Here is a 101,857-nt window from a genome sequence, read left to right on the forward strand (position 1 = left end):
AGGGTGAGGAGAGGCTGTCTTTGCTTTACCCCCTGATAAACTCTGAGACAACTATCAAATTTCTGTTCCCCCTTCTCCCACTTGTGTTCCTCCCACCAGCACTGCCAGAGACCTGCCTCCCAAATCAGCCAGGGGGAACCTCCCTGACCCTGTCCCTGCAGCTCTTCTCACGCCTTTCCCCACCAGGGTACCACCCACCAGTTACACAAGCCGGGATACACCTCCTTCCCGTCCCTTTCCCTCACCTACAGCAAATACCACCTTGTTGTTTCCCTTCTGTTTTGACGACCCTATCAAACTGCCATGGAAAAGCAGAGGCAGATCTCCAACACCTCCTCCTCAGGCTGGTGGGTAAACAGAGACACAGCAGCAGGGAGGAGGCACAGCCTGTGCTCACCCCTGTGAGCAACTGCTTATGTCTGCAGAGGGGATACAGATTTGAAGACACAAAGTACTCCACAGTATATTGTGTGAAGAATTACAAAAGGCTTTTAAGTCACCAAACGCCTCCTTTCCGTTTCTACAGTGGACATTGTAAAACCGTGGTACACTATAGACTGCAGCTCTCTGAGGATGGGGTCATCTGGTTGCCCTGCTGGGCACAGAGCCCAGTGGTTTGCACACAGCCATCCCCATCCCTTCCGGGCTCCTCTGCTATAAAATAAAAATAAATAATAAAAAAAAGCACCATGTAAGTGAGTGGAATCACCAATCACTTAAGGGCAAACTAAACAATCAGAGAGAAAAAGACTTTGTAAGTGGGTTGGCTTAATCCGTGCCAGGAGGAAGGGATGCGTGTTGCACAAATAAAGTGAGTGGGAGCAAGACTTTCCAGCCTGACTGGTGAAGAGGTCCATAAATCAAGACTGGAACTCCTTGCCACGTATATGAATCAATTAAAGCACTCCATGAATCATCTATTTTCAACATAGGCAATCAGCAACAATGGTTTGATGTTCAATTGATTTCTCATTTGTCTTGCTCCCCTGAGTAATAACGAACAACTCACCACATACATGGTGCATGCCTCAACCCGACTGCTCCTTGGAGCAGCTTCCTCTGCAAGGAATCACACCGGGCACCTGCTTCTACCTGCTGACATTTCACACCTCTTGGTCACTACCCACTGACACCTTTGGCTCTTCTTGTCTCACTCTTCTCACACCTCATGCTCTTCCTTTCTCTCTTACTTTAAAATCAATAATGGCAAAGCTTCATTTTCAGTGAGTGGCAGTAGGGCCAGACTCCTCACCAGAAAGCATCAACATCCTACTTTTCAAAAGGTGGAATATCAAGAATTGCCAGGGAAGCAGCACAGCTCTGTGTACAGCAGATGACGTAAGACACTCTAAAGAAAGGAGAGTGTCTTTAGAATATTTTCTATTAGATACCTTATCCATGTGGCACGTTTCCTTCATCCAAAGTGCTTGTAAAGTGCTTTGTGGAGGCCTCTGATTTGTACCGTGAGGCATACAAAATACAATTCACTAGTTACAGTGAACACCAAAAGGAAGCCCTCGGTTCAGATGCTGGGCTATGCTGAAGTCACAGCAATTAAGACATCATTCAGGCAGTGAGGAGTCCTGGAGTCACACAGTTAATTTTAAGGTGTGCAGTTCTCACAGCCCTACATATCTGTCCTGAAACAGGAAGACTTGGCTGTGGCTGTTGGTTGTTTCCAGCAGATACAAGGCACCCCTGGGCTTAGGCCAAGATGAACATGATCATAATCCTATTATGACGAATAAATGGGGGAGAAAAAAAATACTGGGACACGCTGAGCTTTCCTGTTCATGAAAACAAGGCGCACACAGGGCTGTGGAAAGCAGAGGCTGGAGCTGCACCACCTCCTGTGCCTGGTGGGACCATGGCCTTGGCTTGGTCACTGCTAACACACCAGCTACTGGTGGCACAACAGGCAGCCCAGAGGCTACAGGTGAAATTCAGGCATCTGGGAAGGAGTAAGAGCAGGCTCCTTTGGCTGTATTAGGGTGAATATCAGAGATACATGAGCTGTGCTTCACATCTCTCTGCCTGCAGTCCCCCCATGAACATCCCCTCCCTGTCACAAGGCCCTTGGGACCCCCTTTCCCCTCCGGCAAGCAGGGCAACCAACCAACAGATCTTGCTTCTTTGTCCTTCCCCATCACTATGTAGCTCTTCAAAAATCTTTTTTGGCCATATTTGTGCATAAAGCACCCCTGAGAGAGAGCTGTGGGACGATAAACAACTTGTTTCCTCTGCACTCAGAACATTTCCAAACACTTTTGCCTTTCAGTCAGTTCACTGGAGAACATCTCATAAAACCCTCTTCCATTTATAGCCATGATTCGAAGATTTTAGCTCCTTTGCCTACCTCATCTCTAAAGCTTTCAGAGAAAAGGGCCAGTCACAGGTACCGCACTTCTGGCTCCCACAGGAGTGTGGCATGGAGAGAGCAGCATCCACTCCGCGCCCCTTCCCGTGCACAGGTGCTCTGTCTTTTTAAAACCTGCTCAATAGGAACATATCTGTATTTCCAAGATTACCTAACCCACTGCACTGCAATTTGTTGAGACACCTCTCTCAAAGAGCAAATCTTGCATCATTTGCTGCACGCGGGCAGCACCACGCACGGTGCGGGTATGACTCAAGAGAGCAGTGCAGCACCTAAGGAAAGTCCTTTCAAAAGGCTCCAGATTCACCTCCAAGGAGCGGGCACAGAGTTCACTGAGCCCGAATTTGGTGTTAGCTGCCTGATGTCATCATGGTTGCAGCTCACTTCCTTAAAGCCCTGCAAGCCAGAACAGCTGGTAATCATGGAGGCCATGCAAATAGTGCTCTCGGTGCTCCAGCTCTGGCTTGGGCCATGCTTGGATCCATGCTTGCACTAACAAAGCAGCTGGTCTGGAAAGGACAAAAAGCCTTTTATCTGATAGTTTCCATCTTACCTGCAAAATCATTACAGAGCTTCCCAGGTCATGCAGTGCATCCTGCAAGTGCAGAGGGATCCTTTGTTGCAGTTTAGCCACCCTTTGCTTTCACCAGGGAAGCAATCAGGCTGCCCCAGGATGAACAAATGTTATAAACAGACTGGGAAGCTGAATGGAAGGAGGAAAACATACCTGGCCAGTTTTCCCAGGTACTTTCAATGTGGAGCCTGATACCTTTGAACCAGTGTGACACTGAGAACCACCACATTCAAACTCAGTTGAGATTTTCACAAGGATTTTTGGTGACACATGGCAACATTGGGCCTGGGGAAGGGAAAATTCATGGATGTGACTGGGGGTGGGCTTGGTGGCACAGTCTGATGGTCTATGGTGAAGAAGTCCCATGTGGGATCAGTTTCTTCAGTTTCTTCTCTCCTATCAGCACGTAGCCCAGTGATTTCATTCTCTAACCAGTGCTGTTAAATGTGGTTAGCCACCAACATACACCTAACAGAGCCAAAGAATTGAAAGCAGCTGACAAAATACTACTTTGGATATTGTCAGCGCTATGCAATTAGCACTGACACAGGGGAATGCCTTGCCCGGGAAGAGGGATAATGGCTATTGCACACAGCTCAAGGAGCAAGCGCATGCAGGAGTTGGTCCCCACTGACTGCTCCTCACTGCAGCCCGCTGGCTTCCTGCAGAGAGGGTACGTGCCTCAGCCAGCAGCTGCAGCACCTTGAAGCCTCAGGGAGCTCTGGGATTAAATTTTCTCCTCTTTCTCCTGAGGTCTGAGCTCTAGCTGCCAGCAACAGGGGCAAGGAGCAGCTCTGAGGTGCTTCACTGTCACAGAGACAAATTCCAGCTTCATCAGGTCCACCCCACCAGACTTTCTTAACAAACCATGAGCTAACTTTTCATGTCTGTAAAATTCTCAGTTTGGTACAATTTCAAGACATTAAAAAAAAAATTAATCTACAGATATCTGCACTGGTCTTGATTTTACAAGCTCACACATATTAAATAAGTAACTAGCACTTTTCGTAGCATTTCCAGATTTGCCTTAGGAGAAGTGAAAAGACCACTCGATGCCTGCTCAGAAACTGGCAACCTCTTCGAAATAATGACAAATCCAATGGACACAGAAAACAGTTGTGAATTTATTTTTCAGAAAAGGCAGAAGCCCTTGATTTCAGACGGAGGTAAACTCTGTAAATCCTTCAGCTGGGTTTGGCAAGTCGGTTTGAACCATGATCCCAGTAACTGAGCTCCATGGGCAGGGCACGGTATGCAAAGATTACATCATCGCACTTCACGTTGTGATCGCTCAGGATAGGCAATGCCACTTAGAAAATCATAAAAGCAAATGAAAACAGGCAATGCAAAGAGAAATACTAAAACTAAGTCCATTGTGGACCCTGTGCCATATCATTCCTCCTTCCCTTACAGGTTTTGTTATGAAAGCCACCTGAGATTATTTGTGTGTATCTTGCAGTCTCTTCCTTCCTTCCGTGCAAAAAGGATTTTTGTGCAGTCTGGTACCATAATACTGAATTACATGCCCGGTTAGGTCACCTACGAGCTCTTTGCTGTGATGCCGTTTTCCCCGGCTCCGAAAGCACAGCTCCACGTGACTTTATCCTTATTCACCCCAGCAGGCAATGAGATCATCCTTCTGGTGGCCCAGAAATTGTTGCAAGTCTTCTCAGGCTGCAGTGATTCACGTGGAAGCTGCCGGAGGTGGCTTTGGTGGAGCATGGCACCCTTCCGTGACTCACTGCCGCCGTGCTGGATAAACACCCGCGTCACAGCAAGCTGGCAGGGTGCTGGAGCAGGGCTGGTCCCACACTGCAACTGCAGAGTCCTTCCTCCCTCCGCCCTGCTCCAGCTCCGAGGACTACAGCTCCTTTGGTTGCCATAGCACAGGGCTCCACAATAACATCAATAAAGAAAAATGACCCAGGAGGAGGCCATCTGTTTTATAGCCCGCTCAAGGCACTGCAGCAAAGGTGTTGTGCTCAATGGAGAGAGGTGTTTTGCTTCCATGGCACAGCAAACAGGAGCGATCGGGGAGTGGTGCGGCTCAGAAAGGAAAACCTTGGGGAAAAAATGGAAAATAAATAAGAGTCTCCTCTTTCTAAAAGGAAGTTTTTAAATAGAGAAAATGGTCAACACCATCAAAAAATGGTCAACTGAGAAGTAAATGACATCCTCACCATTTAATCTGCAGAATAGCTCCAGGCTCCTCACCAGCCTTGGGTAAGGGAAGGGGGGAAGGAAACCCAGAAGAGGGGCAGTCTCAGAGCTCCCTTTTTAAAGAATGTCAGTAAATGAATTGTTTGATGTTATCACTGTTTGCTTAATTACAGAATGTTCAACACAGCCCCAAGGGGGAAGGAAGAGAAGTTTACTAAAAAATGTATATTCCTAGCTTAAGGGACAGCAGGACAAGGCCAAAGAGTTGCAGGCCAGCTGCAGAACACAAGGGGTGAGTCAGTAGGGTTTATCAGCATCCACATTGCCTCCATCAGGGAGAAAGGAACGGCCAGTAGAGTGGGTGTGACCAAAGAGTCCTGGTGATTTCCAGCAGCATTGCTCTGTAATTGGCCAGATAGTAGATGTTAAAAATAAACATTTAAACACAACCGCCATGTCGTTCTGAAACCAGCCCCTTTTGTTAGTCACATTTTTAATGTGACAGAGGCTAAACTTGAGTTAGCAAGGGTGGTTTTGGGAAACCACTGCAGCCAACACAGGTCCAGCCTTCCAGAGCTTCTGCTCTGTGTCACAATGAACGCTGAGCAGGTTTATGGATCACGCCTGGGGGTACAGATTGTACATCTCTGGAGGGACAGGCCAGAGGCCAAGAGCCAGGAAAACTGCCCCCAATGCCAGCATTAACCATGGTCCACTAAGAACAAGGTACCTCCTGTCCCCACCTAGTAGTGGGAGCACATTGGGACACCCTCTTGCATGGTGCCATGTGTTTATTTCTACACCCCACACTGCCCCTGCAACACTGGCTGGCCCCACAGCTGCTACGGGTCTTCACTAGGGGAAATCACAGCTCCTTTCCTGCAAAGGCTTAATCCAAGAAGCAGAAATCTGATAATAAGAGCTTGCCAGTTTGGCACACAGCATTGTAACAGATCCAGTTACCAGCAATTAGACACTCCACCCCGATTAATTTGTGCTAGAAATACTATGACAGTTTTAAACAGAGAGCTTGATTATCTGTTCAAAGTATTTACCAAAGGTTGGGGTGACTTTGTCATTGAAAATGTTGTATATTAAGGCTGGAAATTTTATTCACAGATATTTACTGCACTTTAAATGAGACTCATTCAGAGAAGTATTTTCATTAAACAAGAGATTAGACTTGATCGTACAATGGACCTCTGTGATTAGTCATGGACCCACTTTGCCAATTCATGCTGCATTTTCAAGCTACGCATTCTTGCAAATCTCTGCTTTATAGTCTTTTATAATACCATTAGTTGCTTCTACAGTTACAAAATGTCTCCTGCTGTATTTCCACATGCCCTTCTCCCACATGTTGCTTATGCCACGTTTCACATTACTCCAGATACTGTCTTTGTGCGGGGTGAGGACACTACAGCCACTGGGACTCGTGGGGCACAGGGCTGCATGCGGTGGCCTCGCTCCTCTGCTTGCTGCCCATGATTTCAGGGGTATTTCTCACCATTAGGAGCTCCTGCTGCTAACTCCCTGCTCCCGGCCGCTCATCCCTGCCTCTGTGCTGGATCTTCAGCTGGAAACTCATCTGTAGTCTCGCAGAGGTTTTGGTTTGGCTGGTGGTTTTATTTAGTTGTGCGTCCAAGTGACTGGCAAAAATTGGTTACACCTCTACTGCAAGGTGCACACAGGGGAGGCACTGGTTAAGATTTGGCTTCAGCATTCATGCTTTCCTTGCTCAGTATGAGGACCTTGAGAGCATGAGCTCTGATCTCCACAGGGACTATCTCCATGGGGGTATGAAATGGTCTCAGATATTGCAGAGGCCACTAAAAGCACCAAAAGGAGCTGCCATGTGGTCCAGCCCACACTCCATCCAGTTGAGTTACAAGTAACAGATTGCATTGAATCCTTCAGAGCAAGCCAGGCAGCATTTTGCTGCAATGAAAAAATAATATTTGCTAGATTTGTAGGCTTAGCAGTTAGCTGCTGCTCTACACACTCTGTATGAGCAGTTGCATTACTTGGGAGGACCACAGTGGTGCTACTGGAAGCGTGGGGGTGCTGGATTCATTAATAAAGTCATGCTGCAAGAGAAGGCATGCATCAAAAGTATCACATTTATCAGACTTGCTGCTTAGCTGCATCCACATAAGCAGGCACTCCATCCTGAGGGACACAAGCCAGTCATTGGGAATACTTACGGTAACTTGCTATTCTATCTGGCTCTTAATTCCCTTAAGAAAAGGGTAAACAAACATCCTGCAGGAAGGGCTGAGCTGTTGAGCTTATGGGGGTCATTCCTCAGTGTCCCACAGACCAATGATTGCAGCTCCAGCACCATAACCAATCTGTGCTCAGGTGAACAGTGCTGGGCCAATTCACAGCCTGGCTGATGAACATCTCTCACCTCTTTTCTCTCTTCATCCAAACTGCAGATAACCACCCTTTCCCACAAGCCTCTGCAACCTGAAGTGTTTTTTTCCCCTCTGGTTTCTCCTAAGCCACAAACTTCTTCCTTTCTTGCACCGAGTAGGTTCCCTCCTGCTTTTGAGGTTTCTCTCAAATTTCTTTCCTGACTCCTGCCTTTACTTGCTTTACTGACTTTACGTTGCCATCAGCCACCTAAGGCAGACCAGCATTGAAAATTGCAATATATTCCTTGGACTAAGTCTTGAACATTTTTCGATCCATAGCCTACAGAGGACCAGCATTTCCTTAGTGGTTTTCCATTTTCAGCACCCTTATTTCAGGAGCAAAATCACATCTCCCTCTCATAACCACTTTGCGCTAAGAACAACACCCTACAGACCTCAGCAAAGCAACCTAGGTGTGAAGTTAGCCTTTCTTGGAGCAGGAGGCTGGGCTGGGTGACCTCCTTCTCAGCTCAACTAGTCAGTGGCTTAGGCTATAACCTCCTGGGAGAAAAGACTGTCTTAAAGAGGATTCAGTTCTTGTTAGAAAGAACACGTGAACAGTGCATACCCTATACTAATCCACTATGCACACATTCTAAGCACTCTCCAGTTTATGCAGTGGCCAATCACTTCCAGCAGAAAGAAAACTGAGTACATATTCTCCAAGAACCAACTTCGGGCTTCCAAGTGCTATCTCTTGTTGTAAAAAGGTCTTGGTCCTTACACTGTAAGAGGAAACCAAAATCTACTGAAGCCTTAACCCCTACCATGAAAAGCTACGTGCTAAGTTAAGAAACAATAACACAATTATTTTGCTCTGATGCACAGGAATCGGCACTGCACTGACTGCACAAATCTATTTGCTTGTGGTACCATGATGACGGGTGGGGTCAGGAATCACTTCGCCAAACGGCTGTTTAAGCTGTCGTCGACAGTCTTTCATTAGGGCTTTTTAGACACCGCAAAGCTAAATTACTCACACCTTTATTTGAACAGACTTTCCTCACCCACCTCTGCAAAATCACCCCATGCACTCAGCTCTCCAGCTCTTCCCCCTGCCCCTGCAAAGGCTGCTTGGCGTAGGGGGTGAGAGACGTTCACGGGGAAAAGATGCAAAGATGCACTTCTGCTCAGCGATAGCCTCCCCCAGCTACTCGCTCACTGTGACAAGGCAAAGCTACGAAGTACAGACACGTAAACCTTAAAAACTGAGTCCATTTTGTTGCTCTCTTCCCACATCTCACTGGAAGCTGGCAGCAAAAAGGCTCAGCTTGCAGATTTTGCAGACAGGCTTTTGGGGAAAGACTCGCATTGGCAGAAAGAAGAAAGCAAGGGATGTAGCAAAAGGGCCACTGGAGTCAAGAAATGCACAGAAAGGGGGATGAAGTGGATGGAAGAGTGCAGAAAACCTGCCACGTGAAAAGGAGATAAAGGAGAAGGATGAGTTATTAGTGGAGGTTGTAATATTTAAGGGGATGATGGAAAATTATAATAGAGGAAATAGGAGTGGGAGGAAGCAATAGGGGCCGATACAGCTGTAAAAGGGTGGGGAAAATCAAAACCACATTTACACCCATTTTTCATCCTAAGAAAGGAGATTAAAGATTTGCATAGGGAATACGTCTGAATCAGTTTAAAATGCTGCGTGAGAAACACCAGAAACCAAAACACAAAGCTAGCAGCGTGTCCTGTTCTTAGCCCCAGAGCTGAAGCGATTCCAGCAGTTCTCAGTCAAATACTTTCTTGCAGTGATTCGGAGGAATCCTGATTTCTCCTGGAGAATAAGGTTTAAACCTGGGTTTACCAGAAACAGCAGACACTCAGGGAAGCATGATGACGCTAATGTCAGAGAGAAAAGTACCCATATGGCTTTTGAAAACTTGTCTCCAGTTGTGCCTACCCATTTTTCACCATCACATTTCCCTGTAAGCACACATTCCTAATTTCCATAGGCGCATCAGCTACCAGGCTTCAGTAATTCGTAACACCTGTCGTGCCTGTATTCATTTTACTGTGCTCAATTCCTTCCCAGAAGGTGTGCTAGCCCACCAGGAACATGGAAAACCTTACTCTGTGGAAGAAACTATCAAACATGCACATAGGCAGTTCATTTGTTTCCCTAAGGCTACAGGACAGGGCCCTGGGGGCTAAGCCCCAGGAGAAGCAACCTAGCTGTGGAGTGTGTTTACACCCATCAGCCCTGCTTTACTGCTCTATGTTGAAGGCAGCTTTTACTCCTAATGACAATGAAACGGGATGAGTAATGGGAATTAAAATTCATTGTAAACAGTAATCCAGAAGTAGTATCAATACCTTCTAGCCAGCCCCTTTTGGGTGCCTGAATGAACATTGCCTGTGCTCAGTTGATAGGATTTATATTTCAAAATAGAGGAAAGAGTCATTTGGATGTGCTCTGGAACTAAACAGAGCTTTTGCTCTTATGCATGTTTTTTCTTCTGGATCACTGCAACCACTGAAAATATGTGGTGCCTCTGGGCAGCAGAGGGATATTTGAAGCTACCACCTCTATTTATCAGTCAAAATCCTATTGTTTAAAAAGAAAAGAAGTAGTAGAGTTCATGTATTTCCTTCACTTGACCCAAGAGGCGGCATCAAAGTGTTCTGCCTTTCTTTTTTTCTCCTCTTCCCAATAAATAAGGATGGAATAGGATAAAAAGGAGCTATTGTTCAGACCTGATCAAAAGCAAAGAGACACATCCCTGTTCAAAGGGAGCCTGTCCCCAGCCTCTGCTTCAGATGGGGTCAACAGTCTCAGAAACGCATGTAACCCTCTCCCCTCTGTGCAGACAAAGCCACCCTTGCTGAGCATCTGCTTGGCCACCACAAACCTCACCCTGAACACCACCACTAAAACCAATGTGCTCAGGTCCCCTTGGTGTGCTCTAATGGGCCAGTGCCAGTAGAAAGGACATCAGCAGCTGGAGGCTAATGAGGATTTTTCTTTCCCTTTTTTTCTGTTAATCAGAGCAAGCTGCAAACTGTGACTGCACTGTCAGCCTTCAGCCTGAAAACACACAGAAACCAACCCCACAGCAAGGAACAACCACTGGCTGGAAACAGTTTTCTCCAAGTGCAGGTAGTTGACACTGGTGGTGGTGACCACACGTTGGGAAGATAAACATGCTCTCCTTCAACAAGACCCTTCACACGTTCATTGCCTCAGTGCCACTTTCTTCTACAGTTGCAAGGATATTTGTGCAGACACCAGTTTTTAACAGCATACAAGGTGTCCAAAATGCATCTTTCAGCCAGGAGAACATGACAGGTTTTTTAATACTGGCTTACGAGTAATGAAAAAGTAACGTATTTCTGGCTATTTGGACAGTGATGTGGCTAAAACAAACTCCTTTGTTTTCAGCAGCTGTTAACAATACCTGTAGGGAGCTGTTCCCAAGGCAGTTATCTCTGGCACTGGTGGCAGTAGGATGTAAACAGCATGGATCAGGTTAATGGAAAAGGCTGAGCAGCCAAATCTGAAAGGAGCCATGTTTGGCTGGGCTTCTCTTGCAGGGATTACATTCTCATGTGTAGCAGCAGCAGCGGTGGCTTTTGGAGGGCAGGTCTTCCTTGGGGTTGGTGTGTGCTGAGCTGGAGGCAGCGAGCCTGGCTGAAGGTGTGCAATTACAGTCACAGTATATGAGCTCAGGGTCAGCACCCAGCTAATGCACTGCATAGCTCCAGCATGGAGCTGGCTCAGGTCTGGTTAGGTCGGAGCCAACGTGTGGCTGTCTGCATCCGTCCACGCAGACATACCCTAAGATTAGAAAGATACAGATGGATTATTTTGAATGACATAGTCCAGACTTGTACACTGTAGGAGGTGTGATGAGAACTCTTTCTTGATAATTTAATGAGCTGTTGTAATGAGGGATACATTGAGCCCCTCATTTGTATGCAGTTCCCACATGAGATGTGAATATTAAATTCCTCTAAGTATGAATCAGCACCTCTTACTCCCACAGATCTTTCGCCTATCTCTCAATCTCCAGTCTCCACAGCTCCAGATCCCCTCGTGGTCCCCTGGACCCCCCTACTTCACTGCCACCTCAACAGCCACCAAAGGAGAGAGATGCGCCCCATCTGCCCCCAGTGACAGTTAGAAGCATCGGCCCTTGGGAGAACAAAGCTGGAGAAAAGGTCTCTGCTGCTTCCTGAAAACTGGCTGCAACTGCGCTAGCCCTGTGGCCTCTTAGTGTTTGAGAAACTTGCATGACATGGGAAATTAAACCTAGAGGGCATCGCTGCCTCTGACAGCTGGTAGTTTAAATAATGAATTGGTAATTATAAACCCTTTTGAAATAAAAATGAAGTTTAAAAGAACATAAACTCCTGAGACACACCTTTTGATGGTGAAGGGCTTTCCCACATAGATTCCACCAGCAGCCATCACTCAGCACTGGCAGACAGCAGGTGCTTGCCACTCCGCACGGGGAGACACACTCACCAAACAAGAAAAGTCAGGGGCTAAACAAGTTTGCAAATAGCAGCAATTCCAGTCCAAAAAACATTTTCATAGCAGAGGGGAGGAAGTGCTCCCTGAGGACAAGGAGGCTGGGCTGGCTTTCGCTTTTTTCCTGCTGAATAGATATTCTTTTGTACACAGTAAAGAAGGAAAACTAATGGGAGAATTGGGTGAAAACGAGAAATTCAGAATTGCAGTGTAAAAGTCACCACCTGCTCCTGCAAAACAGGCTATTCTTTATTTCCAAAGTCCTGGGAGTTGTAAACCCAGATTTCTCAATCAAGTGTGCTCAGCTAAAAGGCATGAAGATAGCGACAGATCCAGACTTGTTAGTGCCATGAACATTTGTCTTGGCCACAACATACAACGTGTACACAGCGTGCTGCATCTACCAATCTAATGCCTTCCATGCTATACCCAAACCTGTGCAGAAAGTCCTGCTCAGAAACTGAAGTTAAACTGCATGTCTTAGTATAAAACCAACCCTCAAACCTAGCATTTGAAGCGCCAGGATTTCTGCTGTAAAGTCCTTCCTTTTGGGACTTTACCACAGTGACCTACACCCCGACTCCAGTTGTGTGACATCTCCAGGACTAAAGCCAGGAGCATAACAGGAAAGAGAAAATACAAACCTCATACCCAGTAAATGGGAACTTTATTAAACTACTGAGTTACTCCGAAATGTATAAATGCTCCATTAAATACATTCAGTTCTCTTTTACACAGATTTATAGAAATTTATTTACATGTTCCAAACACATTTAAATTATTTTTCAAGCTTGCTACCAATAATTTTTTGTTTTTTTTCGTTAAAAAAAAAAGGGAAAAAAGTCAATCATCTGCTCTTGCAGATGTGCATACATACACACAGATACAAATAAGGGAGATGCTTTTGTATCTAAGCCACAGCGGAGGCAGTATCCAAAAAGCTTACAGGGTTTCAAGCAAAGGTTTGCCCTTGCTGAAAAGTGGGCTATGTAAGTTTTCCTTGTGGGACAGTCTCAAAGAAGAGGCCCTGTGTAATACTTAGCAGGGTTTGGGTATGATGTCTGCATCCAAATTTGCTGGTATGTGGGAAAAGCTAAAGGCCCTTTACCAGATTCAAATCACAAAGTTAGTTGGGCCTGATACTAGTCCATGAGAAACATGTGAGCAATTAAATGGCTCATTCTCACTGAGTTATGCTCTCCTGGCACTGAGGGATAGAGCAGACAAACAGATTGACCACAGTAAGTCAATGCCACTTGTCCAAAGAGATTTTCCTTTTATTTTCCATTTTATTCTTAAATGAGGCTTCATTCATAAGTGAATGAAAAAGCAACTCTTTAAGTAGGATGCTTGGGAGAACAGCAATCAGTTTCCCCGCCTACATATATTTCTCTTGGGAAGATGCACGGCATGCTGAACAAGTTTTCCCTCATTCTCTGTACCTTAGTCTGACTGGAGTTAAAATTTGTATCTGCAGGAAAAAAGAGATGCTTTTATTTTGTAAAAAGCTTATCAAATACTAGCTTAATTCATCCCTTAGAGTCTTTAAAACATTAAAAACCACATTCGAAGCAACAAAGGAAGTCTACAAAAACATAGGCATGCATAAGCTCTGTGTTTCATGCTAAATATTCATGTTGACAGGGAGAGGAGGACGAGGAGGCAGGGAAACTCATGGCTCAATCAGAGCCATTGCAACATTCAAGTAATTTGGTAGTAGATAAACCAGTGGAAACATGGAATGGTAAGAAAGTGCTCAGCACTACATCGCAGCCTTCCAGAGCTGAACTGCAAACATCCTTGATATGTATCATAAATATGGCACTTCTGTATGACCAAAAGCTGGCGAGTTTGCTTGTGACCGAAACAGGTCAGGAGTAGTCATTATCCCAATGGTTACTGATGGCCCTGCAATAGGCACAGCTTCCAGCCATGCTACTCGATGCAGCACTAGCCATATCTACTTGGGCATGCAAGACAACGCTGCCACATTCTTGGAGAATAAGCCTCCTGTCCAGCAGAAAGCCTTCTCCAGACACACATACATTCATACAACATGCTATAAATTCTTCAGTGAGGTTAAGGACAGCCACAAACAGCAAATGTTTTGTTTTACTATTTTTTGGCCAGCAGTCCTCAGTCTGTCCAATTGCCAGCAATGGACTTCGCAACAGGCAAAAAGAGTTCCCAAATCCAAGGAACCGAAAAGCAAAGGAAAACACAATCACCTAAGTTCATTTTCAGTACTGTTCCACAGGATTCACTTTGACATTGAATAAGGAACCAACCCTCACAAAGGCTTGAGTCTTAGGAAGAATCTTATGTACACAAAAACTGGCCTTTATCCATGTTTCCTGTCACAAAGCTTTTCATCTTGTAGTTTAACTTCTTAAAAAATTTGGCTTTTGGTGACCTTCTGTATGACAAATATGCACAGATTTGCTGGTACGCTCGCGTTCCATCACAGTAGCTTCAAATACATTCAGATTCATAAAAAAGGATTTAGACCAGAACACAACTATTTGCCCTTTTCCAACGGTGTGCTGAATTTCAAAGAGCACACGATGATGCTTAGCAACAGTGTTACTGTTTTCAAGGAATTTCACCATACAGACATCCAGTGCTTGAACAAGAGTTCACATTCCACGAGTCAAAAAACCCCTCTCCCTTATTTCAGTAATGGCTTCAATATTTTACCAATCGCAGTCCGGTTTGCATCTTTCAGTTTAAGAGAGGCCTTCTCCCCTGCTCCTTGCTCCTTCGGTGCAGGCTCTACTTTAGTGCTGACGGCTTCTCCCTGCAGGATGCTTCTTCCAACCACTCTGGCACTACTTGCTCTCTTTAAGGTACTCACATTGTTCTCCTTTGGACTTGGATCATCAGAGGTCACTGCTGGCTTCGCTTTAGGCAGCCGCTGGGACACAGACCTTGTGATGGTTGGAGGTCTGGATGAGGTGGACAGATCCACTTTCGCACGCTTTGAAGAAGAAGCCACTGTATTCCTTGCAAAGTTTGGGACAGCAGATGGTGTTTTGGGAACACTGACTGTGGCAACCTTGGTGTCATCTGTAGGGGTCTGGGGTTTTACACTGGAGCGACACATCTTTATTTCATCTGTCTTTGCTTTGACATTACTCCTAACAGGTTTAGAGCTTGGCTTCTTAAGAGAGACTCTGTCCCTCTCAAAATGGGCACTGCTCGAGGTGAAAGTGCCTCTTTGTAACCTTGGCTCTTCTACTGACATGCTGTGCCTGTAAGGACTTCTTGGCAGTGTGTCTGTTGTGCCTCGGACAGAGCTGCGGTGCGAGAGCCGGCTTTCCACTGTGCTAGTTTCACGAGGTGCTGGCTTGGCTTCTGGCTTTTTCACACTGCTCGGTGCTCTGTTTGACCGAGAAATGGGCACCACTTTCCTCATACTTTCATTCTCAGAGGCATTCAAAGTTCTTACAGGCCTGGAAGGAGCTGTGTGGCTAGAGCGAGTGCCACTGGACTTCGAGGAGCTTGGAGATCTATCTTTCAGAGAGTTTCTCTTTGGTCCTGCTGAGTCTCTGTTTTTTATGGGCTTTTCTTTAGGAAGGGCATGCTTGCTATTGGCATCATCCTTATCATTTGCCGAAGTGTGAAGATCCTTGGCAGAAGCAGAATTCATGTTTGAGAAGAATGTTCTAGCCCTGTATTGAGCATTATTCCCAGAAGAGCGTGCTTTGCCAGCCCCAATTCTTATTTCATTGCCTGCAGATTTAAAGTCATTTCCCTCTTCAGAGTCCAGTGTCAAAGAACAATCAGTTGTTGTGTCTGACACATAGAACATCGGCCCATCTTCCCTGCTTCCTGAAACGCTTGTATCCATAGATACGGGGCTGCTACTGCTGGGCTCTGAAGCTTCACTCTTGCAACCCACTGCTTTGGCTTTATGGTCACGGGCCTCTCTGGAACTTCTGCAAGCTGGAGGCAGGTCATCATCGGCAGTGCTAAGGGAATGAAAGCTTAGATCATCTAGAGTCTCCAGGTCTGTTCCACCAGCATCCTCCAAATAGATTAAAGGTGTTTCCTCTGCAGGCTTCGATCCTTGAATATCAAATTTATGTAATCCTTTAACAAGCTCACGCTCCTCAATTGCAAGGGCCAGAGCATTTATATCTGTGGACTCCTCGCAGGACACATTGGCAGTGTGCACACTGTAGTCGGTGCTTCTTTGTGAGTAACGGGTACCAGGACCGCTTGAGCTGCTGAAGTGACTGGGCTGAGCTGGAGGAACCTGGAGTAGGCCACCACTTTTCACTTCAATTTCAGACTGTTGGTCTAAGTGCAATGTATTTAAGTTGAGATCTCTTGTTTCTTTGGATTCAGTCCAGGCTACATTTGGTCTTGCTTGTCGGGTATTTGCACGAGGAAGGCTGTTAAACTTGTTTGGATCCTCATCTTTTGAGATTTCTAGGAAACTCTGCAACTCCCTGTCTGCAGTAATCCCCAAAGAAAGTCGAGAGCGTCTAGAATTGGGGTTTCTGTACGAAGGGCTTTGCGATCTCTGCTGCAAGAAGGGAAGAAATTCTTCAAGTCCTTTTTTGGCCAACATCTCCACATCATTTTCACTGCTGCTCCGCCCAAAGCTCCCAAGCTCTCCAGCTGCCCAGGATCGACGCTTCTCCTCCAGCTCCTTTCGCCTTTGCAGATTATGAAGTTCCTGGATCTCTCGTTCCCTATTTTCCTGATGAGAAAAAGCATAAACACATCTCAGAGGAAGTGTCGTATGCATGAGAACAAGTCACACTCCTTTACCTTCCTTTTTATTTCTTCCCATCAATGTTAGCTCTTAATGCTATCACACTGCCCCAACCCCTAACACATACACAAACGAAACCACAATGGCACCCGCAGCCCACAGCCCACAGCCATTCATTGTATGGACAGCAGTTCCCTGTGTAACTAATGCTGGCAACACATCAGCCTGGTTAGCATCAGAAAAAAATGTGCAAGTGCCTGCAGAGACCAAGAACGTGACCTATCAAACCCAAGCAGATGTCAAGTCCAGACAGAGTTCCTGCTATAAAATGGAGGGTTTCAAGCTCCCAACAAGTTTAAAGTTAGCAGTTTTATCAGGTGAGTAAAGCTCTACCTAATCATTACATTCATATTTTAAGACAAACTCGTCTGATGAGCACACAACCAATGTGTTCCTTCTACCCTCCCTTATTACAATTGTTCCTCAGCAAGTGCAGTGTCTACAGGGTGCTACTTATCTCTGACTCGAACATTATGGGTTGGAAATGTTGTGAAAAGACATTACTTAATTGCACATGAAAGCAAACAGAAGTTTACACAATGCCTTACAATCATTACTTAGACTGCAAGTGAACCCCTCAAGGACCATTAATCAATACTTCATTCCAGTTTTGGATCTCATATTCACTGTTGGCTTCAAAAACTGGCAACTATTGCATAGAAGTTGCCCAGGGCAAGCTGGAGATTTTGGCAGCCAGGCTAAGGAGTTTTGGTTCAGGATGCCATAGGAAGAGGTAGTTTGTGTTTGAAAGACAACACAGTAACACCTGTTTACTAAAATCATTAGCAGTAGATTACTGCAAATATCAACCTTTTAACTGTCACCTCTAGGCTTCAGATTTAATCTAGCTGAACCTTTGGTTGAACTTTCCAGGTTCTTGTCTGAAATGGAGAGCCTGGTTTTCTAAAGCCAGCATAGCTGTAGCAGAAGAAAGAGGAGGGAGGCCAGTCTTGACAGAGGATTCAAAAATCACATTATTTTCCAGAACGTTGTTTAATCCATTCAGAGCAATGACACACTGTTTAAAAAAACCCACACCTATATTTGTCTGAAGCACTGTTTAGCTTGATCTTCCCATTGTTGTGACAACAGAAGAGCACACAACTAAGAAAAGTTGCCTGAAAGCTTTCAGTAAATAAAAGCCTAATGCTGAAGCTCTTCCTGATGAATGGGTTAATCTACACCTCTTAAAGTGGATTTGGGACTACACTGGTCTCTGAAAGACAAGATGCATTAAGAGACCCAAGAAATCTGAACACCTAAGACTGGATAAAGACAAAAGCTCGCAGGAAAAATGGCTGTGGCAGGGAGCTTTCTTTCAGGTATGGAATTACAGAATGAATTCTTGCCAAATGCTAAAGCTCAACTTTAAATATCCCATTGTAAAGAGAAATGGATAAAAATAGTTGTAGATATTATTCTTACATCCCGTATGAGACACAGCACATTTTAACCTCATCCAAAACATGTTTGGGAGATTTTAAGTCAAATAAAAAACAAATCTATTTTAAGTATACAAAGACATGTTTAAAGCATTTGAAATACATGCACATGGCCACTGTGTTGTAAGCCATCATTTTAGACTGCTGGCTGTGCAGTCCACACATCACAGTCATTTGTTAGAACTGCAATCTTTATTTTGAATTGTTCTGTTAATATGTAGGGACAGAATTTAACCCCACAAAATACATAGTAAGCAAAACCTCTCAATATTTGCAAGTAAGAGACTAATTTATCATTTTTAGTGTAACTACTTACTACAGGGAGAGGAAGAAAAATTCCCATTGGACCTTAAAGTAATATCTATCCAACAACCACTTGTAAGGTGTGACTATGAATTAAATCCCCAATCCCAAATAACTGAACATATATGCACAAAGTCATCTCTCATTAAAATGCCTGCAATAGTTATCACTATTTGGTTTTATATGTTTGTATAATGTTCACACAGATGCGCAACTATGTGCTGTCTTGGGCGGTAGAGGTTAGGCAAGCTAATGGTACAACAAGCATGCTAGCTGAACATCCTGTCAGCTTGCTATAAATCAGGACTGTTCTCTCTTTTCTGAACTAAAGCTCTTATACAAAGTGCTGTCGAATGCAGATTGCGTAAGGAAGAAAAATAACGACATGTGGATCCATCTAATTCATGCTGTTTATAAAGGACTAAAAAAATATCTGTAACAACAGGCAGACTTTGCTGAGCCAAAACTGCTGCCAATGCCAATACTGCTCCTTCATCTTAATATATTTTGCAATATCTGGGACCAATTCAGGGTACTTTGCAAATGAATGGTGACAGCGCGGATGAGGTATCTTGCTTCTGTATGCCTGTTTAATTTCTTGAATTTTCACCTGCAGTAAGTATTTGAAAGAACAAAGTAGAATGCACAGTCCTGACTTTACTTGGCCAAGTGTATCTAGTCATGTAAGGGAGGGTGGGGGAGAGCTTGAGCTAGTGCTGATTCAGGCTGGTATGCCCATGTAATGGGGTGCCACATCTTAAGGTCTTTCCAGTGATCTAACACTACAAGTCCATGGGCTGAACAGCGAGCACTAGTCAGGAAGTCTGTGCACAGCTAAGCAATCACCAGGCTCCTCACCAGAAGAGGAAGGAGCCCAATTACAAGCCAGCCAATAGACTACCCTGAAGTATCAGTGGTCTAGCTGCCTGCAGCAGAAGATGCAGAGCAGGGGGCTGCACAGAGTGCTGGGCACTATGACCATTTCCCACCTGGTTTATGGCAAGAAATGCCTACAAGAGGGCAGTTTGCTGTAGCCATTCAAGCAAATATGTCAAATATTACAAGATATAAAATGTCCCTTTAAGCAGAAAAACAACTTAATTCATGCAAGCAATGTGTGAGAATCTCATTCAGTGCTCTTACCTTAACAGCCTTGTTGAATCTTATGCAGAAATCCCTGAATATCTGGAAACATTCATCCAACTTCATAGTTTCTTTGTCTTCACAGAAAAAGTCAATAAGAGCATTTCCCTCCTTTTGTAATTCTTGTTTCTGGTGTTCAAGCTCCTTTAGATGTCTTACAGCAAACTGTAGCAAAAAAAACCAAACAACAAAACAACATACGTGACACGAACCAGTCAGAAAAAGTCACAACAGGCCATGTATACATTAGGAACTTATAAAAGTCATGTTCCAACCTAGGATCTGTTAGAGAGCCCAAGAAATTAACACTTTGAAGGATAACTCCTACTAACAAAAGGTAATGTGTCATTTCAGGACAGTCAGATGGAAATATGTGTATTTTAAGACATCCAGAAAACGTCTCGTAAGGTAACATTTTGAATCATAAATGTAGAGCTATACAGTCATGGTTAGAGTAGATCAGTAGAAAAAGATTCAGGAGGAAGAGAACAAGGCTGTGGTTAGACTTCGAGCAGCAGAACTGCTTAAAGCACTTTGAGCAGCTGCCCCTCTGTCTCCCCTATCTGCACCACCAGCCATTCAGTCCCACACAATCCCAGAGGTTAGACCGCCTGTAGCTCAAAGTAACCCAGGGAAAAAAGTTAATCTGTCCTCTGACAACGTCTAACTCATGATCACCTAAATACTTCTGTCACTGCAGCACCAGGGTGGGAATCTGCAGCTGGAGGCACTGGTGACCATTTAAGCCAACCCTGCTTAAGTTACTTGGCAAATGATGGCAGGAGAATAGGAACAAATCTTGTTAGTCTTAAAAAGAAATGCCCAATAAAAAGATGGATTGAAGATAAACTGGACAATTGATAAAAGCATCCATAGAAAATTAGTTCCTCCCACTTATTTTAGTAATTTATTCACAGGGTTGAGATAATGAAAGCTGACTTTTAAATCAGCCTGGTTATCACCTGTAATTTAGAAGCAAAAACCGGAAGTGTTTATGTAAGGTATGCATTTGTAAAATGATTTTTTCCCCAACGCTTCTTTTGGAATGTGGCCTGAACAAGGTTGTAGTGTTACATAAAACCAGCTATCGAATTAAAAAAAATCCCAAACATGTTAGAACATAACATTAAAGAGTCTGGGTGCAATGGATGAAAGCCAACAATTTGGAGTGCGTGAGGACAGGTATTTCAATCTTAACCTGCCCCTTTCTTCATCAACTTCTCATCTCCTGAAAAACTGCAGGGGCTATTAACTACATTTGTAAGTTGAAAATCAGGGCGGGTTAAATTCCAGATCAACACCTGCTTTCTTACTGTTAACAATCATCTACAGTGTGAAACAGAAAAATCATTTAACTGAAGTATAATATGTATTTCTTCAGGCATCGCCACATACTCGGAAAATACCAAGAACTCTGCTTCAAAGTTAAGTGCTATACACATTCATGTCTATAAAGCAACTGCAGTACTAAAAAGGAAAATGAGAACCCACCCAGAGCTAATGATATGGCTCAGAATACTACACTCTGTGCTAAGGGTAAGTACGTACAGAAAACAGCCTCTTAACCTTCCAGCTTCTAACAGTATTTCTTCAGTCACCCAACCCCAGGATTCTTATGCATAGCACAGCCTCAGCTAAAACCAGCATGCTCCAGTATAACACAACAGGCAGACACTATGTTTTGGGCAGCTGTGAAGTACAAAACCAGTGACCAATCCAAAGTGTCTTCTATTTTAACCACTGATGTTCACCAGTCATTTCACAGGCATTAAACACACTTGCCTAACAAGCCTTGGGCGATGTACACTCAATATCCCTCCCTGTAAAAACATAGCCCTTCCAACACTTAGTTGACAAACAGCATGGAGCTGGAACACCTTTGTACAACTGACAGGGTAGACATATTAAAACAACGCTTCTGTTTATTACTATGCCCACATGTTTATTAACATGTCCACACAAATTACATTCAGCTGAGGAATACTCCTGTATTCAGGCAACAATGTAAGACATTAACACAGATATCCCACAAACCTGGAGAAAGCTTTCCATCTGGTGAAAGAGTTTTGGGTCTCGCCGAATGCTGTCTTTAACAGATCTTGCCTTGAAAGACAGCGAGTGGAGCTCTGCTTCTATATTATCAACGGATAACCTAAAAATAGCACATACAGAGAATGTTTATCAAGGGGGAAGAAGCTTCCTACAGGTTATCCACAATGTGCTTCAAAAAATGGATGTTTAACATGAGGTGCAACCTGACTATCAAACAAGACCTGCTGGTTCAGGAAATCTTTCCAGAGTAGACACTGAGAATTAAGAGAGAGATAAGCAGATTTCTTCTTATTTGCAACCGGAAAAGATTCCCATGGGGTGTGGTTTCTCCATTAAGTCCAGCCAGTCCTACCTCTTTACCATGAGAAAGGGGAATGCCGCCCTGCCTCTGACCAGGTGGTTTCTTTTCTCTCCCTGGTGCTTCTGTTAGCACTCATTTCTAGATAGCCAGCCATATCTGTATACTGAAAATTAACCCAGGAAGGGGAAAAAAACAATTTGCTCCCAGGTGGATCATTTGCTTGGTCCAGCTGATTACATGACTGTTCCAAGTGCAGGAGCTGGCATAAAAAAAGGGGTTACAAGGGACTGCCAGCCAGGACTACCCATTTTGGCAGCAGCGTTTGGCATCATGAAATTGCATGTTATGTTCTTCTAAGCAGCCTACACAGTCTCAACCCAGCAGCTGCAACATTCATCCTTGTACCACATACCAGCAGCAGAGCTGCTCCTGGGGAGAGTTAGTTAACTTAGAAATCGAAGACCACAGGAAAGAGCTCTGATCTGATGTAATCTAAGTTTTATCCTGTGAGATCCACATGCCATACAACAGGAGCTCCCACCCAAATCTCTCAGTCTGAGGGTTAAACGCTTCTAAATCTATGGTACTTCCTTCACAAGAGAAATGAGCTTTGCCTAGGAGTTGAAGAACTACAACTTCCAAAATGATAAAAACTAAAAACATGCTCCTAACTAAGGTCATTTTACCAGCAGCATGACTTAAAACGGTAAAGCTGAGTAATAAGTGGCAGACTAACAAAGCAGAGCATGGTGACAGCATGCATAAGTTGGTCAGTGCACACACAGATGAATATAATGTGTGCTGTTTTCTTCTCTGATTACTTCATCTGCAAAGGTTAGTTCCCTGTTCAGGACAGGTCATGGGTGTTTTTGCAAATAAGAAAAGCAGTAGAAGATACAGGCTATGTTTTTCTGCCTGTGAAGGAGAAAGAGGATGGCCCACAAGTAAAGAAGGCAAGACAATAAGAAAATAAAGAACATAATGGTGGTTATTTTAACATGATCTAATTGGAAGGATTTATGAGCAACTTGTATACGACAGTTGTCTCTAATAAAGATCTTCCTCATGCCCAATGGTGAGACAAGCATTTAATTTTGTTTCATTTTCCTGTACAGAGTGCATTCCCTGAACAGATTTCAACATGATTTACAACACAAGTTGTTCAGCGTTAGCGAATGTGATCAAAGAACAAAGCGGCTAGCAAAAATATGGCCAGGTTTGGGATTCTGCCTGCTCCCCTGCTGTTTGCCAGGGGGCTTGCATGCTGAGGGAAGCCACATTCCCCAGAAGGCCACAAGGCAGACTGCCAGAAAGGTGTGTGGGTTGGATGGCAGAGAGCCACACAGGTGGTCCCTCAAAAGTCTTCTGATTAACTCCATGACCACTCCTTCCCTCAGAAGATTTCAGTCTCCTCTGCAGACATTACTTAGCCCTGCATTAGATCTAAGATACTGGATCCATTTAACAGCAGGGAGAAGAATGTAAATAGACTGCCCAAAGCGCAAGAGTTAAGGAAGTAGCAAAAATGGGAATGGAACTTCAGCACTGCTAGGTTCCAGTTCTAACAGAAGCCAGGGCCAGTACCTGTACCTGGTACCAAATCTGGAAAAGTACTGTAGCCTGCTCAGAGACACATGAAAATTAGTGTAAGGGAAAACAGTAACATGCTTTTATTTCAATCCCTTCAAAATAACACATATGTACATGTACTTGACAGAGACAAAACTACCAATAAACCATGGAGATCATGTCATAAAATCCCTCATACCTGAAGGCACATTGCAGGCATACTTCTGCTAGCAAATGGAAATGAAGCCCTCAAAGCTATAGTAAACATCTGTAAAGATCTCAGGTTTTGTGCCAAGATTATTTCTCTGAATAAGCCTCACTGCTTCAGAAAGAAGAACACAAATAAGTCAGTTGTACCAGACGTTCTCAGTTTTCTTTTGACTTACCTGGCGGCATCATGAACATCCCTAATTTTTTCTGAGAAGCTAAGAAGAGCAGCATCTTTCTTTTGGGCTTCCTGAAACAAACAAAACAAAACCAAAACACACACAATCCATTAACATTCCACCACCATGCCAAAGTCCCTAAGCCCAGCAATTCTAAAGCCTCTGGAAGTGCACTTAAAGGTTTCTCTCCTGCACTGTTTTTCTTCCCATCCAACCCTAACACAATTGAGCAGAGGACATCACTTAACAATAGGGAAGGATCAGAACTGGAAACTTCAAACAACAGCTTCCACTTCCAGTGTACAATAACAGCTGCTTCTGCCAGTGAATACAAGCCATGTATTAATAGGGAATGTTAGGGAAAGAACAATTTACTGATGTCCATTGTTTCAGCCAATACTATGTTTCCTGCACAAACATCAATTAAAACCCTATTGTTAGCGGACTGGAAATCTGTTAAGCCAGTTTGTACACAGATAACCAAGTCACAGATAGAGGCATTTAAATTCTCTCCCTTCTGAAATCCCCTTGTTTAAATTTTCCTTTAGAATGATGAAATTCTGAAAGTTTGAAAGGAAGGAAAAATAACTTGAAACGTGCCTGCAACAGCTTTAAAAAGAAAAACGTCAGTCACCAAGAGAGAGGAAGAACAACCCTCTACCAGTAATGTTGCTCAAAAGACTCAAAAGGATTCCTGAATGAGTATTCACCAAAATAAGCCACTTCCATGGTTTCAGAATTCAGGACAATAAAAACTACAATGAGGAAGTTAGATGAAGGCAAGTTTTTACATCATATAAAAAGCTTAAGTTTTCTATGTGCTCCTGGGTAAGATGACCAGACATAGGTGAACTGGTGAATTTCGTGGCAGGAGAAGAAAGGGGAAGATTCAGATCAAAGCTGTAAAAAAGTTGCTTTTTCTGAGGCACACGGCCCCTTCTATTGTCTATTAGCTATGGCTCTACAATTGTAGCAGATGCTTATACCAACAAAATAGCTTTTCTATACCAGAGCAACAAAATGCAGCAGACTCATCCCAGGTTTGTTTGCTTTTGTGTCCGCCAGCTTGAGCAGTGACGAGAGTTTAAATCCAACAGCGTTGCCAGCATAACCTCCCTAAAAAGAAAAGAGCAAACAGCTGAGGTGTGACATCAATGGACTGCAGTACTAACAAGGAAGTTTGGTCAACCAGCTATGTCCATTTTGGACGTCACTTACCGCATTCATAATATTCCCAGCCTGAAGGACCAAGTGCAATATGGAATGCAGTTCCTCACAAGTCATTAACTCTGTAAGGAACAAGAACGTTACTGTCTAACAATTGTTTGTTTAGAAATATATACAGCCAGTTACCAAACACCTATTCATCTTAAGCGCTTAAAGGTGAAAACTTTCATTTTAACAGGAAACTACAACAAATGGAAAAGGTCATGGGGAAAAAAATGGTACTATAAAATTCAAATTCCCAGGCACAGTTGATAAACCTCAAGTACAGGTTCAGACTTTAGCTTAGCAAGTGTAGTATTTCCAAGGCAACCCCCTAACTGTAGCAGACAACCGCTAACAAACATTTTGGGCCTAACGCTGCAATGTGCAACGTGCCTTATGCAAGTGGTTAAGTGTCCTCACCACCTACTAATTGCAGTGTGAGGCAAGTGCTCTGCACCCTGCAGGATCCATTTGCCATCTGCCGGGACTGGGCTTTTCAGCAATTATTCTCTTTTGGGGAGGCTTAGCCATCAAGCCTGAAAAGATAACAGGCAATGTTTAAATTTTCCTTGCTTATGCCACTCCAACTATGAATCATAATTTTATTTATGTACGCTCACCAACTCACAGCAGCATTTATTTCACCTCAGTCGTGTCACAGATGATTTAGCGCAGTTGCATTCAGTGTGATGCTAACAGTCTAATGGAACAAAGCTACCTTTGAAAGCTTTTCCATCACAGAAGCCCGTTTTGTACACATTTCCATTTTTTTCCAAAATGCACAGTAGTGCTCTATCTGAATTCGTACACCTTTCCACTCAGCCACATATGAACACAAACCAATACATGTGCTTAAAAGTCACCAAATGGATTGCCTTAGGAATAAGATACAGAAATTCAGAACTGTAAAGAGTTAATGAATTGGCATTACACAGGTGGCACAGCAAACCAAGTAATTCCAAATCTGCAAGTGCTCATAGAGCAAGAAAAATAACATGAGCTGGTTTTAATGTAAGGTACTATAGTTTACACTAATGATAAAAGGTGAAATCCTTTTGATTGCAGTGTAAGCACTTTTAAAAGCTATTTTGCTTCAAAATTCACATTCTATAACCTATCCTGCATTTGACTGTTCAGCAGCAGAATACATTAACCTATCATTTTGGAAGCAGACAGCCCTTGTATCTTCGGATTTCAGTATTATCAGCCTAAAAACATACAACTGATTAAATAACCTTTGATCTAACAAGCTGCAAGTGAGGAAGCAAGAAAGAAAAAGAATACAGAAGGGAACACCAGCTTCCACAAGGCCAAGAGGGCAACTTCTAAATATTTTGCATAGTGAAAGCCTGCTCAGCGTCACTAGGAGCTACCTCCATTTGCAGGCTAGATGAGAATCCATCAGGTGATTTAGACCACCCTAACCCCTAGTGATTATCAGCGTTAGAATTTAAGTAAATATTCTCTCAGCTTAATTACAAGGAAAGAAACACAGGAGACAGGAATAGAAAAGTAGACATAATTCCTAAACAACTTCGGGCTATCAACAAACCCTGAAGTGGAAACACCAAATGGAGAAGAGTACATGATACAAGTGGACTGAAAACAGGGAAGCGCAGACAGTCTGATTTGCATGACTGGCCTGATGCGGGAGCTGGAGACCAAAGTGTCTCCTCTGGATGGAACGAATTCATCAGTTCACAGATGTCCTGGGTGAAGGACATGAAGGACAGCAGGGCGCGGCTGCTTTTATACATAACAGATTCCCTCACCTATGTCTGTTGCTCAAAACACAAAGAACAACGATTTGAAAGAGATCCCAATAAAAGGCCAAACTCAAATGTCAGCCTAAGCTAAGGCACATTTTTCTAAGTCCAGAAGGACCAGTTCAGTCCCCACTGGTGGGAAAAACACACCAGACTTTTCACCCTTTCCTTTCACTAGAAAGGACTGTCCTAATCACCAGTGATCACAGTGGAATATTTTTACTACTGTATCTTTTTATACCACCAGAAACAGTTTAAACAGTGCTCTAGGAGCCTGTCAAAAAACCTGCCAGCATGAATAGGAATTTCATTTTGAGGAACAGGACAAATGTGCACTCAGAGCGTTTGAAAAAGCCAGCATTAATGTTTAACTGAAACCAGGAATGAACTGTTTTCCTGCGGAGAAAAAGACACCAGATTACCTTACGAATAATCAGCTGCAGCATTTTAAAACTTATGAGATTTAGAGACAAGAGAGAAACGTAGAGAAACACAGATAATAAAAACAGAAAACAAAGGAATAGCATTAGGTCTCCACAACAAAGATTTCTGCCCAACAGTTCTGCCACCTCAAAAAGCAACGGCATACAGAGGAATTGGAAATGACACACAGTGATTTTCTCTATGGATCTCTGAGAGACTGAGCAGAGGGGTGTAACAACTGCATTCAATTGCAGACACAGCAATGCATGAATGAGCAAACTGTACTCAAAAGACGATTTATCCTAATTTGGCCATGGACGCCTTTGCTTCTGTCAGGTTTGGATAAGCTGCTTGCAGGCCTTGATCATGAACTCATTGCTATTGTGTCCAAAGTCTCCAGATTTCTGATTCTGGAAGCAAAGATTTGCCAGGCACACCCTGATGGCAGCTGTCAGAGGGGAGTTAGCTTTTTAATAATGAAGGTACCTGAAATTCAAGCTCTAGCCTTCATAATGCAGACTAATTAACATGCTAACAAAAACAAGAGTATTATGCGTGTCCCAACATGCTTAATTACCTTTTGTTGCCCGTCTTATAATTTTCATGTCATCCTGTAGAGAAGCACAGGAGGGTGAGAATTCCCTCTCTAGCACCATGGCTTCAATCCTAAGAGCGTAGCTGGAGCAAACAAACAAACACATTTAGAACTGTTTAGATCTGACAGCCAAAAGAGAACAATTACTGCTAACAGAATAAACCTATCCCCTTACTTTGGCACCTGGATTAGTAAATACATGAAGGAATCAGCTTGAGACAGTTTTGATACATCTCCATCAAAGGCTTTTAATTTCTTTACCTAGAAAAGAGAAAAAAAACACTAGAAAACAATTTTATCAAAGGTCAAGATTAACTTGACTTTGGAAGGAAACACATCTTCAGAAGCAGTGAATTTAAAAGGAGGCATTAGAGAGTACCCTTAGTAACCAGCTGGATGGCTTCACTGTCCAAGCACCTGTAATTTGCACACACCTCAATCACAAAAAAGTAAGAACAGTAACATCACTCTTCTCCCAGAAACCTAGCTACGGATCCCAGTGGAAAAAATACAATGCCATCGTTCTGATTGGTGATTCTGATCAATGTTTTCTGGTTTCTGATTCATCATTCTGATTCATAATCAATGACTGCTCTCATCACTATGTTTAGGACACTGTTGTTTCAGTTTCTCCACAAGAACTCTTCTTTCTGACTGGTTGATTTGGTATTCTCTAGCTGTTTGTCCAGTAAATAGCTGCTTAAGTGATGATCTGCACAAATGATCCTTGACTCTTCAAAACTGTGATATACACTTGGGCATAGCTTAAAGTGTTCAGCATTTCCAGCACAAGACTGCCTAGATCTTGCAGGCAAAATGCAGCTAAGGTTTAAGTTATGGGTTTTCCAGATACTCGCATCAACCATTTCCTCTAAACCTCTCTTAAGGGGCAAACTTCATGATCTTGAGTTTGTGTTTTCATTCATACGAAATATTTTACAGATAAATGCAACCCTGCATTTAAATTACTTATTTTCAGTACTTTGAGAAAGCTATTTACATGCAAAGAAAATATCACTGCATTAATTTTGTCAGTCTTTCTTCCCAGCTCCACCAAAATCCATGTATTTGCATGATCTGGAAGTCACTGATCTGCCCACATACTTACTATTTGTTTATACAGAAGGACTGGAAAATACATGCACATATGTTTAAGTGTAACTGGAATTTCTTCCACTTCTTCCAACACAGCAACCGTGTCCAAAAGCAGCACTCACTCTCAACTACAGTATTTCTTCATTCAACCAACAAGTTCACACCCAGTACCAGTTGTATGTTTCCACTGATTTACACACCAGCTATCATCCTTCCTTTTTGTAATGCTACACTTAAAGCCCATTTGCAACCACTTCTACAGTCTTCAGTTTTAGAAAGCATATTAAGCTATCTCGGAAAGAGCCACACTACATCAGAGCATCAACAGCTATCAGGTTGCCACGATTTAGCAGGCTATCCACAGGTTTTTAAAAGTATCAGGCTCTAAATTCATTACTTTTTTACTGTGAAAGTAGAAAAATAACTGATTTTGTATTTTTGTAGAAAAATAACTGGAAAACAACAAATGCTATGCTAATCCAGGGATTTAAAATACATTCTGGACTAGCAGAAGAAAAGGATTCTTTTCCTTATAAAGAAATAGACACGTTGAGAGCACATGAAGAGAAACCAACATTAAAAATAAAGTCTACAATAGAAATAAACTTGCTTTTCAAAAACAAACAAGCAAACAAAAGAACCCACCCAAACCAACAACCCACCTTATGACCCAGAAAGAGAATTATGAATCAAAGAGCAATCTTTATTCATGCTATCTAACTCCTTCTCCTAACATGCACACACGCCCTCTTTTAACTCATGACACTCAGACAAAAGCTGCTTCTAAAGGTAAACAGCATACCCATTTTTTTGAGGCCTGAGAAAACTCCTAATTTAGAGTCATTGAAGACGTCTGCCAACAAAAAACAGGAAAGACCAGACTTGACATTTCTGATATTTCTAAAATGTTAAACGAGCAAGGAGCAAACTGAGACCAAGCACTTGTCCATACATCATGAAGAGGGCAGGGGGAGATGTCTACTATCTGTCTTTGCAGGTGCTCTTTAACCTAGCTTCCAAAAAACAGTGGTCTGCACCCTAAACAACAAAAATGGCAAGTTTTCCAACCTCATTTTAGTATGTTGCAAATATCAAAGTTTGCCTGAACAGGAGAGAGGCATTTAGATTTGGGGTGGGGGGAGGAAGAAAAGAAAAAAAAAAGAAAAGCAGCTCACCAAAAAAGCCACCCCAAATTACCAAAATTAAGATCATATAAACCACAGGAAGATGCAATTTTAAGATTTAAATGCACGAAAAAGAACAAGAGATCCTGAGATACTCACAGGAATATTAACTTACTCATGCCACCTGTACTATTCTTAAATACACTTTTGACGCTAAGTAGCAATCGATGTTATCTATATGGAATGTTACTTTTACAGACACTGGATGAAATCCTCTTTCTTCTATACTGTTGTATTAGGAAAAATGACTAGAGTGGTACAAAGGAGTACTAAATGTCAGAATTCATCCAGAGGAGGAACTTTCCTATATACACACAACAGAAGACATTGATGGGGCTGCCTTCTGGTGAGTAGGATGGGGTGTGAATGTCACAATGCAAAAAGCTTTGGGCAGCAGTCAACCCAAAAGACAGTCAGTGTAATCAGCCTTAAAACAAAGATGTGGTCACTGTCACCTGGTTACATTTGTACCAGCCCATATCAGCCATCTTACCCACACTGTCTTTGCCTTAGGCGTCCAAAAGAAGTAGCACCTGACAAGCCTCAAACCCAAGCAAGGTGAAGGATAGTGACCCATTCCACAAATGGAGAAAACAGAACACAAGACAGTTATAAGGTCCTTTTCGTACTGGAATTCAGCAGAGCACTGCCTGGTTCTTCATACATGTCATATGTTTTTGGCACAGGAGACTAAATCCTCTGTTAACTTGGCCTTAGAATACTGAATGGTCTGCGGAACAGCTAATATAAAGTTGGGACAACAATTTATGTTGTGTTCCCTCTTTCTTACAGACTTCATCATTGAAAAATACCAGATATCTCACCATGAAGCAGAAAAAAGTAATTATTTGACTTAATTGACACTACCTATAAATTAAAACTGCTTCTGAACCTCAAAGCTAGAAATTACTGAAACACATTTTGGGTGGCTGCCCCTACGCATTCCAAGGCAGGCTAATCAAAAGCCGGTGGGATTGGCCTCTTCTCTCTGCAGCCAAGCTGTCCAGGTCTTCCCAAAGAGAACTGAGATTCTCTGATGGCTCCTAGAAGTTGGGTCAAATTCAAATACCAAATGCAGCCAGGAACTGCACAGAAACTATGGGGATTGACAACAATGTTCATGATTAATCATGTTAACAGATAGAGTAGACAGGTTTATAATTAGTCTGAGAACAAAAGAGCTAAAAATTGTGCTTTATTTTAAAACCACAAGAAGGCCTTGACCTCCTCTCCTCAAGCACAACAAAACCTTTTCCACAACAGTACACAGCCACATACCAAGATACGGCAGTGTAGTGTGTAGACGCAAGAGAGCATAACTACATCATACGCTTAGTTCTGTATTACTCAAATTGGGCACAGAGCTACTAATTTAATTTTTCATTATATTTGTATATGGAATATGCACTGGCACTGTCCCTGCATGCCCATGCACACTAAATCAGATTTTAGATACAGAAGGTTCTCACATATGTAATTTGCTTCATTTTAAAAACAGTTATGACAGGAAAGATCTTTGGTCTGTGAACAACTGGAGTAGATATGCCTATTACACGTATCTTGCTATTCCTCACAGACAGGAAAGCTACTGCATTCCTGTCACTCCAGTTCTCAGTTATTTTTGAGCTACCAGTAGCACTTCCTTACAACTAGTGGGATTTTACTTTATGGCATCAAATAGGTATGTTGCACTCCTATGCAGGATCTTTGAAGAGTATAAATCCCTATACTACTCATCTTTACATATGCTCGTAACTAAGTATTTCCCTGCGTTCTGGTTAAGTCAAGTATTCCCCATGTTATAAATGAGTAAGTAAAGCCAAGTGCGGTAATCCAGAGGAATAAACATCACAGTGTTTTGGTGTTTGGTTTGGTTTTTCTACTATTTCTACACCACTGCAAACATTCTGGGAGAATTCACACTAAAGAAAAAGTTAAAAAATACCAAAATCCCCAAAGATTTCACAGTGGAATCCAACTACAACAGCACGTGGGAAAGCAGCTAGAACATTAGGCGGGGAGGCACCATGGAGCACATGCCTGGGCAGTGACAAACCTCCATCAGCAGATGATTCGAAGGAAAGGAGAAAAACCTGCAGCTACCAAAGGGGTGAAAGAAGGAACCAGGAGATGAAAGCTGAGACAGATGCTCAGCCACATACAGTGCTGGCTAAGGAAAGGAGGGGGCAGTTAACTACAAAAACATGGTTTGATAAGGGTAGAGGTGACAGACAGAAACAATTCCAGTAAAGCAGCTGACAGATGACTAGGGTTTTAGAACAGAGTATATGAGCAAAGGACAGGCATGAGACATTATAAAGGAAGTTAAAACATTGTGTTGATAACCTGGGCGTGCATGTGTGTGGGTGCGCTGATTAGCAATGTGATATGCTCCATTCTGTACGTATTTAAAGTACAAATTCTAGCTATTCTAGCTCATTAAACACTGGACTCTCGACTTTTACCAGTCCGGGCCTGCTCAAGAGTGCAATGATATACACATAAAAGCAAAATAAAGCTTCTCTGCTTTGGTCAGGATGTCAGTAAATGGAAGCTGTCAGCCATTTAACAGGGTATCATTAAGAAACAGCTAGGAATCTTTTTAGAAGTGCTATAGCAGAGAAGGTCACTGCTTCATTAAAGACAAAGGCTCCCTGGAAAAAAAACATGAGCTGCAGAAGGGATGAAGCAGAGGAGATTCCAAAGAGGCTTTTCTTCCTCTTACAAAACTGCCAACCACAGTAAGGCACAAAGAGCAGGGCTTCCAGCAAGGCTTACACTAAACCAGTGATCATATCTTACTTATTAATGCTGGAGAATTTTTATACCTTTCCTTGGTCTGTTTTCTTTAACCACTGTATCACGGCTGGGCTGGTGCCACACCCACAGCCCTGAACAAAACATCCAGTGGAACCCTGCAGCAAGCTCCAGGTTTACCAGCCTCAGGAACTTGTCAAGTTTCTCCAATGAAACATTTAAAAATACTCAGACATTTTCAGTTGACAAAAGACTTCGCAGCAGTGCCAGCATTTCAATAATGGTCTTATTCACATCAGCAAAAACATCCAAAGAGCCAGTATTTGCCAGTTATACACAAAAATCCCAACAGCTTTAACAGCTGCTGGGGTTTTTCACAGCTAGAAAATTACTAGCAATGAGACCTATTCCTGCATATAAAGTGGCCACATTACAATACTGCAAAAAGGTAGTTTTAAAGACAACGGATGTTACATCTATTTGTTAGCCTGGGACTTAGCCTCTGCTGTCAAAAAGCTGTTCCATCTCAAAGATGCTGGAACATCCATCAGAAGCCTGAAATAATATAGGCTGAAATTATGTAAAATATGTCACATACGTCAAACTGGTGACCGGGGCACGTTCAGGTAACGTGACTATGTGTCACACTTCTTGATAAGATAACACTGGAGTATAAAGCCAGTGTTTATTCACACTAGACAAACTGAATCGGTTGCCAGTAAAGAAAGAAGAAACATGATGGCCCAAGTTGCCCTTTCTAAAGCTTCGACCAGGAATGGTATTCCTCTCTTCCCATCCTTTAACTTTCACAGCCTAAGGATTTGTGGTACTGTATAAAAGAGAAAGTAGATGGTATCTCCAAACACTGGGGTGGAGCCCATGCCTGGCAGGGGGTACTTGGCTCTCATTCCAACCTGCAAGACAACTATGCCATTGGGAAATGTGACTGTAAATACCCAAGCTGCTGAAAAGAAGTGCATACAAAGAGACACTGCAGAAGCCCACCCATGGTTACACCAAGCGTTCACCCTGGTAACTGAATAACAACTAACCTTTTTAGCATCTGACTGCTCAAGTCTCTGCTCAGAGTAATTCTCAACCCCTACAAAAACAAAGCAGGTCTTCAGGAAAACAGGATGTATCTAAAAGTAATCCCATGAAACCCTTGCTTAGGACAGGTACAATGTTCTGCAGGGATAGGCCAATGCGATGACACTTTGCCAGAGACAACCACCACACTGGAGAGACATTAGAGACTACTAAACAGAATAGGGACCAGCAGAACAAATAACACCACTTCATCTGACATCTCTAGTGATTTTGGATTATTTGACTGTGGAGAGGGACTGTATAGTTCTGGTGGCTTCCCCGTAGCAAATGGTGAATTGCTATTCCAGGAGACAGGTATTCAGACTAGGAGGCAGACAATAAACTAACAAAAACGAAGGGAGAACAATGAACATACATGTGGGCCAAAAAAATACTGGGAAAGTTGAACAACAAAAGTTCTGAAGCTCCTAAAGAGAATGAACATTTTACCTGACTAAGCTAAAATCTTAGGAGCCATGGCAGTAAATGGGTTATTGGACCCACTTATTCTTTGAAGCATGGAGGACATGAAGGCACTGACATGTTTATCCATACCTGCTGAAGCATCAGTACCTAACACTCAGCATTTTCTCCCTGTCCTGCCCCTCCACCCCAGCTCTTGAGGAGAATGCTCCCAAGAAGTTAAACAATTACGGGGAGAATAACAAAGAGAAAGGGGGTCTTCTCCCTTTCCTGACAGTGAGCAATGAGATCTCTGGAGCACAGAACTAATTAAATACATATAAATACCTGCACACTAGGAACAAGCCTCTTTCCAGCCTTCTCTTGGGCACACCCAACAAATCTAACATCTAATGCCCCTTAATTTCTAATGCTCCTCTGCACCATAAGATTTCTTCTATTAATTTCTCAAGTACCTTCTTAAAAAACACTTCTTAAGTGCTCTGGCCCCACTTGAGGAGGGACGCTGTTGTCAAATCATCTAATGGGAAATAAATATACCTTTTCACTCCTAGCAGAAACTACTGGATATCTAAAGCATCTAGCCAAGTATTGCAGATAAAATTCTGACAGAATTCAGCAACTTCCCATTCTGGCTGAATTCCGTTTCTATCACATACAAGTACACTATTGGAAAGATTTTCTACTTGTTGTAAAATATCAACCAAGATCTAAACCAGAAAGAAGAAAAGAAATAAAAATACCTTTCTTCTAGTCTAATCTGCTGAATTTACACAAAGCTAACTAGGAGCCACTTCCTTTTACTGTTCTCCTCTGTATGACTCTTTCAGAGGAAGGAGATAAATTCTGTTCAAATAGATGAATATGTACTGAAAGCCAAATAAAGACGTAAGGGGGAATAGCTTTGAGCTCCCAGAACTGTCACCTTTTTTTTTTTTAGATTAATTACATTTCAGGTTGTTGATATTCCCTAACCTCAAAAAGTGTATTAATCAAATATAATAACACAACACTGCTTTTACAAGATTCCCTGCAAAAGCAGCCTGATTTAGGATTATATATTTGGCAGCAACATGATACATGTTTTGCTGTTGACTGGATGTGAGGTTTGCAGCTGCACAGAGGAAACAGTGCTTTGACAGTATGACCTTGAAGTGCTAAAGCGTGTGTGTTGAGGTTGATCTGTACATGGACATTAACTAGCAGTTCCCCAGGTTTCCACCATCACTTTGATGTGAAGCACTCAAGCAATTCTAATGCTAATTTTGTCAAGTTTGTGGTATACATTTCTCTCAAGTACATACAAATGGGTCAGTGCAAGTATGTGAGCAGACAAGGAACTTTGCATCATTAAGCAGGGCTCCCAGGTCAGTCAGTGAAGCTTCACATCTTTAATCATGCGAATGGACTTGAAGGTTGGAGCTGGAAGGGGAGAAAGCAGCACTTGTATGCTGGTCATATGGTGACTATGGAGACTTTGCAGAAGGTACTGCTGGTAGTTCTGTGCCTCCTAACACACCTTGTTTGGAACACTAAGCCATGTTAGCAAATCCTATGGGTGCTGCACAGTGGAGCAATCTTTCCTCCCTGTTGGAACCCAACAACCCAGGCGCAGGAGTGGGCAGATCCCAGATCAACAAGTAGACAGCAAGCCAGAAGGGAGAAGAGACAGTAGCATAGGACTACCAGTACTCAATATGCAGGCACTGGAATGGGAAAACATGAGGCAGGTGCCAAGAAATGAAACTTAATTTGCATTAGGATATGCTTTGATTCTGAGTTCTCTGACAACACCACCAGCCCACCCCAGCAGTTATCTGCACACAGGAGGGTTCCAGCTCTTATTAAAATGTTTATGGGACAAAAAGTACATTGTAAGGAACATCAGAGAAACAAGAATACCTTTATCACTACTTTCATTAAGAAGCACCTTACAAGTAAGTGAAACTACTTGATTGTGACCTCAATACCACATACCAAATGAAGATGAAACCCTTGCACTCAGTGGTTTCCTACCCCTAGCCTCAGTAAGGCTTTGGGAATCCCAGACAGTAGAACTCTACAAAACACAAGTTCCATGTAAAACCATTGTTTACCTCTTCTGCTTCTGGTAATAATTTAAGAAATTCATGCAGCAGTTCAGAACCATAGGGCTCACTTCTTCCATGATAAATATCTTCAATGATGGATTCAGCAGACCTTGAAAAAACAATTGAGCATACACATTTCTAATACTTGCAGAGTGAACAGTTAAAAAGAACCAAAAACCCATGCCAAAACTACTCAAAGGAACTGTAATGAGGTTATGTATCATTGTCCACAGCAGGACTGTTCTAATACCACTTTCAGTGATGCCTTTACTGACGGGCAACATTATCAGTGAATAAAGATAACACTGAAACTGCTAGCTCTTAAAAAGGAATTCCCCACCTCACCCCTTTCTATTAATTCTTTATAAAAAAAAAAGGAAGCCAGTGAAAAGCAGCTCTCACACAGTATTACATGAGATATAAAGATTCCCCTGAACTATACCTGAAAACTCACTTCAACTGGTCCATAGTAGCAAACTCTAAATGTTTGGTGCTAAGTCATAATGGCACTCAAAACTGAACATCTTAGAAAACAAATTATGACAACTTACTTATGACAAACCTGTACAGAACTATAAACTCCACAAGGAATAGAGCACAATATACAATACATTTCATGAGAACTACATCTATAATGAGAACATGAGAATTACTACTATAATTTTATACATCCATAGCTTGCACTAGCTGCATAGAAAAAACAAATCTTACTTTTTGAACTGTTTGAGAAATATCCCAATGTTCATACTTCTTTTTGCATCCAAAATGGAAACCTGGGAGAGAAAACAAGAGATTAATGTACCAGTACCTAAGAAAATAGCAGGTATCATTTCTTAAATTGTTACAGATAATTGTTTGCAGCTGCCACCAAATCACAGGCCAAATGAATACACAGAGTCACTTCTTATCAACAATCATATATTACAGAACTATTTTTTTACCAGGGAAATACACAGCACGCCCACAAAAGCCTTTTCCAAGTGAAGAACAAAAACCATAGCAACATTTACAGAAGGAAGGAATCAAGATAAGTTTTATTTCATTACAAAGTAAAAACATTCTTCTTGCTTATTTCATAATGCTGCATCTGCAAGATGTTGCTTGTCAAGTAATACACTATTGCATTTGAAGGCCACATGGGTAGTGAGCACCACACTTCAAGCCCCGCTTATTTCAGAGGGTTTGTAACAAATGTGGATGGGTGTTCTAAGCAGAGGTCAGTATGCACTACTGACTTCATACATGCAAACTAACAGCCACGCTGATCCACAGGAAGGTAAGTTGATCTTGAATCGAAACCTGAGACAGATAATGCTCAAATCCACTTGCTTGCAAACAGAAACCCATAATAGTAATAGTCTCCACACACATTACATGTTAAAGCTGATTTGCTGTACCACCTTAAGTGTACAATTCTGGAGGTTAAGAGACAAAAAAACCCTCCGCAACATTAATTTTTTTTCCTCTAATTAATTTTGGAAAAAATTAATACTTTTTACACTAGCTTTTGTTCCTTTAACAGCACACAAGCTCAAACCTGAGACGTTTGCCCTCTTTCAGGGAATCGCATCCTAAAGGTTACAATTTTACCACAGCTATTTTGGTGATAACAGCTACGAAAGTCATGAGATTTACAAGGACAAGAGAACTGCTTCACATTAACAATGCTACCCGACTGCTACAATAAAACAACTTGGTACACACAGATGTTCAAGACTGCTGTTGGACTCATTATGTTTGAGGTTTTGGCAGCTGGAAAGGTGTCTTGACCTCTGTGACAGTACACAAATTAGAAATACATATATAAACGCAATGTTAGCACTGTCACAGAATTGACTTAGTCTGTAGTTAGCAGTAGTGACAGTGATTAATGCGCCATCCCCAACATGCACCCAGGAGACAGCCTCCTCAGCTACTGAAAAGAGTGAACCAAATTCAGGAGTTTTCTGAAATTTTGGAATTTCCTCTCTTCTGAAACCAGTAAAGACTGGCAAACACAGGATATATCTATCAGCATACTGGTTGTAATTAGATGACTGCGAGCCTGAAGCCCTTCAGTTTTAGCATATGCCAAGATAAGAGGACAGATTGTGGTTTATTCTTCTGTTATCTCAGGAGTCGAGAGGCCCCCAACAGATCATTAAGGAAAAGCCCCTTAACATAGGACAGGTTCAACCCTCTCTCCTCCTGCAGTATCTAATCTTTTTCAAAAGCTTTACTGCAGGGACCTCTCACTGACCTCTCAAACTGCAGCTTCAGTCTCCAATTGCTCTGGTCACTCCTAACTCTCTGATTTCCCCACTGTAAGCTTTGCCATCTCGAGTTGGCTTTTGGTTTGTTGTTTTTTTTTTAAAGCATATTCAACCTTCTGTACATACTATTTTCAGGTACAGCAACTGTGACAATAAGACTGATCATCAGTTGGGTAAGCTTGGCTTCCATGGCACAACTCAGATTTACAGTACAACCTCAGACAAAAGTGGAGAATTTTTCTAACATCTTCCCTTGCAGAAAAACAACAGATGGCTACAGATCCAGCTGCAGCTGCCTTATCAGTACAACATAAAAATGTCATAGCTGTTCTTAAGTACAAGGACCTTACACACACTTTTTGCTCTGTATATGATTGTACTCTATTTTTCCCTCTGATTTCTTGTTCAAGCACACAATCAAAACACATGTCTCAGTTTTTGGTCACTCTCTGCTTGGTGTCCACTTCAAGATTATCAGAAGTGTTTGAAAAAGCTGTCATTACTCAATCACCTTCAAGGTGTTTCCAGGTAGGAGCATGAGGAGGAAAAAAGGGGAACCTGGCAGATACTCCATAACTACAACTCCATGCACAAAAATACAGTATATTCCATCTCACATGCAGTTGCATATTAGATTCATAATCTTGGCCTTAACATCTGTTTGTAATGTCTACTCTTCCTCCCCCACCAAGCTTTCATTTGATTTTGTCCTTGCAGAAAGCTGTCTGCATGACTTCCTAACAAGCTGTTGCTTTTTACTCTTTAAACATTACCCCAGCTTCTTATAAATTCTGCTCAGCTTGCTCCTGTGTTCTATTTAGGCACATTTTCAGCACTGGTGCCCCCACAGCATGTTCCAGATCTCTGTTTGCCACCTAAGGAGATCTTTAAAGTGCTGCCCACCAATAATACCCTTGGACTTCTTGACTTGAAAAGTTACACTGGACTGTAATTAAAGATTGAGAACAGACTTTCCTAGTCCCACTGAATGTGCTTCTCATCACCACAGTATTCAACTCAGCCTATTTCTGAAATCTGCAGCAGACACAGATCATGCGGGGTAGTAACGGCATCAGTTGCACCAGTGTTAACCCACCACTGAAATATTCACTGCTGTAGATGTATCAAGGGACAGGGAAATTCAGCAAGAGTACCATGGTGAAGTTGTTATGATGGTAAAAGGAAAGCACTCCTGAACTCTGACACAAACTTGCAATCGACATGAAAGATCAAGGAGTGTTTTGGGAGACACATAAAGCCTCACATCAATATTGACTTTGTGGTGACTGCAGAAATGCAATAGAAGTTTCTTGCCCTGAGACTGTCAATGAGGAACAAGAACACGACAAAGTGGACGATAGCTTTGTGAAAGCAAAACATTATGTGTATTCTTTGGGTAAGAACAATGGAGTTTCACATGGTGGGATAGAGTTTAAAAATTACAGCAAGCATAGAACAGCCTGGTGGCACAGGCTCAGGGCTGGAGGTTAGGAAGGATATAAACACCTTCCTGCTTCAGCATCCATTTCACTTACAACACATCCTTGTTGCAGACTTTAACACTTTGGCCTCTATTCTCAGAGCCACACACACTGCCTGGAGTGGCTGAGGAAAGGTGAACTTCCACAGCATGGCAGCATGAACACAGCAGCTTACTACAGGGCCGTTCTGCTCCATGTCATCCTCTGTTGTCACATTCATAGCCTGCTCTTTCCCTTAGGCAGGCACTGGTACTCATCTCATTGGTTTTTTGCTGTGTTAGTCCTTCGCTGGATTAAGAGGTTGAATAAGCTCTCAAGAAGATGGAATGAGCATCAGAGCCAGCACAGGGAAAATAAGAGAGAGGGAATGGCTATGAGACGGCTGAATAGGCATCCTATTCGCCCCTTCCATCTTCCTCTCTCTCTCTGTCACTAGCTCCTTGCACAGTGCTCTGGAATTTGCTGCACCCTTTCCCAAGCCATCAAAACTCACTGAAACACCGGAAAACTACACCAGTAGAAAACAAACAAAACACCCCAACAGCATTCTGCTGAGCTACTTGAATCTGTTTACAGAGGGTCCAGTGTCTGCCAGAGCCAGCGCTCAGACTGGGGGGAGGTGAGGGACAGGAGCAAAGGGGCAGTTCAAACGAGAAAGCAAGAAAGACCAGCTCCCTTGGCTGGCAACAAGCTGTTGCGCTCACTCTGCTGGCAGGCCAGGTGTAACCTGGGTGAGCGCATGTTGTGCTATACTGTAACACCACTAAAGGATGGGGAAAGTAAATTGGTGCATAAACTTAACTCGATACCCCTTATTTTTCAGAGGCTCAACTTAGATGAAACCATAGGGCAAACTGAGCCTTCAGTCAAGGAAACATGTTAATTAATCTCCTAAGGGTTTGGCGAGGAGTTGTTTACAAAAAAGGAAAGCATTTGCTGTAGGAGCTTGACTCACATCTCCAAAGGGACTTCTGTTATAATGATGATGTTTAGCGCAACTAACCTGAGCTGGGCATCTAAATTCCCTGTGTAAATCACAGGGACATGGAGTATTGTAAGCTCCTACATGAAGTGAGAGCTTTTCCCAAAACTGCTCGGTGGGGCCAGTTTTGTGATTTCATAATCAACAGTGATCTCTGGAGATCACTAAACCCCTACCTCTACCGCAGTCTCTGCGGGAGCGCCCTCAGCACTGGCTAAGGGGTCACTCCTCACCACTTCCACTGAAGCTATGCCACCGCACCAAGGGCAGCCTTGCTGAGCCAAAAGAGCAGACACGCCAGCCACACACTTCTGGACATGTGCTGGCTTTTTTCACATTTGGATCTAAGTGACTGACTTGAATTTATGCCCATGAATTTATCTTGAAAATCTGTTGTTAACATACCACACCAACTAGACCAATTCCACTGTTTAAACTCCAAAGAACAATTTTCACCACTAGACCACAAAGCACTTTCTAAAGTCAGCTGTGTTTTACACAAAAGGAATAGAGATACTGACACACAAAGTGTCTTGTCCAGCTTCCCCTGGACAAGGGGGAAGCCAGGGCAACGACACAGCCAGGAACAGAACTGCAGATTCCTCAGCTACATGCTGACACGCTCTCCACAGGGTCACACAGATGTTGTGTACCCCAGCCTGCCTCAAACTCCTTTCAGCCTCTGTAGGTACAGTGAGCTGAGGATAACCATCATACATTAAAGTAAGCGAGCGGCAGCTGACAGCACTGATGACGGAAATCACAAGCATTGCTTATGCTTCAAATGTCCATACTCCTGCTGAATGACGCCTGTAGTAACGTTAAGCATGTGAGCTGTTGCTTATCTGTGCTTCCGCACTTCCAATAATGCATAGCTCTTGCAGATTATCTCCTTCCCTCCTTGCTAAGCAGCTAGTGCTGCAAAGACCATTAACTCACACTAGAAATGGCTCACCGCTGTCTGACACACTGCTGCGGCATGCTCGGCACAGCTTAGCAACGGAGTCACACATTTTGTCACTGAAGTAGCGTAACTCGGTGCTGCCGTGTGCTATGGAACTGCGTGCGCCCTGCGCCAGGGTGCACAAGCATCAGGCAGTGGAGATGCACTGGACCACCGTATCAGCTCCAGGCAGATACACAAAAACATTAACTTGTAGCTAGGCAGGTTTTTGCTTTCAAGGCACTGAATCCCGGGGAAACCCTTATTTTGCAGGCCTGTAATTTTAATCTCCCAACATCACTCTTAGGATGCCGATTTCCAAGCTACACATGAAAATGTGTGAGTTCTGGAGGGAGCTTGTTTTCTCTGCTGCTGTACTAGGGGCCACATTCAGTTTATGAACTGATCATCATTTTTACTGTAACTAGATCTTCACCACACATCAGTCCTGAAAGGGAGAACTTCTAAGGAAACACACAGGGCTGGAGTTGTGTACATACATCTGCCTGCAGCACAGTCCTGAAAGGGGGAGCTTCTAAGGAAACACATGGGGCTGGAGTTGCGTACATCTGTATGCTACACAGGAAGTCCACTCACTACCATCCTGATTTGAAGATGAACACAGCCTGAAAACAGCGCAGAGGTTAATGACTACCTCTGATGATAGCCCCAATTACTCCTTCCCGATGTCAGCGTTTCAGAGTCTGCAATACACATACCTGTTTTAAACCCCTTATTTTAGTCTATGTACAATACGCACACTATCCGTACATTGGTTTCTCACCTTGTCCCTACTGATCTTACTTTGACATCATCTCCAGAGTCCTGCAAGACACCACCAACTTCAAGCTCCTATTTTCTTAGTAAAAACTAATGCATCATTACAAGTCTTAACCCTGTGCCCTCTGTATTTTGTTTACAAGCTAACATGTATGTAGAGACACACCAGTGATTAAATCTACATTTCAACCCTCCAATTACTTCACAGAATGATCACTTGAGACAATTCAATTCAGGCTTAACAAAGAGGCTGTCTATAAACCAGGATCTAAGAACCAGACAAGCTACTTATCAGTTCACTGGGAAGTGCTTGAACCTGAAGGTGCTTGGTATAGACCTTGCCACCAGAACAGAAAGCAGGAACAACCTTCAGACCTTCCTGGGAGGTTATTTTAGTGTTCAGAAAAGCAGGGTAGATGACAAAGTTTTCATCAGCAGGAAAGCAACATTTACAAAAGTTGAAACTTTAAAATTATCTCAATTAAATAATAAATTCTCTTAGCCACTATATTACGCTTTATTTCCAAGCTGTCACACTGGTACTTCCCTTCCTTGACGCCTCCAGGGCATCATGGGTATATACAGCATTAACCCTTGCAATATGATTCTCTTCCCTCTTGCCTGCTTCATGTTTGCACGTAGAACATTTTGTTCATACAACAGACACAGTGGAAGAGCTGAAAAGTTACAATATACCTATGTTTCCACTGAAGACTCAAGAGCTATCCAACATGAGTAAATACAGATGCCTTCAGCTCCCTCCACTTATTTATATTAACAGGTGATCAAATCACAGCACTTACCAAGTTAAAATAATAAAACACTGTTAGCTCCTTCAACAACAAATCTGTGCCACTAAGAATAAAGAGGTTCCCCCGCTCCTTCAAATCAACACACATTTGCCATATGGATGAAACACGACAGAGAGGAGACAGATGTGAGTCAGAATTCACAGCAATTCCCACAGCATGATGTAAAAGAAAGGTTACACTTTGGTTCTTACCTCCTCTTTAGTCTCTTTAAATGAAGACTTTAAAGACCGACTTCGGAGGTCCTGGGGCTTGGTTTCTTCCTGCTGCCCAAAAAGCTCCTCAATTGTCTTTGTGTCGATCTGATACTGCGGTCTTGCAGCAATCGTCCAGATATTGGTTTTACCACGGACTTGCTCCTCAGGGATGGTTTTCCAGAAAAAACTCCGCATCCGTTTCTTTTTGCCGTGGCTGTCGTGCCCATTTATCAGCTGTGGAGGCAGAGGTACATTTGGCCCAGGCAGTGGAGGAGGAGGTGGTGGTGGTGGTGGCATCCCCGGGGGGAGCGGAGGGGCTGCGGGTGCCCCTGCGAGGGGACATGGCGGAGGGGGCAGCGGTGCTGCAGGCTGAGAAAGCTGAGGTGCTGTTGTCGTATCCTCGTTCATTAATCCCGTTGTGACTGGAATAGCCCCATTTTCTTTATCATTGACCAAGGAGAGACAATTCATAACATGCATTTTATGGCCTCTCCAAAGAGGAGAGTGTTACTTCCTTGGATCGGTTTGAAACATTGAATAGTGAGTGCAGCAGCAACAGATTTCACGCGCTCTCAAACTCTAGTCTGCCAGCATCAGCAACAGGAGAGGGGACTGTACCATCTTCGCAACCTACAACAAAGCACAATGGGAAACTCAGATCAGAGAGACTGGATCTTGTCCCTTGTGCTAAAAGATGCTAAAATGAAGGTATAACAGTTACCAAATGTTTAATTGAGAAGGGAAATCCAGTGAATCAAAAGTCTTTGCCAAAGCAATCATATAAAATTTAGCCATACTAAGATTTCAGATAGCTTTGGGTACCTAGATTTCAAAAACTCAACTAAAATAAGACTACCTCTCATATTACCCACAGTAGATACCAAAACCATCTACTAATCTGTTTATTTCAATTCCGTAAGAGAATATATCTCAAATTATTAAACCAAACATCATTTCACTCCTAATTTTACACACGCTGATTACACACAGTTAGAAAATATAAGTATTAACTAGGCTACTGGATTAACTGGATCAAACAGACCCTGTTTGAATCTGTTTAATTCATGGCTTAAATCCAAGCTGCATCAAAATAATGAATGATAAATATATTGATGATTTAACAATCCAGCCCAATGTACTGCTTTTTTTGCCTTTGTATTTTTCACACAGCTGTCAGTAAGAGAAAACCAGTGAGCAGTCCCTAAACTCTCCATGTTCACTGAGAATAAACTTCCAGTATCTGCATTTTACCATTGTTGGTCTGGTTACATTAACTCCTAAAATGCAGTAAGAGAAGAAAGACCACAGTTTAGGCTGCCCCTTGTAACTTACTTCAGCATCTAGGTTAACACAGCCAGTTCAATAAGTGGAAGAGAGAGAAAGGACAGAGGAGCTGACAGAACAGTAACCTACGCTAAAAGCTTTCCTATTTAGGAGAGCTTTTAGATCTACATTACCTCATGAAGCAGCTTAACAGGAATCAAAACAGTTTTGAGAAATGTTTATTATACTGTCACCTCCTAAATGAAGATGCTGTTGTTGACAGTAAACCTTCAAGTAAGAGGATGAGTTCAGCAAACCCCACAATTTTGGTAAGACCAATCTATTAGAACAGGTATACTTTTTAAGTCTCTGAGAAAACAAATCAAGGTGTTTCAAACACAGATCAATGAAGAATCCCACAGTTGTATGGAAATTTGTAAGTTATCTCAAAAAAAAAGAAAGGGAATTCACTAATAAAGATCAAAGGTGGCACACAACAAATTTTGATAAAGACCGGCAGCCCCTCAGCAAAAACCAGTTGCAGGAAAGCTCGACAGAAAAAGCTGAAGTAATGCACTGGCACAAGAGCAGTATCAGATCAGAAATTTGGCACTGATTTAGTTAGTTGTCTGTCTCTTCAGCAGGGTTCACAGAGCTAATAGCAACCAAGATCAATTTAACATTGTACAATAGTAATGAAAAGCCTTCACTGTTTTTGCCAGAGATCCATCATTGGGGTGTACTCAAACAGACCCAAGTCACAGAAACAAGCCTCAGGGCAAATTCTCTCTGGGTCTGCAAGGACTCAGCCACTCGCAGCTTCACTGAAGTCAATGGAAACCGACCAAAATGATCCACTGTTACCTTTTCTTCTCAAAAGCTTGCATAGGTAGCAACAAATTCCTTTTTCATGCTTCAGATTTTCTAACATCATACCCTACATTACCAAATTATTCACAAGAACAGAAAACATACATAAAAACCTGTATGAGGTTTAAGTCATGGGAATGATGGAAAATATTTTAATGGCAGGATGAGAAGGGGAAGAGCTACAAAGAACGTGGATTGGGACAGAGAGTTTCCAATTTAAGTCAGCATTAATATCCAGCTGCTATTACAGAGCTCTCTATGTTCATGCCTCTCCTCCCAGGTTCATGATCATAGAAGCAGAGAGGCATAAAAAAAGCAGGTGCAAGGTGGTGGAAAGACATTAACCACTCAAAGCAATTAAGTGTTGCATTAATTTAAAGAAACTCAACTAGGAAAAAAAGATTTCCCTCCCTACCACTTATTTAAAAATGAAAAATGCATTAGCTGGTTTTCCACCATCACAAAGCAGCATTCAACAGTTATTATTTTCCCACTTTGGTTCCCACAGATTTCAAGAAAGAAGGAAAACAAGAGACAGACAGAGGACCGACCATGCCCCCAGGGCAATGTGCAAGAACCTCATTTTGAAACTTCCAACAAATTTAGATGCTTTAAGAAAAATGGGATCAAATCCTAGTGGAACAACGTTCCAGACGATGAATCATCAGAGTCCCAGTGCTAACACACAAGAGTGGAAAACGACTGATCTCAGTCCTGAGCGCTTCCGAGTTAGATGAGGGACACTCCTAGCGAAAGGAGTGGAGAACGCAAGGGGAAGAAAACATCCCAGCCTAAGATGCAAAGATAGAAACATAGATAGATAGAACAGGAAAAACTGTTTTCAAGCCAACGAGCCCTGTACTGCTTTGGATGAGGTAACTGTCACTCAGAACCAGGAAAGGGGAAGAATCAGCATTTGGAAGGCAGGCATGAAAGGAAAGGCACTGCATAAAGGCTGAGCATTCAGCTTTGTCTTCGGACAGGTAAGCACGATGCAGGTGACAGAGATCACCGGCTTGTAAGAGGATGGTGGGCTCCAGTTACCAGGAGACCGGTCAAAGTTCCCTGCTCCTGCAGCCTGCTGGAGGAGCAGCTCCAAGATGTTCCCAGCGCCCCCACCATTACCGTGGGTGGGAGAGGAGAGAAGCTGGCAGCCGGGACAGGCACTGGGCCGCTTGCTGATATCAGCAGGTGCCTCCAAAGAAGGAAATACAGCAAGAGGAGGTAGGGAGCAATGCAGCCGTTCCAACTATAGATTAACGAGACACGGCGGGAATGGGATGCGTAATAAAAGCCAAGGAAAATTTTAACTCCTAAGGAGCCTCTCCACACTTTTCAAAGGATTAAAGAGGAAGAAAAGAACAAACGCTTAAGATGTCTCAATTGCACTTCACTATTGCATGTTTATCATCCAAAACAGCCAAAGAAGTGCAAGAGCCATAAAGTAACATCTTCACTGCACGTTTTAATTGCGTCCATATTTGGCATGAAAGAAATACCTTATTTCTTTGTCTCATTCATTGTCTTAGCCAACCTAATCATACTTGGAAATGCATTTCAAAGTTTGAGGGTGGGGACAACTTTCTCCCCTGGTAAGACGACGAACACTCTAAAATAATTTGTTTCTTGCAAAAATGGTTGTTGCCACCCAGACGGACATACATTATATTTGCATACCCAAATGAGCAGGTGAAACGCGCAATGCGTTGTGCTGAAGGGCATTTCATAATTCATACTGCAAGATATTACTGCCTTTCACTCACACCTTATGTTCCCTGCTGCCCACGTTTCTGCACCAGGCACCCTCCAAATTCTCATGAGAACAACGCCGATTTTGACACTAAAGCCCGACCACAGCATTTGGATACCTGGGTCTGAACAGCAGCCATACAGAAAAGGTAAACTCCAGCTAAAGGAATTGCTACCACCACCTCCCTCACCTTGCCCAAACATGTGGGTTACAAAGAACACACAACTCGCGCTATCGCTGCAACTCGGTGCTTAACCACTCAATTCATCCAATAAAATCCCTCATGCGGCACGAGCTCCCAGGCTGGGAAGGGAACCCCAGGCAGGCTTACCACAAGAGCCACATGGGCAGAGGACCCCGGGCCACCCCGGCACCGTGCGAGTTTGGTCAGTGGGCTGGGTGCCAGCCGTTTCCCCTTCCCTGCCGCAGGAAAGGAAAGGGGTCGCCAGGGCACAGCCCTCACCTTACCGTCCTGTTCTCAATCCGGAGCGGACGCGCGGCCAGGGTGCTCACGGAAGTCGGGCAGCGCGCCCAGGTGCCCGAGGAGACCCTTACTTCGTAGCACCCTTCAAGCGCCGCCGCGGCGGCGGGCAGCTCGGCCGGACCCGAGGTACAACCGCTGCCGTCTCACCTCAGGATCCCGCCCGCCGTCGGATCCCAGGCACCCGCCAAGCGCCCCGCCCCAGCGGACGGGCCCCGCCCCGCCCGCAGGGGGCGCCATGGGGCGCGCTGTTCCGCGGCGTGAGCTGCCCGCGCCCCCTTCGCGGGAGGCTGCGGGGCAGCGGTGAGGGTCGCGCTCCCGGCGGCAGCGGCGGCCTCACCAGACCGAGCCTGGGCTCCCCGCCGCGGACACGCCCGCTGTGCGAGCGGAGCGGCGGCGGCTCCCGCCCGTTGACAGGGGCGGCTGGCGAGGCGCCGGGGGACACCGGACCCCGCGGTCTGGGTGCGGGAACGCGTTTCCCAGGAGCGCGCTCCGCCGCCTCGGGACGGTGCAGAAAGACCCGCGCAGGTGACGGGGACCCCGCCGCGCTCCCTCACCGCGCCCCCCAGACCCCCCCACACCGGCAGCGCGGAGCCCCAGCGCGGCCAGGAGGAGACCCGCGCGCAGCCCACCGCCCCCATCCCCGATCTCCTCCGCGCCCCTGCCGCTCACCTCCGCGCCCGCGGGAGCACGCGGTGCCGCGCGTAGCAGGGCCCGGTGCCGCCGCCGCCGCCTCCTCCTCCTCCCATCGCGCCGCGGCCGCGCCGCCGGGGCTGGCGGGGGCGGGGCAGCGCGCAGGCGCGGGCGCGGCAGGTGACAGCGGCGGTGGCACCCGGGAGCGCCCCGCGGGACAGCGGAGCCCCGCGCTCCTCCGCACCGGCACCGCCGAACCGGGACCTCTGCGGGGCGCCGGGGGTGTGCGTGGCGGCCGCGGGGGACTTGGGCTGAGCACGCTGCGGGTAAGGTGGGTGAGGGCTATGTACGTGCATACATACATCACATACGTGTATACATGCTATCACCGAAATCAATGACAGCAGTTGCTTCTGAAGGAATAGAACAGTGGTATCAACCGCGCTACCAGTTAGAAGGAGAGGGTTCCCCTCCGTGGCTGAAGCCTTTCATCCTCTGCCCTCACCCCCAAGGCAAACACCCCGTTTTCCATCCCCTTCCCGCCCCAGGCGCTGCCCACTGGCTCAGCGCCGCAGGTGGCAGGCCAGGCACACCAGCAGGCTGTGGGAGCCCCAGACATCAGCAGCAAGCTCAAAGGTCATGTCCAATGAAGACAGCGTGAGAGAACTTAAGTCAGATGTAAGAGGTCATCACACCCTGGGTTATGTGGCACCAGGATTGTGGCACTGAAAGCCAAAGTGCCATCCACAGATGATCCAGCAAACAAATACGTAGTTCTAAAATATTTTTTTTGCAGAGAGATTGAGCCACATTTAAAAAATAAAACCATTTCTCCAGAAGAGTGAAGGCAAAGGACTTCGTTGAAGTAAGCAAGCAGTCACAGCTGCAAGGAACACACAGAGCCCACACACCCCAACACTGCTTCTTACAAGTGGCCAATTCCAAGGCAGAATCAGAAATGCTTCCTTTCCTGAGGAAGAAGGGAGAAAGAAAAGCCTCACCTCCAGCCTTGCACAATCACCAACCAGAGCTGCTGAGCTGAGCACGAGAGAGAAAATAACACCTTGGCATGTCCAGGGCTGGGAGGGCAGGTGCAGAAGGACAAACATGTGCCTCACCTGGTGTGGAGTGCCTAACCTGGGCTGCTGCTGCCTCTGCCTGGGGGTCAGGTGGCTGGACCAGGGGAAGAGCAGGAGGGCAGGAAGCCTCCTCTGGCCCCTGTGTCCCTGAGGTGACACCATTCCAGCTTACAGTTCTGCAGCCAGAGATGGGACCTGCTGGTCTGGCAAGACAGCCCGCTTGACTCACTCGATCTAAAAGGAAAAAATGCATTAGAGCAAAGACACATTTACAAAGTGCGATGTCAGAACCTGGTCATTTAAGCTCCAAATTCACTGAGCGAACAGCTCAGCTGCAGTGAATGGCAGCTCCGGTCACACCACACCACACATCCCCACTTGGCACGGCTAGCGGCAGCTGGGGAGGGCACCCTCAGCACAGAGCCAGCGTGGACATTCCTCGAGAGTGTCGGGTCACCCCTGAGGTCACCCTCGAGGAAGCGCGCTCGCTGCCCCTTGGACTGTGGCTGCTTGTGTTGGAACCAAAGAGGTTTGTTTTCATTGCTGCCAGTCATGAGCACAAATGTTCGCTCCAAAAGACGGAAAGAACAAGCCAAACAGGAGACTTGCATAATGGCATTGTATTTAAAAACCTCAAAACCGAACAGGGCAGCAGAGGAACCGGGAGCCAGCCCGGATATGAAGTTAAACTCTTAACTTTCCCTCACCCTGTGGGTTGGTTTTTTTTTCAGCAGAACTTTTCAGAAACACAGTGTTAAATTAATTTTATGCTTTTATCCGATTCCTCCCTCTACCCCCAAAAAATGTGAACACTCAGCAGGCAAAGATTTTGCCCACATGGCTAAAATTAATCCAAGTTACAAACAACTGAAAACAGGTCTTTACAGTAGGAATTATTAAGCAACTTTAATAATAGGTAGATCCAGCAGCCCCACCTATAACAAGCAACAAATGCACCTCCCTAGAACAGATAGCATTTACATGAGTTGGTATGCTACAGAAACATATCCTATCGTTAGTATTTTAAGGTTTCTAGTTAATTAAATGCTTGGGACAGTTTCAAGATTATTACTTTTTAAATGCATTTTCCTATGAGAGAAGGGAAAAAAAAAGTTTTTTGTAAACACTGCTTTTCTTTAGAGCACAAAGAGCTTCCAATGCTTTAGGTTGAACATGGCTTTAATGACTGAACAGATCTAATATGAACAAAGCAACTTATACCACCTGAACAAAAGGTGTTGTCATCTTCGTTACAAGCCCTCATCTCCACAGTGTTCGGACAAAGGCAGGAGAGAAAGTTAATTGTGGCACTCCAGCCACATTACAACCAATTTGGTTTCAAAATCTGGTTTCAAAATTAAGCATTGTGGTAGTTAACCTCTCAAAACACAAGCCTGCAATTAATTACCACTATCACACAAAACTAGCATGATGCATACACGTATGTAAGAAAGGCAAATCAAGACTGAACAGGCAACACCAGGATTTAGCATTATTTAACTCAAGTGCTTGAATTCACAGCCTTCAGTAGCCTTTAAAAGGCAGCAAGATGTGTAATTATTTAATTAGCCCAGTAGGACATACCATTTGTTAAGTACCATTTACTGGGAACACACTGCAGATAGCTGAACTGTTCCAGACTGAACCAATGGGTTTATGCTGGCATGAACAGTAATAACAGGGCAAAACCAAACTAAAAATTTGTTTCAGGTTACTCTGTTCTGCATCTGATCTCTGCACTTAATTAAGAAATGTTATCATCCAACCACACCGCTACCCATCTTAAGTTCTACCAACCAGTGATGCAAGGGTACTCTGCAAAGATGATCTCTTTTTCTGCTTCTTCCGGAATACCACATATTTCCATTCTTCTAATAGCTATTACCTTTAAAATGCATTGTTATGAAGAGATGAGATGGACTGTATTTGCTGAGAATTCTTTTTTTACCTACAGCGATTATAAAAAGTTGAGCACACATTTTGCTGCGTACTTACCAGAAGTACACTACCAACAGTGGGCAACACAGAACTGTCCCTGCTCCTGCCCCGTTCTGAAATTATTATTTAACTGTTTTTAGAAAGGCAGCTGAAGTGTAAAAAGCAATGCTTTTGTGCCAATACTCCCAGCCATCAGAAATAAAGTTTGTGAACCACAGATTGAGCTTTTATGTCCAATGCCAGTGCTCTGCAAGGGTTATACGCTGCTTCTCTGCATTTTGGTATAGGGATTCTGATGAAATACCAACACATTGCTTTTCCTTCCCACTGCTTCTTTACCAATATATGCCCTTCTGCTCCAAGGCAGCCACAAACCATCCTACTTGCCTCTCTTGTAATTCCTTAATATGCATTTTGTCATCATGGCAATGTGTAAGTGCACCACATCTATCTGGTTTCCATGTAAGACTGACAGAAATAAACAGGAAGAACTTTGGTGAAAACAGGCAAATGGTAAGATGAACAGGGCTGCTGTCACAGACACAGAACTGTGTTTTCTACACATCACTAGCTTTAACTAACCAAAACAACCTGAAAGAACACAACGATGTCAAAGAGCCGCTAACAAGGCCAAGTAACAAGGATAGAAGATTAAAATACAAATCAAGCAACAGTCAACTCCTCTGTGGATCTTCTCATCAAGAAAAACCCAAACTTTCAATTTCACAAACTTAGGTGTCAGTAGTTTGGTAAGTTTGGGCTGGGCAGCAATCACAAAGTATGAAAAGATTCACAACTGATTAAAAAGACCTGTGACTAGTACAACCCCCACATCAGGCATGCAGCATGAAACGATAAGCAGACTAGAAAAAAAGCCTAAAGATAATTGCAGATGAGGAATGCTAAATAATTATAATACCTTATTATTCTTGTGATACCACAACAAGGAAAAAGAGCAGATAAGCAGAGAATACAAACTGAACATGCCCCCTGTTCAGTTCAAAATGGGGTAGAGGGGAACATTTAGCTTTCCTTTTATATTACTTTGATGATTTTCTGAAGCAGAGACAGAACAGAGATAAGCTTGCTGGGAAAACCAGTTGACAGAAGATTGGAATCAAGCTGTTAGTTTAATGATACTGGTGTGTTACTGTGCTCTACTTGCATAGACCTCTTTTCAAATATAACCATAGATACATTTTATAACCAAAAAGGTTCTTTGTAAGGACTTGACAAAACATGAAGTATGCCAAAGAGCATTTTTAGAGTGGAAGGGCTGTTCGTTGAATTCATAACAACAAAATAACAGGACCTACATGTTTCAAACAAGCCAGAAGTGTGGATAACTTACAGTATGGTCACCAAGAAAACAAACAGCTCCCTGCATCTCTGCTTGGTAGAGCAGCTACAACAGTGTATCTGAAACACTATTAACTGCTTTACATTCTTCTTCCTGAGAAACCTCACAGAACACTAGAAGCATTCATGTGATAACGTGTAACAGAGATGAAATCTTTCACAGACAAGCCTATACTAAGTGGTTATGGCCCCCTCTTCAGACAAAATCCATCCTGACAACTGTCTACCTAGATAAATGCCAGTATTACGACCTTAAGATATGTATGCAGCCTTTGTGTTAGTATCAGAAAGCCTGACAAGTGTAATTACTTCCCACTAGAGACTTCAGAAGTGTCTTGCTCTTGTGATCTCCAAAAGCAAAAGTTTCTAAATTTGGTGAGATCTAAAGAGCTAACTTTGAATACAAGACGTGTTTGAATTATTTCATAAGCACATATATTTGAATGGCGGCAAAGAAAGAACAAACTAACAAAAAGGCAATCAGTTTAATATCCTATTGATCAGCTTAACACAAAACCCTCCCCCCTGAGGCCATCAATTAGAACAACTGCTTCTGTGAGTAAAATGGAAGATACACACACAGATTTTAGCAAGTCGTCTCTTTTGTCCCACTTTTCTTCACAGCGAAGAGACTCTAGCAGTTTTAAGCTACTGCAAAAGTTGGAGGGTTACACAATGCCACATGGGTCATTGCTGCATTAGGCAATTTCAGATTCAAATTCACTCGTACCATTTCTGACAGATCAGCTCCTCCTGGGGAGGGACTACTCTCAGCAGGAGATGCGTGAATTCGAGATAAAAACTGACAACACGTGTTCTGTATGCATCCTCTTCCTGCAGCATTCTGAAAGCTAATACTTCAATTGTAGTCAGCAGGTTTGCATTCTTCATCCCTGCTATAATGCTGCTATCTGCATTTCCTAGTTCAACTATAGTTACACAGCTAATTTCTTTCTTGCACCATCATATCATACGCATGCCAAGATCTGGAATTCGGTGGCTCTGTAATAGTTGTAAAGGTAATGAAATTTCTTTAAAAGTTTAAGTCAAGAATTACATATACTAAAAGACTTGTTTCACTGTGAGTTCCCATTCAGGTTGAACTTGCACACTATTTAATCATCCTGAAATAAAACAGCAGTGTTACCACCTACTACCTTTTTAACAGAAATTCTTGGGCAGAGGTGGTAACTCAGAAAAACAGGACTAAGCTTTCACTGCAGAAGCTGAGCTCTGCTCTTAACCATCACAAGGCAAGGAAGTTTGACTGCAAACACCTTTAATATGAATACAAAATTCACATAAGATATACATTCTGAGGAACATAAATGAACTATTACAAGAGATTATGACAGAAAAACATAAAGAAGGCTCTGTCAGGCCCAGAATTTAATGAGGAATGATTACAAAGTTTGATTTACAGTTACATTACAGTTGTGTTAAGCACTGAAAACTTTAAGAATGTCAGCTGAAAGGCATTTGAACATACAGTACATAAATCATACAATCCACACTGCTGTAATTAACATATTTGAAGTATTTCGTCTTACTTAACAGAACACAAAGCAACATAACGTGCAAATGAGGACTCCAATATACTGAATTTAAAATGTCTATGATAAAACTGACATAAAATTTTACATTTAAGGACTACACGATCAATGGAGAAATTAAAAAAGTATCCTCCATTCCATTACCAAAGTATGCTTTTCAACTAAACAGAAAAACCATACTGGCCCGATGTCCTCTCTCAAAATCACGCCTGTCCATAAAGGTTAACCAGAGCTTTAACTTGCTCCAAGTGTACAATGAAACAGCATTTACACAGTCTCCTTCCCCTCACTGGGAACTGACTAAGGATTACATGAAAGGGTTCTTGGATTATGTACATTGATGGAAAATATTATCTTATAAAAAGGCACATACCTGTGATTTAAGGCTAGTACGGTATTTGTTTCATATAGAAAGTAAAATTTTAAATGAGATTAGTACATTGAATGGTTGGCTTCACTCAGCAAACCACGTGGTGCAAAGCAAAAGTGTGTGCTTAGAAGCCTCAGACTGACAAGTGATTCTTGCTTTAGTGTTTTCCTGGATTTCCCTGAACCTATAATGAAAAGTTACATCTTTTAAAAATGCATTTGCTGCAATTCCACTAGTCAATGAGCCATCTGCTACAGTTGCCTTACATGCAGATATCACATATAAGCCTTATATTATTAATCTGCAAAATACTCTTTTAACTCTCTCCTTTTTAAAAGTCATATGAAAATCACTAAAGATGTTTTCTATATTCGTCTATAAAATACCAGATGTTGGTACAAATCATGTAAACCTCCATTTGCAAATATTTTGACTAGCCACCAAAATGACCAGAAATCACAAACATCATTTGTCAGTGCAAATCTATTATAGTTTTGCTTTCCCTCCCTCCCCCCCATCCCAGTTACAGAAATAACCACCAACCTTTACATACAAAAGGAGTGCATATGAAATGACAGAAATCATGTCTGGTTATCTTTAAGTCACCCACTTTCCCACCAAATTCAGTTTTACAGTATTATAAAAGGGGCAAATAATTAAAGCTGTCTGTGCAAGAATCACTACAACAGTCCTTCAACCCCCAACCCTTGATTATTATCAGATTTAAAGATTTAGGTTAAACATTGGGTCCTCATTTCTGATCCGATTACTGTTCTTCAAGCCAGGATGGGGCATCTGCTCCAGGTGTTTTCAATTTGATGTGGAACTGTTTAAGTGTCTGTTCAAGCTGTTTTTGATTCCCAGCAAAGTACGCTGCAATGGCATTGTGGAACAGAACAAGCTGATTGTGCAATACCTTAACCTGCAGGGAAGGATACAGATAGGTTAAGAAGAGGAGGCAGATGTCAACAGCAGCGCAGGTCAGTTATAAAAATTAAATAAAAAATAGGTGTATTTGAGATGTTCAGACTTCATACAGATTTATTTAATAAAAGTTTAAAAATATAAAATGCAAATACAAAATTCTTTAACCTCAGATTATGCATAACAGTCAATACCAACTCAGTACGCACGGACCAAAAGCAATTCACTAAACAGCATGTTATTTAGTATTGAACTCTTGATTACAAGTACTTGATTCCTTGAAAGTAGATACCAAACCTCTGTTTAAGGTACCTACCTGCAGGCCAAATGCACTTCCCTGACACAGTACATAACAAATACATTATCTAAGGATACAGTTCATTTATTTATCACCCTTGCAGACAGTTGCTGTTTTCCAGCTCTGGTATAACTAAACCAAATGAAACTTCTGTTGTTTGCCCAGCAATATTTCTTGCCTATCCCCTGTAACACAGTATTATTTAAAGCACATTGGTCAATACCTTGACTATTAACGTTTGTGCAAGGTAGTCATGAAACACACAAGTCATAGCAGTAGTCAAAACCTGGGGAGAAGACCACAAGAACAGCTGGAGGGCATCACTGTTTCTCTCTTCCAGTCTAGTCCATGATTACAAGCTACAGCACTAATGAAGTCAAAGTTAAAGTTATGTTTTCATCCTAGCACACCAGTAAACCTGAAGTTGTGAATGAACAACAATGGTATGACAAGGCATCTCTCCAGTTTCTCCTGCAGCTAAAACCTGTCCTTTTTATTCTTGAGTGTACTCTCAGCCCAACACAACCTTATTCTTGTGTCTGTTTTCAGCCTACAAGACTTTGAGCCCAATAGCATTTTGCCAACAAAGAAGAGAACAGAGGAACAAGATGGCTGACTGAGCCCAAATGAAGGATGTGGCAGGTAGCAGATTAAGCTTTCTCTATTTGGATCATGCCCTCATCTCTCAGTGAAGTCCACAAAGGACGGTCTACTCCTGTCATGCAGGGAAGTAGAAGCATCCTTGGGCCAAGGCTCGCCTATGCCTACCAGTTGTCCATGCCTGTTCTAACAAGTTACTTGGCTAACATGCTTTTCTTAAATGCATGCATTTCTGACTCAATACAGAAATACTTTATTGCCCTCATTTAAGAAAATATCTCAAATTAAAAAAAATCCCAACATATATTAGACATGCCATTACGCAAGAAAAGTGTAATATTTACATTATTACACAGAAATGTAACAATATACCTTTAAAACAAAACACTTCGATAAAAAACGGGCTGAGCATGTGTGTGTATGCATGCATGCATGCATGCAGGTGTATATAAAAGTTTCAGCACTAAAAGTTGAAATTTCTGAGTACACAATGTTTTTGAGGGGTTGGTTTGTTTGGCTTTTTTCTGAATAGTCTCATTTCACAAATGAAGTTTTGCCCATAAACTGACAACTGTACAGAGCTCAGCATCCTACTTGTGATAACCTCTCTTTGGTGGTCAAAGCTGCTCTGACAATTTGAAAACTGGTATCCCTCTGTTTTACCCGCTAATAATTCAGGCTAACTTAATTAATATATGTCAAAGAGGAGGCCTTTTGCCTCATTTATGGTGTAATACAGAAAAAAAAAACCCAACCATGTGAGGTGTGTATGGTTAGAAAGGACTTCACTGTGCACATCATATCTTGAGACAATGTTTTTTTCATTTATAACAGACATCACAAAATTCATCACGTACTGATGTTTTAGCATTTAGGAGATACAGAATTTAGCTAGCTACACTTCTTCAACATCGTTCAGCTTTTCTGAGTCATAAAAGATGCCCTCTTTTTCAGTTTGTGTGGGAGCATACATCTATAAATACACATTTTTTTAAATCTACAAAAATTTTCAGCCTCAAACCATTACGGAAAATGTCACAAGTGGAAAATGTCACAGCAACATAAAGGGTTTGCTTTTAAAAGTTTAGAGCACAAAAAAGTTAGGAGGTACAGACTTTGCTTGAGCAAATTCTTTCATCTTTGACACGCAAGACTTCATGCAATCCAAGCCAAGAATTCTGGACAGAAGTACACTCACTGTTGTAGCATATTATTAAAATTCTGTAAGAGTTTTATTCATACTGTTTATAGGAACTCAAATAAAACAGGGGTAATTAATCCACCCTCTCAGCCCAAGTTCATCAATTTGAAACCAAAATTGGTACTTTGTTAGTCGCTTCTAACACGAAGCTTCTGTGAACTGCCCTGAAGTCTCAGATACTTGTATAAATTCAGTCAGATCTAGGGTCAGGTATGTGTGCACGCACACACACAAAAAGGCAGGAACTCGCAGTGTAGAGACTGATGATTTGGACTGAGAAAATATGTTCTGTTTTGGTGGAGTTTTTGAACTGCCAGAGCTACCCCATTGTATGAGGTCCTATCTTGATCACTGTGATGTAAATTTTATGATTGTTATCAAATTCATTGCAGAGGTAAAAGGTCTTACAACTTCTGCTCTCCTTCAGGAGCTGACTGCTAAGTGAATCCCAAAAGTGATGGTGGGATCTTCTTATCTTCAACTTAATTCAGGTAACTAAGATTGAGTTTCTAGAAAAAGACTTCAGCTGCCCGACACTATACAAAGCTCTGCTGAGCTCTACTATGACGTGCCAGCCAACTATGACAGAAAAAACTGCATCGCAAATCACCTGATGCCCACTGCGAAAACACCTGCAATCACAGCTGAGAACTGGACAAGTATTGACTTAAAGCCAAGTTCAAACCTAACCAGTTTTCCCACGAAAGAATCTCAGCCTTACCCACTCCCATATCCAGATATCGATTCCTACTTCCACACTATGTTTCACCTTAGCCCTCTGTTGGCAAAACATTCATGCAGTTATATAGTCAGTTGGATCAGGCAACAGATCTAGATTAAAACTAACCTGACAACAACATACTTGCTTTAACCTGGATCAGTTCCCCAATCTGATTCTCTGCACAGCTGCAAAAACACTTCTGTAAACATAACATAGAAGGCAATGTGGAGAAAGGGACAGAGGATGAAAGGACCACACTTTTTTGCAGCAAAGCTTGAAGTGACTGTTAGACTATGGTGCTAAAGGCCAACCCTTGAGGTCTGTAGCACCTATTCCAGCAAAGGAGCATCAAAGATTTGCTTTTCAATCAAAGAACATTAGCGGTATGTTGCTAAAAATGGGTTCCAATGTATGACTAGCATGCCTGTCAAAAAGCCATCATGTTTTACACCTGGACAGCATTTAAAATAATTGTTCCTTGTTAATTAATGACATACACCTATTTGTTCCTAATTACAAGCAGAGTAAGCATTCTATAATAGACTTGGCAAACTTAAGTCTCAAAACAAAACTGAACTTTGTGGATAAGCATAAAAAAATGGGCATGCCCTAAACAGAAGATTAAAGTAGATACTATAGGTTGGATTTAAGCTTTCACATTTCCTCTGGATGCTCTTAATATTTTACTCGTAAAGACTGTCCTCTTTCCCCCACCTCCCTCTGAACACCAGATTTTCTGTGGCACAGTAACTACAGATTTCTTTACAACCTCCTCATTCAGACTGTTTCACCCATCTCAACAACCAGAAAGACTACCCCATTCTAATCTCTGTACCTCCTCACAGCTATCATAATCCTTTCCCCTAGCTATCTTTACTTGAAGTTATTTCGTCTAAACAGTTACATCATCTGGGTTTCCACTACATTGCATATTGCTTTCATTTGCAGAAGCAAGCATTTACACATCCAACTCCAGAAGTACAACTCACATCAGCTCATTCAACCTCCTTCTGTACATAGCACAATCAGTTCTGACCTCAGGATCAATTGCTATAATGAAAATTAATAGAAACCTTGTATATGGTGGTTTTGCAGACAGAAACTTGCAGCTTTACTTGCTGCAAGTAATGAAGTTCTCTGAACTTTTGGAGGCTTTTAACTGAAACATTAACATATAAAACCTAGAAGGAAACAAGAAGACAGCACAAGGAGACTGCAACCATGTGATGCATGTTTTCTCCTAAATGTAGGGCCCAACCAGAGCCCACCAGCCAGTTAAACTGGCTTTATAGTTCCTTTGCAGTGACATCTTGAATCACCTCCCAGTTTTCCCTGCTCTCTTCATATGTCATGCTTAACCAAATATGGGACAAACGTTTTGAGTGTGAACATAACCGACTGCATCTAGTGGAGGTACATTTACAAAAGAACATCTAGGATTCTGTTTTGACATAAATTTGTCAGACAAAAAAATGATTCAGTTTACTCTTTTTAAATGTTCAATACTGGTCAGACTGTAATAGCATTTATTGGGAGATAATAATGAATGGATTTATCTAATCTAAAATTAAACCCCAAATTGCTTAATTGCTTAGCTCAGAAGGTTTCATTACACAATTCTGTTTTCAACACAGAAGTGATAACAACAACTAAGCTTGAGACTACACTGTACTACATCCTGCATCAATATTTACAGGCCCTGAAGTCGAAAGGTTTACAATCTACAACAGAAAAATTATACGGCTACTGTACCATTTTCTTACCTAAAAAGACTTTTAGACTCAGAACAAATATTACTTCACATCCGGATCCAGCACCATAACAATATGCATTAATAAAGTTGATGATTAGAGATCTGCATGTTCTAGTATATAATAATATCAGTCTGGCAAGGCCATGCCTTGATACAGCTGCTCAAATACTAGCCTTCTATTTGCCTTGCAATAAGCCTGCAACAACATAGGCTTTCTAATACAGGCTACAAAAAGGCTCTTTGTGAGAGACTGAGTAAACCTAGCTTTTTGTCCATCTGATCTTCCTTTATTTTGATTCTATTAAATGGGCACCAACATGGACCTGGGGATAGATACACAAAATGGCAAGTTCCTGTTACTAAGAATACAGCATCAGTATAACCAGTATAATTCCCTTTCCGGGACGACTGTAACAGCTTCACAATACCAAAACTGCCCTTCCATTTGGGAGTTCAGCATCATCTAAAGTCTTCAGTTTAAGCCATTTCCTAAACAGTGCACTACTCCCACAGCTGAAGTAGCTGTGTTGCAGACACACTCATAAGACTGTGCCCATTGTGTTCTTTCTTCTTTCTCCTTCATGTTTGGCACATGCTGTATTTATAGATGTTTAAATTGTGATGGATTGTTATCATGTACCTTTCAAAGAAGTAGACCATCTGAGATTATTAAATCTAACTGAAATTAAAGTCTAGTTCCTATACTTACTGAACCTACACTTATTGAGTTACTAATCCTTTAAAATGTAATAAGTAACTGACTTAAGAGAAATCACACACACTTTGTATGCAGCTAAAAATCAAATGTAATGTTTGTAACAGTTATATAGTTGTCTAGCACATCAGTTGTGCATCCCAAATTCTTATTACTAGCTGTAGGACAAGTATGAGCTCTAACAGGACCTCCCCTTCATTGACATTAGTGCTAATAAAAATAAAAAATCAGCTGACACCAGAAAAAGGAATAAGGATGTCAGATTAGTACGAACATCACCTCTCAGATAACCACCACCTCCTACTACATCCCAGGAAGCAGTCTGGGAACAGAAGAACAAAAACTACCAGAGACAAATGCAAGCTGGGAAAAAAAAGTGCTCCTGAAATGAAAATTTACAATCAGGATTAAGATTACATTTTGTTTACTATGGAGAGTTCTATACAACAAACAGAAAACACCAAAGTAAAGCTTACATGAGTAAAGCTCTCAGTAATTATATTTAAGCCAGTATTTGACTGTAAAGGAAGTCCTTTCTATGGCTTATTTGGGGAAAAAAAATTACATACACCCTTTAGTAAATATTTTGACATATCTAGTGTCAAAACTGAGAAATGTCCACCAGTGATAAAAAGGCTTAAGCATGTGAAAGTTCCCTCTGTATTAATCTAAAAGAAAAGGCAGGAAGGAAAAAACAATCTCCTTCAGAAACAAAATTGTAGGTGTGACTGCTAACAGGATGCTTGGTCTAATTGAAGACTGTCACTACGAAGACAATTTCTTTAGTGTTCCCTAAATTATCATCTAATTTAGTTTTTTAAAACATATGGAAACTTTTTTATACGAGATGGAAATAAAATGTTTTCATTGTGCAGCTTTCCTATCTGTAGAAACATAAACTGATCAGTCTCCCATGCAGTTAATGCAAACCAAGAGGAAGCTGGGTAAGTGCTATTTTCAACCAATCTGAACTTAAGCATCTGAATTCCTGTACAGGAATCAAACCATTTCAACAGAAGTACGTTATATGAGTAGCAAAGTACTTAGTAAAAAATAAAAAGGGGGGGGGGGAGAGGGGGAGAAGGCGCACCTTCAATATACCCATTTTCAACCGAGCACTGTTTTAAAAATCAGTTCTTATGAGCGTTTTCTAACTCAAGCATAAATATCAACATTTAGATTAGACTTCAGCTTGTTCAAGAATATTAATTTCAATATGGATTTTTTCAATTTGAAAGTTAACGGACTACAAGATCTGCAAGAAACATACATGAAAGGTCAGTTTTCAATCATCTAATGATCTGGTTCATCAGCTCTTAATTGGCTATGTGGTCCCAGACCCCCGGTCCTAATGCAAATGCCCATATGAAGTATCAGCGCTCACAAGCTACATTTTTAGCATGTATTGTTTTGGAAACCAAAAGTTTTGTTGATTTGCTCCACTTTTATCCTCATCTGTTGACAATTCATGAGTCTTCTGTTGTCATTTGGGGACACTCCTATATTCTCTGATAGGCAGCTGTTACCTACATACAGATAGAATCACAGAATCATAGAATAGTTAGGGTTGGAAAGGACCTTAAGATCATCAAGTTCCAACCCCCCTGCCATGGGCAGGGACACCTCACACTAAACCATGTCACCCAAGGCTCTGTCCAACCTGGCCTTGAACACCGCCAGGGATGGAGCGTTCACAACTTCCCTGGGCAACCCATTCCAGTGCCTCACCACCCTCACAATAAAGAACTTCTTCCTTATAGCTAACCTAAACTTCCCCTGTTTAAGTTTTAACCCATTACCCCTTGTCCTGTCACTACAGTCCCTCCCCAGCATCCTTATAAGCCCCCTTTCAGATACTGAAAGGCTGCTATGAGGTCTCCATGCAGCCTTCTCTTCTCCAGGCTGAACAGCCTCAACTTCCTCAGCCTGTCTTCATACGGGAGGTGCTCCAGTCCCCTGATCATCCTCGTGGCCCTCCTCTGGACTTGTTCCAACAGTTCCATGTCCTTTTTATGTTGAGGACACCAGAACTGCACACAATACTCCAGGTGAGGTCTCACAAGAGCAGAGTAGAGGGGCAGGATCACCTCCTTCGACCTGCTGGTCATGCTCCTTTTGATGCAGCCCAGGATACGGTTGGCTTTCTGGGTTGCGAGCGCACACTAAAGCCAGCTCATGTTCATTTTCTCATCAACCAACATCCCCAGGTCCTTCTCCGCAGGGCTGCTCTGAATCTCTTCTCTGCCCAACCTGTAGCTGTGCCTGGGATTGCTCCGACCCAGGTGTAGGACCCTGCACTTGTCATGGTTAAACTTCATAAGGTTGGCATCAGCCCACCTCACTAATTAACTCACACTGAAAATGTTAATCCACTGCTAGACATGAACAAACTGACAAACTACTATCTTTTATGTAAGTTTTGACCACATTTTCCTTCCTCTGAAGACACAGGAAATATAGTCAGAGATTATTATAACCATTTCACTTACTATGAGTATGAACAAAAATGAGATCTTGAAAAACCATCATTTTTACATCTAATTAGAAACAATTTAGAAAGACTTGTTTATCAAAGAAAGCACAATTTAAAGGTGTGTTCCATCTGGCTACTCTATTTTTGGCTGGTAGACAGAATAAGAGGGGTAAGAATCCTGTCATTAAGTAGGTATAAATGAAATGGTATGGTTGGAATAAACACATATGGGGAAAACCCTTCAAACCAACAGTTCAAAAGCCCTTTTTAAGAATTAAAACTATAAAAGGCATTAATTACAGAAAACTCTATTTCTCAGTTCAGGCTTAGTTCAGGTTATCAGTTTAAAGAAAGCTTAATTTTGAAGAAGCCTATTCACAGTTCTCTTACTTTTTCTGTGCATATCCTCCCTGCCAGTGTTGGCAAATATAAGTTTTAACTCAATCTTAAATCAGTAGTTATATGACTCATTTAACTATTAAATGTAGTAAACTAGAAAAAGAATGCTTTTCCAAACTTGAAAATTCAAGTATTAACAACTTACTGCCATGTTTGCTATTTATGGCTAGAACAGCTTGATAAGGGACTTCTAGGGCTGCCTGCTCTAATAATGTGTCCTCCAGCAAGAACTCAGAAGATGCAGCTTATTTTCTTTGCTCATTCTGCTTTTCAAATCAGATACACTTTAAGAACTAATAACTAATTACAAAAAAGCAGAAACTTACAGCATAAAACTCCTAAACATATAATCAGAAGTTGTAGCTTACCTTATTTTCTTCCAAAAATTTCAATTTGATAGATACATCGTTACGCATTTTGTCATATTTCTCTTTATGTGCTTGAAACAGTTGCTGTGATTGCTCAATCTTTGGCAGAGTGTTTGCATCACGAGGGCCAAGATTCAGCTCTTCTAGGTCCGTTCGATAGGCATCATATTCAATCCTGAGAAGAGGAGGAGGTAAAAACAAAAATTATAAAAATCTAAAGGTAGAGTGTCTTCAAAACAGACCACTAGGGCCAAATACAAGAGAAGATGAACAAAACAGTCAAGTAGAGAAGAAACAGAAAACCTGGCCAAGTTTTTCCCCCCCCTCCTCCTATTCATCAAGCAAAACCACCACTGTATAAAGCTGCCTCAGAAAGTATCCTCCCTCTTCTGTTCCTGTCTTGGCCACATGCTCCCAACCCACTGTTTTGTGCTGACTTCAGTGGTCAGAGCCTTTTCTGCAACATCTCAGCTTATTAGCCCAGATAAAGGTTAATATTCTGCTGTTGAATTACTACAGTGAAAAGCTTGTATTGAGAACAAGAGAAGCACCAAGAGCAGGACAGGCCCTTTTAGCAGATGTTTTGAGCAATGGCTCACTTATACGAAACTCTGCACTGAGGCTTTTTCAACACGCTCTAGGCTTCTCTGTATGTATTAACTGGAACAGTTTTATAGTTCTTCAAGAGTTAGTTTTGTGAGAACTTGTCTGCCCTACAGATAAATAGGCTGCAAAGAGATGATGCATTATTTATACTCTACTGAGGGCCTAACTTATTTTCCTAGGGAAGTCAGACCCTACACATCAGTACCACCACTGAAAGAGATAAGGGAAAAGAAGGGCAGGAGGTTAAGAGTAACAGCTGAATAAGTATTTAAGCTAACTCTGCACCAAAGGTATATATCCTACTTTCAGATAAGACAGCTTAAAAGTATTTTCTAGTTCACTCTTGCAGTCTCCAAATTACCAATCCTGGATACTGCTAGCAAAACTAGAATTAATGTTACAGTATGGGCTCTTGCCTGCAGATACCTGTCAACTTTTTAACTGAACCAGCTAGTCTTCATATACTACTATTTATTTTAAAAAGTTAAAAACCTCCTTGATATGCTTCCATATATTAGACTGTACCACTTCATTGCATCACTAGAGATGAACCAGTCATATCTTCTTCTCATTTTAATGGAAAAAAATGAAAATGTCTTTAAAGTATTTTTAATACAGAAGTTTGAATATTCAGTTTGGTTTTCGAAAACTTCTGTTCTTCCCCAAGACAGTTTAAGTTAAGCTTTCCATTAATCAACATCTAGCATTTGTAAGTGGGAAAATGTTAGTAGTTTAAAGATTGTATCACTAAATTAATCTTCTGTTTCCCAGTGTTACATATAAGCCTATGGAATACTGGATCCTTGCCACATAAACTATTTTTATATTTTAAATAAACTATTTTTATATTTAAAAGTGGATGAGACAAACATAGTAACAGCTTCTAACCTTTTTCTTCTTCCCCTTATACAACATGTGCTCCTTCGTTCACAGCCATCTAGCACTTGACCAGGTAAAGCAACAGACAATAACCAGAAATCACTCCAAGGTCATGGGCGACCCTGCCTAAAGCCACACTCTTCCTTCCATATTTCTTTGTAGCTTTCAACTAATGGAACCTGGCTTCTCAGCATACGATACACGCCAACTTTAATGAAACAAACCAACCTATTTCTAGCTTTTCTAATATGCTTTCTCACAGGCATAGCTAAAACTGGAAGCAAATCATGATTAAAAACTGGTTAGAAAAAAACAACTTTTCAGTTGGTGTAACTGCTCCAAAGTAAAATGCAACATTTTCAGAGGCAAAAGGAATAATTATTCCCAGGGCTCTTCCCGATTTTCATTGCCACTATGATTCAAGCTTTATCTAAAGAGCTTATGACTTAATTCCAAAAAAGTAACAAATAGGGAGTTGATAGGAGCGGAACAGATGAATGCTGAAGTACAAATGAGGACAGGGAAGAAAAGACACAGAAATAACCTCTTTTCACATTGCCTATCTAAATATCAAAACAGTAAGTCACTATTTTGCTTATAAATAAGCATTAGAACAGAACAATTAAAAGGGCGAGAAAGAACTTAAACTCATGCAGTTTGCGTTTCTTTTTTACTTGAAAAGAAAAATCACTAAATATTATAAACTACAACCTTTGGCAAACCAACACATTTTATCCTATTAAGTCAAAGAAAGTCAGAATGGAACCAAGCATCAGAAAGGACAAGTCCAAACCCAGGCTTTAGAGTACTTTGCCACATTCAAAAGTGACCTTCTCCAGAGTAGGAAACCCATTATCTACTGCTACATGTTATTCACTAAGAATTTTCTTCTTTATTTTCCCCCTTCTGACCAAGCCACAACTTCAGCGCTAAAACTGAAGTCTGAACTGCACGTTTTGTGCATCTCCAGGAGAACAAGATTAAATGTTTTTCAGTCAAAGAGATTATTTTACCTATTACAATGTAGCTGGATAAAAGGGTTAATCTTGCATGGTCACACTGCTTAGAAAGCCACCTTAATCTAGCACAAGGGACTAAAATAGATATAATTACTCCTAGAGCTAACAAGTAAAATTAAGTCTACAACACAACATTTACAGAACATTTGAAGATATATGCAATGAGGCATTTAACTGTAAATCCTAATTATATGTGATCTGTATTATAAGGTTTTTATCTGACAGGTTAGCCACTCAAATACAAAGACTAAAATGATGCAAAGTCTGTAGTTCCCTGCAGATTAGTTTGTAATGAAAACAGCTAAACGTAGAATAGCTACCTGGCACTTTCATACTGTTTCACAGTCAATAATGTATCCTCAATTGTTTTATTCACCAATGTATTCACACTGGCAATAAAAAAGTTAATAGCCCCAAGAAGAGTTTCTCCATTTTTAGCTAGAAGTTTCTGCGTATCTGCATTGTAGCCAAACTCCTCCTATAAACAAAGAGCAGAGAAAACAAAACTGTGTATCATTGAAAATCGTAACATTCATCAGCAACTATATTAAAAAATACAAACACACAGATGCAGCAGTTTTTTCACGTCTGTTTTGGTATGGTTATGAATAAATAGCTATGATTTCAATACAATATTCAGTTCACAGTTTTTTTATGAAATCTAACATCAGTAAACCCTGGTTTACAATTCTGTTACCACACAATGTTAAATCCTATTTTATAATGTGATTTTTCTGCACTTGGAAGTCTTGAATGTTACATAAAAGTAAGTGGTAATGTAATCTTTACATTGTCATTCATCAAGGTTTTAATCCAGCATCTCCCACATTAGGTAATACTTTAATACCCACAGAGACACTACTACATTAAATACAGTAATATGACTAAATTCACAGGGGCATACTGCATTAATTAGCTATTAACTTTTGTTCTTCCATTCTGGAAAAGACCATTATAAAAAAAAACCAACATCTATCACAGTTTAATAGGCTGTAAATAATTGAAGAGCACAGCATTATAATGAATAGCAAATAAAAATCATACTGTAGCTAAGCCATAAATTTCAAAGGGACAAGGGTGAAATTATTTCCAAGGCATTTCAATCACATTTAGATATGTTTGTTCATGTCTTTTTGTTAACAGCAGTGTAAGCCTTGACCAAGTCTGCAAAGATTTTCCTAATGCACAGATGCCAAATGAGCCCAATTATTATATTTACGTCATCCATATGGCATCTTCATATTCTGCAGATGGGATTTCTCACAAGAGTACAACCTCTGGATGCAATGGCTGTAAAACACTAGGTTCATCATATTTGGAACTTGGTTTTCTTAGGCTTGCACACTGCCAATAACTGACTCAGAAGTGCCTTATACTCCCAGTTTCCTTTAATCTATCTAGAACATGAACAGCTAAGCTAAACGTATTTCATGTTAACATTAACGGCCTCATGAAGGTAAGAGTAATGGGCAATCGTAAGGGGAGAATCCTCTAGAACAGGAAGCACAGTGGAAGTGAGCAATCCAAAGCAGAAATAAAAAGGAAGAGAACTTGGGGCAAGTATTCATGAGCTAAACCCTGTCACCTTTGCTTTGATTTTTGCTTGGGTGACAAAAGCAGTCAGCCAAATCACTACAGATCTTGCTGAAATAAAAATAACAGTCTTTTTCAGCTGGTTTTGTTCTAATGTTACTATGTAGCTGGCAATGCAAGTGCTAGCACAGGAAAGAAATAGGATATAGGCAGAGACAACAGCAGTAAGACCACCCTTTTCAGCCGTGTTTAGTCCCATCTCTTTTCCCTCCCCCAGGCATGACTGCAATTAGTTTTCCTGCTGGTCCTCCTACACTACAGACCCAAGTGAGCAACATTACCAATTTAAAGGAAAGGGTTAAGGATGGGACGGCAGTGGCCTCCACACTAGACACCAAAACTGTCCTTCTGCTGGTTTGTACAGTTTCATATAAAAGCTTTTGAATTATGTCCATCACTTCTGCAGATACCTCTTACAAAACAGACAGGAGGAAATCCTTTCTGTATCAGAAGTTTACACTCAGTTCATCCTCTATGCACAGATCAATTAAAATCGGAATTCATATGTCTATATAATTAGAGGCACATAAGCCTGGAACCAGGAGTTATCTTTATATCCAGATGAGAAACAGCAAAACATTTGCATTAAGTAATGCCTCTCCAGATATCACTCTGAGATCTCATTTTGTAATCATGTATAAAGTAAGAAATATTACATTAAGAATCGGTGTGGGGTTTTTTTTTGTTTGTTTTTTAAGGCTTATTTGTTTGGTTGTTTTTTGTTTGTTTGTTTTAAAAAACTTACGTACTGTTACCACATTAAACATTAAGGACTAACTGGTCAGAAATTTTACTGTAGCCTTGCACAAGTTTTAGAGGCAACAATGCTATCCAAACATCCGAGAAGAACAGGCCAGGCTACAGATGGTAATACAGTACAGATTAAACAAAGGGGAAACACAAAGAGGAAAGAGACAAACATCAGGCAAGTCTCCAAGAGGCAAAGGTTAGATAACTTTTATTACAGCAGCCGAAACCTTTATTTGATTTTCATCAACAGCCCCATTCAATAACCTACACAAGAGATGAATGAGTGAAACAAATTCCAAGACCAGTACAAGATGCTGAAAGAACCTGGAAGAACAGTTTCCCACTAGAAGTTACAAGCTACTCATGGAAAAAACCCAAAACAACCCACATTGATTAAACAAGAGCATGATGCCAGATTTAATCCAAATCTCAGAAAAAAAACATCCAGCTTCAGCAAACACTTCATAATAATCACTCAGTTTTGCCATGTGGTCATGCTCACATTTGTGTCAAGAGTAAACTGCTGATTAAAAACTTTTTAGCTGATTTTTTAGCTGCTAAAAGCACTCTACTTTCACAAATTTTCATCTGTCAGACTAATATTAAAAATTCCTGTACTCCAGTGCAGGAGTCTCAATTTTTTTCAGATAGCTATCAATTAAAGTTCCTCTATGCAAGCATGAACTCTACTTCCTCCCTTAAAACTCAATGGGAATGGACAATCATGAAAAGGGGAAAAACCAGAGTTTTAAGTTTAATAATCACAAAGATAATTTGGGCTGTTTCAGCAGCTATGTTTTAGGGAATCATTAAACCCCTTAAAACTGTTTTTCCAAAGGATTAGCAGCAGTATCAAAATGCTTTAACTTTGGAAGTATAGAACAGTTAATGTACAAGCAAGCCAGCTGCTATGCTTTGTATGCAACATCTACCTTCTCTCTTTACAGCAGAGAGTTTTATTATCAGCAACAAATGTGCCAGTGTTACCTAAACTTCCAAACCAAGGATTCATAACAACCCAAGTGCAGACAGATATCTAAAGATTGCCTCTCTTGCTCAGAAGCTCCAAACAACGTTATGAATACAGATTAGTCCTATTAGCAGCAAAATTCTGATTAAAAAAGGACTTTGAGATGAAATCTCAATGCTTAAATATGCTACAGAAAAATAATTTACTCGCATTCTATGTTCACAAGTGAAGTAATGTGCCCTATTCTACTTACTCCCAGGCATATTCCTCAAAGACATCCTGTAATTGAAATGACGTAACACTCTGGAACACTTTGATGACATTCATTAGAAGCAAAATTAATAGTAAAATGCATCTTCCATACAAAGGAAAGTTATCAAGTTCTTGAGTCCAACCATCAACTAAAGGCATTTAAGAAACAATAATGAACCACAGTAATTTCAATAATTTCCTATAGTCTTAAGTGAATTACATGAGGTTTTAACACAAAGAATATGTAATATACTGTTAACTATAATGTTTAGAAAAGTACTGCTAACTACTATGTACCCTGCACAAGTCAATTAAGGCTTATCTTCATCTCTGCCATTTCATTTTTTAACACTTAAAAGTCTTACATGAAGTTCCAATGATTTCAAACTCAGGTCAGCAAACGCATCTCCAAGTTGCCTTTGGGTATGTACCATCTGGAAGAGCTGTGTGGACAGCGTCTGTGCCAGTCTCAAGATATTTTCGTATTTCTTTTTGTTATCTCTCAATATATCTATTTGAGCTTCTAGTTCCAGATCTACTGTTCTTGAGCCACGACCCAATTTTTCAGAGATGATCTGCCGTGTACACTGGGGGGGGGGGGGAGGAGGGAGAAGAAAAGAATTAAATTGTAAAGAATCAAGTATATTCAACAGAACACAGCATACACCCATTTTCAGCTTCAAGGGACGTATAATTACACACAATTCTTTCACAATCGCCCCTCCCAATGGAAGTTTGCACAACAAACTGAAAAAACAACACACTCTTTAGAAGTTTATCAGGACTCAGCAAGAACAGTTGGACAAGTCTCAACTCCTACTAAGATGAATATTCAAGTTAGCAAATCAACAGCGTAACTAATTGTTTCTCAAGTAAAAAAACACTTATCTCTTTTTAGGTTTGGTGAATCTCATTAAGTTAAAAGAAGCTATGCAGGCCACTGAATTAAAGTCAGTTAATGGAGTATTACCAGTTTTGCTTAAAAAAATACCTAGTTAGTGATCTTCTGCACCTTTTCTACTAACCATTCAATTCCAAATAATCCATGATATGTTTTCAAAAACTGTTATTTTGTTGGGTTTTCTTGGGAAGGGGAACGTAAGGAAATGATGGTTTTCAGCACGCTTTTTAAAGCTGACTAGGAAACTGGAAACTCCTACTAAGAAATACTCAGTATTTCTATTACTATTAAATAGCAATTAAATATTAAATAGTATTACTATTAAATTAATTTCACATTATTAACACATCTTTAAAATGGAACTGATCGTGTCAGAAAGACCTAATATTTCTTTTCACAAGTCTAATTCTGAACAGATTTGCAGTATATTAACACAGACAGCAGAAAACATGCTTTTACAAGGCTGCAGACACTTTCACCCAGCCAATGACTGGGACAGCTCAGGCTGCTACCACAGTCCAATTATCTGTGACACCACCTCTGCCAGAGATTTGAGTCCAACTTGGCAGCAAGCTTCCCAAGATACACATTGAGGTTTCCATTGACTTGGACATACGAGAAGCCATTTGCGAAGCAGATGTGCCATACAATTTCACTATGAAAAGCAGGAAATATTTACTGTTACAGTAAGTCACTTGAAGTTAATCTGTGGTCCCAAGAATTGAAGAGATAACCAGGTTATGCATACAAAGAATTAGCGCTAGAAACAGAATTACAAGGAAACAAAGTTAGTGGTGAATGCCAGAACTGCTCTGAAGGGGCTTAACCTAAGTGCAAAGCTGCTATTTTGTTAGGTGAAATAATGCTCAAGTCTGTCTTATATCACATTCCCCTAATATATTCCATCACTGCATTTCCCAGGGTTTCCAAATTTGAGGACTTTAGTTAAGTCCAGTCCTTACTTACATCTAAAGGAGATACACATTTGATCTCCTAGAACTTTTATGCCCTTTCTAAATTTAATACACAAACACATGAAAGGCTCAAGAATGATCAAACACAACAATCTGGTCATAATCACAAGCTTTAGATGGGAAGGTACAGACTATCTGGGCTACTTCATTAGATTCAATTAACAAGAAAGAACATGGCCCATCTTGTCTGTCAAGAACCAGAAATTTGAGAGAGCAAACAAAACACATCAAGACAGAATACAACACTACTACTAAAGCCTGCAACAGAAATTGCAAAATACAGCTTAGCAGTAAGCGTGGTCAGAGCATAAATAAGCATCTCACTAGAAACTACGGAATCAATGGACAAATTTGGTTATTTTCCATAAAAGATGTAAAATACCCCAACTCACCCTATGGAAATGCAAGAGAAAATGAAAGGCATAATTTTTTGGAAGCAAAAATAAATTACAAAGGAAAGACTTATTTTCAACAAAGGAGTATCTGCTTCAGAAGCTACAGCAAAACACCTAAAAAAAACCCAGCAGTGATAAGTAAGAAAAAATAGTACTTGGAAAGACTTACACTGCATGCTTTGTTAAACTGAGATGTAGCTGAACACTGAGACTGAAAAAGAGCAACTGACAAAGAAGATGCACCTATCTGTTTTGATTTACTCTGATTCTAAGCAGACTAGTACAGACCCACAAGTTGCTATATATTCTCACTAGCAAATGGAGAGAATTCCGTATGTGAATTCCATTTTGCATTGGTTTAAAGAACATTGTCCTGAATAAGACTACACTCCTCAAAAAGAAGTCACACAAGACAAAGTTTAAGGAAAACTACTTCAAAGTAAAAAGCCCCAAAGTACGCGTACAAGAACTATATTTTAAATTGCATGTTAAAAGGCAGACAGATGTTACTGAATTTGTCTCAGAAATAAGTGTTCCACTAGTAGCCCAGTATTAGAGGGAGGCTTGTAAAACAGGTATATTGGTTTTCCTCCTTAAAAGTTTAAGAAATTGTACAAAACCCAAGAAGATATGCTTTTTATTAGAATTGCTGAAAAACAAGAGGAGTCACAACTTTCCCATGCCTATGTCTTTGCTAAACTGAAAATACTTTTTTCATCCAAAGGGGAGACAAGAGAAGGAGAAAGAACAGAACAAGCTTTTGCCACCAGATTATGGGATGAAAGGCAATTTCATTTGATGCAAAGTCACAATTACTAGACAGCGTAAGACTGAAGACAGTAAGAATGGACAGCAGTTGCAAATGCAACAGAATAATTCTACCAAGTTATAAGTTATGTGAAAAAACAGTCTACGAAAATTCATGGTTAGACTAGACAGAAGAGCAGCTTTAACCTCCTGTGATTTTTCAATTGGAAGCAGTTTTTTAAAACAAAAGTGGGAGATAACAAAAGCAATTGTCTCTCATTCACAGAAAAACATATGGAACAAAAAACAAGGTACCCAAAATAAAGGCATACTTAATCATCTCTTCACAGATGGGTATAACTTCTGAATGTATCCAATAACATAGATTTCACAACTCCCAATACAGACACTTTCACAGAGGAACTACTGTCAGATTCCTAAAGAACTTTCTAACAGTAAGTGTCCCTACTAACTCCACTTGCAGATTAACAATTGGTACGTTGAATAGCATGGATTTCAGCTCAGAAGGGTTCAACTGTTGACTCTCCACTAACAAGTTACTCTTGCCCTTTATGTCTCCATTTCCTAACCTATGATCAGTTAGCTATTATGAAATAAGGAGCAGACTTCTTCCTACCTTACAGGAACCAAAACAAGCCAGTATATCCACAAACTGAAAGATTGTCCTTAATCAAATTAAATAGGTTTTTTTATGTAGCCTACATATAAAGTGTTTTTAAATGTATGGCGTCTCCAGGGACATTTGCATAACAGTCCCTCAAGTCAGAATGTATTCATAAACTCTCTGAACAATCCTATTCTTCAAAAAAACCTGTACAGAAGTCAGCATGGGACTCCAGAAAGATAATAACTGATCAACAAACTTATAGATTTCAAGAAAACAGAGTAATTTAGTTTCCTGAAAGTGCTAGTCTTTGTTTGCTATGCTGTGGGATTCTGGATTTAGGAAGAGGGAGGTTTAAGCCAAGAAAGAAATCTAAAAATGTAGACTTTGCAAAGACTACTGCCCAAAAATAATGTTCTAAACAAAGACCTGAGACCACTTTTCCCATCAGTTTTCACCAGTCCTCTGCTGTTGCTTCACGTGTGTTTTCACTTATTCTGTGATTGAGACATGGGGATTTTTTTTAGTTTTGTTTTCTAAATTAAGGCACAAAAAAGAGAGAATAAGGTCAAGTCCTCCCTATTTCGTTTGTGGTACAGCAGATTCAATCTCAAGAGTCAATGTTTCTTAAACACACACAGAATTTTAAAGAATGGCTTCAGCTTAATAACATGTATTCTGACCAGGCCACAGCATGCTCCAGGAGTAGCTGACAGCCTTCTGCAGTTGCCACAAAATTTATATTATAAGAAAAGCAGAAATTTAAAAAAAAATTTAATTAGGCATAAAGATGCAAACTTCAAACACAAAGAACAGCATAAGCATTTACTAGTGGGTAAAATGTCTCCATCCCTGCTTCCCATCCTCACTAGGAAGGAAGTTCCTATCAGGACTTAAGAACACAGGAGGCACTGAGGCCTGTGTTCTACAAAGAAAATTTTTTTCCACAGGTTCATTTTTTTCAGGGTTTGATGTAGGTCCCACTGATGCACAACCCACCTGCCCACACTTCTGTCACTGAAGTTGCAGGCATAACAAAAAGCTATTTTTCAAAACTGGTCTTTGTTTAAAACTCCTGACAGTAATGTATTCCCTGAAAATTGTTCCTCACCTTACGGTTTTTTAATGAGTCACTTCTAGCTAACTGCTGTGCTTAAAGCACCTTCTCCTTTTTCTTTTGTTATTATTTTAACTTCATCAAATCCCAACTGATCACAAAGAAGCACCATATACAAAACACACAATTGAAGCAACGATTCCAACACTAAGAAAAAACAATCAGCAGATAGAACAAAACCAGCAGAATAGCAATTAACAAGTGCTGAAATCTGTACATTCCATATGTTGAAGGGGACATTAGAAATGCAATATTCTTAACCTTGTTAAATCAATAAATACCTATGAAAGGTTTTCCACTTAAACCCAGGGATTTGAAAAGGATGCTACACTTGGAAGAAAACTAAGCCTTCCCTATGCATTCTCACTTATGCTCACTGTAACAACAGATTACTTTCATACAGTAGTACAATACTGTATGGTTGTCCAACGCAGTAGCAAACTCATTTCTAGAAAACACACACACACACACACACACAAATCTGTCTGCTTACCTTGTAAGTGTTTAGGCTCCACCTTCTCACCAATTCCAGTTTCTCCATTGCTGGATTCTTCACTTCATCTGCTAACACAACTGGTCCGCTCTTCTGTTGGGCTCTGCCCCCTATGTCAGATAAAGCAAATCTTCAAGGCCTTGCTTTTTGCTTGTTTGTTTTAAAGGGTTAATAGCAGATATGGAAGATTTGTGCAATTTCACATGCAAAAGCAGAGCAAGGTGACAGTAAGAACTTCAGATGAATATGCAGATTTTCAAAATCAGCTCCAGAAAGAAAGAATTATTTAAAAACTAATATAAAACCTGCATGTGTACCTCACTATTTCATTTAATAATAGGCTGAATAAAGCTTACCTGAATGCATAGAATTTTACTAACCAACCTTAAACCAGCTTTTTAGACATGTTTATTTCCTTAATCTATGTTTTAAAATTCCAATAGTTGGACACCCTCTTGGATTTAGCCAATGTAAAAGCCTGTTTACAACCTGCAGACCATTACATGAAAATTACTGGCATATAAAAACTGTTGACACAAAATACAACTAATAAATTTCAAAGCAGATTTTTAAAATCTTTTCCAATGAACATCATCCTTTCCAGAAGACGTATTCAGCCAATACGTATTTATTTCAGCTTTATTAGCTCATTGCATTAGGAATAATTAATTCTATAAACCACCAGCATAAAAACAGCAGTGAAGATTTACAGTCATAAAATATCTAGGGCAAATTACCACACATTCATTGCCAACACTCAGCATTTTCATGCTAGTATGCGATATCGTGGAATTCCAAGTTTTAATTTTGCAAAAATATTTCCTAGTGTCCTAAATAGCAAGAACTGCAAAGCACTACCACTTTTTAAGCAGTAGTTTTATTTATTCTTGCACAATTTTGACACTCCTGCTGCTACTTAAAGTCACCTTAGCCTTGCCAGGTGACTGCATTATTTACATAAATAGGTGTTGGAAAAAGGTCTATACAGATGCCTCAAGATACTCCTTTAGCATCAAACTCTACTATGTTCTTTACATCTTCAAAATGCTGTGCAAACATTAAGTAATTAATCCTCTCAACACCCTTATAAGGTGACCGAATAGGTCTTCTCCTTTTATATACGAGGAAACAAAGATGTTAAGTAATTTGCCCATAGGCACAAATGAGTCAAGTGGCGAAGGGTGTTGTGAATTCCTAATGGCCACCTCATATTCAATTCTACTGGAATACGTGATCATTTTGGCAAAAAACAGCCAAAAAATTCAGCTTAAATCTTAATGAAAAATTTTAGTTACTCCCATTTCAGCTACCATTTGTTAATATTTGGTAATTATAGAGCAAAAAGCAGCATACAGGAAGGAAAGCAGAGGTTACTTAGTGAGCTGTTAAAGCCAGAGATGAGAGCTACCAAAAAACCCCGCAAGTTTTATTTCCAGCTAACAGTAAATCAAATTATTAGAGACATGAAGGAGTTAGTACAGTGTCAGCAGAGACAAGGGTGTTTATCCATCCAGGGCTATGATACCTGTGGGAATAATTAAATCACAACCTTGTCCAGCCAGTCTGCTAGCTGCTGCACTGCTAGGAGATATAACAGATGATTTGGGTGATGCTGAGGAACCTGAAAAGGGGACATATTTAACCATGAAAATCCACCTCTTGCCTTAGAAGGTAACGTACACTTTCACACAGACAGATTTGGGATTTATTTGGGGTGTGGGCAGGGCTGCTGTTTTGTTTGCCTGTCTTATTTTGGGGAAAAAACCCACAAAAACATTTGCTTCAGCAACACACTAAATAGAAGCATTCATCTTTTTCTCTAGGTCATTACTGTCAAACTGTTTTTTGTAACAGTAATCAAAATACAACTGACAGCTTCATCAGTGAAGTATGCACTATCAACAGAAAATTCCATGGAACATTGTTATATAGAGCTTCCACAGCTGAAACCTCCTTTTTCAGTTCTAGGTAGATTTCACTCTGCACTGTCACTGAATGGTAAGTCACAGTATTAAGGGGTGAAGTAAGCTCTGAAATCTATGCCAATTTCAGATATACTTGATTAACATCTGCTCCTAAGTCTGTGTAAATACACAGCAATAAGCTATCCTGAAGATAATACAAGCCATTAGTTGTTAAGGTGTGTAACCTCCTTCCCAAAAGAAAGATTCTACAGCATTCATTTGTTCTCTTTCAAAAAGAAAAAACAAGAAGCCAAAGTGACCTGCTCTATGTGTGCTCTCTAAGCTGCGCTAGCATTCTGCTTTTCAGAGCTTTGCCTTCTTTCCTATCACATAAATGTGAAGTAACATTCTTCTAAAATATTCAGGAGTTATAAAACCAAACAACCAAATCAGCTTTTCCTCTGTAGTGGTGTGTAGGCATTATACAGGGGGGAGCTTTTATTGCTTTTGTTGACAGATTCTGAGATAAGCCACGGCTGACAGTGTGCTAGAGGAAAGGAAATCAAACCTAAACTCTGGCAGTTTCAGCAAAATTTAAGTTACCAGTAACACAAAAAATACCACTCAATGTAACTGAATCAAGAATCAACTTCCGCCTTTTAAACATACTACAGAGCACTACTAACATGGGGTATATGACTCCAATGATTTGGATCCAATAGCACAGAAAAGATGAAACTGAAAGATAGCTCACTTGCTGTGTCCTTCTGCAGTGATACATTGCGTAAGAGCTGCAACTGGATTCATTCCGGCATAAACGTTTAACTGCAAGATCCTGCTAAAGGCCTAAAGACTGAATCACTTCAGCAAGCGAGCCAAGACAAGCAGTTAAAAAAAAAAATCCTTATAATTTGACGGAGTATTTATTAATGCAGCCTATGCATGCTTCATCATTCAACTTCCCCCAAATCTTAAAGGCCCTTCCTCTCCAGTACTGCCTGCTTTGCACTCAAAAACGAAGCCCTGATAAGGACACTCAAACAAAAAAACAGAATTTTTAGAAATAGGGCAATCTTTTTACTTTTGTCTATTGATTCATAAGAAGTCTGAGTTTCTACCACTTCTCTCTCTCCAATTTAGAGCATTAGGAAAAAATATCCTTGGAGGAAAACTGTGATATAGTTAAAGATTAAATGTCCAAACCTCATCGTTTGTATACATAGCTTTCTACAGAACATCTGAATAAATGTATTAGTGTAGCCTCAAACATCTCTTCAGACACTTTTTCCTTTACAGGCTAATGCACTTGACAGATACAAAAGTTACCCTGCTAATAGAATACAGAAAGGGAAGCACGGTGAGCAGTTTACCATCTGCCCAGTTTTTAGCTCAATATTTTGCTAATTTCAAAGACTTAAAGAAACCACAGCATTCACTTTGTAATATATGCAAAGTACAACATGTAAATCACTGTTTTCATAAGCACAGAATTTTAACAAACAGGAAATGAAACAACATGTAAATTCAATCTACGGCTACAAAGAGACTTATTTTCACAGCTGCTCATTTGAGACAATTTCAAACCTTTCAAATTCAGAAACTGTCAAGGCTGCATAATTCCTTACAATATCACTTTCACATACTCTATCATGGCACTCTACTGTTTTTAGACAGGTGGGGAACACTACATTACTGGCTTATCACTTTGTATTTCTCATTGGTTTATACTAACTTAGATTCTCTGAAATATACATTAATACTTCCACAGTGAATTAAATATTAATTAACTAAAATCCTTCTGCTATAAACAACCGCAACTCTGTGCTGAGAAAATGAGAACAGCCACTTTTTCATTAGTTAATGCCTGGAAAAACAGACCAGAAGCATTATGACTCCTAACAACCATAAAGTAATACACGCACTATAACAAAAAAAAGACAGACACGTCTCAAGGGCAAAGAAGAATTCCATTCATTAATCTCCTCCAAGTGAACTGTGTATCAAGAAGTAAACAACTCCCCAGTCATATTTCAAATCAGAACAATACCTGCAACATTTAAATAAAACTTCAATGCAACGTAATAGCAAAATTCTCCTAACACCATTTCAAGGTGCTCAATGACCTCCTTTCGTGTAAATGCAGACCAACTTAACACTGGGTAGGTTCCACTAGTCCCCTGACAGACACTACAAGTGCAGCATATATCCTCTATTTTAACAACCCAGCTACCAGAGAAGATAAACCAGACTGTCACTAATGCACATCTCAATGCGTTCACTTGCACCAAGATACTCAAAGCAGCTAGAGGGCATTGTCCTCCTGTCAATATGAAATTATGCCTAAAGATTTTAAATCAAAAAATAAAGACAAAAAAAAACCAATTACCTTTTCCTGGAAACGGTCCTGCCTCAACGACTCCCTCTTTGGTGCTGTCAAAGCCATGAGATGTTATTTTGGTTTCAGAAAGTCCAAGTTCAACTGGTAATGAATGTTTCAAGTCCTTGGAAATACATGAATAAAATCGGAAAGTCAATGTTTAAGAAAGATAAAAGCGACTCAGAAATATTAGAATGCAATTCCAGCAGCTCTCAGACAGGCACTTTTTGCCTTTAGCCTGGAACACCTTCACTGGTGTCACAGCATTCTACTGCAATGCACAAATAGGACATAAACAAACAAGAAATACTAATTATTACCTGTGTATTTATTACGGAATATTTTTTTATTGATGAACAACCAGAGTGCCATCTCAGAGCAGCAGTTACCAAAAATGGAGCCCAAAACATTTGCATGTAGTCTGAAGCTGGTCCAAACAACCACATCAGTTTAATAGCCATATATTTTAACTATAGTTAAAAACTTACAGGCATACAGAATGACCCAAAACTAAGTGCAGACAACATCTACAAACCAAAAATGTGTAAACAATTATCATGATGTTAAAGCTAAAACAAACAAACAAAAGGCACTGAGCAAGAAATTGCTTTAAAATTCACAGCAACCTTTATTTCTACAAATAGCACACGAAATCTCTCCAATATTTGATATGGGAGAAACATCTAAAAGGCACCATCATTTCAACAGCTTCCTTTTGAGCACCTAGTCTACATTTCACAGCACAAAGTTGCCATTTGCTTCTGTTTGCTTTTGAAACTCATGGATCTAAAATTGCCCAAGATCACCTTGTTTATCTTCTGAGAGACAGATTAAGCAGTACAACCAACTTCCAGGCAACTGAAGTCTTCACAAAAACCCAAGCAAGGCCTAGTACTGAACTATGAATTCATACACCATAATTCACATACCATCCTAATGCCCAGTTCTGCTATCTCACCCACCTCTACAAATGACTCCCAAAGTTTCCTTGACTATTATTTCCAGCCATCTGATTGAAGTTTAAGCCTCTGGTATTATGGAATATACTTAGAGCTTTAAAAAAGTTCAGATATTCAAAGCATTTTAAAACCACTAATTGATAAAAGCGAAAGCTGAGGGAAATACTACTCGAAGTAAATAGTGAAATTTGCAGAGAAAAACTATACGTAGTTTTAAGAGGTCAGTGTCTGGACACATGCGGTAACTATTTATGATATATGCAATGCTCCTAATTACAAAGAAAACACAAGCTTTAAAATCCAGTTCATGTTTGACGTATCACTGTAGTTGCTCCATGCATAAACCAGAAGCAAGCTAGTGCCTAAGAATGATACTGCCTAGAGGCTCAGATTGTTAAGAAGTGACTTTGGATCACATCCCCACAGACTCAGTTAGCTGCCTTTAGTTTAAGACAAACTCCTGTGAAGAAGAGAAAAGGAAGAGCTACAAACATGAACTCCAGCAGAGCAGGAATCCTGTTGACATAGAAAACCCAGGATGTTACTGTAATCAGAGCAACCTACATCTATAGCCCTACTTTCACTCACATGGAATACCTATTTAAGAATAATTAAGCTGTATTTGTGTATCTGAAGCATTATACCAAAAAAATCCAAACAAACAAACAAGCAAAAGCTCACTGAAAACCCTCAGCATGAATAACAAATAATAGTCACATGCAGAACCTGACCGCACAAATTAAGTATATCACAACACTGGATAAATTGCTGTTTTCAGTCTTCACAACGGACTTAACACTGGTGCTTCCATTTAAGTACTCGCAGTTGGTGGTATGCCTTTACTTCAACTTAGTTTAGCTAACAGACTGAGTCCACTTAATTCAAAATGTAGGAAGTCACTAAGAGCTGAAAAAGCAGAGAGACTTGAAAGAGGATAACCAGACTGAAGAGGAGAAGATACATTGAGTATTGATTTAACAAAAAGGACATGGCATCAACTCTTTTTTCTTTTCCTGAAGGCACCTTGTCACGTTGTAGAGCTTTTGGAAATATCTAAATCTGTAGCCAAATAAACATAGACAGCTAACCTGCTGAAGCATGTTCGCAATAGGAATCTAAGCAATCATCTGTATTTAAGGTTAAAATGCAGAACATCTGCTTTGTAAAGACAAAAGTTTATACCTAAACTTAAGCATCTGGACAACTTCTGTACATTCAATTTTATTCTAATTTCAAGCTAAATACAAGCTGAACAAACTATACTTAAATAAACCAGAATATTATAACACATGCATCTCTTAAATAAAAACCCTGATATTTGGAGCATGAAAATTATTAAGATCTACAGTTGTGTTTATATACACATCAGGGTATTTACATAAAAATATACATATGTATGTATATGTACACAAACATACTTGTTTGAAGAGAGCTACACTTTGTTCATTCAAAAAGGCAAAGTCCAATGTAAAGAACTGGTTTCAAACGCATTTTAAACACTTATATTAACCAATTGCAATACACTCTGCTGAAGAAACATAGCTTTGCACATGAATTTAAAAGAAAGATTTACCATTTGTTGATTTATACATGACCAGAATTGTCATCAAAAATTCAGTGATCATCAAATACTACCTTTTTGTTGTTTATAAACATACAGGTTACTGTTCAGTGGAGACACACTTCTGCATGTAAGCTTCAAATTTTAACATGTCATTCTTGTAACATGCTTGCTTTTTTATTTTTCACACAAGTGTAGATAAACAAAAAGAGCTACCCAAAAATCTGCAATCATTCTGACAAAGCAGTCTATCCCTTCAATAATTTACAAAGAGTAACTTAGAAACAGCCTTAGATTAAGAAAAGACATGCACAAAACTTCACAGTCATGAGAAGGTATGATAGTACTTAAGGAGATTTCAGAGTGGTAAGAAGGCAACATAAAGAGTTCTTTGTTCCCACCAAATGTAGATTTGCTGTTCCAACAGGGGAAGTGAAGACAGATTACCTTACTATACGGTGACTATACTTTGACTACATATTGCTTTTCTAGTTAAGAGGAAGAGTTTGATGATCGTAAGATCTGGTTTCAAATTCTAAGTGACTTCCCCCCTTCCTCATAAAAGGGAAATAAAGTCTTTAGAATTCACGAGAATTTGCTGATACATTTCAAAGTCACAAATCTGTTAAGGGATCACCACCAGCTCCTCCCCTTCCCCAGCTTAATTCCTAATTTCCAATTTTATGAGGCTGAAAGCCATTGCACATTCATGCAATTATCAGCTAGCAGAAGTATTTTTAATATGGTACCTTCACTGAGATCCAGAGCTAGAGGTATAAAAATCTTACAACTCAGATTTCCAAGAAGTCAAAAGGTTTGATTACCTGCCCTATTCTTAAGTCCTTTAGCACACTAAGGGCTCAAAGCAACAAAAGGACAGAATAAAGGGACACACAACAGCTGTACTAGCTTAGTTAGGTCTACTCAAGACTGTGCAAACCTATATTGCACAGAGCATTTAAACCACTTTAACCCTTTGTTAAAATCCCATTTTAATTAGTTCAAGTCACCATATCAAATGAAACATATCTTAGTAAAGTTAGCCTTATTTACATTACTCACAGGAATATTCATCAGCTTATTATACAGATCACCTAGATGAACCAGTAGGGATTTTTGACGTATCAATCCTGTTAAGACAGCAGACACAGCAAAGGAGTCGCTCAGAATGCATGCTTATAAAGAAATGTTGGTTGGGTTACAGTACTATTATCCAAAAGATACTTCCCATCCATGCTAGCCATAGTATGCTAAAATGAAGAGGGGAAAGATAACAGAACTGCATTGCTTCTTTATCTGTTGAAACTTACTTTGTAGATACTTACTGGAAACTAAGGCAGAAGTAAGCAAACAACATCTATTAATTTCTTAGTTTTGTCAATCCATTATAATGCATGACTCTTGCTTAGTACCAACAGGAAGTTTAATAGATATGGTTTTGCTTGCCCTTATTACCTTGAATAAAAGTGTTTTAGAACCTCCACACCACTAGCTAGTTCAAGTAGTCTATTGAAAGTGGAGCAACAAAACTGGGAACAACATACGCTTGTTTATTTTTTAATGATGGATGACACTTTAAATAAAACTACTCAAGTCACCTTCAGGAAAAATTTGTACCACATCTGATTGTAAAGCTCAAAGTGTAAGTTTTAAAGATTACAAGTCCCATGAAACAAAGTGTTACGTACAGACACATAACATCTATCCAGTAAGATAACTGGCCTTTAACTTATTACCCTAATTTGTAGAGCTGCATGTATGTATTCAGCTTTTCTTCTTCTCTTTGTCCTGTCAGGTCACTCAGCTCCTATTTTACATGAATTCAACTACTAAATTCTCACATCAATATAAATTCAAGCATAAAAATAAATGGGAGGAGAGCTTCAGCTTTATTCTATGCTGAAGTGGCAAACAAGATGGGCTGACAGATTTCTTCTGCTCTCCAATACACTGCTCTTCACTCAGAAGACCCTTCTACTTCATCCCATTTGACTTACCTAATGTACTATGAAGTTTTAAATTAGCATCCCTTTTCCTTTCATCATTAACATTCATGTCTTTAGTTTTTAAGACTGTATGAAGCAGACTACTTGGCAACAAAAACTGTATTTTTTTTGTTTCATCTCCTAGAAACGGTTTTCTAGAACTGACACATAGAAATATACTTTAAATATCTCTATATTAATTAAAATATCATTTCCCAGTGTAAAAATCTAACCACGTTAAAAACCTAAGAGATGAACTCACATGATTCAGCTAGAATGTGAGGGACAAGGCTTGGCATTTTTTTCAGAAGGCAAAAGACAAAAAGGAATTCACCTTATCTATTTGTGCAGCCTGGCAATACAATCACAGAACAAGATATTGAACACATACACCCAAAGTCATCAGATCCCAGAGCTTATTTCACACTTCTAAGATCAATTAAAGACTCATGACAAAGTTAATGCCTCTTTTGCAGCCTTAAGTTTATTACTGGTATTACATACAAATGTTTAGTAGCAGTTTTGTCCCCATAAGAGTACAAAAAGAGCCAAGAGAAGAAAGTCTATATTGAAAATAAAAGGAAACAACTGGGACAACAATTTCAGAGAGTCAGAAGGCCTTCCTATTGATTTTGTACAATAGTTTAAACATAATAGCTTACAACTGCCCAAATACCTTTGCAGGCACACCGAACAGTTTTTTGATTAATTTAATTTATTCCTATACAGCTTTCACACTATGTGGCACTGTACTGAATTAGGAATAACACACTTCCTCACTCCTTCCCATAGTCCTCAGCTCCCAATCCCCTCAGTGACATTAAAACCCTACTATTCTAATCACATAATTATAATAGCACGTGAGGAAAACTGTTTTCAAAGTCAAAGGTAAAAGAAATAAACCAGTGGAGAACATAAAACAATGAGACTTTTTTGTATATTGAGTTTTCTTGTACAAAGTAGTCAGAAAAACATGTTTGATTAGGAAACACTGAAGTCCTTCCTCTGTTATTAAGACAGACTAATAAACACACAAACATTGGCAAAAGCTTGTATACACCAAGTTTTTAATGTTTGAGTTTCAACAGAGCTTGGAGAGCTGAAAAGCACTAGGTCAAGCTTTTTTGTAATGAAAGGACATCAGACATTTCATCCAATGATGTTAGATGTTAGTTAAAAAAGTTTTCATCCATCATACAGGCAGGTCAAAACTTGTCAGAATTCCACAGGCATCTCTTATTACAAACAAGACAGAATTAGAATGTAGCAGCATATTTCTGAACAAGACTTCACAGTTAGGCAAATGCTTATTTAATTTACCTTATAAATATGCTTTTGATTCTTTTTCTTAAACATAAGAACCAAGATGATGCGTCACGTAGTGCTACATCGCATTCCCACAAGACTGGAATTAATATGCTTCCTTCTGAAATGACATTATGGCAATCTGTGCTGTCTGATGCTCTGCAAAAATAATGGCATTTTTCTTCAAAGAAGGAGCAACCCTGCTTGCTATTTCCAGGTTCAAAAAGAAAAATTTGCACTGCATTGCCTTGCAAAATGAAATACTTCTCATGCTTGAGTGTATACAAATACTGCATTTGGCAGAAAATAAATGTGCCTTTTCATGCCTGAGCAGCTTATGGATGAGATTCTGATGGAAATACTAAACAGAATGTGAGAATAGAGAAAAGCTTAGTTTTGTAATTAGAGAACTCTGAAGAAGAGGTTGTACAACTATCTCTTTACTCAGTCTATCAAAAACATACAATCAAATCTGCTCAAGTGTTTGTTGCAAAATAGCTGAAGAAGACCTAATTAAAAAATAGAGAAGAAATCATGTTTTGTTGCTTACATCTGAACTGTACATCATCTAAATGAATGCCTCCCTGATGATAGCAGTAACAAGAAACTAAGATAACTTTGTTGCCCAGCTGCCCAAGAAGGTAACTGAAGTCAGTATATTGGAGTTCAAGTGCTCTAAACTATACTGTGCTCGCATACTCTTCCCAGCCACTGTGGTAACAGTACAACATCAAGTGGTAATGCTTTCTTGCCTCTTTCTTAAGCTACCTCTTAAAAATCAGTACTTGGCTTGCCATTTCCATAAATCAATAGGAAACAAGACCCTTGAAAACTTGGCACAGAAGTTTTGTGGTGCAATGCATACTGCTTTAGGTTAAAACAAAAAATTACCTGGCAGTGAAAAAAAGAAAATTGTAGCATTAAGGATTAGAAATAACAAACACAAAACAAGATTAATAGAAACCAAATATTAGAATTTGAGACTACCAGATTAGTAAACAGACCTAGATGTTAATTCCAAGAAGTTTGTTTTCTGTGTTTTGTTTATAAGCAGCCTTGATTATCACATATTCTGAGTTTAGGTCACATATGCAGGTGTTAACTTGTACTTGACAGTTAAAATAATTAAAGTGCACTTCACCTTCACTGATCTCAAAATAAGCATTGTGAAAATAATTACAGCAGGAAACTCAAATATGGTTGCACAGTATAAATTTTCTGCAACTCGGCCAAGTATTTGGCCCATTTTTGTGAAAGTGGCAGTCTCAAAATGTAGTTGACTCCAAGCCAGCAAAATTATTGGCATACCAGCAAAAAGCTACTTCAACTTTTATGTGGCCACAGACAAAAATTACCTAACATTTCAACTTGCTGTAGAAAATTGTGATAATATTTTGACTGAACAAGGGCTCTGACCCAGTCAACAAGAGCACAAGTTTCATTTACCATAACTAAGCAGTAAGCACTACACTGAAGAAGCAATTATTATGTAAGGAAAAGATAACTTAGCAGCATCAAGCCATGGCAGCATCAAGGTCATCAGGCTCAGAAACAGTAAACCTGTTTCTCTACTTGCAGGTGAACCCAAATTCATTACCACTTCGAGGTGTGCCTCTGTTGCCCCCCTAGACACAGGTACATCTTTATTGACATTCAGTTTTAACTTTATTTCATTAAACATTTTTACATTATGTTACTGGTAAGTCTTAGTTCAATGACAAATCTTAAGAAATACAAGCTTTCCCTCACTGCAGTAGTATTTATAAAATAATCGTGGACAATTCAGCAGAAGCAGAAAAATTGCTCACTGGTAAGTGCAGTATTTTCCAGTAAGAGCTCTAATACAGATGAATTTGTATCTCACGAAGTTTTATACTTTACAGCCATGCTCACTATACAGCTACCCTGAAAGCATTATCAAATGCCTTTGATGTTATTTTCAGAATGTATTTTTATTTTTAATATTTAAAATACATGTCTACATATTCAAATTAATTTTAGTTATAAAGATAATATCAAACATGTTTAAAACTATACTTTTAATATATATTTAAATGCTTGCTTTTGTGCTTTATGAATAAAACTGCTGCTTTAAAAATCAGTATCCTCAAGGCTTAGAATCAATAATTTGAAATGTATATACTTGATTGCACATTACAGAGCACCCAAAACTTTACACTACTTAACTTTAAAAAAACTTGCCACTATTAACACAACTTTCAGGCAAAAAAGTTATTACAATGTTCAATATCTGCTTTGGGTTTTTTAGTAAGCTTTAACAACAACTTATCAGCTCAGAAGGAGTTTTTCCATTAAAGCTAAAACCAGAAGAAGAAATTACGTAGATGCTTATTTCACCAATATTCAGGACGTTTATGTCATTTATTTTTAAATTGATGAAGTTCCCCACCTCTAATCAGGATTTTAGCAGAACAGAAGTAAAATGTTGAAGCTCTTATCAGTATTTCTTTTAGAAATAATCCTTCACTGCAAGTCAGCATGGGACTGTTAAAGGTTAGAGATTTCCTTAAAATCTAAGTCTCAGCAGGTATCAAATATACGTGGACAAATAACTTGCCTTCATATTTCCAACTGAAATACAAAATAAAAAGAAAACCAATCCCAAATTCCATAAACTGTACCACAGCACCCTCTGCTGGACAGCAAACATGAGAGGAACAGTAAAATATATCGATGTTAAGGGAAAGAACTCAAAATTGCATACAAATGATTACAGAAGTATAACTTCGTTTTCTAACATACAGCAAATAAGATGTCATCTATACAGCATACAGCAATATCATAGTGATTTTTCAGTTTCAACCCAAGTTGCTTCTTTCCTATTTACAACTTCAAATCAGAACGTGACTTTCTTTAGTTTTAGGCATGTTGCACCCAAACCTAATACCAATTAGAAGCAGCTTGCCCTGAACAATTTGATACTTATTCACAAAAAAATTAGGCTTTAACAAGTCCTTGTGAATTCAGGCTATCGAGTCTCTCATTTTAAAAATGCTTGTTGTCCTGTTTATGACTAAAATTTTCTGATTAAAAATCAATATCCTCAAGGATCAGAGACAAGAATGCAGCAGCATTCTTGATTGTGCATTACAGAGCACCCAATTCTTTACACTATTTCATGCTCAGAAATATCTGCCATTGCTAGCATGCCTTTTATACAAAATTGCAATGTGCAATCACATTATGCAACTTTAATAATAATTTCTGAGCTTCAAAGGGGTTTTGCCATTAAAGCTCTAAAAAACTACGTCAAGTGCAGTCTGCTACGCATCGCATTGTAACTTTAGCATTTCTGATAATGGTACCTTGTTAAGACACCAAACAAAATTCTTACCCTGTTAAAGCTGTGCTCATGAGAATCTTCCAGCTGTCCATTGCTAGTCACAGGAATTTCTGCTGCTGAATTTCTGGGAGACTCTTGAGCCATTGCACCTTCCTACAGTATAAGAAGAAACAGGTTAGCATTTGTCTTTAATTTCCAGTGAGTGATCCATATGAAAGTACTTGATGTATAGGTTTCATAACAGCTGATTTTATTTCAAACTCTTATTTGTAATATTCTGATATACTAGGTCTGTATATATTCATTTAACCACACACCCAAATCACATTCATATGCTAGCACAACTCAGAGAGAAGTAATGGAAAGCTTCAAGATCCAAGAGAAAAGAAACACTAAAATTTAACCCATTGATAAGGGGGTCAGGAGGTGCCAAACACAAATGAGACATGTGGGGCCAGACAAATATTTTTTATGCACACCTGACCTTTAGAGTATTTTATGTACCTCAAGCTGTAAGAAGATGAACTTGGCTAAACAAAAAAAAACACAAAAAAAAACCAAACAAAAAAAAACAACAACAAACAACCCCAAAACCCACCCCCAAGATTGTACTAGATAAAACTACAAAAAGAAAGTACTGATTCCAAACTTACAAATAGTTTAACTTGCTTCTTATTTTAGCATAATATAGTGCCACCTTCTGACTGAACTGTCGTTATACAACACTCATTCAGCCAACAGCAGTAAATCTGAAATGAAATGCAGAAACAAGAACTTAAAAGCACTGATGCAATTCAAGAATCAAAGTTAGTTTCAAAATGCAGCTGTATTATGAACAGTAGCAGCAGCTGTGAAACCACCGCTTTTAAGAATGACCTAAGGTGTAAGAGAAATTCCCAGAAGAAATTTACACCTGCAGAGGGTGTTTACAGGCACCTAAAGAGGGAATGGCAATCTAACACTCTCCAAAACTAAGAAACCAAGAACGTCCAAATGTTCATGCTTACATAAAAGTCACCTGCAGTGTTCAAACCAGCCCCTACACCTGTGCCAAACTGTGCCAACACCATCAACAAGTACCTGAGAAAAGGGGTTTTCTTCCCTTAAAGATCCTAAAAAGGGAACAAGCTCTTTTCAGTCAAAGGGTCAGGAAGGGGCCAAGTGTCTGAGATCACAGCTTTTAAAAAAAATTCTACACACACAGAGAACAGATTTCACATCAGTTAAGAGAAAATCAGTGTGCTGTGAATTCAAGAAGTAACTTTAACACTCGAACTTACCTCACCAACCCCTGTCATTTAGGACTTAGCAACTTCTTTCAGCACTGGGAAGGAATAGCTCACAGTGCCACATACTAAACATTGGCCTAGCATACCAAATCCCTCAGACAGCCCAGTCTTCACCCACCCAACACAAAGCAACTTTTTGGGGGGTCATCGTTCATACAACAGAACAAACTCAGAACTCATAGCCTTTAAGTAAATGAAAATACTGAAGCACAACAAAAAGGTCTGTTTCTTTTATGAGTACTTTTAAAGTAGCAATTTGTTTCATTTCATAGGACATCTCAAGTTGGAAGGAACCCATGAGGATTAAGTCCAATTCCCTGTTGCTATCAACATCTTTAGATCAAATGTTCTAGTTATCTGTCATATTAGATATTCATTTAGGAAATCTGTCCAATAGCTTAAGCTCCTTAAGACTGCTCTCAATCTCACACCTGCTAGAACTCCCAGACTGCTAAGAACTATGCTTCTACTTGACACAGTCAAGTGGGGTATTTTTCTAAATGCTTGGCCTGTCACAGCTACCTGCGCAATACTGAAATGTCAGCGCAGGCTCACACAGCTATTTTTGTTCTTCTTTCTGCAAATTGTCAGGAAAGTGTCAAAGGGAAGTCCTGTACTATCAGGGGATACACTTCATTTGGCAGGGATCACAAAGCTGCATTTCCAAATTTAATTAAAGGCAAAACATATATTGGCTTGGATCCTTTTCATCAAGAATCTCAAATAATTTTGCTAATGTTGTACACTGATGTATGTTTATCCATTTCTTCAGAGATATACACGCTCACACATACGTATACATTTCTGCAGAAAATACTTACATTAGAAAACAAAAATTCATCAGCTTCTCTGGACAACTTCTAATATCTAAGACAAGTAAGAAGCAATACACATTTTTTTAGGCATTCTTACCCAAGTCAAATCTATGTACCAAGTTCAGAGAAAGCAAAAAACAACCTGCTAACTTCAGTTTCAAGTTAGGTATGTACTAAAACATCATTTTCCATTGCTGAAAGAAGGACATTTCATCACCCTGCTTTCCCAGTCCCTACTGTTAGCTACAGTGTTCCACCTCCCAGCCACTCGCCTGACTGTGCTGTAAACACATTCAACTCACTAGCCTGGCAACAGACCTTTCCACCAGCTTATTTTTCCCCCAGTTTCAGGGACTTGATTCAGTTTGCAATGAGGCTAGACAAGCACCAAAGACATGAAATGAGCAGCTGAAAAACAGAAGTAGGATAAACTGCTAATTTGGAGCGGCCAAAACAAGAAATCATCACCTGCATTTTAGTCAACAGCCAAAGCTAACACTGATGCCAAGAAACAATTCCTTGCCCTTTTTTCTGGCCTTTACCCCTAAGTCTTCCCCCCAACAGCTTTCCTCATTCCCCTACCTGCTCCCTGGGCCAGAACAATGCATTTGTACAGAAAAAAAAGACTGCAGAAACACTGCATGTTAAAAGATGCCCAAGGCTCAAAATTTTCCCATTCAAATTAGTTCATCACACAGCTCTAACACTTGCACCTATGAAACAGAAGGTGTGACAATGCAGTAAGAAACCGAGAATGAAAGACTGCTCTCAGTCACAGCATCAGCTTACTTCTGCAGTGCAGCATCTCACAGAATTGTGTAGTATGGTTGGAAGGGACCTTAGTATCATCCAGTTCCAACCCTCCTGCCATGGGCAGAGATGCCTCACACTAGACTGAGATGCCTCACACTTAAAGCTCTGTCCAACCTGACCTTGACCAAATACTTCTTCTAACTGTGGCCAAAACCAGCAGCCATTTCTCTTTGCCTCTGGATGCATGTTCCTGCAACCTCACACAACAATGGTAGGCTTACTGATCTGAGATGAAATTAAACCACCAAACCACAACAGTACTTCTGTTGAAACACTGAGTATGATTGCTGAATTGAGTGCCCTTTGGTAAGTGGAGCTCACAGCTGATTTAAACTAAGTATATAAAAAAACCCTGAATCGAGAGAGGAGGGAGAGGGGAGAGGGGAGAGGGGAGAGGGGAGAGGGGAGAGGGGAGAGGGGAGAGGGGAGAGGGGAGAGGGGAGAGAGGGAGAGGGGAGAGGGGAGAGGGGAGAGGGGAGAGGGCCTAAAGTAAATCTAAAGAAGTTCCTAAATTTGTATTGATGCATTAGGCATGAATGACTAATACACAGAAGAAAATTCCCCTTTCTTCTCGCAGTACTTGCACATTTCAGACTCTACCACACCTAAATCTATTCAATTTACAAAGCAAATACTGCAGCACACCAATAAACTACTGGTTGAAGTAATCCTTTGTTATGAACTAACTGTTCTTCATAGTGTCTCAAAAGCAGCCCCCACCCATTCAAGATAATGTACATGGACTCATACCCCCATACTAACTTCCCTGTGCTCTGTATGTGAGAACTTTTGACCTGAAACTGTTGCTGGGAATGGCTGACTTCACACTAATATAATGATCATCTCGGCTAGACTGAACCTCTTCTGCAGCTGGATGAGACTCATCAAGTACTGTGGATTCACTGCTGTTTTCTGACATACCGGAACACGAGACAGGTTTGGCATGCATTGATAGATCTGAAAGGAGCCGGATGTTGCAACTTACAGAAACCAAAGTAGACTTTCAGAAAGCATTTATTTTACAAGTTCTTCTAAGGCAAACAGAAACCTCCCTCTTTTGATGGTGAACAGGTCTTTAGCTCTCCAAAATCTAACTAGGACTAGGAATACAGTCTAGCTGTAGTCTAGTCTTCCTAGTAGCTTCCACTGGCAAAGCAAGCTTCCCCACACAGACAGCTAAGCTTGCAACATAAAACCAGGAAGTCAAACAACGTTCTTCAGCTGATATTTACTGTCACCTGCAACAATACATTAATTGTATCCTACCATTACAAAGATCACAATTTTATTAAGACATGAGATTTACCCAAACACTGAGAGTTTATATTCATGTTAAGCCACTGGAACCTAGTAAGTTGTTAAGTCTGTTACACCTAACTAGAAACAGAATCCCTTTCATTTTATTCTCAAAAAAAAAATAACCCCCTCACCTACACAAGGCAAAGAAAAGTCAGTAACATTGAGCACATGTGCAAGAAATCAGCTCTGTGAGTACAGTGATCATGAAAGGTAAGTTATGTACCTGAAAGAGCTTCAATAAGAAGCTAAATTTCATTTCACATAGCTGGTAACTACAGGTGACACTGCAACTCACCCAGCTGTTTAAGAGGAGGAGACAACCAATCATCAAAAATTAAACAGTCTATCAGTATTGAGCATAATTCACACATGGCTTCATTAACTCTTGCACCATTTTATACGTGCTCAGCCACATACCAGATTAAGAAAAACTATGATGAGATCATTATTTTTACTGATATTGTGCTTCCTAAGCTACAAAACATTTCAATTAAAGCAAATAATTAATAAGGTAAGCAGCTCACATGACAAGGGAAATAAGGACACAAAGGCTGAGAAACTGAATCATCTAGATCATCTAGATAATAGTACACCAGATAACCTATTACTTTACTTTGGAAAACCAAACACACAAAACAAGACATTTTTCCCCAGAAAAACAATTAATTCAGGGCTACCACTGAATAAAGTTGGATTTTTCTCCAACCAATACAAAATCCCTTGAAGTAATTAAAAAACAAGTATAATTTATTTGTCTGTCTTAATTTTCTATAATTCTTTTGAATATGAAAGACTGCACAGCAGACATGCTGTTTTCCCCAGAGTCCTGTCCAAACTCTGCTTGTGGTTGAAAACAATCTCCTGCTCAACAGCTTATTTCTGAGCAGTTAACACATCTCCATTAAGGACTAGAAGAATGTAATTTCTTTGCTTTGCTGGTTAAACAAGAAGCTCAATTCATCTTGTAGTGCAGTCTTGCTAAGACAATTTGTACCTCAGTTTTACCACATTAGTGATCCTGGACTTGGGTTTGTACCTCATAAACTTACATACCATGGTAACGCTGTTTAAAACTATTAAATGATACAAGCAGCAAAAAAGATTTTCTTGATTGCCTTAAGAACTCTTAACAACAAGACACAAATCATGTCATAAGCCCCTGCAGAAGACACTGCATAATGACAATTAAGTCTGTAAAATCCAAATTAATTCACTATTTGTGTTACAACCTCCCCCCACACACAATTTTTTGGATAGAAGTATTCTCCCGCAAGCAGTAGCAACACTTTCAGCACAGCTCTGCAGGATCACACTGACCAACTTTAGAACATCAGAAGGGAAAAACTGTAGATTAAAGGTGGCTTTTTAACTGCACATTCTACTTTAACTACAGAATTTGCTGATGACTGCTTCAGTGGCAAAAAAAAAAAAGGCATGTAAACATCAAATGCTGGATGTAAGGGTAAAAAATTTCTACATGTTTACAAAGATTCAGAAGGCAAGATATTCATGTGAAATTGTGCAAACATGGTATCTACATACATGTATTACCTATATTTAAGGGTCATTAAAAAAATGCATAGAGACTTTTGTATCTCAGTGCTCTTGTACATATTAGAGAAAGGCTCTTTATAAGATCTTCAATGCAGTGTGAATTCTGCATTATCAATTACCTTTTCACTAAAGCAGCCATGACTTTAAAACATAATAGGTGTTCAGTGTCCCCGGACATTTGTTACCATCACCCGCAATTACAACAAATCAAAGATCTATTTGGAAAAAACATGCCTGATCCATACTCTGACATTAATCTAAGCCCGAACACCCATCCTCATCACTCGTGTCTCTGGATTTTCTGATTTTTCCCACTAGACCAATCCTGCAACTCCACACGACTACTGCACCAGAGTAAAACAGAGGGACAGAACAGACTGAAAATCTCCCCCCGATGGCCAAGCCCCTGTAAATGCATAGCTGACTACAACCTCAATTATAGCCCACCATAACTAAAAGTGAACAATTTTAAAGTTTTGGGGATTTATATATATAATTTCTTCAAAGTACGAAGTAAAATGGAAAGCAAAGCAAAAACTTATAAACAACAAGTTTCCTTCAGGATGACGACTTCAGAGACATTTAACCAGCTATAGGTAGCTGTTATAAGAGCATGCATATGGACTTCTCATAAAAAAAGACAAATTCTTATTTGCTTATCCATGCAAATATGAATTACATCTCATCAACAATAAGTCTGCTTTGAATAAAGGACTTATTCTTCACATAGTTATATTACTTAAGTAAATGAGAACCATGGGATCCACATCAATTACAACTGCTTTTCTGAGCAGGATGCACTGCTTCTTCACTTAAGTTCTTATCTTAAATTAATTGCTAATAAAGCAAAAGCAAGGTATCTTTTGTCCAAATAAATTACACTTTTATTACTCCACTGCATAGACAAACAATGAATGTTTTTGTAACACCACACTAAATGCAAGGGCTGGTGGAAAATAACAATAACCCATTTCCTTAATTTCGATTTCTATGAACACTTATCACTAATTCTTGTCAATATTAACTGGCTTTTAAGAAGTATTTAAAGAACTGTATCAAACAGTTTCTGCTGCAATCACACCACAAGTTTCCTCCTTATGCTCCTGAATTCCCCGGCTGCTCCACTTGCATGATCTAATTATGCTTGAAAGTTACAAGACATGGTGGAGGCAACGACTGAAGAACTGGGCTGCCACTAACTTCCACACTCCCTGCCCCTAAACACCTTAACACTCTGCTCTTCTCCACATTAGCTAAGGCATGGGCTCCCATTACGGTCTCAATGACTACCAAAACAGAAAGCAGCAGCTGATAAAGATATTGCCTCAGCTTCCAGTTTTTCCCCATCTAATGTTCTTCTGTATTAGTTACTCCTTACATTTTAACCATGCATGCATGCATATATACATACATGATATGTATAAGATATATAGGAGTCAGACAGCCGTTTAGAGTTGCACTGATCAAATGACATCCTCCTCCAGCCCTGAAAAAGAAACTGTTCTTTTCTAGAAAATCAATACTTAGATAATAAAGCAAGGGCAAACTCCTTGTTACCAGTTCCACCAAGCATAAAAACCACGTCAGACACAGACACATCCAGTTCAGGGCACGAAAGATGAAAGGCTGTGAGGGGGTTTCAGTGAAAAATGATAGATCGGAGATGTACTACAAGCAACACCAGAAGAACTGCTTCTGGTTTGTAAACAATACCAAATGTAACACCTGCTTGTCACAGAACACCACGGTGTTTCCATATTTTAAGAACAGAAAGCCAGCTGCAAAAAGACAAATTGAAACGCTTAAACCAGTAATCGTCAGGGTGCGGAGTAAGTCCCAGGGGCATGAAATTTATGCAGCATCTGAAGTTTGCTTCCCCCACTAAGAAACAGGTGCTTTTTCCCTCTCGTGAAAGCCAACTTCTGGCAGCCCCCTCCGGGTGCCCACCACCACCCGGAGATACCGCCATAAACAGGCAAGGAGATGGGCAGACCGCAAACCGCCCCGCGCACCCGGCCCCAGCCGCCAGCACCTGCCGTGAAGGGCAGGGCAAGGCGGCCGGGAGCAGCCCCCGGTGGGCCCCGCTACCGGCTGCGGGCTCCCCCCGCTCCGCCGACAGGCCCAGCCTCCCGCTGCCAGCGCCAAGGGATTGCTGTGGAAGCGGAGACCACTCCCGCGGTATGACACGTAGGACCGGACGAAGCGGGAGGTGCGGTGCAACCCCGCTGCTGCGACTCCCGCGCCGGGCCGGGCCGGGCCGGGCCGGGCCAGGCCCGACCTGACCCCGGGGCCCAAAGGCCTCGCTCCAGCCTGCCCCTCACCTGCCGGCAGCACTGCTGCGACCCCGGAGGTGTCGTGCCGAGGGGGAAGGGATAAAGGGAAGGGGGAGGGAGGAAACTGGGCAGGGCGGCGCCGGCGCCCCTTCTCCAGCTTTATTTTCTTCCTCCTCCGGTACCAGGAGGAGCCGGAAACACTTGGCCGGAAAGGCGGCTGACGGCGGCAGGCTGCGGTCTCTCTAGGCTGTTGCCTGTGTGTCTATGGTTGCTGCCCCGCCGAGCCGGAGCCATAGCAACCAGAGCTGGGGCCTCACCGGGCGGCAGCGCCGCCTGCCTTGCCCGCTCCGCTCCGTCCTGCCCTGCCTGCTCCTCCTCCTCTCCTGCCGGCACTTTAATTTCACTCCCTCCGGCAGATGCTTCTGCAAGGGCGGCCCTGGTTTGGAGGCCCAGAGGCAGTTCCCTCCCCGGTGCTGCCGGCGCGGCGGGAGGCGCTGGCTCCTTTCCTGTGGGGCAGGTGTGGGTAGACTGGTCCCAGCCGTGGTACCGGCCCTGTCTAGTCCTCGGCGTGAGGCGCGGCCCTGGGCCGGCTCCGCAGGCGAGGCGCTGTTGTGCGGGTGTCAGCCGAAACGGGGAGGCTGCCCCAGCCCCTGCCAACTGCCATGCCCCTGAGGTCAGAGCAGGGGACTGGACACCGGCCTCATCCAAGGCGCCGTGCAGCCGAAAGCGGCAGAGCCCCAGTGTGCCTGTCCGGGTGCGCGGCTCCGGAATTCGGCCCTGGCACCATGGCTGAGGCTTCGGGGAGTCCCCTGTCCCAACCCACAGTGCGGAGGAAAAAAAGCATATCTATCGAGGAGAAAATTGACATCATAAGCGCGGTGGAGAGTGGTGAGAAGAAGGCAGACATTGCAGCCAAGTATGGCATAAAGAAGAACTCCTTGTCTTCAATCATGAAGAATAAAGAAAAACTTTTGGAAGCCTTTGAATCCTTACGATTTGATCCTAAAAGGAAAAGGCTAAGGACCGCTTTTTACACCGACCTGGAGGAGGCATTGGTGAAGTGGTACCGAATTGCTCAGTGCTTGAACATGCCAGTAAACGGTCCTATGTTGCGCCTCAAGGCTAATGATTTTGCCCAGAAGCTCGGACATAATGATTTTAAATGCAGTAATGGGTGGCTTGATCGTTTCAAGTCAAGGTATGGATTAGTTTTCAGAGCTCAGCCTGCAGAAGCAGCTGCTACTACTACAGTAGATGCTTCAACACTTTGGTACCAAAATGTTCTTCCTTATTATTTAAATGAGTATCAGCCAAAAAACGTGTTTTACATTCAGGAGACTGGATTGTTGTATCAGATGTTACCACATAACACATTTGCATTTAAAGGGGAAACTTGTTCTGTAGGTGAACTAAGCAAAGAGAGAATAACTGTAGTGGTGGGTACAAATATGGATGGCTCCGAGAAACTTCCTTTGCTTATTATAGGAAAAAACAAAAGTCCACACTTTTCCAAAGATGTGGAGTCACTACCTGTGGATTATGTAGGAAATGATATGGCATGGATGACTTCAGAAGTGTTTGAACAGTGGATGCACAAACTTGATGACAAATTTCAAGCACAGCAGCGACGAGTAGTTATTCTTGTTGATTCTCTCCCAGCTCACACAGAAGTAAATAACCTGAAGTCTATCAAATTAATGTTCTTTCCTCCAGACCCTTCTTCATGTACAACTGTGAAACAAAGGGTTATCAGAAGTCTGAAGGTTAAATACAGGCACTGTCTTATCAAGAGATTTGTTGACTGCATAGAAGGTAATGAAGAGTTTATGCTGCTTCTTCGTGATGCAATTGAGATGTTGTACCTGTGCTGGAGGGAAGTAATGCCAGAGACCATTGTAAAACATTATAAAGAAGCAGGATTCAAATTAGAAACCAAGGCAAATGGTGATGACACAGAGGCTGAGACTGATTTTAATTTGCTTGCACACGCACAGGCAGCTGGAGTGGAGTTTCCAGAAGGTTTATCTTTGGAGGAATATGCAGCTCTAGATGATGGCTTGGTAACTTACGAAATGCCCACAAATAACAAAGGGGTGGGTGCCAAAGAAAGTGAATCAGATAAAGCTGGGACATTTGTTTGCAATGAAGATGAGGATGAAGATCAATTTCAGGGAGCTGAACAGCCTTTACCGTCAAAATCTGAGGCTATGAATGCTTTAGATACCCTTCGAAAGTTTCTCAGAAGTCAAGACACGGATGATTCGCTTCACGATTCCTTAGCTGACCTGGAGAATTTTATTCAACATGTAGTATGTAAATAAATAATTTTAGCAAAGTGTGAAAGCATGTAGTTGGAGAAAAAAAAAAAGGAAGTATATAAAGACTTGTATAAACATAGAAAAATATAAAAAGGAATCATATAAGTAAACACAAATAGGCAGTTTAATAAGAAGTGTTGCTGCAGTGTTTTCTAGTGTACTTTTCTTAGGTGCCCAGATGTACATAATGAAAGAAATCTGAACGTATGAAAAAGGGCTGTGAACTGGAGTTTTCCACAAAATCAGGAGGAAAGAACACAAAATTTGGGGTTGAGAGAGGAAATAAGTTGAACCTTTAAAATGATAACTGTAGTAAGTACGGTGGAGGCAAAAGCAATTCTCTGAGCAGTTCAGTGCACTCAGGATGAACCGGTGCCCACTTGAAATTCTTTCTTCAGGAAGAGATTTAACACTTCTTCACAGTGATAGTATCATTGGTGTCTTTGGTATTGTTGACAGTAGAACAGTAAATATTTATCAGCTTGGTGCTTTTGATACTTCAACAAAAAATGGAGTAACACAGAAAACCCGTACTGAAGTTCTGAGAACTAAGGGTTGTTTAACATAATTTTTTTTTTGTCCTTGTTCAAGAATTCTGGTCATAGTTTATTCTTGCAGCAGAAAGTTTGCAGTTTGGGATGGGTGTTGTTTTCTTAAAGCTCCTCATGTGTGTAGATACAGGAATGGCATAATCATTTATCTGAGACTCAAAAGACAAACAAACCTTTACTTGGTCTTTGAAGAGGTCAAAAGGGAAGGTTATTCTGTCCCCTTCAGCCTCTCTGGTATTTGGATTTGATGTAGGTCCTTCTGTGCAGCTCCCATGTATTTTTACAGAACACAACCAGCTGATGCAGTATCTGTAAACCTTACCAACTTTTGTTTTATTTACTATACTTGATGGTTGTGCTGTAGGATTCAATGCACGGATGTCGTTTATTATTATAACTGCCATGAGCAGGGGGGCTGTTTGTGTGAGTGCAGTGTTGAGTAAATCACAGTACCTTTACACATCTTCAAGTATGCATTTCAAGCAATGTAATCATACCAGAGCCAAAAATAGCAATTTACATGAGACATACTGTTCCTGACTTTTTTAAAAACCCATTTAAATATTTTCCATATCTATCAATTTTAATTTTTTTTCAAAAGTTAGAGATATTTTTTCTCATTTAGAGGAAGAACAAAATATTTTATGGAAGCCCTTTTAGGGTACCTGTGTAATAAAGAATCTGTTATGGTGCCTATAAGCCATGAGAAACAATCTCTTGCTTATTTGAATCTTCAGTTTTCAATAAATAGTTTGGCTGAAGTTTTTTTGACCATTCTTTCTGGTGAGGACAGTTTATCCACTTGTAAAAGCATTTCAGAAAATGAATCAAATTGTTGGAAGACTGTGAAAATATGGGGTGGGACGGACACTCATGAGAAAATGCCTATGGCTAAACTGTATGAATATTTTACTAGAACCCCTACAAAAAACCCTCTTGTTATAAAATACCTGATGTGAATTCTATCCAAAGGATATTCTGATAAAACAAGAACTATCTGTAGAAATTCCAGTAAATAAAATCCCACCCAGAGATGTATAGATTCTGTGAAAGAGGTATCCCTCTGCATTATCTGTGTTATTATTATTTTAAAGTACACATGCAAAGCCTTTTAAATCCAGATGCTGTATCAGATAAATCAATATATTTTCCTTGCTCAAATACTTTAGAACAAGCTTATGAAAAGCACTTTTTATTTTGGCTAAGCTTATTTGAAGTTCATATAAATCACACAGAGCCCTATGGATAATTTTCCTATAGTAATCTTCTATTTAAAATATGTGGTTTTCTTTGCAACAGCCCCTGCTAAAGGCAAGTTAGAAAAAGACATCTAGTATACGTATAGTACATGTGTTTATTCTTTAAGATTTTACTTCACATGGACCTCATTGGCCTGGGATCCAGATAAGGAGACTCTCTGTCCCTTCT

The 101,857-nt window shown here is 40.8% G+C and overlaps 3 protein-coding genes across 7 annotated transcripts; 1 reads left to right on the plus strand and 2 right to left on the minus strand.

Moving 5' to 3' along the window:
- Positions 1-12,649: 12,649 nt before the first annotated feature.
- Positions 12,650-49,189, minus strand: FHDC1 (FH2 domain containing 1). Of its 3 annotated transcripts, none has more exons than XM_062637514.1 (12): positions 49,090-49,189; positions 44,051-44,683; positions 37,321-37,382; positions 36,616-36,718; positions 28,147-28,232; positions 27,954-28,054; positions 25,197-25,267; positions 24,987-25,094; positions 23,979-24,049; positions 21,705-21,822; positions 19,671-19,835; positions 12,650-16,707 (listed from the first exon to the last, which is right to left on the minus strand). In XM_062637514.1, the coding sequence occupies exons 2-12, from the start codon at positions 44,531-44,533 to the stop codon at positions 14,668-14,670; spliced, it is 3,408 nt and encodes a 1,135-aa protein (XP_062493498.1). In that variant the 5' UTR covers positions 44,534-44,683; positions 49,090-49,189; the 3' UTR covers positions 12,650-14,667. The 3 variants fall into 3 exon arrangements, with proteins under 3 accessions (XP_062493498.1, XP_062493499.1, XP_062493497.1); XM_062637515.1 differs by lacking the exon at positions 49,090-49,189 and adding an exon at positions 48,405-48,567; XM_062637513.1 differs by lacking the exon at positions 49,090-49,189 and adding an exon at positions 48,400-48,567.
- A 5,499-nt stretch (positions 49,190-54,688) lies between these two features.
- Positions 54,689-97,787, minus strand: ARFIP1 (ADP ribosylation factor interacting protein 1). Of its 3 annotated transcripts, none has more exons than XM_062637533.1 (9): positions 97,609-97,787; positions 89,569-89,670; positions 80,413-80,527; positions 77,672-77,743; positions 76,123-76,232; positions 71,236-71,457; positions 67,626-67,783; positions 64,802-64,976; positions 54,689-56,271 (listed from the first exon to the last, which is right to left on the minus strand). In XM_062637533.1, the coding sequence occupies exons 2-9, from the start codon at positions 89,659-89,661 to the stop codon at positions 56,116-56,118; spliced, it is 1,101 nt and encodes a 366-aa protein (XP_062493517.1). In that variant the 5' UTR covers positions 89,662-89,670; positions 97,609-97,787; the 3' UTR covers positions 54,689-56,115. The 3 variants fall into 3 exon arrangements, with proteins under 3 accessions (XP_062493517.1, XP_062493516.1, XP_062493518.1); XM_062637532.1 differs by having other exon boundaries at positions 77,648-77,743; positions 97,609-97,786; XM_062637534.1 differs by lacking the exon at positions 77,672-77,743 and having other exon boundaries at positions 97,609-97,786.
- Positions 97,788-98,042: 255 nt separating this feature from the next.
- Positions 98,043-101,481, plus strand: TIGD4 (tigger transposable element derived 4). Its single transcript, XM_062637516.1, has one exon. The coding sequence runs from the start codon at positions 98,223-98,225 to the stop codon at positions 99,879-99,881; it is 1,659 nt and encodes a 552-aa protein (XP_062493500.1). The 5' UTR covers positions 98,043-98,222; the 3' UTR covers positions 99,882-101,481.
- Positions 101,482-101,857: the final 376 nt, after the last annotated feature.

This window comes from Pezoporus occidentalis, unplaced genomic scaffold (assembly GCF_034315485.1).
Source record: "Pezoporus occidentalis ecotype Australia unplaced genomic scaffold, CSIRO_AGI_Poc_V1 ctg53, whole genome shotgun sequence".
Lineage (NCBI taxonomy): Eukaryota > Metazoa > Chordata > Aves > Psittaciformes > Psittacidae > Pezoporus > Pezoporus occidentalis.

Bases quoted from the DNA above. Each gene is read 5' to 3' on its own strand.
- ARFIP1 (XM_062637532.1), bottom strand. From the start codon at position 89,661: ATGGCTCAAGAGTCTCCCAGAAATTCAGCAGCAGAAATTCCTGTGACT. The intron at 67,784-71,235 runs GTAAGACTTTTA...CTTTGTTTATAG, and splicing joins TGAAATCATTGGAACTTCAT to GAGGAGTTTGGCTACAATGC. The intron at 64,977-67,625 runs GTAGCTATTCTA...TCCTCTTCTCAG, and splicing joins AAACAGTATGAAAGTGCCAG to GATTGAATATGATGCCTATC.
- FHDC1 (XM_062637514.1), bottom strand. From the start codon at position 44,533: ATGCATGTTATGAATTGTCTCTCCTTGGTCAATGATAAAGAAAATGGG. The intron at 28,233-36,615 runs GTAAACAATGGT...TCTCTTTTCTAG, and splicing joins TATTACCAGAAGCAGAAGAG to GTAAAGAAATTAAAAGCCTT. The intron at 28,055-28,146 runs GTAAGGGGATAG...TGTTTGCTCCAG, and splicing joins TTACTAATCCAGGTGCCAAA to CTACGCTCTTAGGATTGAAG.
- TIGD4 (XM_062637516.1), top strand. From the start codon at position 98,223: ATGCCCCTGAGGTCAGAGCAGGGGACTGGACACCGGCCTCATCCAAGG.